The 144,179-nt window shown below is 35.2% G+C and overlaps 2 protein-coding genes and 3 non-coding genes across 11 annotated transcripts in view; all 5 read right to left on the bottom strand.

The window, feature by feature from the left end:
* LOC128866015 (mucin-2-like) overlaps positions 1–54,230 on the bottom strand; it is an 88,327-nt gene extending 34,097 nt beyond the window's left edge. For 3 of the 5 annotated variants that reach the window (XM_054106472.1, XM_054106469.1, XM_054106471.1), the window contains exons 1-7: positions 53,364–54,227; positions 4,392–4,945; positions 3,978–4,316; positions 2,350–2,498; positions 2,113–2,280; positions 1,693–1,991; positions 1,132–1,614 (exon numbers count right to left, since the gene is read on the bottom strand). In XM_054106472.1, coding sequence (XP_053962447.1) covers positions 1,132–1,614; positions 1,693–1,991; positions 2,113–2,280; positions 2,350–2,498; positions 3,978–4,316; positions 4,392–4,829 — 1,876 coding nt within the window. In that variant the 5' untranslated portion in view covers positions 4,830–4,945; positions 53,364–54,227. Of the gene's footprint in view, positions 1–1,131; positions 1,615–1,692; positions 1,992–2,112; positions 2,281–2,349; positions 2,499–3,977; positions 4,317–4,391; positions 4,946–53,363 lie in introns of all 5 variants that reach the window. The other 2 variants (XM_054106467.1, XM_054106468.1) reach the window with 2 other exon arrangements.
* Positions 54,231–56,227: 1,997 nt separating this feature from the next.
* Positions 56,228–131,663, bottom strand: LOC128868822 (GTP cyclohydrolase 1). 3 transcript variants are annotated; one of them, XM_054111356.1, is made up of 6 exons: positions 102,596–102,936; positions 101,813–102,467; positions 93,750–93,959; positions 58,875–59,040; positions 58,554–58,670; positions 56,228–57,931 (listed from the first exon to the last, which is right to left on the bottom strand). In XM_054111356.1, exons 2-6 carry the CDS (start codon positions 102,228–102,230, stop codon positions 57,802–57,804), a joined length of 1,041 nt encoding a protein of 346 aa, XP_053967331.1. In that variant the 5' UTR covers positions 102,231–102,467; positions 102,596–102,936; the 3' UTR covers positions 56,228–57,801. The 3 variants fall into 3 exon arrangements, with proteins under 3 accessions (XP_053967331.1, XP_053967332.1, XP_053967330.1); XM_054111357.1 differs by lacking the exons at positions 101,813–102,467; positions 102,596–102,936 and adding an exon at positions 130,852–131,663; XM_054111355.1 differs by having other exon boundaries at positions 101,813–102,936.
* On the bottom strand, positions 59,215–59,286 carry Trnaw-cca (transfer RNA tryptophan (anticodon CCA)). Its single transcript has one exon. It is a non-coding gene; the product is annotated as a tRNA-Trp (tRNA).
* Trnaw-cca (transfer RNA tryptophan (anticodon CCA)) lies at positions 60,510–60,581 on the bottom strand. Its single transcript has one exon. It is a non-coding gene; the product is annotated as a tRNA-Trp (tRNA).
* On the bottom strand, positions 66,923–66,994 carry Trnaw-cca (transfer RNA tryptophan (anticodon CCA)). The gene has a single exon. It is a non-coding gene; the product is annotated as a tRNA-Trp (tRNA).
* Positions 131,664–144,179: the final 12,516 nt, after the last annotated feature.

Genomic DNA, 144,179 nt, shown 5'->3' with positions numbered 1-144,179 from the left:
TGGGAATGATCCGAAAGGTAGGCCATTGGGTGCCGTATGAATTGAAGCCAAGAGACGTTGAACGCCGTTTTATGGCATGCGAACAACTGCTTCAACGGCACAAAAGAAAGGGTTTTTTGCATCGAATTGTGACTGGCGATGAAAAGTGGGTCCATTACGACAATCCAAAACGTCGGGCAACGTATGGATACCCTGGCCATGCTTCAACATCGACGTCGGCGCAGAATATTCATGGCCTGAAGGTTATGCTGTGTATCTGGTGGGACCAGCTGGGTGTTGTGTATTATGAGCTACTGAAACCGAATGAAACGATTACGGGGGATGTCTACCGACGACAATTGATGCGTTTGAGCCGAGCACTGCGAGAAAAACGGCCGCAATACGCCGATAGACACGACAAAGTTATTTTGCAACATGACAATGCTCGGCCACATGTTGCACAAGTGGTCAAAACATACTTAGAAACGCTCAAATGGGATGTCCTACCCCACCCGCCGTATAGTCCAGACCTTGCGCCATCCGATTACTATCTCTTCCGATCGATGCAACATGGCCTGGCTGACCAGCACTTCCGTAATTACGATGAAGTCAAAAAATGGATCGATTCGTGGATTGCGGCAAAACCGACCGAATTTTTCACAAAGGGAATCCGTGAATTGCCAGAAAGATGGGAAAAAGTAGTAGTAAGCGATGGACAATATTTTGAATATTAAATTTGTAACCATTTTACGTCAATAAAGTTTCAAATTTCGAAAAAAACCGCACGAACTTATTCATAGTCCTATTATTAGAATAGATTTGCAGTAATACATATTATATTTGCGCATGCTCGGCCGAGTTTGTCAAATGTTGAGAACAAAATCAGCGTAAATACAAAATATGCGCAAATATATGTATATATATATATATATACATTTGTTACTTGCTTGTATGTATGTATGTTAAAAATAAAAAAGGCATTAAATATAAAAGTATGGTATTTGGTAAATGTCTAAAAAAAAAAAAGGAAAAAAGTGGAAATCATGATTTGTGAGTTCTATGGGGACAGTTAGGATTTATTCATTTGCTTGCTGTAGCCATTTGCGGATGAGATAAAGAGTGAATGCTCCTTTATTTCGCTAATTGCCTCACCTCCCACCGCATCAGCAGCAGCTACAGCTGCCACGGTTACGGCCACTGTTGGCGCTTCATCAATTGCCGATGGTGAGCTCGCGCCACCATTGCTTTGACTCCCCAGTGCTTGCGAAACTGCAGCGGCGCTTTTCAGTACGCTCGCCACTGCTTCCGGTGCTGCCATCGCTATCGCCGCAGTAGAAGCACAGGCATTAGGTGTTGTTGCGGCAGAGGCGGCATTGTCTTTCTTTCTACGATTTGGTGTTTTGCGTGGCGTTTTTCCGGGTGTTGTACATGGCTGACGGCGTGCGCGTGACGATGAGGATGATGATGATGCCGGCGATATGGAGCGATCGTCTTTATTGCTATTGCGCGGACTGCGACCTTTGCTGCTATTACGCGCATTTATGCGCCGCTTACTGGCAAACCAATCATCATCATAGTCGGAATGATGTTTGCGCTTATGACGGCGTTTACGGAATTCTTCCTCCTCATCTTCATCTGAATAAAAAAAAAAAATATATATATAGTATATAAAATAATTAGTTGATTATACAATATATATAATGTGGCACCCACCTGTGCCATCATCAATGTAGTCGAGTAATTCCTTTTTGGTTTTCAAATTAGCTGGACTTAATTGACTCATTATCTCAGCTTCTCCATCACCGATTATGGCTGGCTCTTCGTCCTCAGCGTCGAGCGTTAGTACACTCTCTTTTAGCACTGCCTTCACCTCATCGGGTATATTGGGATTCTGTTGGATCTCCTCTAAATTCAAATCAGGATTGCGTTCTTTGAAGGACTTCTTCTTTGTGGGATTACATTGTTTTTTCATTCTATGTAATGCGTGCATTGGTAAATTGCCAGCCCCATGACTGAGGGCCGCGCATGGCAGTGATGTTGTTGAAAAAGAAAGCAAAATGTTAGTAAGCGCCAACAAAAAAAAAAAAAATAACACGAAAATTAACTACCCCTGGGTAGGCATAGCACACTTACTTCTTATTGCATATTACATCTAAATGTGAGGGTAATGGCGCAGCGGTTATGGCACTGGGCGGATCTTCGGGATGTCGGCCCACATCGTTTCCTTCCAACCACGATTGATAGCGATCGGGCTGGAAGCGTTTCACGAATGTATCCATGGAGATCTTCACCATGTCGTTACTATATGGAAAATATGTTTTCAATATTTATTAGTTTCTTGGATTAACATGTGTATGTGCAATTGCCAACCTGCAGGTACATTGAACGGCACGTTTTCCATATTCAATCCACCGTTCCATGGCGAAATTGGTTGACTCGGCGCAATTGAAACCATGATTGAAACCGGCATGGTAACCGAAAGGAAATGTGATCATTATCTCACCAGCCTCTTGGGTTATCTGTACGGAGGTAGAGATGTGGGGAATGGGTACGCAAATTTATAAAATTTGCAAATATTAGGTGAAGTAAAAAGTTCTCAAATTTTTTTCTCTTTATTTCGACGCTGCAATGTGCATAGGTGTATTTATCCTTGTGTAGATGGTTTCAAACAGTTTTCTGACTAAACTTGAATTGCTGGGCAATGGAGTTAGTGCTCACATGCTGGTCCGCAACGCTTTTATCAACATTTTCGAACGGAGTCATGGCATTCACCGCTTTGCAGCTTGCTACGACTTTTCCACTTAGTCATAGTGATAAGACAGAATATATCGATTTTTTCCTTTTTACCTTTATTTTTGAATGCTGTAACGCACAACTAGCTTCACCAAACACAGAACTGTTCCTCAACAGTTTTTTTGAAGCATAATTCCAGTTTTTGATCGCCGTACAGTAAGCCTCGACGCAATGTATATGCACATCGTGAGAAATTTTTCACTAACTACATCTACCGGAAAACGTGCAGAACTTTTTTCTTCACCTAATATTTATTCAGCAGAAAACCGCATAACTGGGACCTGGTCTTAACAGTGTTCCGGGGAATTAGGTTCTCTTCTTTAATTTTTTTACAAATTTATTGATGTTCGAAATATTTTCGAAGTTTGTTAAAGTGCCCTAATAACTTGATTCATAATAGCTACTTTTAAAGATATTATATGCAGAATTTGGGGTTTTTTCGAAATTCGAAAAATTTTCAAAAGCCGTTTAAATGTGCAAATCTGTTTTTTTTTCTACTTTTAAATATGAGTATTTAAATATTTTTGCATAAATATATTGAAGTTGGAAAATTTTCGAGTTCGAAATATTTTCGAAGTTCGTTGAAGTGCCCTAATAACTTGATTTAACTGTTTTTAAAGATATTAAATACAGAATTAGGGGCTTTTTCGAAATTCGAAAAATTTTCAAAAGAAGTTGAAATGTTCAAATCTGTTTTTTTTTTCTACTTTTAAATATATGTATTTAAATATTTTTGCATAACCGGCGCAGTCCTAAATTTTTAGAGCAGTACTGAAGAGTTTTGAATTCTATTTAAAGCCTATTATTTACTAATTTTTCAGATGCAGATTAAGATATTCTTAATCAGAGATATTCTTAGTTTTTTCTCACTAAAAGTAAAAACTGTATTTTAATAACTTCTCATACTTTAAGGTCTTATTAATTTGCAGATTTGTGAAAATATTAAAAAGTATAAGAGCAATAACAAAAAAGAATAATAGCAAATTATTACGTCCCGAGGTTTGGTCGTTAATAATAATTAAAATAATTTTCGAAAACCTACTTCTATAAATGTTTGTTCTCATTTTACTATGTCGATCCGATTTTGCAGAATTAATTTAAACAAATTTCAACACTATTTCGCCACATGTAAATTTCACTATTTCCCATAACTCCAGTTATGCCAGTTTTAAGCACACAAAATTTATTCCAGTCACTTCACTTACTTTATTCACCGGCACGTCGTGTTGCTTAAGCACTTGCGGGCTTATCAGTGTCATTTTATGCCGCAAATAAGCATTACAATTTTCATAGCTCGCCGGAAAATATTGATTAGCTACTTTTTCTAATTTGCGCCCATGTTCGGGTGGTACGACATACCACGTCTTTGGAGCGCCAAAATGTAAATAGTTTATCGAATAGAGATCCATATCTTCAGTGTGCCAGGCAAAGGTAGTCTTCCACATGCCAAAATACAAATAGGCTGTATTCACACCGTCAATTTGTATGCCATAATCTTCGTTGACATAGTCGAGAATTGTACCAAGACGATTTATATTCCAGCTCTTTGTGTGTGCGTGGGAGGCGGAGGAAATGAGTTCAGACATAGTTCCATTATTCTTTTATAAACATATACTTACATCTTGATCCGTATCAGTGACACTACCACTAACATCCGCGCCGTAGATCGGTGCCACATAGGTAATATTCTTCCAATATTTACGCTCGAGATCTTCGAAATCAAAATGTTTAGGCGTCTGATAGCGTTCCGTAGACGCCAACTCACTGAATTGCTTCACTGTAAGAGGCTTCTTTTGTATATTAATTTGTTGGTAGAGGCCCTGTTTGCCGGTGACGACTTGACAAATCGGCGCCGGTATAGTTATATTGAGCGCATCCAAATCATTGTAGCCACTACGACGTGGCACCCATTCTGGTGGTGGTACCACTTTGGCTAGACCAGCTTTGTGAGCGCCCTGAGATTCCATGAAGGCGATGTATTTAGGAAAATTTTTGAATTCCTCCCACGTAGGTCGAAAGACCATTATGCGAGGTACTTCTGTGCTGGAGTTCGACATTTTTTGTTTTTTATTATGTTGCTTAATTGCGAACTTTAACAAAGTGCAATATTTTTTACACAAGCACTTTAACCGTTTTGAAAGCGGCTATTTTGTATTTTATTATATTTAAATTGCTGTAAAAAAATAGTGGTTAGATAAAAATGTATAGAGAAAATAGTTTTCAAAACCTTTTTCAACGTCAAACTGTGTGTTCGTATTTTTTGAGCATTAGACCAAAAATTTGTGAAATTCAATTTGTATAAGGTAAAATATCTGTGAAAGAAGCCAATGAAGTGCATATACCGTGAAGAGCGCACGCACACTAGGTCAGGCGCACTTTAAAGCGCACACATACACACACAACCCAACAACAATGATAGAATGATAGAAAAGAAACCGATAATAAAAAGAAAACAACAATAACCAGAACATGAGAACTTAATAAAAAAACCAAAAACAAAGCAAAAACAAAATTCATTCGAATTGCAGTCTGCTCGATTTTCGAAAATGGGAAAACCTCATCAAGTGTATGACTTATGTAGGTATAAATAAATGCAAGCTGGAAAAGCAGCTATAACAAACCCAACAAAAGCAGTAGGAATCAGGATTACAAACGCCCATACAGCCACAAAAAGGAAGCACACAAATACATATACAAATGTGTGCACATTTACACACTCGCCCAAAAACGAGGGCACTTCACAAATGCGCGGCGCTGTTCTAATCGCATCCATCGCAGTATTTCGGTTGCCGAAAGAGAAAAACAAAAATCGGCCATATAAAATATAATAGCAGCTGCAAGCCGCTGCCAACCATGCGTCGTTCACCCAATGAGTTTTGCACCGGTGTTGCTACTTGCTTGATTTGTTATTGTCGGTGCTACAATTGCTTGCACACTACAGTCAGGCACTCGACGAGTAGTGCCTCTCAAAGCATATTTGAACTGTCAAATATGCTCTGTTGGCCTGCCAGCCCAGTGAATACCATCCATAAGTCCCTTAGCAGGCTTCACTTTCCTCGTCGCAAACAACATATGCAGCCATCACATCAGTCAGCTGGCAGAAATCTAACCGCTCAACGGTAATTATGGAATCAAGCACGAAATTTCATCAATTATAAAAGGTGCATTCAGGTATGAATTCTCTGTTTTAATCTTTTCTTTTCTAGCAGATTTAAGCCGCTAATTTTTCTTTTCTTTTTACCTACAGTTTATGTTAGAAATTAGTGATTGCGAATTTAGAAAGATAAAATTCTTTGTTACAATAAAATTAGCTTGAGAAAATATTGCAAAGCGAAAAAAATTAGCAGAGTCTAAAGTAAAATTTAAATTATTATAAAATTTATTACGCAATTTATTAGCTACTCTCTTTTCCGTTAAAAAAGATATATTTATATGTTTCGAAACTGTTTACTGAAAATTTTTTAGTCCTCAAAATATTAGAGATTTAATTTTTAATTACCGAAATAATTGCGGATTATTTAAGCTGCCGCACTGCATATGTACATATGTTCGAAAATTTCCAAAGTTAAAAAATTTCAAAATTCCATTAGTTCTCATTCCTGTATATACTTTTTACTAATTATTAGACATGTTTTATGTGTTCGAAAATTTTCGAAGTTGAAATAGTTTGAAAATTATTTAACGCATTGTCAATTTGTACACAAATACTAAGTCTTAGACTTTCCCACACTGTATTTATGTACATATGAATGTTCGAAACTTTCCAAAGTTCAAAATATTTGGAAATTCTATTAGTTTTCATTCACGCATACAAATTTTAATAATTATTGGACTTGTTCTATATGGTCGAAAATTTTCGACGTTTAAATATTTTGACCATTATTTTAAATGTTACCCGTTTATGCACTAATACTAAGCTTTAGACGTTGTCTTAATATTTTAAATCTTATTTATTCTTACACATTTTTAGAAATGCTCTGAATGTTCGAAAATTTTCAAAGTTCAAAATGCTTGAATGCATATACTTCATAATAATTTCAGAAGCTAGTATGCTGTGTTCCAATGGTCAATGCTCGGGATAAAATTTTTGCACGTAAATGCAACAACAACAATGCGATCCTTGTAGAGATCTGGCGCAATTTATGATACGTTCTGTTCGTTTTAGTTTTCGTCATTAGTTCGACAGCACAGCCTTTTGTAATTGCTAACACTGGCAAGTGAATTTATACATAAACATGAAGTTATATGCCGTAAATTAGAAAAACTTTTACTTCAGAGATAAATTTCATGTTTAATGGTTAGCTTTTGAAAAAGTCGATGGTGATTGGTATAAATGTTATTTATTACCTTGTGGCAAAAGTTTTATTAAAAATCTAGAAGTTCGTGACACCTCGTTTTGATGGCAAACATTAGAGATAAGTTATCTTGTTCTTTTATGACATTTATATACTGCAGCTTTAACTCAGCACAAATTCAGCAACTTCGTGTCAGCTATTTTCGTGGTTGACACAAATGTAACAAATTTTACTTTTTCTTCTTCTTCACGCTACCAAAACAAAAGTTTTAGTGCTGCCAGCACCCATTATTATTGTATTATTGGGCCATAATGCACTGCGACCTCTGATGTGTTCTATGGTGCTTGACCACAAGCCTAAAATTGGAGGCGTTTGTTAAATTTGAGTACCTTTTTAAGCTTTTTGTTCCATACCGCTTTAGAGAATCTGCTCTGGAATTTAATCATCCAGTTCAAAAGCACAACAGACACCTTTTTCTATGTACTAATTCTAATTTCCTGAAGTGATAACGAGGCCATTTTTTTCCGGGGAGACTAGCAAGTACAGCACTCAGACACAATTAAGTCCACTGTAATGCACTCGGATTCCTTTTTTAATTTTCTTTAAATCTACTCGACCTCCGAAGAAATCTGTGTAGATCTTGTGGTGCCAAGGAGCCAAGATGGTCGCTTCTTAACACATTAGTGCCGAAGACCTCAAGTGGTCCGTCTCATCCTCCTCTCCACATGCTGGGCAGAGTGCATTGTCTGAGATGCCAACCTTTTCCATGTGCTTTGCCCATAGAAAGTGGTCCGTTATCAGTCCAACCAGCCTCCTACAGTCCCCTCCGCTTAGTGACAGAAGGAACTGCGATAGTCGATCAGACATGCTATCTCAGCCTGCCAAGCTCGCTTGTGGGTTAGAGTAACGAGGACTACAATGTGTTGCTACAACAAGAACTGCAATGTCCGGTGCAGTATCCAGTGAGAGTTCATAAGCCCTCCCTATGCAGATTTGCGAACCTTTTTGGTGCTCTTCGGGAGGGTGACATAAACTGCTTAGCCTGCCTTTGTCCTGAACTCTTCAACCAGTGTTGCCTGTATTCTCAGTATTCCTAATCTTTGATTAAATATTATCCGAATCGTTGATGTTGTTGTTGTAACGGCATACACTTTCCCCCATAAATATTTAGAGAATGCTGCTAGAGTAACAGTCCTTGGTGGGATATAAACACGAGTCATTCTGGTAATATAAAACCAACTTCGGGTTTAGGAACAGATGATTCATTTATACTTCTGGTTAAGTATTTATTAAGCGCTAAGCATCGTGTAAAGCAATTTACATGTTGCATAAGCCCGACGAGAATTTCAACCTTGTCTGCAAAGACTATCATTAAGTTTGTGAAAGGAAGTGGTAATTCAATAGAGAGACATCTTCGAAGAGTTTGAATTCTTAGTATTCTACAATCAAGCAGAGAAAGCTAGAGCTGGTTAAAGTTGTAAAACGTATCTACATAAGTAGTACTTAAAAAAAATGTCTTTCAATAGCCAGAGTATGAACAGAAAGAGAACTTGAGCTGTCTTCTAACGTTTATTTGAGTTTGATTCTGGAAAAGTAAGTAAAAACTGAGTAATCCTTGAATATTATTGTAGTTGCTGCAGTTTTCTCAGCATTATGTTCTAAAATAATTATAAAAGGATCTATGTATGTATATGTTCTAGTAATTGGACAAAATTTCCTTCACAGAATTTGATTCAAGAAAAGTTTGTAAGCCAATATGTAAGTATCCACTTTACAGCTTAAAGTTACAATTAGCTCCGTGCCAGATTCCATATACATTCAAATTTTTCAAAGAAGTTGCATGAAAGATAATACATACATACATATATGTCGATATATTAGTTTATAACAAGAAATACATGAAATTCAAAATGCTATCCTTCTTGATGAGTACGTTGTTGCAGGGCATTCACACACACATTCAAATGCCAACTATAGCAGACAATTAAAAATAGAGGCGGCGATCGGGCGACAAAATAGCGTACCAACAAAACTGTACCACCACCCAACGATATTGGCAAGCACCAGCAACAACAACAATAATAGTAGTTAGCTCACAAAGTTCTGACAAAACCCTATACAAAAAAAGCTGGTACGTTTTCAAAGCATCGTAAATGTCGAATCATCATCAGCATGTTCCTGTACGTGTTCGTATTCGAATTCGTACTCATGTGTACGCTCATTGTCATCTCGTGCCCTCATCGTCGTCGTCAACAATAAGAATTCAATACCAACAATTCGTTACAAAAAGTGTTGTTGAACAAGAGCAAGAAAACGGACAGGGAATATGCATATAAAAGGCGAATGGCAAAATGGAGAAGAGAGCAAGAGGAACGAGTGGCGAAGTATGTGAAATAAGGACATGCGAAAGCAAGTGAGGAATGAAAGAGAGAAAGGCGCTACTAAGTAGTGTATGCATGTGTGAGTTTAAAAAGAGAATTGAGTAAAAAAAGAGGCTTAAAAATGAGCGAGAGAGAGAGTGCAAATAAGTATGGCAGAGATGTAGTAGCAAATTGTTGAGTACCATATAGTTGAAAAAGAGAATCCCAATCAGGCGCATACTAAAAAATAGAGGCAACGTTCTTGTAGTGTGAGGGTAAATTATTTTTGGCGAAATGCGAAATATGTTGCGTATGTGTCTATTTTTTTTACAAGTTCACGAAATATTTGTTTTGATTTTTATTTTTTTAGATAGTAAAACATTTGGTGTAGTAAAGGGAAGAAATTACACAGACAAGGTTGCACTGAACTATAGTAGGTGTTAATTTTTTAAGCCGAAGTGTGGACCAAATTTTTTTTGTAAAATTTGTTTCACCTTATTTTAATGATTTTTTTTCCTTATTAAACGTTTAATGAGCGTGTATCTTGCCAGTACAAAAAAAAAGTATCTTACGAATCTATCGTTTTGGGAATATACGATTATGTACATACACATGAAAAAATGTACTATGTAGTAAAACTCACTTTTAATTCGTATTCAAAAAAATCGTATGTCATCAATGGTGCTGCTATTCAAATCCCATTTGTACAGCTACTTTTTGTACTCCTTCTGCGGTTGGGTTTGCTCTCGTTTTTATTCCAAAACTGCGGCTAGTGCTTTTGTGTTGTTGTAATTTGTGAAAACAAAGTTTCTAGTTGGCTACGTCAACCGATTTTAGTAACGCAATTGTTGCTACTTATTGGAAGTTTTTTGCGGTGAGAAAAATGTTTTTTGTTTGTGTTCACAAAACAACTAAAAAATTTACGTGATATGCGAAGGTGGGTTTGTATATATTGAATGTATCTGATTTAGAACACTGTAGTTTCAACAGCCCACACTGCAATGCGAGGATGCTTATGAAGAATATAACTGAGCAATTTTCACTTTTGTTGATTTTTTATTTCTTTTCGTTTTTTTTTTTTTTGTTGTGTTTCCTCTGTTTGACAATGGTATTGCACGAGACATACAAAAGTTTGACCTTTTATGTTTTTTGTTTTTACTACAACGCTACTTCTGCTTCTGTTTGAAATCGTTTTCAAAATTTTCCAAATTTTTTCTTGCGACTTCTCAATTGGAAACAGCCAAATTTTCTCCAATGCGCAAAAAGTCACCAAACATTTGAGATTAATTGAATGAAGACAACGCACACACAGCTTGAGTAAAAAATATATACTCTTGTATGGATATACATACATACGTATATAGGGAGGCAAGTAAAAAATTATGCGCACCACTTCACTTATTTTTATAGAAATTCTCTTTTGGTTCAATTTTTGCCATACACTTTTTCACAATTGAATGGTGCATTTTTTTATTATTATTATATTTTATTTTTCTTTTTTGTTAAAAACGCCCGCAGCCTAGAAGCCCACCACGAATACTTGTCTGCAAGGCTCTAGCGTGTCTGAGATCAGCGAGTAAACTGAAATCCACTAGGGTTGCTGAAGTAGCCGAAACTCTCGAGTGTAAGCACAGCGCAAGAACGAAAAACAGGATCAAAACGGAAACATACAAATCGTGCGGTGGGCATACAAACGACTCACACACACAATGAGAAGCAAAAATGGTGAAAACGGAACAAACCAACGACTCCAGAGAATATGCGAAATGAGTGACACGAAAGTCTGCAAGGAAGCAATGTCCTTATTGTGCAGACCAATGAATTTTGAGCGAGAAAGGCATGCAAGCGTTGCAATACCAATACGAATACGTATAAGAAAAGAAGACACAAGCAAACGTGGAAAATACAAATATGCGAAAATTGTTAGTACCTGAAATCAAACATAAACGGCGACCAGCAAGCGCTATACAACTGGGAGAAAGCAGCGCACGAGGCGATAAATAAACGACGGATGAAAATAAGGAATAATAAACAAACGGTCCCCGGCAATGCGCCGACGTTAGCTGGCTCTTGGCGAGCAAACATTCATTAAAAAAAATACGAGTAAATAAAGCTAAAGAACAAGAAAAGCTGAAGAAAAGCGCTATAAAAAAAGTTTAATTAAAAAAAAAACAACACAGAACAGAAAAAGAAAAGGAGACACTTTGGAATGCAAAGCTAACAAAAAGAAAATAAAGAAAACTTGTATACCAAAGTAAATATACCCGCAAAAAATAAATGACAAAGCAGCATCCGGTTGCAAATTTGATTTCAAACACCTAATCGCTCCTCAAAGCTTGCCAGCAAGCGAATGTAAAGCAATAAAAAGTGAGATTGAATCGTGACTAAACGACGTCACACTGCATTAGCGTCAACACAACCTCAAGTTTTGGTCAGCCATTTCGGTCAAAAACGTACTAAATTAAAAAAAATAAAGAAAAAAAATATATATAAAAATTACAAAATTAAAAATAAAGAAAAAAGTAAAAAAAAAAATAATAATAATAAAAAACAAAAAAAAAACAATAAGGGAAAAATATTAAGTAAATAAAATGAAATAAAAAAATAATAATAAAAAAAAAATAAAAAATAAAAAAAAAAAAATGAAATAAATAAAGAAAAAAAATTAAGTAAAAAAAAATAAAAAAATTAATAAATAAATAAAAAAAGTAAAAAACAAATTTTAAAAATATATATGTACATACATATGTCTATAAAAAAAATTAAAAAAATAAACTAAAAAAAACAATAAATTAATTTAAAAAAGTAAATTCATTAAAAAAAAATTAATTTATTAAAAAAAAAAAATAAACAAATTATTTAATGAGGTTTGTCAAAGAAAAGTTTTGGTACCTACTAATCTAGCGAAACTCGGACATATTGCTTAAGAAAATTTGTATTTTTCATGTTTTTCTTTCAATCTTTGGATTTCGTTGACGCACATATGTAAATAATGAATAAGCCACTAGTATAAAATACGTGAAATGTGAATCAGTACTTTGTATGACTTGCGGACTGCTACTCATAGAATTAATCAATTTTTGAGCATTATAATCCTGAGGTATATTGTGTCATCCCTCTAAAATAAACCTTTTGAGTTCTGCTCGACCTTTTTGAGTATTTTTTGCTACTTTTTTCTTGAAATATGCTCACAAATTTCAAATTGGAATATCCAGGCTAGTTGTTGTTCGTGTATCCAATACTTTAAAAATAAAAAAAATAATTGGCGCGTACACTTCTGTTAGGTGTTTGGCCGAGCTCCTCCTCCTATTTGTGGTGTGCGTCTTGATGTTGTTCCACAAATGGAGGGACTTACAGTTTCAAGCCGACTCCGAACGGCAGATATTTTTATGACCAATACTTTACTGTAATTAAAAATAAGCTGTTGGGCTTGAAACTGAGGTTTGTTGTCAACAATGAAGAAAAATTTTATTGCACTATTTGAGAAATGACATTGCAGAATATTCAAATATTGTCGTGCATTCATTTTGTCTTCTACAAACATCAAATCACCCACTGCCTTCCTAAATATACATCTCCACACTATGACTGAAAATTACTGAAAAAATTCGATATCTGACGCCCGACTCTCCCGCCGCAAGGGAAACCAGGCGCATTGGATGACCCCAGAAGGACGGAGTTGAGTGGCGCGAAAGTGAAATGGTAGCTGTGCTACCTAACGGAGACGCTACGGGAAGAAAACCTTTCGGCCCTACCTTACCTACACCGGCTGGCCTCTTGCGGGATTTATTTTAGGCCGGTTCTTCTACTTGTGTACGAGAAGGGCGCGAAGTGGCTCGCAGGCGTGGCACCCAGGCTTGTGGAAGAGAAGGGTTCTTAACACCAAAATGGGGGATGACACACCTCCTACATTTAATGTGGAGGAGTATCAGCCGAGGAGCGCAGACAACTTTGCAACTAGGGCTACTCAAGGCTCAAAACGGCGGCCTAAAAATAGAAGCGTGGTGCATCCTGAGCAGCGGCGTTGTGGATGCAGAACTCAAGCTTAACCTGGGTATCAATGAAAATCCATATGAAACCGTAAGAGGGATGGACTTCCGGCTGAATTACCAGCTCAGATCTGTCAGTATGAGACCATGGAGGCAGAAGGCTCCCGGGGACAAGGAAGCACATTCGGCAGCATCAACCATGTTCACCATGATAGTAGTCCCTCCTCATTAGGAACCCAGGCAAGTCACTGGTTCTACAATATCCATGCAAGCCACTGGGCCAGCTCGTCTCAGGCAAGTCACTGTGACGACTTACATTCATACATAACGTAACGTTTTTAAATTTTTTTTTTTTGCATTTTTTTTATTTGATTTTTTAAATGAAGAACCTTTCAAGAATATTCTGTGAAAATTTTAGATGAATCGGAGCAAAACTTACAAAGATACAGCCATGTAAGTGTTGCTACTGTGATTTTTTTTGTATTTAAAACTTTAAAGCGTTTTTCCCACAACTTACGTTTTCAAAGTCGGTGCCCCTCATAACTTTAAAACTACTGCACCGATCCTTTTGAAATTTTGAACACTTTTTCTGTAGATGTTTTACAAGGTAACGCCGAAGAGTTTTTTTTCGAATTTGTTGATACTTTTGTTTTTACGGTAACTAATTCACCGATTGCTGGCCAACAGGAACAACGCCCGAAAATTCTACCAGAGAGTTCGGCGGCTTACAGAAGGTTTCAAGACCGGGGCGTTTTCCTGTAAGAACAAAGACGGCGAACTGGTGACTGACGTACAGAGCAATCTTAAATTATGGAGGGAACACTTCTCGAACCTATTAAACAGTGACAGCTGCGCATGTCACCGAGAAAGTGAAGATCCCGATACCCCAATCGTTGACGACGGAATTGTCGTTCCGCTACCCGATCATGACGAGGTGAGAATAGCGATAACGCGGCTAAAGAACAACAAAGCCGCGGGCGCCGACGGACTGCCGGCTGAGCTATTCAAACATGGCGGCGAGGAGCTGGTTAGGTGCATGCATCAGCTCCTATGCAAAATATGGTCGGATGAAAGCATGCCTGCCGATTGGAATTTAAGTGTGCTCTGCCCAATCCATAAGAAGGGCGATCCTGCAATTTGTGCCAATTACCGCGGGATTAGTCTTCTAAATATCGCTTATAAGGTTCTAGCGAGCGTATTGTGTGAAAGACTGAAGCCCACCGTCAACCAACTGATTGGACCTTATCAGTGTGGCTTCAGATCTGGAAAGTCCACCATCGACCAAATATTCTCAATACGCCAAATCTTGGAAAAGACCCATGAAAGGAGAATCGACACACACCATCTTTTTGTCGACTTCAAAGCTGCATTCGACAGTACGGAAAGGAGTTACCTGTATGCCGCGATGTCTGAATTTGGTATCCCCGCAAAACTAATACGGCTATGTAAGATGACGTTGCTCAACACCAGCAGCGCCGTCAGAATTGGGAAGGACCTCTCCGAGCCGTTTGATACCAAACGAGGTTTCAGACAGGGTGACTCGCTGTCGTGTGACTTCTTTAACCTGATGTTGGAGAGCATCGTACGAGCCGCAGAACTTAATCGCTCAGGCACAATATTTTATAAGAGTGTACAATTGTTGGCGTATGCCGATGATATTGACATCATTGGCCTTAACAACCGCGCTGTTAGTTCTGCCTTCTCCAAACTGGATAAAGAAGCAAAGCGAATGGGTCTGGTGGTGAACGAGGACAAAACGAAGTACCTCCTATCTTCAAACAAACAGTCGGCGCACTCGCGTATTGGAAACCACGTCACTGTAGACAGTTATAATTTCGAGGTTGTAAAAGACTTCGTCTATTTAGGAACCAACATTAACACCGATAACAATGTCAGCCTTGAAATCCAACGTAGAATCTCTCTTGCCAACAAGTGCTACTTTGGACTAAGTAGGCAACTGAGCAGTAAAGTCCTCTCTCGACGAACAAAACTAACACTCTACAAGGCTCTCATCATGCCCGTCCTAACGTATGGCGCAAAAGCTTGGACGATGACAACATCCGATGAAGAGACGCTTGGAGTGTTCGAGAGAAAGATTCTGCGTAAGATTTTTGGACCTTTGCACGTAGGCAACGGCGAATATCGCAGACGATGGAACGATGAGCTGTATGAGCTTTACGACGACATAGACATAGCGCAGCGAATAAAGATCCAGCGGCTAAGTTGGCTGGGTCATGTCGTCCGAATGGATACAAACGCTCCGGCTTTGAAAGTATTCGATGCGGTACCAGCTGGTGGTAGCAGAGGAAGAGGGCGGCCTCCTCTGCGTTGGAAAGATCAGGTGGAGAAGGACTTGGCTTCACTTGGTGTGTCCAACTGGCGCCGGTTAGCACGAGAAAGAAACGACTGGCGCGCTTTGTTAAACTCGGCCAAAATCGCGTAAGCGGTTATAGCGCCAATTAAGAAGAAGAAGAAGAATTCACCGATTTTTTACGCGAAAATCGTGTTTTTGACTTTAACGTGTTCCCAAAAATCGAAAAATTTTTCATTTCAAAAAACCCTCGGCGTTACCCGGAGAAAACGATTATCTAACGAAATACCTTTGGTTTTTTGATTTCAGATGATTTAACACGGAGTTATGAGGGGCACCGCAAAACTACTTTTTTTTGAGATGCGTCCGAATAATTTCTGCCATTGCCGTATTTTTGAATATTTTTGGATGAAAATTTCACAAAATATACTTCAAATGCTATAGTTTTATGTAGTAAAAGATTTGACGAATAAATTTTAACTGTGTCATAAAAAAAAAAATCATAAAAATGTGCCTTTTTTTCCATGAATTAACGTAACCGCCTGGACATGATTTTTTGCTTTCTAAGGGGATTTCTGTGAATTCTTTGTCGAAACAGCACGCTTCCAGGGCCTGCCGTTAGATGAGTTACACGATGACAGAACTAGAGAACCGCAGAACAGCGGAGGTTCCATTTTGTATAACTAACTATCAGCTTGACTAAGAATGACTGGTGAGCCTTTTGATAGTTCAAGAAAACTATTTGGAGAGGAATCCATAAAAGATGAAAAAATGTCTGCTTTCAAGAAATTTCAGTTAAATAAACTATTAAATATTAATACAAGCCGCCATGTTTTGCGTAATCAAAGAAGGAAAATATAATTCAGCCGAAAGATGCTAGGAAATATAACAAAGTTTACTGCTTTTTGCTAGGCCTAGCTGCGAAAAGCTTTATTTAATGTTTTTAACGAAAATAAACAATAAATATATTGTAATACATATTCACACTTCATCAACTGAAACACGAAAAAAGCTCCACGCCAACGCAGCACTCAATGCATTGAGTAAAGTTGATATTGAGCTGAAGAGGCAGCGTTAGGGCAATGTGGCGAGAAGGTCCTTGCGGATAAGTGCGAGCATCCCATACTACCATACGCATGTATGTGTGTGTATGTCGTCAGTCATACGCCAAATCGAATTTTGCAGTTGCCATGATATATGAGTCTGACTTACATACAGATATACCAACATTTATACATACAAATGTATGAGTTTGATAATATATTTTCCTCTACTGTATGAACAGATACACAATCACAAACATTCACAAACACTTCTACCTGATATAATTTGATTTTTGCATTAGCAGCTGCAGCGAATCTACCAAAAATGTTTCAGCATCTCTTCACACAGGCGGCAGTAGCCAGCGCTATGTAATCATCCTCATTCTATGCACTTTTCATGCTATTTACTCTTTCAGACATTAGTTCGATTAGTGGCTCGTATAGAGTCTGAATATAGGTGCTATACAAGTGAAGATGTAAAAGAAATATATAAAAATGTATGTGGACAAATTTAGTTTTTTTACTTATATTTTTTTGCTTAACAAAATTATATTCAAGTAACCGCGACAAATGCAGAAAATTGTGATAATGTAAAAGGGATTTATGTTATAGTACGGAGATAACAAAACAAGGAAAAAAGCGAAATGAAAGCGAAAAATAGTAGTCTATTAGATATTTGGTGGAAAAACGTACAAAAATAGTAGTAGCAACAACCTCCCGACTAGACAATGAGATGCGGCCGCACCGGAGAGAAAAAGTGAATAAAATGTAATAGAATAATGGCGTTGCAGCATAGCTGATTGTCATAGCGATGATTTAGTGAAATTATAGGATTGTACTTATTATTGGGAAAAATAAAGAACATTAACTACTCACATTAAATGCTTGAGTGATTGGCTAGACAAATATGAGTAGATGGCAGGCACTAGGGAATTGGATTAGATGCGGTAGGAAGATTAATGAAATATTGCACAAATGATTTAATAAAATAATGGATGAAAGTGGTTGAACGTAAAAGGGAGCCAGCCGTCTATCTATTTGCTATCTGCAAACAAATGCGAGTGTAGATTTTTGCTAACAATAATGGGCCTTCTGCGATGAGAAGCTCATGTAGTTACGTATATATGTATATATGTATGCATGTATGTACATAAAAAACTTCATTAGATAGAGGATTTAAGAATAGGAAGTAAAAAATACCTTTTTGAAAACTAAACTGAAACAAATTATAGAGATAGCGAGCGAGTAAAGCACTGAAAAAAAATTATAAAAACTATTGGAGCAAACAATCTTCTGTAAAATTAGTAATTCTTTTATGAAATAAAGTAAATATTTTTTGCAGAAAAATAGAAAATAATATGGCTTTGAAAATGTTGTACATCCCTAGTCGCTACTTTCTCGTAATATTTTACAAGAATGACTCCCTTTTTAGTCCACACAGGAATCGAGCTACTTTTTGACAGCTTCATGAAAATGGAGGTGGTAGTAGATAACTGAAAGAGTTGAGCATATAATTAACCATGGCTGACACACAAACCATGGCTAATTGCAATCCCGATATTTTGACCAGTTTAGACTACTTTAAATTTTTTATTTCTTTTGTTGAATTTTCAAACATTTTTCTAAAAATATACGGCAAATATAACATCACACAAAGTTTCATATCATGTACAAGATTTATTAAGAATTAAATTAAAAATTATTAAATTATTAAACAAAAATAATATAACAAAAATAAATAATTTAGAAATAGGAAAAACTTAAAAATCAAAACAGGAAAAAAAAACAAAACAAAATAGAAATTCAAAGGAAAAAAGTAAAATAAAAATATAAAAAAATATTGAAAATTTTATTAAAAAATTACAACAAAAAGAAAAAAATTAAAATTAAAAAAAAAATTTAAAAAAAATTAAAAAAAAAAAAACAAATTTAATTATTAGTAATGAAAAAATTGACAAAACGAAAATAAAATAAATAAAAACAAGAAAAATTAATAAAAATAAAAATTATATTAATAAAATGTAAGTTAAAAATAAAAAATTTAAAAACAAAAATTAAAAGAATAAAACTTAAAAACTATAAAATAAAAAATTTGAAAATAGAAAAAACTTAAAAGAAAGTACAACTAAAAAGAAAAACGAAAATAAAGAAAGATACAAAAATTAATATTGTATATAAAAAAAAAATTTATTAAAATTAAAAAAAATGATTCATGATTAATGAAATTTAAATTAATTATTAAAAACAAAATTTTAATTAATTATTAAACAAAAAATATATTAATTATTAAAAAATAAAACAAAAATAAAAAGTAAAAAATAAGAACAACATTTTTTTTTAATTAAAAAACAAATAAATAAATAGTCAAAACTTAGGAAAATGTCGTTATGCAATTATTGGGAGCATCTCTACATAAAATCGTGTACTCCTTCTTCAGTTGATATCCTTCTCTGTACGTAACTCGCTTAAAGCCTCCTCTGCGCAACTTACAAGCCTACTTAATATTCCTAATGTGGTCAATTTGGCCACTTATACTATGACAATTATTAACCGCCTATTTGCCAATTACAAAGCACGACAACTCCCCCCAAAGAACGGCAGGATTAAAAGGACTACCACCTGTCGCAAAATATCAAGCGTCTCAACTTAAAACGCGCCTGAGTAATTACATGTATTTGTGGCATTTGTGGCGCGCGGCATCTCGTTTATAATTAAAAGACAAATTAGGAGAAACACAAGCGAGGACCAAACGCATGCTTCCTATGCGCACATAGAATGGACGACGCACTCCAACAAGGATAATTACGACAGCTGAGTGGAATTTTAAATTTCTAATTCAAATTTAGTAGCGACAACAAAAACACGTATTTTCCATTTTATCCATGCAAGATATTGGCCGAGACACATGCAACTATAAAAATAAGATAAAAAGAAATTTAAAAAAATAACAAGGGGATAAAATTGGAAAATGAAACAGAGTAATTTCCATAATTGACACACAAGTAAAAATACACGCTATGTACGAATGAATGTGTGTATGCGTGCTGGTTATTGTTGTTGTTGTGGCATTGCAGGCAATGGCTGGAAATACCAAGTGCACATGGCTACAAAAGCATTGCGCAAAGAGCACGTACCACAAATTCCATTTACACACAGCCACACACACCTATGCATATATACCATATGCACTCATACACTCGCATAAACACATTTACGAAACCAGTAGAAGTTACGCCTCGCACAGTTGGCTCGGCTCTTTGCAGCCTAGACTAGAGCTCGCTTATCCTTTGCTTGGCTTGAATATAGAGTGTGTGTGTGTGAGTGAGTATTAGTGAAGAACACGCACACATGCTGTGCTCACTTGCCCGATCACTTAGCAGTCCACAGGCATTGAGGAAAACAGCAAATTCCGAAAACTTGTTTTAAGCGCAGCGTCAAAAAGCGCTGAGGCCTAACGGAAAAGTGCATGTGTGTGTTTACGTGCATATTTAGTTACGTATCAAATTGTATGTGTACAAATGTATTCATATGTATGTAAGTATGTATACGGTAGGAGGTTTAGTTGGGTTAAAGTCCTGACGGGGTACAGGCTTTCGATGCTTCCTCCTCGTAAAAAAAAAAAAAAAAAAGTATGTAAGTATGTGTATAAGGTTGTCGATCAGGGTAGATGATGAAGAAGTAAATTTGTTTACTTACCCAAACAAACACAGAAAAAATACTTTATTTCGATATTTACTATACTTCATACACAGCTTTTACTAAAACTTTCTAATTTAAATTTCAAAAAGAAGTACACAAGGCAGCAGAGTTTTGTAGAACCAAAAGCCTTGTTTTCTAAAAAAAAATATTTTTGCCGCTTAAAATTTGCTCGAAAAATATCAAAAACTTGCATCTAAGAAAAAAGTTGCTAAATTTTACCTGTGTAAAAATCTAATTTTGTTCAAAAGAGTGGTACAAAAATACTGGTAAAAATATAATATTACCAATTCAAAGCATATTCACTCACATGTATAGAATTAGAAATGCAAATTCTGGCTTAAATATTTTTCCTACAGTAAACAAAAAGATAATTCGAAAAATTTTCAAGAAGAAATAATTGCTTGTTATCACGGAATACATTCTTAAATACGAGAGTCCTTTGAAAAGTCCATACAAAAATTAAAACTATTTAATGGTTTGGCTTATACACTTCGTTCAACGCTGCTCTAGTTGGTTGATCCCCTCCGAATAATATAATTTTTCCAAGTCTGAAAAAGTCATTCGTTTCAGCAAATCCCCTCCTCGTTTGAATAAAACCTTTTTCCCGTCAGCCTTTTTTTCAAATAGGAGAACAAATAGTAGTCCGAGGGATCCGAGCCAAGTCTGGAGAATAAGGGGGTACATCCCCAAACGAGTTGGGACCCTATTTCCATTTATTTTGCGACCAAAACTACTGAGACATGAACTGGTGCTTCTAATTCACGGCGAACTTTATGAACGAATGATCTGACGCACTTTAGAAAATTAGAGATTTGTAAATCGGTTGTGATTAGCACATTTGGCAACAATAATTGCATGTCTCTTCATTTCTTGAGTTAAGTTGTAGTCCTTCTTCATGTCATGTCTAAGGACAAACAAAAAGAAAAATAATGGTTTCGGGAAGTTATAGTCTCACATATGTACGTAATGTTAAATGTAAAAATATGAAATAAATTCAAAATTAATTGTATGTAAAAAAGAAATGAAATAAGTTTAAAAATTAATTGTAGAGTCCTCGACTTTACGCCTGCTTGTCAACTGCTTCTCGCTCGTTCGCCCTTCTGCCTTTTACCACTTGCCCCAGAGCTGCCATTTGTCACATATATGCATCACGGTACGCACACCAAAATGGCACTTTTTGTGCTAATTGAGTCCGGGATGTGTCACCCATCCGCATCACGCATCCTTTACATTTCTATCGGATGAGTTGAATTGAATTGCAATATTTTTTAATACAGCAAAGCCCTTATTTTTGTTAAAAACGGACTTTAATTCAGGTGAAAAATTTACAGCGCTATTTCTTCATAACAATTTCTCTTTGAACTTATAAAATCAGTGGCAAGGTGAATTTATTCAAGGTGATGGCAGTAGTACCAAGGCGAATTTATTAAAGTCGAACAACATTTTCTTCGCATTTGAAATAAGATGGTAAACCCAGAGTTCTGGAGTGATGAGTTTCAAAATAATTGAAATTTACAAAATAAAAAAAAAATGTTTTTTTTAATATACACTAGATTCTCATTTATTTCTGAAATATGCAAAAAAAAAATTTTGCGAATATGCCGAAATATACTCAAGCAAATATAGCTAAACGATTTATCTTTTAGAGTATAAAAAACAAGTTTTTAGTTGCCCTCGTAATAAGTTGAACTCTTGCCAATTTACTGCAGGTCTACCTTATAATAGATTAACATATAACTAGATTATCTACATTTTCGAGCTTAACTCCCAATGCTTCGAGAAATCAGGAATTAAAATAAGCGACGATAAAACCGCTCACGTCACATACACTAGGTTAGGTTAGGTCGGTATGGTTGCCCAAGGAATGAGCACACTTGGGATGGTTAGGAGGGTGGGTATAGAGTGTGCGGATTACGAACGATGGCTGTGCTGCGTTTGGGTCAACCGCTTTGTGGTGCCGATGAAATTCATCAGATTTTTAATGTCAACGCCAGCTATATCAGAAGAAGTAAGAGCCAAGATGCCTGGATCTTATCCCTCCACAAACACTAACAAGAGAAAAAAACAACACAATCCAATATGGAAATATGGATCAGAGCTTTGGGAAACTGTAAGCAGTACAAATGTAAAAAACAATACAACAAACGCAAAGTAAGATCCTTCGTATAATATCAAAAGCAGAATGATATATATGTTACTAAATGATAATATCCATCGAGACCTTAAAGTAAAAATGTCCATAAAGAAATACAACAGCTTAAGAATCACAAATCGGCCACTAGAACATTCTAACAGGGAAATTTAGCAACTTCCATTAAAAGAGGAAATCGAGACGAGAAGACTCAAGCGCAAACGACTAACTGACCTGCAGATTTAAATGGTGTCACACTTTTATGAATAAGAATGAATAAATATATAATTAGATAACGAGATAATTTTTTAAATCAATGTAAATAGTGGTATTGGCTTCTAAATACAATATTATTGAAATTAAAAAAAAAAAAATTTAAATATTTTAAGTTTAAATAGAAACCATTTAAAAAAAATCCCTATCCGCCAAATCTCGAATTTATTTCGAATATATATTACGAATATAAGGAAAAACGTCAAGTGAAAACTAAATGAAATGGATGTCGGCAAAGTTAAGAGGTTTGTAGACATAATTCTAATAAAATGTTTGTTAGATATTTTGTATTATGCATTCATTTTACAGTGTGTGCCCATAGACGCTTTGGCCTTTTATGGCTTATTATAAAATGTTATATCGAATTGCTCATGCGTATTGCAACCGCAGTAGACGTTGTTTCCTCCAACTATCTATTACTAGCGGCAAATTACGCACTGAAACTAGCTATTGGTTCTCTTTGCCTTTTCTCCATATGCTTTATCGTAATTGAACAAACCAAAAACTCTAAAATATTCCATCAAACCAATTTCTATGAAGAAAAACCTTTCAAAACACAGTCTTGAAAGCTGATTGTCAATTTTGCAGCTAATCTGCCATAGTGAACGATAGATTACCGTACTTTTACCCTATAATAATTCCCCTGCAGGGTTTCACAGACATTTCAGAAATGTTTCAGCATCGACGACTCCACTGATATTACCACGATTCATCCATCCGCTTATTTATTACCTTCACTATGTTTCCGTTGATTGCTGCGGACATTGCAATGTGTGGGTTAACATAATTGTTGTACCACTGAAAGCATAACGAAAGACTACCAAAAACTATAGACCAGTAAATGACCGCTGGTGGGGGAAAAATTGAAAACTAACTGACAAAGTGACAAAGAAGAAGAAGAGACACTCAATACAAGAACAACAATATGCCACCTCACGCAGCGATGGCCGCTACCTATGTGTGTATGTATGTGTAGAGGAAAGACTTCCAACGACATAGCGCTGTCAAGTCAAGTTCTCCCCCTTCACCTTCTCCGTTAACTTCCTCTGTCGCTACTCTCGATTTTCAATTTGCAGTTCTGGTCAGTGACACGATAACAAGAAAACAAAAAAAAGTTATAAAAACAACAAGGAATAGAACGCGCAATGAAAACCAAAAAATGTGGCCAACAATAGCAGCAACAAAAACAATAACAAGTTAGTTAAACAAGAATAACCAAAAAACACAAGCTCGGCAAAAGCGGAACTATGAGAACTGACTACACAAAGTAGATTTGTACATACATACAAAACATAGGTACATACATACATAAGTACATACGTACATGTATACTAATGTAAATATGTATGCACGTAGACTCATAAAACTCGTAAAAATTTTAACGTTAAAAACGCGAGAGCGTGAGGGGCAGAATAACAGGACATAGGCAGGAGATGGCGCCCCTTCCGCAAAGGCGATAGAAAAGCGAACAAACAAACACATACCAGCGTGTAAAATTTTTCATAGCGTATGCGGTGTGTGTGTGTGCGTCGTGTTTGATGCAAAAAGCCAACTAGATTCACGTGCACAATAAATAATTTAAATTTCCTTCTGCCACGTCCATATATGTATATGTATGTATGTATGTATGTATGTATGTATGTACTTCGGCTGTCTAAACCAGATACATATGCGTGTATGTGCACGGCAAATTCGATGGCTGAGCAACAACAATGAAACAGCAATAAAAATGGCATTCGTTGAGTTCACTTTTTTTGGCTTGTTTTTGTAGTTATTTTGTTCTTGTTGTTGCGTGACACTAACAAAGAAAAGCACAGCGCGCAAGCAACTATGGCGAAATCGTGTCTACTACATCAAATCAAAATTTCATGCCACACATACAGCAATCAAAATGTAGATGTAGCAAATGCGTTGATGTATACACTGTGAGAAATTTGGTACGAAATTATTTACGCAGTTCTCTTAAAATAGTAGCAAAATTATGTCTTAAAGGTCTGAAAATGATTAGGAAGTATCAATATTGAGCGTTTCTATCTAACATCAGGTATACTTATGTATGGGGATTGACTATGCTGCTATAGTAACAACATTTGATCGAAGTATAAACCTTATGTTGCAGTAGCGAAGTAATATCCCGTTTGTGTAAAGCTTTTACAAATACAACTAATTTCCTGCTATCGCACATTGGACACGCATTCATCCGCCCTTGTCGATACTTTTAAACATGTCAGCGGATGGTATGCGTTTACAATTTACCTACACCAAATGTGCCAAAATTTGCTTGAACGAAACTGTTTTGTGCGCTCAACTTAAGCCTTCGGTTGATTGATTCTTCCAGAATCCAACTAGCGCTTCCGCACCATTTTATTACCACATCCTCGTTACCAACTTGTCTGTGCAGTTAAGGAACCTTATTAGGTTGTTGACATCTAAGCCAGACAGTTGTTCGAGATTCTTGAACAGCGGTTGGCCCATGGTTAAGGGGTTATACGCAGTTATGACTTTCAAAAAAATCGATTTTTTTTATTACATTTTTGTAATGTACATATATTCAAAAGTATACGCACGAAATTTGAAGTAGATCTAAGCAATACTTTCGGAGTTATACCTAAATATGTAGAGATGCCTCGGCACGTTTTAAGGTAGGTATTGAAACTTTAAACGTGTTTTTTTCAAAACGGCATTTTTCAAGTCGGTGTACACGATATCTCGAAAACGGCTTGGATCGGTCAACCGTTTTAACTCAATCTTTAAAGATTTTAAAGATACATTTTCTAGTAATTAATCGTTCCTTTTGTAAATCTGATACTTATTTTCCATTTTATAATCAATTTACGGCCAAATTTTAACGTAAAAATCGACATCATTTCTTTTAAAAGCTGCCATTTTGTGAAAACTCACTATTTTGATTAGCCGAACGATTAATTACTAGATAATCTAATATATTAACAAAATTTGTTTGGTTTTTTGATTTCAGATAATCCAATCCTGAGTTACGATGTACACCGTAAATCGTCTTTTTTTAAAGGAGGTTCCAGAAATCGCCTGCAGCGCGCTCTTAATCAACATTTTCATAAATAAAAAATTTTGTTACGTTCTTGAAGGATGCTTTTATAACCGCCAAAAATTTTCAAATTAAAATATTCTAAAGTTTCTTCAGGATAAATCCTTGACAACCCGTCTTTTATTTGCTTCATAACTGCGTATAACCCCTTCTTCAGAAGAAAAGGAAGATTGTCTACTTTTTCTCCGGTTGTTTGCAACTGTGACAGTGTATTGTGAGGGATACCCAAAAAATAAAAAAAATAAAAAAACTAGCAGTAAAATTGTCTGCTTAAAATTGTTGTCAAGCATCAAACAGACTAATTCCATTTGTTAACGAAATTTCATTATATCTGCTTTGAAAAGGTGTACAAATTGTCCATTTCACTAGGAGGTAGAGGGTTGAAATGTACTCCCAAATTCATAAGAAGTCTGAGGACAGTAGTTATAGGCCTCTTCTTCTCGCCAAGCGTTAGCAAGTGGCGAATAGATGAAGCAAGTGGTATAAACAAACATATCTTGGCAGCGCTGGAATAAAGCTGCATAAAACTACATTTGTTTGTATAATAGTGAGTTTTACCAGTTTTATGAGTTACAACCATACTCGCTAGCGACGAATCTAGCTTAATAATTTTGTGTTGCTTTCACCCGACAAGTGAGAGATTCGTCAATTGAGCCGAGCAGAGAAGCGGCGAATAGAAGAGGCCTTATATTGGAGGTCGTTTATATTTAATATTTTCGATAAATTATTCGCACTTTCGCGCAAAATTTTAAAATTTCAGCCCTCCGAAAAAAACTCAGATCCTCTAGGCTAGTACTGCTTTGGGCAAAGTTGATCCTGGAGACATCCTCTTTCATATTTATTAGCGTTTATTCAACTAGCGCATTCAACTGCCCGAAATCAGAAGGTGAAAATGTCCTGCGAGTGTAGAAAATCCAAAATCGCTTTAAATTATTTATTGAATCCAAAACAGCAAACCACCTACAAGCAAATTCTCAACGTGCAACGACTCGAAAAGTCACATATGCGCACAACTAACAGCACTTAATCCCCGACAGGCAGTCATTACCCTGAATTGCCGTTAGAGCTGTCCGTAGTGTGCGACGACAAAAGTTACAAACAATAAAGACAGCAAGCATAAATAAAAAATGCAAGGAAAAAAATAAAATGCTATAAAATCTTATTAGAAAAGCTGATAGAAATAGGAAAGCAGCACAAACCAAAAACATTAACAACGAAACGAACGAGAAATGAAATGAAAATAAAAATGTGTGTAGTAAAAATTATATTTTATTACAACTACGCGCAGAAAACGTTTCATCAAAAGCACACACACACACACACACACAAACACGGGCAAGCACTTAAAAGTAGATTGTAATATACATAGTACACATGTATTTATGTACATATGTATGCCAGCACAAAGTTGCCACAACCTTTGCCGCTGGTCGCGTAATCCTCGACGTTGCTCGATGAGGCGGCTGGCTGGCTGAAGGTTTGTAACTATACGCAGTAGCAGCAATTGCGCATACCAAAAAGGAAAACCGAATAAAAATACACGAAAAAAGGAGCGTGCGTCCCCTCGAAGCTGCTGCTGCTGTTGCTCCTGCTACTACTGCTAAGTCAGAGCCGTTGAAATCGCCAACTATGCTCGACAACACGTCGCTTAATGCGCTCAAAGCATTTTCCTGCTGGCTGACTAAATGCGGCTGACTGTCTCTTTGTTTTCCTCTGCGTCCGTCCGTCCGTCTGTCTATTCGCATGCCGGTTTATGCACTGCATTATTGTCCTTCTGCCATCAGCCTCATAGCTTTACTCGTTATTTTGTATCCTTGTTACGCTGCAGCAAACTCCCAACTCCCTTCTGCGCAAGCTCAGAAAAAACAAGTTTTCACTTTTGTCCTTCCTTCGCTTTTCTCTCTGTCTTCCATCCATTTGGCAGTCTATCTCTTGCCACAATCTATCTCTTTCTCTCTCTCGCTCTCTCTCTCACAAGGCGGTAATTGCCTGTTTCGGTCCCCTGTGTGTCCTTTGTCGCGTACGCGCAATATCCAATTTTAGTTTTGAGATACTCGTATGTATACCCACTAAGTTGGTTCCATTCCCACCTACCATCTCACACACGCACACATACTCACACCTATATATAGACGCTGCGATGAAAGAGACCATGTAGATGTTGAAAATCATGTACATAAAAAGTTTAAAACTCCTCTTGATGTGATTGTGTGGGGTGGGGGGAAGGCAGTGAACTCGCAGCAAAGTGGGAGGGAGTGGGTTTTTGCATTTGCCCAGCTCGCAGCAAGCTCATATTGTTGCTTTTAGTGTTAATGCTATGCTGAAATTTATGCTTTTTCCCAATGCGTCAGACCAAATGCGTCAGTTAACGAGCGGATTTCGCGGCTATATCATTTCCTTTTTCCAATTTTTTTTCGCTTATGTATGTATGTATGTTTTTTGTTTTTTTTTTCAGTCGACGCATAATTCACAAAATTTTTTTTTATCTTTTCATTTCGTTTTCTCGTTGCCATTTTGAAAGGAAATTATATATGCGCAGCACTCTGGCACTTTATCCTGTTTATGATGGAGCGGCCATTTGCATTTTCCTCTACCCTTTGCTTTTAATTCAATGATACAGGCGCATGCAGACTTTTCAAAGAGGATAATGAAACTTTGAAAACTAGAAAATACTTTTTTCCATGCATACTCGTATATGAATTGAGGAATTGACGACTGCAGTGATGAGAGATTGCGACTAAGATGGCGGAACGGCAGCAGGAAACAAACAGGAGCATTTGGAGTGTATTCTCCACTACTACTCGTACGTGTATTTAAATTTACGATTTACTAAGAAAATGAAGTCCAGTGATTGGCGAGAAAACTTCTTTAAAGCAATTTTCTAACCGAAGCTGAATATTTTTTTGCGTGAAAACTAAATTTTTCAATTCTACTGCCAATGTCTTAGATATAGAATTTGAGGGTTTTTTTTTTTATTTCGAATTTTAATTCTTTGATTCTTAGTTATCTGCTTGCAAATTTAAAGAATTTCGTCATCCTGCAACAAAATGAAAAGGACAATGATGGATAATGAGTCATAGAAGAATCGAATGTATTGCGAAACGTTTTCTGAATGGATGTTGCCCTGCGGCAGTCAATAAAAGAATACCGAATACATTTCCATGTTATGAAAAAAACTTCTCATAAAAACCATCAGCCATTTAGAGGCGGCATTAAATTGTAGACCTCTCCACTTTTGGAACAAAATTTACACGCTTACGACTAATTATAGAAAAAGCTACATCAAACACCGTACAAAAGCAGATGGCTCCATTCCTTTGGCAGATATATCTGTAGTCACACCTGAGGAGTCTGATGATTTTTAGTAAAATATTTTTTAATTGAGTAAAATATATTTTAAATGAGTAACATATTTTTGAGTAAAATATTTTTTAATTGAGTAAAATATATTTTTTATTGAGTGAATACGGCAACTACACAAAGTATTCACAATTTGAAGTATGTCCAAATTTCTATATTAAAATATAAACTTTTCACTATTTTGAGAAATTTTAATATTATTTTTAAAGCTCAGGTAGGGAAATGTGGGCAAAGCAGGCCGTGGTGAGTTTTTTCATTTCCTTTTCTGAAGATAAATGGAAATAGTATTTTATTTATTAATTTCTTTATTTTTTGCAAGGAATAAAATCCCAATTCCGAAATCATTCATATAACGCTATGTCCAGGAAAGATGCTGTTTCGACGGTTTGTGCCGAGAAGGAGAGGGGTGCTGGATGAATGGGCTTAAGAGGGAATAGGCGCATAGTATCGTGCATGGTACCTTCACATGACGGGCATATATTGAGTATATCGCGGTTGATTCTGGATAAGTAGGAGTTTAACCTGCTGCAATATCCAGAACGAAAATGAAACTAGCCCTGTTTTAAATTTCTTGCCCCCAGAACTAGGTTAGAGATCTATTTATGTTGAGCAGAAAATCAACAGATTCTGGTCTGTATACTCAAATTTAAGTATTGCAATAGAACCCACTTAAGTACTTCAACTAAATAAGAGTGAAAAAGCAGCCGTACTACGAGAAATACTAACCTTCTATGATGGATTTCATGGTAAGGAGTACAACACACCGATAACTTAAGGAAAAATCGGAAAATTGCATTCTTACTCTCTCTTTTTGGCAATTCTGTTCGTATTGAAAGCCATAAAAACTGGCATCTTTTATAAATATTCAAAAATAATATCCCGAAAACTAAAAGAATCAAAGAGAAAAAAATTATAAACACATATTTAGTACTTTTAATGCATAAGTTTTGAAAATTAATGTTGAAAGCTTGTATGAAAGTCAACATCCCGAAAATGAGACGGATTGAAGGATACTTCAAATTGATAAGGTTCAGAGGCGCCAGTATTCCTCAATTATAAATAATTTCGGATATTTGGGTCAAAGCAAAAAAAAATGTCCCAACATAAAATAGTATAACAAAATGCTAATTTGAAATCTCGCTGATTTTTCATAAATGTTTTCCCTGACGTTGTTGCTCCTTTTCTTCATAAAAAAGCAAATTTTTATAAAAAAAAATTATAAAAAAAGAAAAAATTTATGAAAATTAAAAAAAAAATATGAAAATTAAAAAAAAAAAAAATTATCAAAATTAAGAAAAATATGAAACTTAAAAACAAAAAATTATGAAAATAAAAAAAAAAAATTATGAAAATTAAAAAAACAAAAATAAATGTATGAAAATTAAAAAACAAAAATTTATTAAAATTAAAAAAACAAATTTATGAAAATTAAAAAAAAAAATTATGAAAATAAAAAAAAGAATTAATTTTTGAAGTTATGTTTGGTCCTGGATCGCCTTGGAGGTGGCTCAGGCTCTAGCAAATGACGGCAAGTGCGATTCCTACGGTCGTTCATTGCGTTCAATTAGATGCGCCGGTAATGCTTGAAAGCAAGGATTTGAATATATGCAGAGTAAATGCTTAAGGGGTTATATACCTTGTGGTCCGGTGAAATTAGCGAAAGTTGGGTTTTTTTTAAAGATATGTAGCAATAATTTTATTGTATAAAAGTTTTTATTATTGGATATTACAATGTTTAAAGAAAAAAAAAAGGCTTTGTTTGTGTAAAAATATTTAAAAATGGCGGAGTTATGGCGTTTTCCCCCAAGACCCTTTTTTTGGAAGAGGCTTGCGGTGGACGCGATTCAAGTCCACCAAGTCAACTGAAATCAAAAAATCGAAAAGATTTCATTAGTATAGGGTTATATCTTCTTAGTGAACGATCAATATATTAAATATTTTGATTTTTGTGAAAATAGGAACATGTTTTTAAAAAACTCCACTTCTACAGTCCTAAAATTGGCATTAAAAAATTCATATCTGCAAAATAAAAATTTATACATAAAAAGTTGATCGACATCAATTACGAACAATTTAAAAAAAAAATTATAAAAATCGGTTGAATACTTTTTTTGCAATCGCGTCCACCGCAAAAGCATTTTTGGAAAAACACGTTTTTGAGATAATCGCGTTTAAAGTTTCAAGCGCCGCATGAGGCCGTACGCTCAGGACGTGACGACGCACAATTTAAAACGCTGTAACTTTCGATCTATTGCTCAGATCTCTATGAAATTTTTGGAAAATGTTCTCAAGGGATTGTACTTTACGATAGAGAAATAAAATTTCTTTTGATTTTTTTGAAAAACACAAGGTATATAACCCCTTAACGGCTTAATCGGCCGCCGTAGCCGAATGAGCTGGTGCGTGAAACAGCAAAATGACAGAAAAAGTGTTTTCTAATAGCGGTCGCCCCTCGGCAAGCAATGGCAAACCTCCGAGTGAATTTCTTCCATGAAAAAAAGATCTCCATAAAAAAGAACAATTTGCCGTTCGGAGTCTGCTTCAAACTGTTGGTCAGTCGGCCAAACATCTAACAGAAGTGTACGCGCCTATTATTTAATTATTTATTTAAGTGCTTATAAGCGGGTCTCTCATATACATAAGCACTTTTGTGTATTTTTTTGTTGCTTACTGCTTGGAGTAGATTTTAAACTGTTGCTCACTATTTAGTGGTTCTCGATTCTTTATCATTTAGAGTAGTCTATGTAAAAATTTCAATACTCGCTACATCCAGACTCGATTGTAGTTAAATTTTTTTTTTAATGTTTCACTTATTTTGAAAAATGTTTCGTTTAATTTGTAAAATTTTTTCTTTAATTTAAAAATGTTTCGTTTGACTTGAAAAATGTTTCATTTAACTTGAAAATGTTTTGCTTAATTTGAAAAAATATTCGTCTAACTTGAAAATGTTTCATACAAAGTAGGAGATAAAACTTAATTAACATCTGTAAAGGAACTGTCCGCACCTTTTCCTGGTATTATTATTAATTCGAAGCGATTATCACCTTAGCTGCCACAAAGTGTCTTACTTACTAACACTTAACCAAGCCCCCAATCGTATGAAAATTCCAACCTCAGTCACACGACAACACTCAAGCGTGCGATTTTTCTTGTCAACAACCACTTTTAACAATATAACACAAGAAAATTAGGTCATTACAATTTTCAACAAAACAACACCAAAAAAATATACATATATGTGCACAAAAGCAACATAAACACATAAGATCTACCCTTAATCTCAGACATATTACACCTGATCCCAAGGACATAAATAAACAAAAGTGGGTATAAGTATTTATACGTCGTTATATCCTATCAGTATCGGCATGAAATGAATGAGCGATGAGAGCACATTTGGACTTTTATGAATGAATGGCAAGTAATTGCAATATATAGGTACGAGTATACAAATATTTTATACCATATACCAACTAACTACCACCGAATCCAAGTCGAGCGATAAGAAGAACCCCTAAAATGTGGTGGCCACCACCGACAACAACTCAGCCAGCTAGCCAAGCCAGCAAGTCAGTCAGCTAGACGGCATGGCAATTCCAATGTGATTCCTCGCTGAGTGAGCAGCAACCACCAACAGGATCCATCGGGTTGTTGTTTGGCTGGTGGTGAAGCATATGTTTTTTGTTGACAAACAAATCAACGCCACGATTGTTTGTTGGTGTCCGTATCAGCTATTTTGGGGAAATCCCATGCAACACACAACGCCACCATACAGACGCCACTGATAAGAGAAAGTTGGCGAAAAGTGATTCTAGTGGTGTTTTTCTAACCAAAAAATATATCTATAAGTAAATTGTTTAACCGAAATAGTAAGTGTTGGACATGACATGTGCCCTGAGTGGGCCATAGTGCTGCATGCGTTGGTTGCTCGTGCTGCGACGGCATTGGAGAAAGGATGGCAGACAGTAAACGGCAATGAATGTCATCGAACGGCCTTGCACCTAAAAAGCATAAGTGGTTGTATTGTGCTCACTCATTTCCACCCTTTACGTATGTATGTATGCACGTACTAGCAGCAAAACAGAGCAACGCAGAAGAGTCAGTCTGCTAGTAGGTCTCCGGCGGTCTCTGGCCTCCAGTGGTGGTGGTTCTACTGCTTCTGCTCTGATGATGGCCAACAAACTTGGTGGTGGAAACAGCAGCAACAGCAGCATAGCACAGCACTGTGGCAGTGGTAGCAATAGTACTGACGACTCTGGTGGTTGTTTGGTTCCAAAAATAAATACCACCACCAACGATGACTATGACGATGATGATGACGAGGACGAGGACGATGACAACGAGCGGCAAGGCAACCAGTGCATCAGTGCAACACCGATAAACAATCGAGAGATATCGTACGTAGTATAATATACCAAATACTCTTGCCTATAAATGCCTTGTAAATATAGGCTTCAAAACAGCTGATTTCGGGAAGTGTCAAAAGGCAATGGTGGCACGTGATTGTAGCTTACGCAATAATACATGTGTCTAGCCAAAGTCTCGTCTCGTAGTCGTGAAAAAGGCAAACAGAAATCTGCCAACAAGTTAAGGGTGTGCTCCATGGACTAGTAGAGGGTAGGAGAAGTGCAGGAAAAGCAAAAGTTAAGGGAGTGAAATGATAGTGAAGGTGGAAAACAACCACCAAGGTGCCGAGGATGCCTCTAGCGCTGGGCTAGGTCAAGTGAGGTGCCGCTTCAAAGCACATTTTCCCCGAGTATGTGCTCCTCCATAGCGCTTTGCAGCACTTCATGTCATTCCCGTAAGCATATTCAGTGCGTAAACACGTAGCGGCTGTAGCTATTGCTTTGGAGGCGGATAAAGTTAACCAAAACAACAACAGCAAACTCAGTAACAAATCGAGTGTATCCACGTAGGTACTATGAAAACGTTCACCTACTCAGCAGCCACCACCTGCCGGTATTTAAATGTGGAGCAGCTGATGGATATTTATTTACGCATACAATGCAGCAAACAAGGAAAAGGAGAAAACAAAGAATTGAAAGAATTTAAAAACAAAAACGTAAATTGTACTAGCGGACGGTCGGTCGGTCGATTGGTTGGTTGAACGACCAGGCAGGCACCTACCTGAAAAAGTGTCGACGAGAAGGAGTTGGTCAGAGAGGACGACCGAGTGGCAGGCATATGGGACAGCAACGGCATGGCACAATAACAGCAACGCGTGAATAACAGCAAAATAATGACGTCAACGACCCGCCTTAACGGAGCAAACACACCGTACAGGACACGGACACACTGCAGCAAAAGGGCGAATCGTATGGAAAGCAAGAAAAAGAAAAAAAGGGCAGGCTAAAATAATGTAGGACTTGCACCGGTCGTTGGTCGGTCGGTGACTTGGGAACTACAAAGCATAACATGACAAAAGGAACGAAAAATGCCACAGCAACAAGAGCACAGAGGACAAATAAGGACCAATAATACAATTCATCAGGACAGCCAACGATCGAGACATTAAAGTGCTTGAACTCGCGCTGCTGGCTGACGTGCATAAAAATGGACAGATGTTCGGTGGTTAAGAGCGTCAAACATGCACAAGGCACACACATACGCACACATACAGAGCGTGAACCTAAGAACCTAAGAACTAACACACAGCTTGGGTTGGGTCTGCACAGTGCAAACAGCCGGCTGATGGCTGTTAGCTCTTAGCTGACAGCAGCGGCTGACGCCACAGCGCACGAAGCCAAATGAAGGAATAAAGTAGAAACAAAAACAACAAAAATAAAATTTAAAAAAATTAATAATGAGAAAAAACATGTACACCAAGTACTTTTTCAATAGGAAAAGTATAGCTTCAAACGATAATATGTGTATGTATATGTAAGGGCCAACAACAACAGCAGCAGCAATGAAAACCACAATAGATCTATGCACATGCGCGAATTGAAAAACCTGAAAGGGAGAAAAAAAAACATGCATTCCCAATTCATTGCAATAGGAAGTAGAAAATTTGGTACGCCTGCTGTTGCATTGATTGTATTCAAGGATATAAAATAAGAAAGGATCGCAGCGATATGTAGCAGATGATGTTGCGAGCGATGGATAAAGCGATATACATGAGTACATTGTAAAATTTGATGTTATATGTGCATGCAGTGCATATGTGTGTGTGTGCTAGTCGCATACAAACTGCTGCTGTAGCGAGCAAAGGACATCTGTGTGGCGCGCGTACCAACACTAATGATCAGATATGGCGGGCGTAGATGCACACACACACACTCACGATCGAAATCATAAATTCACTATATTTTGACCAGTTTTAACTACTTTTCCGTTGCTTCTTGTAGTTTTCATACATTTCTTATATAAAAAAAATGTCTTGCCTTCGTTATATATATATATATATATATATATATATATAATTGGCGCGTACACCCTTTTTGGGTGTTTGGCCGAGCTCCTCCTCCTATTTGTGGTGTGCGTCTTGATGTTGTTCCACAAATGGAGGGACCTACAGTTTCAAGCCATAAAAACTTGTTGTTTCTGTAGCAGCGTAAACAATTAGCAAATATGTGCGGGGGAATTGTGCGCGTCATTCCGATGGCATAGAACCGACTGACGTGGGAATGGAAAACTTGTCTATAAGATTGGTGTTTCATGCACGAAGATTCGAACCTACGAACTTCCAAATGGTAGTCACGCAAGTATGCATGGATCAAAAGTTACCCACTCACCTCCCTCTGGACCCAATTTCTCGAAAGAGAACTTTTCCTGGGCCTACCGTTAGATGAGTTAGACGATGACAATCGATGACAAGATCGCACTGGTAGGGCCTAGAGATCTGCTACAACAACGCCATCAACAACAAGTTGTCTCCGAAAATATCTCAGTAATGCTTTGCAAGCGAGTCATAAAATTTGACCAAAATGCATTGGCCCAGGGAAATATTTTGGGGTTATTTGTGTGTGTGTGTATGGTGGGGCTTTGTGCATATAAAAATCGCTTTTTCGATTAAAAAATGTATCTATTGTAAAATTTTTGCTTCCTCTAAATGGCGTTAGATGATTGAAAAGTGTGAACTTAGAACATCTGCATTCAAGTTTTTAAAAATTATTTAAATAAAAGAAAGCAAATTTAATTTAAAACTTTTTTCTACGAACTAAAAATTATAAAATAATTTCACCTACAATTGTGTAATAATACAATAAAAAGAGCGCGACGAAATCCCAATTTTTAAACATTCCCATGGCAACCGGTTCTATGTTACCGGAATGACTCTGGTTTTTCCCGACCCAGGGCTGCCGCGCCAGTTAACTAGCCCTGTCTAGTGAACATTGTGGGCCTACCTTTAGATAAGTTAGACGAAGACGAGCGGTGATTTACACTATATTTACAGGGTTTAGTATTGCTGCTACAACAACAACCAACTTGAATTTTTTTTTTTGTAATTATTAATTTTTTTTTTTTATGATTTTAGAACCTATTACTGCTATACTAAAAATTTAATGGACTATAAAACGCCATACCAAGAATTTTTCCAAAAATTCTCTACAAAAAGTTGTACATTTTTATGCAATTTGGTGTTTTTTTTGTTTTTGTTTTTTGTAAATTTTCAACAAAGTTTGGAGCTTTGAGTGCCAGAGGAGGAAATAAAACTATATTAATAAAATAGGTCAAATGGTAAACTTGATTGAAAAAGTTCGGCTCAGAAAAATACGCTGGGTCCAAGAAGGAGGCACATACATATGTAGATCTTTAGATCTTTAATAATAATAATAACATACAACTCTCTTTACCGAACACAAATCTGTAAAAAAACTCCTTTCCTCATTTCACCCTTTTAAATCGCCTTATATTCTGCCAATACGCCAGAAAATATTCCTAGCAAAAATTTGCGATCATCTCTCAATTGATCACTAATAATTGCTTTCATGATCTTCTAAATTCCTGTTCCCTCTCTCCTTAAACTTAGGTATTTCTTGCATTCTGAAACTACTACCACCTTCCTCACAGTACTTTAGTCAAGCAGATTTTCATTAAAAACATCATTCATCATTTGACTTGGCTACATATCAGCTGTTGACATTTCTAAAATTATTATACGAGGATGCCTGCTGTTTATTTTCCATAGCACTGTTAAGTACATACCTAGATAACATACATATGCACAGTTTGTAGCCACATACGTAGAGTAAATGATAAACCATACAAGCCAAACAAAACGAAATGCATCTGTCTGTATAAAAATGGGCTGGAGCTTGGTGATATTTATATTTTCGTTTCGAACATCTGTTGGTTGGTTTCCAATAATGACCTTTTGCTAACCTATAGAATTAAACTGTCATAAAGTATAGAAATAATTATATTAAAGTGCTTCGTTTAGGATTATTTTGTTGGTACGTGGTTTTACTAAATTTTGGAACTCATTGGTCAAAAATAAAACAACATTAAATTAACTACATAAAGAAGCAAAAGCTCTGATAGCATAAGATTAAAGCAGAAAACTGAAAGCAAGAGGCTATAGGAGACAATTAAAGCCATAGGGTCAGTGATAGCGCGCTTGAAATTAGTCGGAGAGCGACAAACTTCTCTTCAGTTCGCACAGTTCGAACTTTCTATTATCAAACTTACAAGAGCATGAGGCTATGTCAAAATGTCATTGCAGGAAACTATATTGGCTGATAAGCTGTGGCTAAACTGGCTTGCGGTAGTGTGGAGGCTCCTTTACTTACTTGGGGCTTTCTCTTAAATGGGAAAGTGGGCCTTAAGCCAGCTCAACGAACGCTAAAGGGTCTCTCTAGCCACAAATGGTTCACAAGTGGTCGAGTGAGCTGCTGAGGCCAACCGTCGATATTTCAAATAAGGTGAAATCACCACAACATCTATTCTTCAGCAGCTCTACTTTCGGTAGACTAAAGTTCAGATATTCTGATTCGCACTCTGTGTAAATATGTAGGAATATATATGCACAGTTATCAATGCTGAATATTAGGCACCTGTGGCACGATCTTATTTGCATGCAAGGTTTTGAAGCGAATGTCGGTGGCAACTATCGGGATTTTTGACTGGGATAATCAGTTTTAAGTGCACGAAGACTCCATCTGTATTGGAAATTTCATAGCGAATTACTAATTCGTTGGTAACAAAATAGCATAAATTGAGTAATTTAAATCAGGGATTTAAAATTATATTTAAAATTTTGTGCACAAAAATATTGAGACAGGCACATTATCCATACATATTGCACAGGTTAATGATGGGATCGCAAGAGATGTTTTCTGCGAATGCCAGATATTAGCCCCTTTTTTAAGCCAGAACTTTGAAGGCCGAACTCAGACACCTCAAAGCGCTTTAGGAATGAACTTTTAGGACAAGTCTTTATCTTCTTCATTAATAGCCAAAATGTGCATAGCTCCAATGATTCGAATTTCAAACTTGTGATGGACTGAGACAATCATTAAAGGAGAAAACCAAACATATGTAATATAATTTATTTATTAGTCCATGAAAAAATATTACTTACATACGAAGTTAGGGCGAAATTGAGATTTACTTTATTAAGATTGTAACTTTATTAAGATTAACTTTGGAAGGAGAAGTTTGTATATAAAACATTGAGAAAATCTAGTTTTGGCAATGAAGTCTCTACTTATGAGGAGAGTTCAGAAAGTTCACGGTATAAAGAAAAAAGCTTTTGAAATTAAATAAAAAATTATTTTTCTTTTCCGATATATAAAAGAGAAGGGGAATTAGCAGCTGCCAGCTGAGATCTCTTGAAGTCGAATAGAGACACTAGAGCCATGAGCGCGAGCTTATACTGCATTACTTAGCTTACTACGATGTAAAATAATCGTAGAGGAAAAAGCTTGGACGCTCAGATGCAAGAGGAGATTGCAGTTGTTATTGAAGTAGGAGACGTACAGTGCTGGTCAAAATAATAGCAACGTGAACTTTATTTTTGACCATTTTTTTAGTTTCAAATGGGATGCATGCAGAAAGAATTAATTTATTTTCAAACCTAACCTATATTTTTATTTAAATTTAAAAGAAATGTAGAGAGGAAAAAGGCCTTTACGCCCAGACGCAACAGGATATTGTTGTTGTTGTTGTAGTAGGAGACATACAGTGGCGGTCAAAATAATAGCAACGAGAATTTTTAGTTAAAATTTTGAGAAAAATTTTGGGTATGCAACTTTATATTATTCAATTTCAGTATAATATTATTCGAATTTAAAGTGGTTAAAAATTCCGATAGATTTCTGCGATTTTTTTTTTTTTTGTTGACCATTTGATGCATTTTTCATTCCATAGAACGAATAATCGAATACAACGCAAAATTTAGATCTAAAGAAGAGCGAGCATCCCCCACTGCCCTTAGAGTTTCACTGAAGATGGTCTGAACGGAAGACACTTGGGAAACAATAAAGACTGAGAAGATGAAAACGGATAGACAAAAGAGAAAAAAGTGCGGAAACATAAATAGTAATAAATTAAAATCTATAGCCAAGACAAATAGGAACAAGGGAAAAGGAAATCGTTTTATTTATTCACATTGTTCAGCTTTTGCATAAATTTAACACACCTCTCATGAAACTTCTGTTTGCTGAAACAAAACATTTTCGGCTGCATGCAAATAGTAAGCCATATAACATTTTTACAGTTATAGCCAAGCAACTTTACAATTTGAAAAAAACAAAACTCATTTACAAGACAAACTCGGGCTGCGCTTTTCAAAGGACAAAAATTGAGGGTGATATTACAGAAGCGACATACATACATACATAGACACATACATATGTAAAAAGGTGATAGCTTCCGTTTTCAATGCTCTGAACAACCAACAACGCAACAAGGACATGGTAATAATGACAAATTCAGCTGTCTGGGATCACTAAGGAGGCGTCGAGTGAACAGCAAAAATAAAGGTTGCCATGGGGGCACATACAATGGAAAATATTTAATTTATTGTTATATAAAGGAGCAGATACGAATAATACTCTATGACGCAGGACACAAAACAAAAAGTATGCGAGTATGTATGTAAATATATATATAAATTGAAATTCAATCTGACCACTCGACGCGTTGACATATCGGCTCATATTTCAAGCAAACAAGGGGAATGAATGTGAATAGCGGAATAAGGAAGCAAGAAAACAGCAAAGCAAAGCGAACACAAAAAGTACACAGCGTTAAGAGGACAACTTGTTCAAATATTATATTATACTGTTTCCTCTTCAGAGGATATAAGGAATATAAGCAAGACGACGAGGCAGTACAGGGGCTAAAGTTACTCGCTTTCACAGATAGAGTGCAGATTGGCTGAGGAAATGCATACATTTGAAGTTGTGTGAAAATTATTTTCATTAAAATGCCGCACAGACGAGGGAACTAAGATTTCCTGCCAACACAATGAGCGACAAGCAGTTGTGAAGGACAAAGCTAAAATTAATCAAAAGTTACATTTCCTTTATTCTTGTTGCGGAGTCGGAAATGTGTTGGGGTTCTTATTTAATTTTAAAATTTTTTATTTTATTATTTTTTTATTTTCTTTTATTGGGTTTTTTTATTATATTTTTTTTATTTATTTATTGGGTTTTTTCATTTTTTATTTTTTTTCATATTTCATTTTTTTTTACTTGTTATTTTTTATCTTATAATTTTTTTATTTTGTTTCTACTTATTATTTTTATTTTTCTAAGTTTTTTATATTTTAAAATTTTTTAAATATTTAAATTCTTTTTTTTAATTTTTTAATTTTTTTTTTATTTTTTTATTTATTATTTTTTTTTTTAATTTTTTTTTTAATTTTTTTGCTTGTTATTTTTATCCTTTTATTATTTTTATCTTTTTATTATTTTTACTCTTTATTTTATTTTTATCTTTTCATCATTTCTTTATTTTTTTATTGGTTTTTTATGTTTATTGATATTTTCATTTTTTATTTTTTATTGGTTTTCCTTTATTTCTTATTTTTTTTAAGTTTATCTTTAACTTTTTTACTTGTTGTTTTTTTATGTCATTATTTTTTTATAGTTTTTTTTATTGGCTCTATTTGTGTTTTATTTTTTATGTACTTTTTTTAATTTTATTTATTTTTTTTATTTTTGTATTTTTTTATAGATTTTTTCTATTTGTAATTTATTATTTTTCAAGTTTTTTATCTTTTTTTTATCACTAATTTTTTTAATTTTTTTACTTGTTATGTTTTTTATTTGTTTACTTGTTATTTTTTATTTTTTACTTGTTATTTTCTATTTTTGTACTTGTTATTTTTATTTTTTTATTTTTTTTTTTATTAATTTTACTTTTTCTACTTTACTTTATTTTTTTAATATACTATTTTGTTTTATTTTTTTTTTTTTTTTGCTTTTTACTTTTTTACTGCTTATCTTTACATCCTATTTTTTAATTTTTCTTCATCTTTGTTTTCATTATTAAATTAAATTTTTACTGTTCATTTAAAAAAAAATTGTTTTTTCAAATTTATTTTATTTCCTTTTTTTTATATGTGTTTGGGTACATATTTTCGGTAGTGTCCTGTGATCGTAATAGAAACGGCATAGTGTCCTGGGACTTCTACGTTTAAATATTTACTTTCACATTGCATTGCTAACATAAAAGAAGGAGCAAATATTTGCTTGCGTGTTGTAGTGCATTGAACTGTTTATCCCTTACAGAGTTACCAAAAAATTGAACAAAAGGAAAGAATACAACTCAGCACAGCACAGAAGGCGGGTATCATTCACGCTTGTATCTGCATGTTGTAAGGATAATAAAAAATGGAGTAATTTATAGGGCCAGCGAAGAAATACACAATCACCCATCTATAAACATATCCTGTATATTCCTTATGTCCTAAACTAAAGCGTAGTACTAGTTAGCGTTTCTTATGAAATGGCTGTCAAAATCCATACAAAATGCATTGCCGTGAAATATGCGTGCAATTTCATGTGTATCTCACGCGAAACATGCCAACAACATTTTTTCACATCTATTCAAAATGCACATGTTTAAGGGGGAAGTCTACTGTGACAAGGGAAAAAACAGGCTTATTTTCCGGATTTTATTTCTAACAAAATATTGCTCGTACATAAAATCTATTTAAACTCTTATCTTTATTATATATTTAAGTTTTTGAAAAAAAAAATTTTAAGTCAAAATATTCAAAATGGCCGCTGTGGCACTTCTGCAAGCGCAGGTCCGCTTTTCTTAGGTGCCTAAACGGTGTACATGAAATCTTACGTTTCGGTGATCTAAAACAAAAAAACAAAATATTGTTATCATATACATAGTATTGACTCTCGTCTGACGTAGGATTATGTCGATAAAAAATTTTGGCGTTGAAAAAAAAATTCTTGAAATTTGTTTCTTTTTTTTTGCCTAAAATTGATGTTACTATCGTTTATAACAATTTAACAAATAACGATATCAAAAAAATCCTAGACGAGAGACACTATTACAGAGAATATATAATTAAATTTTTAAGCTGATTCATTTATCAGAACTCGAGATATCGTGTACACCGTATACAAAAACTTAGTTTCGAGAAAAATGCGTTTAAAGTTTCAGTTTTCAGCGTTTAAAGCTTTGGAGCGCTTCGGGAAAAGGTCGAAATTTCAACGAAGAAAAATTTAGCCAGCTGTAACACATATTGTACCTTATTTAAGAGGGTTCAAAGTATTTTTTAAGCTAATAAAAAAAATCAATTTTTTGAAAAATTCACAGTAGACTTCCCCCTTAAGGGGTTATACGCAGTTATGAAGCAAATAAAAGACGGGTTGTCAAGGATTTATCCTGAAGAAACTTCAGAATATTTTAATTTGAAAATTTTTGGCGGTTATAAAAGCATCCTTCAAGAACGTAACAAAATTTTTTATTTATGAAAATGTTGATTATAGAGCGCGCTGCAGGCGATTTCTGGAACCTCCTTTAAAAAAAGACGATTTACGGTGTACATCGTAACTCAGGATTGGATTATCTGAAATCAAAAAACCAAACAAATTTTGTTAATATAATATATTAGATTATCTAGTAATTAATCGTTCGGCTAATCAAAATAGTGAATTTTCACAAAATGGCAGCTTTTAAAAGAAATGATAAGTATCAGATTTACAAAAGGAACGATTAATTACTAGAAAATGTGTCTTTAAAGATTGAGTTAAAACGGTTGACCGATCAAACAAGCCGTTTTCGGGATATCGGGTACACCGACTTGAAAAATGCCGTTTTGAAAAAAACACGTTTAAAGTTTCAATACCTACCTTAAAACGTGCCGAGGCATCTCTACATATTTAGGTATAACTCCGAAAGTATTGCTTAGATCTACTTCAAATTTCGTGCGTATACTTTTGAATATATCGTCCCCTTAGTATTAAAATAGCCTATACATTTTTTGATGTTTTGAGAAAATGAATTTCAAACTTTTTGTCGAAAGTAGCTCTCACTCAAATCTCGTTATGTTTGTAAATATTTATTATTTTTTGACTAACGTTTTGACCCACTTTGTGGAACTAGAATTTGACAAAATTTTGACCACATATAAAATCGACGATGGAGAATCTAAAAATTCAATAAAAAAATAATAGCCTACGAGCACATAGGCTATTGTTATACTAAGGGGACGATATGTACATTACAAAAATGCAATAAAAAAAATCGATTTTTTTGAAAGTCATAACTGCGTATAACCCCTTAAAATTGAGCGAAAACTGACAGTTCGTTTGCGAGTGAAGTGTGAGAGTGAAGTTCGAATACTCCGAAGATATGGCATTTGGAACATCTTCACAAAGAGTGTAAGTAAATCTTCATCATATTTTTTGTGCCAATATATGTATGTATATGCGTATTCATTTGTTTAAAAACACTTTTCTTACTCAAATTTTCCAATTGCTTCTGGGGCGATGCTCATAAATTTGACGTTTCTTCTCATTTGACAATCCATGTTGTAGCAACATTTCACGGCAAGCCAAATGCATGTTGGTGGCGAATTCATGTTTCATGAACGGAAATTCTACTAGCCTTAATTTGGATACTCGACACTTTTTGTACTATTCCAGCTAATTTTGATATCGATACATTCGAACTGAGTACTCAGTAAGAATCGAAAAAAACAAAATACTCGTTGTCGAAAACCAATACTATGGCGAATTTTGGTTCGGAATTTTTTTATCAACTGTTACTCCTAATATGAACCGTCCTGTGCTTTATGACTGCTTAATTGCCGGCGAAAACCACGAGCAGCCACCAAAGTGGATACAATGCGACGTATACACCGCCCGAATGATCAAGTGGAAGCAGATGAATGTTCGATACAGACATTTCAGGGCGAAGTAAAAGTCACTGAGTAACTCTACGTATTATTCTTCGTGCTGAAAACTTTGGCGAATACTAAATGAAACGGAGACTAGCGAATGATATTTTTCCAAAGCTGGCACAATATTAAACACGTCAGAAATCGGCTGACGGGCAAGCACTTTGAAAAAACTTCTGTTATTGTCATGCACAACAAAAGCGAACAGTTTTCGCAGAAATATTTGCTGAATAAATTTTTCTCTACGAGTGAAATTAACTTTCTTATAATTTTTCCAATTTATTATCCTTATTGAATACCACTCATCATTAAACTAAACTTTTACTATATAAAGGGTTTTCCAACAACAGGTGTTATGAATTAATCCATTAATGCGAGAGATGATTAACGATTTTTCATGGCCGGAATTGGATGGTATTGATCTGGACAACGTTTATTTTCAACAAGACGGCGCTACGTGCCAACAAGCAACGAAACCATTGAGCTTTTACGGGAAAAGTTTCCGAACCGTGTTATTTTCCACTATTAACGGCATACCTTCCTCTTCATAATGAAATAAACATCCGATCATTTATATTAAAAAATAGCATTGTTCTTTGAATATTAAAATAACACCTCGTATTAGATAACCCTTTATTTAGTGATGTTTTATTTATTTTCAGTATCTACATTATTAAGTTTTATCATTCGGAGTTTTGAATTCCTAGAGGATGATTATAACTTAGAAAATAAAAATTAAACTTAATTAGTTCATATAATATAACTAGAATAGTTTCGATTAGAGTAGATGTCGATACTTGATAAGTGATATTTTCCAATCTAAACCTGCATGGCATCGTAATAAAGTGACCAACAATAAACTGATCTTAGTGGTAAGGCAATGGAACTTTATAACTTAAAAGTTTGGGGGTAATTTTCTTTTAGAATTTATGACCACTCCAAACACATTTTCGTATACTCAACTATACTTAACAGGCTGATCACGCAACGGTCAACATTTCTCATTGCAACAGCGCCGTCTGTTTTATTTTTAAACACAAAGTACATATGTAGCTGATTGGTATATTCAATTTGTGTTTTTTTTTTTGGCAAATATTTATTTTATTTGATAAGGGTTAACGAAACACGAATGACGTGCGTTAAATGAACCCAGTCTGTTAGGGGCCCTATTTTACAATACATATGCTGCGCCTGCCTACCACTAATAGTCTGGCGAGGCAATTTTTGTCTGAGGTCAAGGTATTCTTAGCGCCTTTAATGATAAGAAAAATAAAAACAAAAAGAATGACAACTTCCAAAATGGTTCGTACAAAATTTTTGGTTGCTCTGCACAAGCCCTAGACTTAAGGGTTGCTTGTCTTATAAGATATGAATTGAAAAGGCTATAATACAATCGATATGCAACAACAAATTATTTCACTTTATTCTATTCCATTTTTGGCATCTTCGCTGTTTTCAGTTAGACTACAAAATTATGAAAATACATAAATATTTACCTACTTTTCAGAGTTCAGTGAACTGTTTAACTGTGCGAGTGGCGTAGATGTGATAAGAATTATTAAAACGAATATGTGTGCAATTTTTCCTAGCCTTTATTTGTTAATTGATGAGTTAGAAAGCTTTTTAATCCACTTTTTTGGATAGTTTAACGTATGTATATGAAAGAAAATACGAACGATTTTAAAGAAACCTACGCACAATTGAAAGAACCACTCAGGGATTTTGACAGAATCAGCTGTTGAGCTGGCACGAAATTATATAGTAATGTTTGTTTTTCTTCACACAACTATTTTCTTACTATTGTCTTCTCTATTATCTCCCCTGTTTACATACAACGGGAAATTACTATAGCAGTTGATTTGTTGATCGCCATAGCGCATAGAATGTCGAATTGATAATTTGATTTACATATTGGGTTGGGGAAAAAGAAATTTCGTATTTGTGATTGAAATTTGACGCTTTATTTAACGTACTTAGAATTATCCGATTCAAGTCAAATATGCCCCGCTATAACTTAAGACTGAAACGTACGATCACAACTCTGTCAAAGAGACACTTGTAGTACAGATTGTCGTCTTCAAATCGCCGTTTAGTATGACCCGATGCAATAAGTACAACGCAAAATATGTTTAAATGTCGAGCTCAATTGACAAAATACGACATTTCTTTTTCCCCAACCCAATATATATATGTATATTTCGTATAATCCATACTCCTTTTTGAATATTGGAAATGATTCCGTTAATTTTCTCTTTATAAAAAATAAATATGAAGAATTTTCCAACGAAAACAAGGTTAGTTCTAAATGTACAAGTATGGATTTCCAAATTTGTCTTAATATGTACAGCAAGTTGAAGACAAATAAAAACTAATGATTATTTTTGTTTAGTTTAATGAATGAAAAAATGAAAAAAGGGAGCGTTTCGTACATTAACAAGATTTTATGGCATTCTTAACAAAAAAAAAAAAAAAAAAAAAAAAAAAAAAAAAAAAAATTAAAAAATAAAAATTAAAATAAAACAAAAAAATTAAAAAAAAAATTAAAACGTATTAAAAAAAAAAATTTAAAAGAAATTTAAAAAGTAAAAATAAAACTATTAAAAAAAAAATTAAAAGAAAATTAAAAATTTTAAAAATTTAGTAATTAATATAACAATAATGAAATGAAATGAAAAACAAAAATTTTTAAGGGAAATTTTCTATGTTTTCTGCACCAAAGTTCACACTAATAATTACGTTCTTTATATATTATAATATACAACCTATACTTTCAGAAAAACTTAGTTTCATCAATTCGTCAGCCATGCAAAATTTGTTTTTGTACTACCACTATCACCTTATATGAATTCGCCTCGACTTTAGCCTAACCTCACTTTGAGTTTTTATTAACAAAAGCCGGGCATTCTCCTCTTCTTCATTCTCTCACACACATAATTCACAATTAAGTCACGGCATAGGCCGCGGTTATGCTGGACGACATTTGTTCGGCGCACACGAAATGTGTTTGCTCTGTTTAGTGCGGTTTGTTACAGAGATGCATTCTGGTAAATTGATATTTAGTTTGAGCAATGTTTTTCTTCTATTGGCAACACTAATTGAATTACTATAGACCTCTTTTTTTCGCCAAGACTTAGCAAGTGGCGAATAGATGAAGCAAATGAACATGCCTTAAATTACATGTGTTGGTAAGGCAGTGCTGCCTAATGAGCTATAGCCATAATCGCTAGCGGCGAATCTTACTCGATAACTTTGTTGTTGCTTTCGCATGCAAATTTTTCGTCAAGTTAATCGAACATAGAGATAACGAGCGTGGAAATGGCGAATAGAAGAGGTTTTATATTCAGTGATGGTAAATGTAGGGAAAATTCCCTACATGTAGGGATTTTTGTCGAAAAATGTGGGTGTAGGGAAAAGAAGGACAGATTTTTTTAAATTCTGTAAATGTAGGGAATTTCCAAGAAGGACAGAAAAAATTTTAAAATAGCGTGGTAAAATTAAAAAAGTTCCTTTTGGAATAAAAATCGGCAGTAAGATTTCATGCCAGACTTATTTTCCTTATGGCTGCATACTTTTAAAGGCGTTAATACGGCAGCATTGCCTTTTTTTACTTCATTAACGCTAGCACGATTTTTTCTTTGCGCGAAAATTGTTAGTTGTCCCACGTTTTCTGGTGCTTTTCACTTTTGAAGTAAGTTTGCAATTATTTTAGTTTTAGCTTTTTTTATATTTAAAATGCATATATTTTACAGAAATGAGCTCTTCGACTGACTCTTCGGAGGAACACCAGGAAAAACAATGCAAGTATCGGAAACAAAAGTTCAATAATAAGTGGCTTGACGACGAAATTTTAGTGGCTAGTTTGAAGCTGTGGCTAACGATCCATTCAAATGCAAATGCACTGCGTGCGACAAAATTTTGAGCTGTGGCAAGTCTGATTTACAGAAGCACGCCGAAACAAAAATGCACCAAAAAATACTAAGGCAATTAAAAGACATCTAAAATACACATTTTTTTTTTAAAAAAAGCGAGTAAACCAAATGGCTCCAGAAATTTCGAAATAAGACTTAGCATGTTCTTCGCTGAGCATAATGTTGCGCTGCAAGTGGTGGACCATTTAATCCCACTCTTAAAAGAAATCGTGCCCGATTCTGAAATAATAAAAAAATCTGAAGAAATCTAGGAAGAAAGAAGTGCACCAGCATAATAAAAAATGAATTGGCAAAAAAAATTTTCCATAATGATCGAAGAGAGCACAGACATCGCACTCAATAAGCGTATGTGTCTCATGGTGAGATTTTTCGACGAGGAAAGCGAGCGGCTTGTGGTTAAGCGGATGGATCTAGTTCCAATAAGAACTGATTGCACTGCAGTAGCTCTGTCGGAATTTTTAAAAAATCTTAAGCAAACAATTCAATTTTGACGTTGCAATTGCCTCATTATAGTGTAAACACAGGAGAAAAAAATGTAGGGAATTTCGTAGGGAAAATTTGTTGTAAGAGTAGGGAAAAGTAGGGGATTTTTTTGGGCTGTGTAGGGATTTTTCAAAAAACCATTTACCATCACTGCTTATATTTACTAACCACAGAAAGCGTTTAAAATGGATAACAAAATATACGCACGATAAACAGGTATGCGAAAAATTTCATATTTTGCACAGAAGACTATAGAAATTTTATAAGGAAATCCATAGCATTTATGGAGAAATTATTTAAATTTCAAAACTGTACATGCACTAGATTACGATATTTACTTTGCTGTACTAGTTTACGATGCAATCTTCAAAAATATGTGTGCATGGCAACACACTACGGCTGTTTGGTCAGCCAAATTTGGTTCCCTGTGAGAGTCGGCCAAACGTCTCTTCGTGTTCGATGCAACAACAAATTCTACGGCTGCGCCAAAAAAAAAAATTCAGCATAACCACGGCACTCATGTTATCACTTCGTAGTTAATAGCGCATAAACACATTGACGACGGCAACGACAGGTAGCATCTGTCAAATATTAAACTACACAGGTCTTCAGGCAGCAATTATTTTGACGACAGCACGACTACAGGCTGCCGTTGTCACCGAATTAAATCTATTCCTAAGTTTGCTGGCGACAATTCGCAAAGGAAGTGTTGCCACTGAAGTAGGAAATATGACATTTTACCAAACTTTTTATGAATCTATGTACACTTAAATGTGATAATGCACGATAATTTTATTCTTATAAAACAATATTATTTTCCTTTTTTAAATAAACAACTTTACTTGAAAACTTGAAACAATATATCTTAATTTGAAAGGCATTCTGACAATATTTAATTACTTACGATTCACCACTTTCCTGCTCACTAGCGAATTCCGCTGCACGCTAAGTGAAAAATTTGCATATAAAAGCAACAACAATTTAGCTATGATCAAGCAAATTCGTTTATAGCCGATAAGCTAGCTAGCTCACTACCATATGCTTAGGTTCCAGTTTCAAAGTATAAGTGGGACATTTTTTATTATATTTTAATTAATGTAATGCTTGGAAAAGCAGTGGAATTACATAAAATTTGGGCGAAATGTGATAAGGAGTAGGACGATTGCCTTTAGATCGTCCAACGACACGATCAAACATTTTGTATACGTTCAGGCGGACTGATTTAAAAAGCATTGGAATTACCAAACAGTACAGGGAAACAAATCTGGTGCAGCCAAATCATAAACAAGTTTGGATGCAAAGGAATTTTTTTGTTTCAATCAATACTCACTGGGTTGCTGAATGGAGGTCAAGTAGCAGTAATTTATAATTTTTTTCAGAACATAATTTTTATTCTGGTGGTTATGCACTATATTTGCGAGTCGCTACTTCTGTCGCCCTATGCTCCAACTAGGCGTTGGAAGATCCTTTATCGAATATATTGTCGTATGTGCCAAAAGTTTATATTTACTTTACATTTCATATTTTTCACAAATAAATAAGGTTTCACAATTAACTGCAAAATTTACTTACAAAACAGAATTAACCGAATTACGATAGACAAAGAGAAAATGTTCTTAACTACATTACACACGTCCAAGATTGTACAGTATACATCCAGTCGCAACTTGATACGCAAGTTTTTGATTAGGCCGAATTTTTATAAACTACTTTCACGTGTATTTTTAAATAAAATCTTATCTTACCCAATAAACGAAGTGAATGTTTCCACTGCTTTGAAATTATAAATACTAAAATCAAAACAAAAACAAAGTCGCACATTTGCAGATTAGACTTTTTTTTACATTATTTCAGTCAGTCAGTTATATATAAACAAAAATCAGCTGTTGGTGTTGTCAGTTCTACTCTGAACACGTGATTTTTCTCAAATGCAGCGGAGCTCTTATTTAAAGCTCAAATGCTTGGTGGGAATAGAGCATTAATTTTTTGAAATTATGCTGAAGTGACTAACCAATAAAGTGTGCAAAAAATCGTTTTATTTTCACTCCGTCGACGCATTGAGAGCAAAGATCCATTGTGAATTGTTGTACTATGAATATTTGTTTTGCTATGTTTGTTTACATTTTTCATTTTTGTTTTCGTGGTTTTTTTAGCGCGGTCTTCTTAAAAACAAAAAAAAACACAAAAATTGCCGTATAAATTTATGGAACCTACACTCGGATCTGGTTATTGAAATGGTTATAATTAGATGTTTTAGCAAATTGGCAACCGTGTCACGTTTATTTATTTAGTTGATGGTGTCCAGACCAAAATTAGTTAAAAAAATGTCGATATCGATTAAAATATATAATTGTTAATACTTTGGCCAATACGTGTCGATGGGTACCCCTTTGACTTTTAATACCTAACTACCGTTAAATTCTCAGTAAGAACCAGTTAGCTCTGGGAAAAGATCAGTCATCCGTAAAATATGGTAGACGAACTAAAGAAACCCTTACAAAAGCCACCAATCGGTCTGCTGTAAACTACGCTGCTCCAGCATGATTTAGAAAACCTTTTTTTATCTTCAAGGTAGAGCCATCTTGGCCAATTGCAGCTAGAGGAAAGGCACATGCGCTCAATCCTGAGTTTAATAAGAGAACTGGGCTTGGATGAGGTACTGTGACGAGTATAGGGCACAAAAAACCAGGAGGTCGACATGTGAAACTTCATATACTATCTTCTAAGGCATCCTTAGATACATTTATTTAAAAGTATCATTCAAGACATGTGTTATTTATTTTTATTATAATTTTTTTTCGTCATATATCTATCTTCTAAGGCATCCTTAGATACATTTATTTAAAAGTATCCTTCAAGACATGTGTTATTTATTTTTATTATAATTTTTTTTCTTCATATATCTATCTTCTAAGGCATCCTTAGATACATTTATTTAAAAGTATCCTTCAAGACATGTGTTATTTATTTTTATTATTATTTTTTTACATTAAGAGGAAAAAATATTTATTTTTTAATAATAAAAACAAAGCTCCTGCATTAATGCATTTAATAGATTACTAAACAGACTTCATACTTAAAACGTCTTGCATCACTATAAGAGAAAGTTTTCTAAATGAAAAAAAAAAACACTGCGAATGTATCTTATAAAAATGCTAACCTTTCGTATTTCCATTTAACTTAAATCAACAAAAGCTTCTTGAACAGATTAATATTTCTAAAACATATTTAATAGAGAAGAAATTTTTATCGATGTCAATTTAAATAATTGGTCAGCGCTAGCATTTGCTATACTTGGCAGGACTGGTGCAATTTTTAAGCCATTTCATCATAATTCCTCACGTTACAAAAAGACAAGTGATTAAAATGTAAGGCTAAAAAAGCCGCAGCTCTCCTTAGCGGAGAGAGAGAGACTTGGTATTGCTTCAAGTCCTTTCTGCAGCAGCTACCTGGAGCATTATGTGGAATCATCCCAACATCTTCTCCTCAGCTGGTCTGCCTTCGACGCGCGAAGACTGCGTCTTATTGCTCTCACTTTTTTTGCTACAACTTAATTCAAGCAATTTAGATATCATGCACCTGATGCATTTCATCAGTATCTGGAAACGGTTAACATAATTGTAATTAACCACCGTGTGGTCATCATTCTTCTCTAATCCAAACCCCCCCTCTTTCTTTTTCCCCTCTGTTCTGTTCTTTCCCCACCCTCTGTTTTCCTCTCTATGGTTATATGGTATCACAGTGGACAAAGTTTATTCTTTGTCCCATTGGGCTCCTCTATGGGCAGCCATTTAACCTAACCTAATTCTACCAACTAAATTCAACGAGAAGAGCAGTTGTAGTACGAATAAAATAAAAATCAAGAGAAAACATAATGAAAGAAAAAATATTCGCAGAAGGGGGCTTGGCAAGGTGGATACAAAAACAAAACACCTGTCTATTATGAAAACACCATCTAGATAACATATTTGTCCACATAACCACACTGCAAGCACATACAGACACACATTCTACACAAATATACACAACCAATCAGCAATCCAAGTGGAGTAGACGTTTAATGGGATTAATTGGAAAATAAATAAACAAAGTAGTAAAGAAAAATCTAATCTTTCAGTTGTATAAAAGTTTGCTTCCCTCCACCCAAATGAAAATGTAAATCTTTCACATCACTCAAGTTGCACGGCACACGCTCTTGATTGGCAATAAATCGATTGAATTACTTCTATTTTTTCACACTAATTACGAATTAACAGTATAGATGTTAAAAAATGTCTGTACATAAGTAAATAGAGGTGTAAGAGATTGATAAAAAAGGAAAACAGTACAAAAACGACTTACCAATCAATGTCAGCCTAATTAATTGCTCCATTTAAGCGATTTTCACTTCGTTATCATTTCATATAAAGTTAACTCAGTCTCACTAAAAGAATTGTACTTAACTTGTTGTAAACAAAGATATTTCACACTATATTTGCCAAGGAAAACTGCCAAATTTATAACAAAATTGCACAGCTCGAAAGAGTACGTGACCATAGCGGAAAAACGAGCGCATTCACAATAGCTATCGCCGCTGCACACATGTATACATACACCAACAAGTACTTTGCATTCACAGTAGCATAATAGCAGCAAAGCATGGCTAGAGCAACGAAAACATCACGTTATGTACCAATGCAGCGCGGCATGCAGCGGTAAAACAAGAGGATAATCGTTTTCATTCGTTTACACTCGGAACCTCCTTTACACAATTACGACTACTACACAAAAATTTCACAATAAAATTCGTAATTATTCTAGTATAGTCACATTTTCACTGAATAGGTTCTAATTATTAAACTTTGCATATTCTATTATATTATTAAACTTGCATAACAATTATAACAGCAGTCTAGTTGTAAATACACTCGTACTAACTGTTCATTTGTGCACAATTAGAGCAGTGCACTTTTATGTGTTCATTGCCTTGTACAGCTTCACACACGAATGCATTCCCAACGAAAAATATGAACTGTTTTCCACCATATTGTTTTCAAGTTTTTTTAGAAAATTATTTCATATAAGAATATGAGATCGTAAAATTACGCCTATTTATTGCTGTTAAATAGTTTTTACTAATCACTTGAAAGTTTCTAAATAAGCGTCAGCGTTGTTATAGAAGAGCTAAAAGCTAGCGAAAGATGATGCCAAAATTCACAATCATTATTATCCCATATTTCTACTGAATGCAACCATGTATGGAAAAATAGTTCACGACAATGTCAAAGAAGGCTGATTACACACTGCTGGGTGGTAAACAAATCGGTAGAGTTTAGTATAATATTTTTACTTTTCAACTCGATAAAATAATTTATAAAAATAAATGTATAAAAAGATTTTTAAAGCATTTTGATAACATATAAAAAACAAAAATATTGTCGGAATGATATGCTGCTAAAACAACAACAAAATGTATTTCGCTAATAACAAAACTGAACAGTAAATATATATTTATATAAAGAAAGTTCTTGTTTAACTAGAATTATAACTTTTATTTTTCTTGAATGTTAAGTAATATTTCAAAAAAGTTACCTATTTAAAACTACAATATCTATCATTTTAAATTGAAAGAAAAGAAGATTTTATTTTGAATTTTTTATTATTCTTAATTGAAATCGTGCTTCTGTTTTTCAATTTCGCTCAGCACGTAAAATGGAAAGTGTAAACGAATTCAAATACTTGGGATTCGTTCTATCAGTAAAGACACATCATTTGCAATAGATGAAAGAGTTAAATCTGTGTATTATGCATATATTAAATTGTTCAGATCCAAGGTTTTATCACGAATGCAGAAAATTAAGATGTATAAAACTTTGATACGTCCGATTCTTACTTATGGTGCTGAAATCTGGACACTGAAAGTTAATGATATAAAACCAGCTATTGCGGTTCGGCTTGAAAACGGCACGTATCGCATTCGTTACAGCAACGATGTTGAAAACCTTATTGGTGGTGAAAATGTAATACGGATTATTAAAGCGCAGCGGATTAGTTGGATTGACCGCAACATAAGAATGACCAACTAAAGAGTCCAAAAACGGGTGTTTACTTTGTGTCCAATAGAAAGAAGAAAGAGAAGCCGACCAAGAAAGAGATGGATTGATGATGTTGCAGCAGATATAAAAGCTATGAACGTTCGTAATTGGAGAAATGAGGCAAGAGAGAGACTGAATTGGAGGAGAACAGACTGTGAAGCTAAGAGAGAGAGAGAGAGGGAAAGAGAGAGGCAGAGAATAATATTAATAATTAGTCATGGTGAAAAGGTTTTGAGAGGTGTACTACCTAGCATACCGTTATTCGGCTCTGAGCGAATTTGACAGATATGCCGACGTCATTGGTGTTGTGTTTCACTAAGCTAAGCTAAATTTCGTTTTGTGTTTCACTAAGCTAAGCTAAATTTTGTGAGACACAAAACGAATGACGTAGAATCCATAGATCCCCTCAAACATTTTTTTCACCATACCTAACGAACATCTACCTACCTGGTATCTATCATCCTTGATAATTAGTTGCTTTACTCTCTTTAGTCGGTCGATATTTCGATTTCAGTCGGTAGCCAACTTCTGGGTTTTGTGTCTATTGTTTGGTAAAATATCCCAGAATATCGTTCTAAATTTTCGAAATTAAATTCCTTTGAACTTTCCCAAGCATAAAAAATGCAAGTCAAATGTTGCTTGTAATAACAACAAATTTATTTTAATTTTATTTTTTTAATACATATCTCTGCAAGTAACAGTACTGAATATATATATATATATATTTGTAATTATTTTTATAGTTTTCTACTTTAACGAGTATTACAACAATGAACAACATATTATATATAAACGAATGTCCCGAAGTATGGATGTATGTATGTATGTTTGTATAGGAATTTTTCGTAGTTTCATTAGTAAATGTCCTCAAACACATAAATTTGTTTTTGTTTTTTCGCTATAAAAAATTTTCGTTTTCTACCACGTAAGTGTCATGAAAGCAATTATTATGCATTTTTAGCACAAATGATAATTTTTATTAATATTTGCTTAAGATTAAATATATTTTTTTGTGTAAATATAATATAATTATGTAAAACCTCATGCGATATTTTTCAATAATTTCTTTGTAAACTCGTTTGATTGTGTAAATTCCCTAAACGATTTGCAGCAGCGAAAGGTGCTTTGATCATTCTTTCAATACTATTATTATTAATTTTTTTTTTTTTTTTTTGTTTTTGTTATAAATATAGGCATATTTTTTACATGAAAGCATATTTTAGAACGTATGATTATTTTTTACAAAGTCCTTATGCGTCTTTTCCATTCTTTGCAGTTTATAAATGGCAAGCAGATTTCTTCTTTTTCTCATACAATAAATTAACATTAATTATTTTCCATTCTCCAACACCTTATTAACTATTAAGAACCTTTTCTTAAGTGCATAGTTTTAAGAAATATATTTTCAATGGTAAAAGTATTATATTAACTTAAGTCAACAAAAACATTTTTTTTATATTTCGCAAAATAGGTCTTTCTAATAGATAATTCAGCTTGAATGTAACAATGCAAGATTGCCGCACTTTTTCGTTGCTTATTTCATTAAAGTAAGTTTTATCAAAAATTTTCAGGTTCATCTTACAGCTTCTTTTTTTATTAAATGTTACTCTTTTAGTGCATTTCCTGTAAGTTTTCCAAACTTTATTATTATAACATTTGTGTTATTTGTGTTGTTATTCAAATTATTTTTATTGTTATTATTAATCAAATTTTTACTTTTCATATAATTTTTAACACGATTATTCCCTTTAGTTGCGTTCGATAATACAAAATTGTGTAATAGTTATTCATAATTTTTGCAAATAGGTGTTCGATTACACTGAAACATCATCAATCACTTAAAAAGTTAGAGCTAAGTGACAGTTCGATGTAAGAGGCTGCAAAAATTAAGCATCACAAAAACATATCATCTTAAAGCATACTACATATATGATTGTACTGTTTCAAGCAAACAAATTTATTTCTGGTGAATCTGGTCTTTTCAACACTTTTGCTCTTTCCTGCGTCCGCCTGAAATGGGCAGTTTCTAGTTTTCTAGAAGCAATAAAACGGAAATTGTATACAAATCATATTTATGATAAATACACAAGATTTCTACACAATCTTAGCTGACAACTCTTCTTCTACCGCTTTTCGCCACTGATAGCAAATTTTGCGTTCTTTAACTTTTTTGTTTTTTCTGGTCTTTAAGAGAGAATTTTCCCTTACGCTCTTGATTTGGATTGCTGGCTTGTGATGGGCTAATTTTGCATCGAATACAACTATTCTTTATTTTTATCTCACTTTTTGTATAATTCACAAAATAATATTCCATAATCCATCTAGCCTTGATATTTATTTTAAAGTTTATTAGGTTTTTTAATGCGCTCATTTGTCTTGTACGACATTCAAAAAATATTTACTTCTCCAACATTCACGGTAACTTTCGTGTTGGCCGTTTAAGTACAATACAATTCTCTTTCTGGATGTTTATTTTTCTTTTTTCTTTTCTTTTCGGGTTAAGTATTTTTATATAAATGTATGTATGTATATTAATATGTATATTATTTCTTATACAATATGCAATTTATATTTAAGTACATATATAGTTTTCTTTAAAATATTGTATAATAGCAGCATTCGTTATAAAAATTTCCGCCTTTATGTACTTCGGTTCATCGGAATGTTTTGTCGCATCTCCAGTCCAAATATTCAAGTGCAAGTACTTATTTGCTGGTGACGAGATTCAAGAATTCCTCTCTGGTTTTGGGGTCGTCACGAAAGACGCCTAACATTGTTGAGGTCACAGTTTTGCTATTGATTTTCTGTACGCCTCGCATTACCATACACATGTGACTGAAATTAAAAAAAAAATATAAATAAAATAAATAAGTTCGATTAAATAAAATTTGCAATGTCTGTACTCGAAAAAATTGTTTATGATATAAATTCAAAAACAAAACAAAAAATTACTAACTACGCAAAATTAATCATTTTTGCAAATGGCGCCGTCAATCATATTTGACACTTGTTAACTAGATAGCTGCTGCATACAAGCAGAAAGCAATGGAAATTTTTTAATTAAAAAAAAAATCAAAAAAGCAGAAAGGAATGGAATTTTTTTTTAACTATTCAAAAACAAAATTGGATGATTAACTTTGAGCCACCCTATAGAACACAATTTTAGTAAAACATATCGACTACAGAGATATATTTATTATTTTTTAAAATCATTTCGTTTTCTTTCATTTTTTTTTTTTGTTTGTTTTATTTTATTTTAATTTAATTTAATTTATTTTATTTTTTTATATATATTTTTTATTTTACGTTATTATATTTTAGTATTATTTTTTTATATAATTTAAATTAATTTAATTTTATTTTATACTATTTTATTTTATTTCATTTCATTGCATTTTATTTTATTTTTTTTCATTTTTTTTAATAACATAATTTTTTGCTTTAAAATAGTACTTACACTCCTTCAATGATAACAGCTACTCCAGCTGGTTGTACGGCCTGTGTGACGGCAACGGCAATCTGCTTGGTCAGACGTTCCTGCACTTGCAAGCGTCGTGAAAAGATCTCCACAATTCTAAATAATGAAAAATATTGAATTCATAAGAATCGAATAAAATATAAAATTATTTATTCCACAGTTGTTATTCTGGTTTGAATACAGAATTTATGAACTTAAGTTATTGCCACTTACTAAGCTTTAGTATTGTAAAAAGAACAGTACACGTACAGGCACGCTTATGCATTTGAAAATACGAGTATATAGCATTTTAATACATACCTTGCCAACTTGCTGAGCCCCAAAATCTTATTGCACGGCAAATAGCCAATAGAAACCTTTCCATAGAACGGAACCATATGATGTTCGCACATGGAAAACATTTCAATATCCTTGACGACAACCATTTCATCGTGATCCTCATCGAAGACAGCGCCGTTAAGAACATCTGGAATAAGTAAATAAATACTGTAAGAATACTATGAATAAAACGCAAAATTGCATTACTTCTAATATGGCAACTAAATATTATGACGCAAATGTATTAAAAGTTAAAAGATTTTTTTTTTTTCAAATAAAACTGAAATTATAAAAAAAAATATTTAAAAAATATATTTCGATTTGACCCCGACGTGATTTGAACACGCAACCTTCTGATCTGGAGTCAGACGCGCTACCGTTGCGCCACGGAGTCATTTATATAAATTTCAGCAAATGTGCTACACAAGCACATGCACGTTACCCCTCATCAACACACGATTTTAAGTGCTCATTCACAATTATTGTTACCAGCTATTTACGGTTATTACATCCGCAAATTATTTATTTGACTAGATTTTATTTGTACGAAGTACCTATTTTTGTGATGTTGCTTTAGCTATAGTTTAGTAGTAGGCGTCTAATAATTTTAGCGCATTGATTAAAAGGCAGTTTGAAGAGAAAATATTGGTGAGACTTTGAAAGTTTTTTGATAAAAACAATATTAAATATCCACCCATACATGCAATACCTAATAATTGCACATTCAATTTTGTTTACGAATAACTTTTTTAAGAAATAAAAAAAAACATTATTTTGAGTGATAAAAATCTTTATTTTGATCTTTACGCGTCCCATTGTTTATCTGCTTGTGCACTGCAGCTGATACATAGTTCACAAGTGTCAAATATGATTGACGTACGACGCCATTTGGAAAAATTATAAATCTGCCGATACGGTGATTAATTTTGTGCCACATTGTGGAATGGCAGGCAAAAATATACGGTAGAAGTCGCGATTTCTTTTTCTCATGACAAGTGACTATAAAATTGCATTTCAGATATATTTATTCAAGAAAAAAGTGATCATCATTATCAAAATCACCCCAAAACCTAAATATTTTTTTTTCGAAAATCTAAATAATTTTTTTTTTTAGTCATGTGGTTTTCGAGATATCGCCAAATAACTGCTTTGGATTAAAGAAAACAAACTAGAGCAGAAACATTTCAAATTTTGGGATATACCAAATTAAAGGTATTTAAATTTTCTATATTTCCTTCATTCCTCATTTTTCAATAAAATTAGTTTTCATTATTCTCAAGCGAATAACTGTCATATCTTTTGAGGTTTTTTTGTTAATTTTTTATTAAATGTTAGTTTAAAGAAGAAGTAAAAAATTTGGAAGTAATTTTTTACCCAAGCACCAGGCCATTTAATCTCTATGTAAAATCGGCTGCTGAGTATGAAAATCCACAAATTTAAATGTTTTTGAAATTGCTTAAATAGCCATACCTGAGTTCAATTTTTGCAATTGTTTTATTTTTATCAAATGATAATTATTCCAAAAACCAACGCCTAATTTATAATTACTTTTTTATGCATAACTTGCGAAAAGAAAAAAAATGAATTAAAAAAAAAATGAGATCATAAAGATTTCGTTGACCCCGACGTGATTTGAACACGCAACCTTCTGATCTGGAGTCAGACGCGCTACCGTTGCGCCACGGAGTCTTATATTAATATAGCGCAAACGGCGCATTTAAGCCCAATCGCTTAATCAATATGTAAAAGCTTTAAAAACAACCTGAATAAGCAATATGAAGCACAAGAGAATGAAAGTGTGCTTTTGAAACTTGAACCATTGGGTAAGTAAATCATACTATGCTTGAACATAATTTCAGCAGAGAATGTTAATGCAATGAGAAGGAGCAAATGTTAAATGAGCTTTTTTCGAGTTCTAATTTATAGATTCATAATAAGGTCATTTCAAATTCAACTATCTTCACGAGTGGGGAATTGCAGATATTTACCACGCGATTGACGCGAGTGGAGGGTTTCTATATTTACTTACCACGCTAGGACAAGAATTCAGATATTTTCTGCGTTTACCAGACTACTGAGGAAGTTCATAAGATTTTTCGGCACACTACTAAGGAAATCGAAGCGAATAAATTTGCGATTAAGAAGGCCGCGCGGCAGTTAGTTTGTGGTGCAGAAGCTAAAGTCGGTGGAATTACTCGTTTTGTTTTTGGCGCGTATATAATTCAGGTTCAAGTCCTGAAGTCATATTTTTTTTCTTGCACATTTTTTTTTTACAATTCAAACCAGGAAAGTTTGGTAAAATTTTTGAGTTTATTTTAATTAAAATTTCTTTAAAATACTGTTTTTTTTTGTATTTTATAAATGGAAATTTCTTTTCGGTATAAAATAGTTCATACTGGATATGACCTGACTTTTATATAAATCAATCAAAACAGAAAATATGTACATATATCTATGATCTATTTCATCAAATCCAAATTATATTGATGAGAAAATATCATTCTAATATAATATCCGTCCAGAAAGCCAAACGCGCATACACACATGCATATTCATATAATTACGCATACAAACTTTCAACTAACGCAGAATATGTGCATATAAAACTGCGAATCGAATAAATGAGTGATTAAGAAAAGATCGTTAATAATTGTAGATTAGTGCAATCGTGAAAGACGTCTCGTGTATGCAATACACGTCTCATATTTGACTCAGGTTCAAATCCTGTGCACAGCTTTTTATTCGATATTTTTATTTCATTTTTTATATTTGGTTTAATTGAAATTGATTTAAAATAGTGTATTCAGGTTTTTCTAATACCAGTTATTTAGAAATTTATTTTCTATATAACATTATTCATACTTCTTTTGAATTAATTTATAGGTAAAACAGCCATAAAGCCAATCATATGAATATGCATTCCTATATTTAATCTCTTCAGTCAAATCTGAACTACTTACATACACATATTGATGAGAAAATATTCTAATATCCATCCAGGAAGCCTAACGCGCATACTCACATATGTGTATAAATATATGTACAAACTACCACCATTCTAACAAACCCAGAACACAAGCTTCTGCGCACACTTGACACATGGGATATGTATACCCTATGAGCAAAAAGAACCGGAAGGTGATGTTGACTGTTTCCTTCGATTGCCAAGGCATAGCCCACCATGAGTACCTTCCATCGGGCCAGACAGTCAATAGAGAATATTATTTATCCGTTTTGAAACCTTAGAGAGATGCTGTGTGTCGCAAACCGCCGGAAATGTGAGCAAACAATTCTCAGATTTTGCATGATGATAACGCGCCATCGCACTGATCAAAGAGAATACAAATCGGCCTGCCGGGGGTGTTTGGAGGACTGGGTTAAACGTTGGCACATGTGTGTTGCTTCAGACGAGTCATATTTTGAAGGAGATAATGTAAATTTGCCTTAAATTTAACTCTGTTTTGTTTAATTTAAACATTCCCGGTACTTTCTGATCATAAGGTACATATATGCGGCTTTGCGGACAGCAATGTGTGATTCGCTGGAAGTCGCATTAACTCGCGACTGTCGCACAGTTAGAAGACATATTTACATACATATAAGGGTGCATACATACATACGGAGCCGCGGCCACTCGACATGACAAAAATTTAAGATTTATCAAATATTGGCAAATAATTCCACTCGAAATATTCCAATATTGACTATTTTCGAATGGTCGCGAAAATTGGCATATGGGCGGCTCGTTTTATGAATGAAATTGAAATATGAGCTCGAACTTATGAATGAAGCTTTTTGTTTTTGATCTAAATTGTTCAGCGCCGTCGCTGATAGAATCATGGCCGCTGCGACTGCGTCTACGAATGTATTTTGTTTTTGTAGTCGCTAGGCTTAGACTTTAGCTTTGGGCGACATGCGCATGTGAGGTATGTATGTGTTTTTGTTGTGTTCTAGAACATTTTAGAATGTGTGGTGGCAAAGCGGCCATCGCGTTGTGCTTCCTGTTGCTTTTGCGTCTATCAAAGTATTGTGTTTTTGTAAGTACAGTATTAGGAATATCGACTGGTGAAAGACAAAAGTACACGGAAGCAAGAAGGGAGCGCTGTGCTCGCGCATATATGCTTGAATGTATGAACGTGCATGGATGTAGTAACATATGAATGCAATTATTTTGTAGGAAGTTTAGAAGGCAAGTAGGTATATATGTATGTATGTATATATGCTAGGACATAAAGTCGGTATATATGCATACATAGAGCAGAATTGTTTTTGCACTTGTTAGGAAGAAACTCGTTCACTAGTGCGCATGTGTATTTGATTTCTTGTAAGAATGTGATGTGGTATGACATGTGTACATACATAAGTCAAGGTTATTTGGGCATACTTGCATATGTGATATGATGTTCTTGCGCTTGTGCATTATTGTTTTTCATATACAAATGTACATACATACATATGTATGTAAATGCTGTCGAATACATAAACTATAAATTGACATACAATATAAAATAAGTGTTGATTTATCTTAAACCATTCTTTTTTTCTGAATGCAAATACCTCCTATTGACATGTACATACATATTATGTATGTACTTATGTATATTTCATATACCATCATTTATTTACATATAAAGTATACGTTCATTTATGTACATATGTGTGTAATGAAAAACTTCATGAATTACTTTCAGAACTTTATTAAAATTTATTCGCGTCGCGCGCATGCACAAAACCTTTTGTTCACAGGCGCAGGCGCAGAAATAAACGCTCTGCGTATTTATCCTCCCCACGTGACTCGCCATCAATTCTCGGTGGAAATTTTTTTTTTTTCGTTTTTAATTTTTATTTTTTTAATGTAATCGTAAAAAAATTTGTAATAATTTTATGTATCCGCTTATCATTTCAAAAGTAACAAAATGGTCAAAAAATAAGCAGTCGAAGAAATAAACGCACCGCCTATTTTTCCTCGCCACATGTTAGACTCGAGTTCAATTCCCGGTGCAAACTTTTTTTTATAAATTTTATTTTTTAAAATCGTTTTTTTTTTTTTTAATGTGATTGAAAAAGAAAAATTATGCAATAAATTTTACGTATTCGCTTATTATTTCAAAAATACGAAAATAGTACAAATTTAATTGGTTTAATGTCGAGGTGAGAAATGTGTTGTGTGTTGAGGTGAAAGATGTGTGGTGTTTCTAATTTTTGTGTGGGCAAAAGTCAGTGAGGTGTCTATAAACTCGGTGTGCTAAATGACCTTACTACAAATCTTTCAAATCTCAATTGTACTAAAAAAAGCTCACAGTAACATTTGCACCTTCTCATTGCATTAACATTCTCTGATTTCAGTGTGGTCAGGTTTCTCTTTGCGATGCTGTATTTATGATTTATTTTTTTACTCTAACCTCAACATATGAATTCTAATTTCACTTTCTTTTTTTATTAACGATTCTTATAAATTGTTTAGAAGCGTTGTGAAATTGCACCTATTCTATATATACTAGTCGGAAATTTTCATTAGATAATTCGCGCTTCATAAGATCTGCTGCCGTTGTCGTTTTAAATGTCTTCGAGATGAATTCAGCCGACGTAAGCTGAATGCTGCAATTGAAATGATTTTTTTACTCGTTGTTTGTGAGATATAATTTTAGCGCATTGAAATATGGGAATTAACTGCATCCCTTCAGTCATAGTTAGTATGCCAAAATCACGAAGGTATGGCGCGTTTACTATGCTCCGTAGGATTTTGTTTTGAAGTCGTTGGATAGAGGTGATGTACTTTTGGCCAGCGCATCCCCAAAATTGGCATTCATTTTTTTAGGTTTTTTGCTTTTTACTTAATGTTATCAAATTGTGCAGGTTTCTACCCTGTAGGTCCCACCATTTATGAAAATAAACATTCCCAATAAATATTTAAGGAATGTTACTGGATTGCCAATCGTTGGCCGAGTATAAAACCGGGTCGTTCCGGTAAGCTAGAATAGACTGTCGTGGGAACGTTCGTTTTTCCGTATTATCACTCAGTAATGATGAAGTGAAAAGAATTTTCAGTACATGAGAATTTTAATACCTGCCTTTTTTCTTATATAATTATTTATATAACTATTTTGCGAGTAAATAAATATAAATACTTAAATCGCTGCTAGATATTAGAAGTTTACTGTTGAAGCTATGTAGAAAAAATATCAACACTTAATTATACTTATCCTTGTCATAAGTTCTGTTACAAGTCAAGTCCATTACAGATATAAAATTATATCACTTTTTTTTAATGAAGTGAGGTTTATTTAATCAGCTATTGCAGCACGCACGGTTTCCATGGATATTGACATCGCCGTACTAACCAATGATGGTTTGAGACTCCTCAAATTTCGGTGAGATCTTCGACAGGCCATTTTCTCCAATTTTGACCTCAAACTGTAGTCTAATGGATTCAGATTTGGACTGGCAGGGGGCCAATCTTCTACCGTTAGAACCCAGAAATTTAGTTTTTTAGCCACAGCTGGGTGGTTTTTGCCTTATAGGCTGAAGCAGAATCTTGCTGGAAGATCCAACGCACTCCATTGAAGAGAGTACTGCTCAACTGTTTCACTACGCCTTCTAAGACCTCCTCCTGGTATGATTTTGCCCCGGTCTTAACCCCTAATTCGCAGAAATAGAGAGATGTAACGCTTTTACAAGACACTCCCCATCAAACCATTACGGATGCTGGATGCCGGCCACGCTGAACCCTTAGAACAACATTTTTTGCGTCTTTAGAAGTTTTAGCTTAGATTTTGTCGTTTAGCTTATTAAAAACTTTTTCGGCAGTGAAAATTTTCTCATCTGTGAAAATAAATTTCATAGCCTCCGAGGAAGCTGCTGCATCTGTAGATCCACATTTTTTTCAAGCGCGTGGCCAAAAGCTGACCACTTGAGCGACGGAAGGCTTTAATGTGGTTAGTCTTGACATGGATCTGATCGATTCAATCATTTCCCTGGAGATGTTTTTCTACTTTGAAAGGAAATTTCTCCGAGTTCTTGAACGGCTTTTATTGCTGTAGTGGTTCGAACCAAGCGAGAACGATCACTTCTTTTTCTGTCTGTCACTTCAGACGTTTGGGAAAAACGATTGATCTTGCGGTAAACACACATTCTCGAAATATTAAGTTTTTTCCACAATTCGTAAATCTCTCTTGCACTTTTACCACACTTTTGTAATGCAATCATTGCAATGCGATTTTCCTTAGCTCCCCACTCCATTTTTAAGAACAAGATGAAATTGAGTATAATTTATGAGTAGACAATGCATACGAGCAAAAGCAAAAATAGCGAAACTTTATTCTGCGAATTTTTTCTCGCTGTACAATGTATTTTTCATGTCATCTAATATTATATTTCATTTTGTTTTACAAAATTTAGCTTCTGTCTTTTTTTAACATCTGGTCACACTGCTTTCAAAGCTTTTAAAAAGAGCTTTTTCTTGTATAACATTAAGAGACTGGAGAGATAAAGAGCTGATAACAAATAGATTTTCTCTTGAATGTTCAACTGCAGGGAACCTCTCATGCGAATAAGAGAGTTGTTTTGGCGTGAGTATTTAAATTTGGCAATTTTTGTTTCTAACCAAATAATTAAACAAAAAAACGAGCTAAATAATATATCTATTTTATAAATATAATAAGAGTATGCACGTTAAGTGCAGCAATTGCGCTCAAGCGATAGAGCTAATGACGTGAATAGGCTGCAATAAAAACAAACATTTTGCAATCTTTACATAGCATTTTGTATTCTAAAATTTTCTGTTATTTGTTTTTATACTGCCTTATATGTATGTAAATTAACGATTTCACCTTTAAGGAAACAATAATAACAGCATCGTTACACATTCTATGTATGTACATAAATGCTGGTACAATGCCGATACGTCGATTTCAGTACATACAGGAACTTAAATATTGCATTTTATATTATTTTGTCTTTTAAATGTATACATTTTTCTAATACTAAAAAAAATATTAATTTGTAATAAAAAGAACAGTTAATCAAATTGTTGACCCCGACGTGATTTGAACACGCAACCTTCTGATCTGGAGTCAGACGCGCTACCGTTGCGCCACGGAGTCATACTTAAACATTTGCGTAAATTAGCCATATGAGTGCGGAGTGCGGGCATAGCAAGCGTAAATAACTGGCTCACACTAATTTATGTATGTACAAATTAATAATAATAAGAGGTGGTTAAATTTTAACGGCCGATCTTGAATGTAAACCACACCTAAACGTCAAATTTTTTTCTGCATTTTATTTGACATAGGATTAACTCAATTTGAAGCATGGAAAGATACACAATCGAGCAATGCGTTAAAGTTATTCAGGCTTATTACACCGCGTTACACACATTCTGTCCTATGAACCAAATATACCTTTTCGGAAAGGGGATAAAAAATAAAAATACAAGTGTATCGGCGATTTTCATGTACACGTCACAATTTTTTTTTTTGTATTTTATAACTTTAAACGAGCAATTCTTGTATGCATATCTGTATAGCCACACGATATCAGGATTAGCTTAACGGATTTAAATGAAATTGGGCACACAGATAGTGTATCACATTTCTAGACTTTTTACCTAGGTGTTGCAACTGACAATGTTTCACAGGGTTGCCACCTGTTCGAAATAAAAAAAAAATTGCATGAGATATGCCGATGTGGGTATCAAAAGAAAGGTATTTCACTCCACATTACAATAGAGATATGAAACCCCGAATTTTTTTATTAATTTTATTATATTAAAATTAGAAATTGTTACATTAAAAATTTTAATGCTTTTAAAGAAATTTAGGCCTTTTGTTTTTGCGTTTGTAAGCATTTGTGTGAGTATCGCGACAAATAGACCAACAGTATTCGCCAAGCATATGCGTAATGTCTTGTCCTTTAAAGCGCTTTTCAATAGCCGCAATGTCCTGATGGAACCTTTAGCCATGTTCATCGCTACAAGCTCCTAAATCACCAGGGAAACAATCTAAATGATTGTGAAGGAAATAGATCTTTAGCGACATTAATATGCCCATTTCGCCATATGCTGAAATCATTTCTGTAACAATATTTTTATAATTGTCAGCTTCCGATACTTCTGGTTCCCCGCATCTCGCATTCGATGCAAGAAATGTTGATAGCATTGTTGGTGCTACTGTTGGTTCTCCATCCCTTAATTCGGGAACATCATCAAAAATCTCCGTTGAAGCCGCTATACGTTCTTCTGGTGAGTACAGAACCGCTGGAATAACCGATTCTACATTAGCGTAGCGAATTTTGTTGCGGCGAAAGTATTGGTACCCTTTAGTTTGAGTAAAAGTTACGCAAAAGTAGCACAGTTCACTGCAGTGCTCCGTACGTGGTAGCCAATTTGTTGGTACAGAGTACTTTATTGTTGACCTTCCTTCAGTAAACTTGCATACATTTCTATAGCAATAGTCGCACACGACTTCCGGAGTATACCACAAGTAAGGAACATAAGCAGTCTTGTATATTTCCTGAAACGAATTAACCGCTGTTTCCGTAATATTTTTAAAATTTTTACTCGGTGCGAATAAGCCACAAACGTAACACAAGTTATTTCGAGTCGGGCACTGCATTTTTCGTAAGATGAAATATACAGAAAGCCGTTTTCGCACAACAGAACTTAAAACAATTGTCAAAGTATACGTCTCTTAGTAGGGCAACTGTCAGATGATCGGAACTTCCGGAACTATAACAAACACACAAACGGCACAGAGTGTGTTGTATGAAACAATAAATTAAAGGTTAACCCTTTCGCTACATCTTTTTATTGCGCCATCCAAAAAATCCAAATTTTTGTCTGAGTATTTATTTTAGGACCAATAACAATACACATAAATTTTTTTTTAAATTTTTTTTTGTTAAGTGCTTTTTTTTAATGTTGCCATATGGCAACAAATGTTTTGTATAGTAAAGAAAAACATTTTATTTTTGGTTTTTGCATAAAGGTTCGTACATTTATTAAAATTTGGTTTGACATCAAAATTTCAATTTATTTATAAATCAAGATTTCTAAACTAAAGTTCCAACAATAACAAAATATTTAAAATAAAAAAATCCATTCAATACTATAAATATACTCGTACATACATATTAAAAAGTGAACAAGGATATAAACTAAAAACATAAAATATTAGCATAAAAAGTATTATAGAAAACTATAGCCATAAAAATTACTTATAATAATACAAAGGAAAGAAGTATCTTACCAAGAATTTAGTCGCTGCAGTGATAATCCTTAAAGCAATCGCGATCTCCGTTGGGTAGACACAAGTGAACCGAACACTTTGAACATTTGTATCTGGAAAATCCTGAACATCCTTTTAATTTGCATCTGTGTTTTTTTTTCTCAGTGTCTCCACCCAATGTTGATTTCCATCATATCGGACAGAATCTGATGGTGCTGTTTCATATCTCTTTCGAGAAGTTGATGGGCTGTCGATGTTTTCATTCAAAGAGACTTTTGGCCGTCCACGTTTGCGAGAAAATGCGTCCTTATTTGCTTGCGCCAGCAGACCATCAGCAATGTCGTTGCGGAACTCAAGCAGATCCATGTGTTTCTGCTTTTGGCCTTTATTATTACCCTCATGATCCTTCCTGTACTCCAGCCATGAGTTGCATATGGCCAGGTCAATAAAGTGGTGAAATATTTTAAATGTACATTTTCTTGACCGTATCGATATTCAATACAATGAAAGAAGGAAGTCTATTTTATCAACTCCTCCCATATTCTTGTTGTACACAGCCACAATTTAGGTATTTCCAAATACCTTTTTCCTGTAAGTACAGTATCAAATTAAGTGTAGAAAAATAGTTGTCAAAAAATAGCTTCAAGTTTTTGTTTTCGGGAATAGTTCTTGTGAGATGAACTACAATATCGGAGCAAAACCCTAGTTTTGGTCCAGAAATAACGGTATTTTTTCCTTGAAATATTTCAAAGTCATACAACATGCCATTTGAACTACATAGACAAAATAATTTAATTCCCCATTTTATTGGCTTTTTAGGCATGTATTGTCTAAGGACAGTCTTTCCTTTGAAAGGTACCATCATTTCATCCACACAAAGATTCTCTTCTTTGGGGATAGTACACAACTTTTTAGTAAAGATATTTATTAATGGACGAATCCTGAAAAGTTTGTCATTGCCTGGATCACTTGTTGTGAACTTCAAGTTGTTTCGCAAGGAATGAAATCTATTCTTTGTCATATTTTGACGAAATGCCGGAATATCTGTGGGCACTGTTCAGATCATAGACAATCTGGGATAACCAATTGTCCCAATCATAACCTCCAAAGCAAGAAACTTAAAAAAATCTTCTTTCGTTAAGTTAAATGGTCGACCGTCTTTTAAAAGAGAGGCTTGGTTTGTCGCCTGCACTACTTCTTCAAAAAATTCTACAGTAAAATACTCCAAAAAGTACTGTACTGAAAGTTTTACAGCGTTACTTGAATAACACTCAGCTTGAGGAGGAGCCCACGAAGTCTTTTTCCATCGAAATTCATTAACTTGTTTTGGTTGATAGTTCGAAGTACCAGCTTCTGAGCTAGAGCCATTTTCATCCAAAACTAGTTCGTCATTACATTCCCCGTTGATATTTGTAATGCTTATATCATACGGACCTGGACGACTAAGCTCCTCCATCATAAAAGTTTCATTATTGTCAAATGCCTCAAATAAATCCTCTAATATTTCTTCCGATTCCGAATCCTTAAAGTCTGAGAGATCTGAGTCCTCGAAATTCTCCAAAATCTTTTCTATAACACTGTCGCTAATTTTTCTTGCCATATTTGAAAATAATATTCCGCAAAATAATATTCTGCTACCAATTTCAATCACAAATAAACTTCTTCTGCAATCTAATGCAAGTTAACACCTTACGAGAAATTTGTTGCCATATGGCAACAAGCTTAGTTTTAAAAGTTAGCACAGCTTTTAAAGCTGCGAGCGAAAAAATATTTATATGCCAAATGACAGATTGAACATTTTTCTACATACTTTATTCAAAAATTGTTGAAAACATTTGCCCAAAATGCCTCAAAAATCTAAAAGTGCAAAACACAAATTTCAGAGTGAAGTGCTATATGCCAGAAGGCTTTCTTTAAAAATGTTGTATTACCGACATATAATGGCGGGTTATTATTTATTTTATTTCTGTTTAACTATTAAACTTCAATTTTTGAAAATATGGAACAAAAAAGTTGATATTTTTTACAAGAGAGTGTTGACTGCCTTTTAAAGTTTACTGTTGCCATATGGCAACAATATCGCGAAAGGGTTAATAAGTTGTTTAAAAATTAGGAGTCCCTTCAAGTTATGCCGAAAATGTACAATAGAAAAAAAAAAAAATTCAAGATAATCTGAGAATTGATAAAATTTTTTTTTTAATTTTACATAATAAAAACATTTCCACGACTCTGCCTGCAGAAATTCAGCGCGATTGGATCACGGAAAAAGGGTTAAAAATTTATCCATTTCACACAGGCGGACTACGAGCTCTATATTTTATACATAAAAAAAATTCTGACGTGTACATGAAAATCGCCGATACACGTGTATTTTTATTTTTTCTCCCCTTTTCGAAAAAGTATATTTGGTTCACAGGACAGAAAAAAAGTTCGTTTTTGTAACGCAGTGTTATGAAAACGGGCGTTCAAATCAAAATGCATATCGCGCACTTCGTGATTTTTTCGGTCAATTTAATCGTCGAAATGTGCGTACAATCGGAAAAATTGTGCAAAAGTTTGAGCAAACCGGGTCTGATGTGAAAACACCAGTACATGCTCGTACAGCTCGTACTGCAGAAATATTGCTGCTGTTCGCGATAGTGTGGTTGAAGAGCCGTCCACCTTAACTCGTCGTCGTGCCCAACAATTGCACCTCTCACGCTCGTCGTTGATGAACATTATGCATAAAGACTTGCATTTACAAGTTTACAAGGTGCAATTGACTCAAGAACTAAAGCCTCTTGACCATTTCAGGCGTCGTCAATGGTCACAATGGTGGCAGGAAATGGTAACAGTGAATGACCAATTTTCGAAGAAAATTATCTTCAGTGATGAGGCACATTTTCACCTCAGTGGATTCGTCAATAAGCAGAATTGCCGCATTTGGGCGAATGCTAATCCAAGAGTGATTGCCGAAAAACCAATGCACCCACAAAGAGTGACTGTTTGGTGCGGTTTATGGGCCGGCGGCATCATTGAGCCGTATTTTTTCAAAAATGAGGTCGGTCAGGCAGTTACTGTGAATAGTGTTCGCTATCGTGAGATGATAACGAACTTTTTATGGCCCGAATTGGAAAATATGGATGTGGACGATACGTGGTTTCAACAGGACGGTGCCACTTGTCACAGAGCTAACGAAACAATGGCTCTTTTGCGCGAAAAATTTGATGGCTGCCGTCGCGGCGATGTCAATTGGCCGTGATTTGACACCGTTGGACTTCTTTCTTTGGGGTTATTTGAAAGAAAAGGTGTACGTCGATAAGCCAGTAACAATTCAAGAGCTAAAGGATGAGATAACTCGGCACATTAATGGCATAGAACCTCAATTATGCCTCAGCGCCATCGAAAATTTGAACCATCGGATGGAGGATTTGGCCGATATTTTGTTCCATACGTAATTAAGCCATACCAATATTGTCATAATAAAGAGAAATGACAATAATTTCCTAAAAAAATTTTATTTTATTCAAAATCAACCCAAATTAAATAAGTCAAATGTAAACCGATTTTGATAATCGAGCGATAGATTCAAATTATCGTTTTCAGTAACAAAATCCAATTGTTATTAAATTTAATAGGATATAGAAGTTATAAATTAAAATTTAAAATTTCTATAAGGCAAAGTTAAAACAAAAACAAAAATTCGTTTTGAAAAACAAAACAAAAAGAATTTTCTTGGGCTAGTATTAAATAATTTTTCGATAAGAGTACCGCTAGAGATGTTATGGATTGTAAAAAATAACTATTTAATATGCAATATGGCGCAAAATTAATCATCCAATTTTGTTGTTGACTGATTTTTTTACTAAATGAAAAAAATTACAATATTTATAATATTTTTTTGTATATTTTAAACCAAATGTAACAAAAATCTAACTTAGCTTGCACAAGGTGACGCAAAATTAATTATCTAGTTTTTGATTTTGTTTTATACATTTTTTGCCAAATAACAAAAAGGATTTTGTGTGATGGAAATTATTATATATATTATTATATGAGTATGTATAAATTTATTAGCGGCAGGCTAATCACCTACCCTGCCAGAAAGCAAAAATAGATTAACGAAACCAAAACAAGACTAAGGCTTGTCGAGGCCCTTGCTCCCAAGTGGAGTGAACAAGGAAATGTATATATATGTATATATCTATATATAATATTAATACGGAGAGCAAAATTTTGTCGTACCTTTTTTAGTATTTATAGTCAGAGAAAAAAGTTGATACACATACCAATGGATAGCATATGTGGAGACGGTTTGTACAATGTACATAAGTGAATAGGTGCAGGTAAAATTAATCACATTATTTTACCTGTATTATGATATATCATGTTATAATATGTATCGTGATATTAAAGTTGATGAAACAACTGGAAACTTATATCATATATTGTGAATCAATACTATTATAAATTTGATTCCGAAGTTATGATGGTCATGGATTAATTAATGATTATTTTTTATTATGTTTTTTCAAAAAAATTAATTTTTTTTTCGTAATACATGAAATTAAAAATTATGATATTTGAAATACACAAATATAGGATCGCTTAATACAGGTAAAATGGGATATTTTTTACATTTAATTTTACTATATTACATCTATTCACATATGTATATCATGTAAAAAGTTTCAACATAAGCTATCCATTTATATATGTTTCAACTTTTTTCTATGACTATAAATACTTTTTATGACTATCTGACTAAATTTTGCTCTCCGCATTTACATTACGTCGAATAACGTCAAATTTCGACGTATAGACGATCCTAGTATATATATAAATTAATCATAACTAATATAAATAATCATGATTATAACAATATTCATACTTATATTTATATTTTTTTAAGATTTTTTTGTATATTTTAAAGAAAATGTAACAAAAAACTAACATAGCTTGCACAAAGTGGCGAAAAATTAATTATTCAATTTTGTTTTCGAATAACTTTTTCACTGAATAAAAAAATATTTTGAGTGATGGAATCTTTTTTTCTTACCTTTACGCGCTCCTTTGCTTGATAGACGAACGACGCCATTTGCAATAGTTTAAATTTTTCCGTTAGGGTGATTAATTTTGCGCCACCTTGTACAGATCCGCGCCAGAGGTCATGAGCGGTTTTTTTGACTAGAAATCGCATTTTAACCATCAATCACTCACCGTATTCGCCTGTTATGGCTCTCTGAATTTCTACCTATTCGGAAAATTGCATTTGGCCATGAAAGGAAAACGTTTTGCGTCCGTAGAGGCCATCCAAAAGGCTTGTACCGACTTGTGCAGAGGGGACTATTTTGAATTATCAAACTCGAAGTTATCAGTACAAAGCTCCTGCCGTTTGTAGTTTAGCTCACTCTTGTTTATTTTGGACTTCACCTTGTATGTTACAAAGACAAGAACTGTAATAATCGTAGCCGGCATGCGTAAAATTTGAAGAGCAATAGATTTAGAAATAATGCCCATTTGGTATTGTTGCTTAACACGTTGGCTGCCAATGTATCACTGGTGATCATTTCAAAAACCTACCCCCAGGTGACAATGTATCACCGGTGATCATTTCAAAAAACTACCCCCAGGTGCAAATGTATCACCAGTGATACACGCCTAAGCCCCTAGATTTTAGGGGCTGGGACCCTAACGGAAGGAGTTTTGAGAAAAATGAAAGTGTATTTTAAAAGAAAAAATATTTTATTTCATAGTAAAATACAAAGTTTTGAAATAATACGAAATTAAAAATGAGAAAATTCAATTCAATTCTGGAAACAGAAAAAACTATATTTTTTGTTTTTAATTTTAATGTAGTTGTTGAAAATGTTTAAGACATAGGTATGGTGACGCTCGACATTGGGTGCAGTATATTGCCACTAGTTTGGCCTTCTTCCTGGCGGCTGACGACGAGTTTGTCGTCTTTAATTCTGAATAGCACATGCCGCAACGATGTCTCTTGCGCCTACCATCCTTTGTTGCTTCTGTCGACGTTATTAAAAAGTGTTTTCCCTGCGGAGGTGAGCGCGCTATTTTGTTTAAAGGCCAGAATCAATTCCTGCAAGACCTTGTCAACTTTATAAGTTTTTGACACTGGTTCAGAGGACTGGGCATTATCTGCCAAGTGAATGAATTTGAGCAAGATCTGGAACCGGTTACGAGCCATAACTTGTGGGACGAATGCGTTTTTGAACAATGTGCTTGGTTTCCAATAGTCGATTATTGCAGGGTATTTTACCATTCCCATATACATGACTATGGCCAGGATGGAAGTAGCTCTCTCCTGGCGATCAGTATCTTTCCACATATTCATCCTACTGCTGCTGCGAGTACCGATGCCAGTTACTTGAGAGTTTGCATTCCTATTTGTCTCTTCAACAATAATATCCAATATCTTATCGGTCAAAAACTTTCTGTAATATTGAAATGGCGTACCGGCATCGTATTGCAAAACCTGGGGTGAATTGGTAAATTCTTCGAAATTCTTCAAAGTCTCTCCGGTAGCAGGCGAGGTCCATGCTGTCGTAGTTTCCGTCTGTTCTTCATCTGCAGTATTATTAACATTTGTAGCACTAACATCGAGGTCTTCATCAATACTGTCATCACTCCTTGTATCACTGCCTGAATCTGGGATGTACTCATCTTCATCTGGACTAAAATCCTCACCACTACCACTGGAATTTTCCATTGAATTCAACGCATCACGTATTTCCTCGGAATTCATAACTTCACAACTTCACTTCACTATTTTTCACTGTAATTTGTAACCAACTGCTCGCTATGAACTCAAGTTTGATACTGATTTATTTTGATTTACTTGTTCGAAATGTGATCACCGGTGATCACATTTCAAAAAAAAATAAGAATCGTTTTAAAAAACGGCAAGTGGTCACCAGTGAACACAGAACAAAAACATGCTCATACGCGTCAGGAGCGTGACTTTTATTCCTGGTAAAAATATCTCGTTAAAATTCAAACGGGAACATGACTTTTTTTGCTTGGCACCTGGGGGTAGATTTTTTTTGTGATCACCGGTGATACTTGGCACCTGGGGGAGGTTTTTTTTTGTGATCACCGGTGATACGTGGCAGCCAACGTGTTAAACTAGTCAGAATTAAAATTTATAGAAGTAGACATTACTAAGTGTATCTAATGCTTGTGTGTATGTATGTTGGAATGTCTACTAGCAAATTGGCAGCGTGAGCTATTTGACCTTTCAAAACCTGAACAAATGCAACTTAACATAGGCGTTTTCTTCATATTACACATTTATGTTGACAACTAGTTGCATTTTTGTTGTAAAATACTGTATTTTTGGAGCAAAAGTCATATACTCGTATGTACTTACAAAACATGAAAAACGGCAAATATTTTGTAAAACGTTAAATTGAACAGGTTTGAAAACCGGTTGTTTTGGTCTGTACTGAGCGATTTTTAGATTTTAACTAATTCCAGTTTTTATATTTTCTTTTATTTTTCAGATTTTTAATTAATATTGATTTGTAGCGTTCTTTTGCGTCAATTAATATTTGTGTACATATGTATGCATGCATGCGTTTATTTTGTAAACGTGTCACATAAAGCTAACTTTTGGTTATAAATTCAAATATGAAATGAAAGTACATTGCCTTCAAGATATAAAAAAAAGGTCAGAAACAAAAATTTATACATATTATATAAAATTTCAAATGCTTCCAAGGGAATGGATAAATGAAAGGCACACATTTTATTTACCAAATATATGGGAATAACTAAAGGGTTTTCCAATAACAGGTGTTATTTTGAATAGCCCGCTATTGTTGCTTCGGTAGATGTCACTTTTGAAGCAGTAATTTTTTGATATTTGACAAGTAGAAACTACGCTATTAATAAAAATGGAACGATAAACGCTTAAACAACGCATTGAAATTATTAAAATTCACTGTGAAAATGGTGAAAATTTGGCAGAAACGGTTCGTAAAACTCGAACATTTTTGAGTCATCGTGAAGCACCTTGTCGAACCGTAGTACAGAAATTGGTGAAAAAATTCGAGCTGTTGGGACAAGTTAGTGATGTAAAGAATAAGACCCGTGCACGTCGCTCAAGATCAGCCGAAAATATTGCTGGTGTAACCGAAAGTGTTGAAGAAAGCCCAGATTTGTCCATTCCTCGTCGTTCTTTGGAATTAGGCATTCCACAAACGTCATTTTACCGTATTTTCTATAAAGATTTGGTCCACTTAACACAAGAACTCAAGCCGGCCGATCATCAACAACGTCGTGTCTTTGCTGAGTGGGTCGTTGAAATGCATGAAAATGATCCGAAACTCCATCGAAAAATCATGTTGAGTGATGAGGCCCATTTCCACCTCGGTGGTTTCGACAACAAGGAAAATTGTCGGATCAGAAAATTCAAGAGTTATTGTTGAAGAGCCTCTCTATCCTCAAAGTGTCACTGTTTGGTGCGGTTTATGTTCCGGCGGAGTCATTGGGCCTTACTCTTTCGAAAATGAAGCTGGAGCAACAGTTACGGTGAATGGATTGCACTATCGAGAGATGATTAATGATTTTTTATGTCCGGAAGTGGATGATATTGATCTGGACAACGTTGATTTTCCACAAGACGGCTCTACGTGCCACACAAGCAACGAAACCATTGATCTTTTACGGGAAAAAATCAAAATAACACCTCTTATTGGAAAACCCTTTATAATAAAAAAAAATTTCTAACTAATTGGCAGCGGCATCTGGAATCAAATTCTAGAAAACTCTCACACTAATATTGCCATATTTTTATAAGATGTTGCTAACAGAACAGCTGATTAAATGTTTTTCTTTTTGGTGGTTTGAATGTGAAGGTGATCTGTTTCTATCATCTATTCCAAAAATACCACAATGTGGTGGACCATTATGAAATTTCAAATTAAGGACGAAGAGGCAGAGGGAGAGAAGATACAAATACTCTCACTTTGACAAGCAGGCACCAATCAGCTGATGCATAGATTCTTTTCTCATTTCTGCCACTTTGCATAGATTCGCCATTCTGATTGAAATTCGTGAAATATGTGGAAAATTCGTGGGATTCATGGAACCCAAGGATGATAGAATACAAAGTTGCGTCTTCCGAATTCGCTTTGTCGTCAGAGCCCATGAATAAACGAGCAAAAGGAAGGGAAATTACTTGTGTGTGAAGAAGAAGAGTTGGCGAAAGCAATGGAAACAAACAAACAAACACAAGAAATTATACGCACATACTCTCCTGCCACGGTAAAAAACTGAATTTGGAGGTATTTTTATAATTCATGCTTTCGCAATATAACACGCGACACTCCGTTTTCATTAGTTCGTTTAGTTTAAATGTCATAAATCCCAATATTACCAATCCATTCACTGAATTTTCACCAACATGCAGTTTCTCCTCCTTTCGTTTGTTTGTCTTGTATTGGTAAGAGACCTGACGTCAGACTTGTCAAAATCGCGAAAAATAAAGTAACAGTTTTGGGAAGACGCCACCTTCAGTAGTCAATTCACATTGCATGGAACCTGTACAAAGTAATCAGCCAGATTTTTCTATTCAAACCACCAAATGGCAAAAACAAAATGCATCTAAATTTGTTTTGTACTACTGCTACCAAGGCGAATCTATTAAAGGTGGCGTTGGTAAATCAGCTGATTGGTTTTTTTCTTTCGCCGTGTCCACGTAGCTGTCAGCACAGAAGACGAATTAATTTTTTGTTTTCTACTTTTCCAATACTTTGCCGTGACAATCAACGTACAAAACATGGTTGTTGGTCGAGTTCCACCACCTTTAGTAAATGCGCGTTGACTGCTAACACCTTGTACGAATTCATCCTGAATATTGCTGTGCCATTGAGATCTGCTCGCGTCAATGCTTTGGTATAAGTGATAAAACAGGGCAGTCTCAGTTAATACCGAGGGTTACGGCGCCATTTTAACCGATTTTTTGTTTTCCCAAATCAAAGGAGATTACACAGATGATATTTAGTTTCATATACATATGCTACGTGTCCCACAGTCAACCTTCCATTCGATTTTTCGCGCACTATCATCGAAAATTGCATAATCAGTCGAAGCAGCGATGCCAATTGGCTTCCTAGAACCTGCAGTTTTGCCTCATTAAAAATTTTTTTGTAGTGCGCCATTACGGAAATTGTCCGGAATTTTTTTTTATGATTCTAATTAAAATTAAATTTTTAAAAAACTTTTCTTTTTCAGCATTAACAAAAAATTACGTGGCACTTTCCCATCAGTTGAAAGCATTAAAGAATAAATCAATATTTTTTGCTACCTAAGAATTCCCCACCCACAATTTGTTCTTTTCCCTTCTTAAACTGATTTGCATTCATCAAAAAGGCAATCACTATGCGCATAAATATACACAAATATCCACCGGTAATTTATGTAATTTACTGTCAGAAAGAGATGTAAAGAAGATAAATAAAGTACATACATACATACTTGTTAAAGAAAGGTTCAGAAAAGTTACGAACTCATCAACATCCAACAGCAAGAAAAACAAAAACAGCAAAAGCATTTTGTTAACCTTTAATTTTGCGCAGCTACTCTTCTCACGCTTATTGACTTTTCTCACCAAGGCATGCCACTGTGGCCAAGCTTATTTTATTTATTTTCGGTTGGTTCGAGAAGTGAAAAAACTGTATAACAAAAAATGTCTTAGAACTGATAGAATTTATGAAAACAGTAGATTTGTTGAGCTTATAAGCCACAGTAGTGAGAGAAGGAAGAGAGAGCAGCACACATGGACATAGACTGAAATGAGCGCAAACTCCAACTTTTGACTGCCTTAACAGTGTGCACCGATGTATTTTCCCCAATTAGGTATTTGAATAAGTATAACTCGAAAATCACACCCCATCCGCAGATGTAGCTGGGCTGCTATTAAATTTGGGTTTGGTAGTGGGCGTAGGTTGTTACACATTCTTTTGCACCAACCACTTGTTGTACATTATTCGAAAATTTAGGGTATTTTTATGAATTTAAAAAAAAAAAAAAAAATTAAAAACAATACTAAAATTTTTTAGGCTTTTTATTTAACTTCTTTTACATGCAAAAATTAAAAAAAAAATTTAATTTTAATACTTTTAAATCTTAGATCTGAATCACAAAAACCAAAAAAATTATCAACCAGTATGACTGTAGCTATGTCCCTTACTAGAATAAAAAAAATTTGACGAATTGGCGAATGGTTTTGAATTTCACACTCTAAAAATCGGGGTTTTTTAAGTTTTTTAATAAAAAAAAATACGAAATAATTGAAATAATAATAAGATTCTAGTACGGGCGATAGCCATTGATGCTATGAACAACATACAACAACAAGGCAAATTTCAGACCATTTGGTTGAATATTTTTTTTACAACATCAGGCCGAAAAAAGTAGTTTCGAGATAACTGAGTTTACAGTTTTGAGAGTGGCCGCGTGATGAATCTAGCTCTACCGGCTAAAACGGCTGTAGAATCGAAAATACTGGGAAATCCTTCCAAAAATTTGACAGTATATTCTTAAAAGCCTATACTTTCGAGATGTCGAAAAAAAAATAGATTTTTTGAAAATTCTAGACCACCGGGACCCTTTAAGGAATGGATTATTCAAAAAGTTATAATGCCGACATGTCGCCATTTTCTAAGGTTGAGTGACAGATACAGATTTTCTGTTTCAATTACGGGTAGAGCATTCCTTGAGGTTCAAAATATTCAAAACTTTTTAGTGGCTTTTCTAGATTACGAATTGTTGTTATTGTATTGTGCATAAACATTCACCATACATATACGGGGAATGCTGCTGAAGTGGCAATCGTTGGCCGGATATAAGTTTTGGTTACGTAGAACTGACTGTCGTTACACATTGTAGCTGAATTTACTTGGGCGTTATTTTAAACAATTTTTTTAATGCTTTCATAAATTTTCAATCAATTAATTGTGATACACCTGCAGTTAAGGGCCTTAAAATTTAATTTATGATTTTGAGTATTCCGATTAAAATTCTCAGAAAATGTTTTGATACCCAAACAACTATTTTATAGTTAAGAATTTCAAAATTTTTCAAACAACCCGTTTGATGTTTTTTCATTTGCAGGAGAATTGTTTTTTGACCACGATGTATAGAACGTAGAGGTGGGGCCAACATCAGACCGTTAACCAGCTCTCAGCAATTTTGAGGGAATCAGCTGATTCGGTGACGTAATGAGGGTTATGACGCCGATTTGTTTACAATTGTATTGGTGATATACGAAAGAAATCAACGCAATCAGCACTCATACTTCAAGGCGATTTTAGGAGACGGGCTAATTTGTTTTTTTTTTTTCTATCGCCGTAGACATTCGGATACCAGCACCAAATGAAATAACGAAAAGTCGTTCCATTCGCATGCTTTTAGCGTGTTAACTGTTCAACGCAGTTCGATCTTTTCTTTTCTTATTTTCTTTTGTCGTGACATTCCAATGTACAAAAAGTGGTCTGATATCATCACCTTTAATGCAGGCGCCTTGTGTTACTTTGTTGTCGTCTGAACAACGACTACGTTCTGGACCCTGTAGCAGGTTAAACTCCTACTTATCCAGAATTGACCCCGACATACTAAACTTATGTCCAGCATGTGAAGGCACTCCGCACGACACTAACCACCTTTTCACATGCCCCATCAAACCCACTCATCTAACACACCTTTCCCTCTGGACGCAACCTGTCGAAATAGCAAGTTTCCTGTTAGATGAGCTAGACGAAGACGACCGGTGGTGATCTACGTAAAACTGACAGGGCTAAGTATATGGTTACAACAACAACAACAAGTGATTGGATGAGTGTGTTACTACACTAAAAGATCGGGCAGAATTTTGCTGGTGAGTTCCTGGTGAAGCGACAGCCGAAGTTACTTTCACAATTTCGCTTCGGATGACCAAGCCCGGTTATTTATCATCCTTGGTTTTCGGCGTTGTAGCACTTTTTCTCGTTTAATTTCCTTTTTTTCCCCCTTGTGAGAGTTTTTTCGCTATTTGTCAGTTTTACTGGTTTTGGTCCGAAAATCGATGGAACACGTGTGCGAACTGTTTGTTTCTGGCCACTCTAAGTTAAAAAGCAATCAAAAGTTGTGCTCGCTGGACGCAAATAAACCAGCCTAGCTTTACGTAACATTTAGGTAGCAGGTTCCCTACATAAAATTAAATTAATTAAAAAGCAAAAAAAAAATATTCTATATTCTATATTTTTCCCTACTGTGACGTCACGTTTCTCTTTACTATATATTTGTTAAAGAAAATATATTTTTAATACCGAACAAAATTGATGCTAACATAAATGTTTAATTCAGCCATAAAATTTCGCGCTTGAGACACATACATACATACATATGTTTGTATATAATCAAATTAAAAAATATTTGAATTTTCGCTCAAGGTGGATTTACAAATTGGATTTATAAAATCGTAATAAATTCACTGATTGTCTTGACAGGTATCCAGCTGCTGTATCTTTGCTCTTCGCCGCTTATTACCTGATTGCTAACCTAAACGAAACCGGCATAATTGCTCTGTAAGACTTGTCTACATAATTTGAACTACTTGGTTTTTTAAGAAGATAGTTTTTTGTTTAGCTTCTTAGGGCACCAAAGCCGGTTTTTGCATTTCAAGTGAGTTTTTATATGCATAAATGTGCGTTTATTTATATTTGTTTTTTTTTTAATGGTTCCATTTTAAATTTAAAAACCAGTAAAGAAGTGTGGAACCGCACTTTATATGCTCGACATATGGTTTTAAATATTTTTTTCCAAATCTCTAATATCAATGGTAACTGAAATATGGCTTGGGGTGTTAAAAATCACAGTCGCATTACATAACGAACCTCATAGAAAATATCTGCGAGAATACTAGATTTGCAGTTTGGACGGGAAAAGAAGTATCCGACTATTTTGAAACCTGCACTGGTGTGAAACAAGGATGTCTGTTGTCGCCATTATTGTTCACTTTATATCTAAACGACTTGCACGACTATTTGGAAGGTGGACTATTAGTTGAAGGCATGAATATACGTCTTCTCCTTTATGCCGATGATATTGTTATCCTGGCGGATAACCCTAAGGTCATGCAATCCATGATTAATAACCTGGAGAAATACTGCGCCGAATGGAATATGGAAGTAAACCCAAATACATCGGAGATGATGGTCTTTAGAAGAGATGGACGACTTTCCCAGGCAGAAAAAAGGTGGTACCAAGATAAAGAAATTAAATTGGTGGCGGAATATAAATATTTTGGTGTCATTCTCACACCCAAAATGGCATTGGGCAAGCACTTAGAAGCCAGAAATACTTCAGCAAAAGCTAGTTTTAATTGCACATGGAACGACTTTTTAGCGAAACCATTGATTTCATTAAAATCAAAATGGAATTTGTTCCAGAAGGAATGGAATCTGTGAAGATAGCCACATTTATTCTTGAGAGCTACACATGAAGTATATCTGGAACACCATTTATAAATACAATTGCAACAGACTCCCACACAAACTAAAACAAGGCATCTTAAGTAAAAATGTGTTTTGGCTTAAGCATCTGAGCGACATGGGAATGGAGTTCGGTCTGAAGTTTGTGAGCAACTTCTTACTAAAATGAAAACAAAAGATCTCAACATGGCAAGGCAAAAAGCACAGTCAAGCGCGACGCGAATTTGTAAACATTTAGACTACTCAAAAGGGGTAGCATATATTAAAGAAAATATGCGACTAGCTGACATTACGACAATTTTCAAAGCAAGATGTGGTTTACTGAAGCTGAATGCAACTACGTATGGAAATGCTTAGAAAATATGCACCCTCTGCAATTTAAACCAGAAAGAAGATATGCAGCACTTCTTAGGAAGACGTCCGGTACTGAAGGAGATCAGAACAAGATACCTAAACGCAGCGAAGCTAAATGAAGCAGAAGTAATAGATATATGATACTTAATGGCCACAATTGGAAAATACTAACTTGCTTTATATGCTCAGTCCTACGCTCCAGAGATTTTCTTATTGCAGATTTAATTTTTGATTAATTGAATAATTTGAGCTGTGACAGACAATATTGTTATTGCCACAAATGTATTATTTCTTTCTTTATGTATTTATATATTTAAATTAATTATTGTATAAATTATTGAAATGTAAGAGGCAATATTTATAAATAAATTCTTTACTTATTTATTATTTACTACTAAACTAAACTAAACAGTCGTCTCTACCAAGTTGCTACCAAGTTTCTTGAGATATTACATCACATTTTTTGTTGGGATCGACTCATGATGGGAAGAATAATGAGATGGCGCCTATCGTGGTGCCGTTACTGTGCACTCAGCGAATTTGACAATGAGTTACATCGTTGAGCACCAGTATGGCCAGATTACTATTTTCGTAACTTGATTTAGGATTTTTTTTTGCTATTTAGTTTTGGAGTCTTAGTTCTTTCTTCATGACTTTTTTCTAGCCTGCTCTTATTAAAAGTAATGTTTATATCATAATTTTGTAAAATATATATTTTTTAATAATTCACTCAGTTTTATTTAGCTTTACTTTTTTTAACATTGGTCACATTGCCCGCTATTGCAGTTGTTGTTGGTGTTCTACTGCTTTCAGCAGTCAAATCTCTCTCTAGCTATTGCTGTGTTGCCTAGCTTTGGATTTAAAAAGCACTTAAATGCCCATTTAAAGAAATTAAAATACCAAATTTTTATTGAATTACTTAAAAAACTTTGTATGCGTGATAAATTGTCTTTAAGATGTGCGTTTTTTTAAATAAATGTGAACGACTTCTTTGCTATTTTTGAGGTTATGTAACAAGATAAAGGTACTCTTTTTGTAAAAATGTCGTTAAGGTTTCTTCAGTATTTTCTGGTATTTTGTTGCTTATTTAACTATGAATATACCTCTTGACGCCCTATGTCCCACTAAGGATTTAGGACCGGAAAAAACGATTACACCTCTATGGTTTTAATACGCATTCAGTAAATTCAAACGCTTTTTAAAATGTGTAAAAAGGTTTTCAATGTTACGAAGAGTTGAGAGATCAAATTTTATAAGTACCAACAAATTTTCATTAACACTAAAATCTTCTCAGAGTGACCTTTTTTAACATTCTTTTGTTTAATAATCATGTTTTTTTTAACTTATAGTTTCGGTAGCTTTAAATTAAAAATAAGAAACAAACACCAACTTAAAAATTTTCGCATTTTGATACATAAAAAAGCACTAAATTTATTGCGAAGAGCAAATGGTTGGCAACACTGCACAACTTGGCAAACAACTTGGCAAAAGTGACGCTACGCACCCTCTGTTCCTATCATTCTTGGGATCGACTCATGCGTACACCTACCTAGGAAAACCGATAGACTGCCAGAAATCAAAATTTCTGTTGTATGAGTGCCGGACTTTGATTGCTATCTGATTTTAAGTACTCATACATACTAGTGGTGGGACTATTCGAATAAAAATTATTCGAATAATAAAATCTTTTATTCGAGAGGTATTCGTAATTCGAATAATATTTATTCGAATTTTTTATTCGTTTATTCGAATAATGCTATTCGAATACCTCACTATTCGAATACCTCACTATTCGAATACCTTACTATTCGAATACCACCTCACTATTCAAATACCTTACTATTCGAATACATCACTATTCGAATACTTCACTATTCGAATATTTTTGGTAAATATTTACTTAGATTAGCGGACTACTAATCAGTTTCTGTACAAGTGCATGCACCTATGTATGCAAATTCAAAAACCACGCAAAGGCTTATATTAAATGAAAATACTACCTACTTTTTATTGTGTCGGCGCTTTGTTTTTGTTTCATATTTTGGTAAATATTTACTTAGATTAGCGGACTACTCTTGCTTGAGGCGTGAAATTATTTTCTTATAGGTTTTTTGCTTTTCGCAGTACTATTATATGCACATACATATACTCATATACTCTACCTGCTACTGACTGAACTAAGCCCGATAAACGAGTGCAGACAGTCCTACGACCATGCATACGCTTAGATAACTGGCGATGAGAAATATATAGATGGACATTTCAGGCAAACTTTTCTTTGGGTTGAGTTTAGTTGGGGGGCTTATGTATACATATTTCCTTTGTATTTCTTTAAATCCCGCGCTTAGATCACTCATTAACAATCAAGAACCTCAAGCAAGAACGTTCAGCCAATCGAATCATCAATCAAGACAAATAAAAAAAAATAATAATAATGCCCAGAAGCAAAGTTTGGCAACATTTTACAATCGTGGAAAATACCGGTGAGGCCTCCTGCAATTATTGTGGTGATATGCTGAAATGTATGGGATCCACCACTTGTTTATGGAACCATTATAACTTTAAGCATAAACTCAGTTATGGAGTTGATAATCAACCGGAACCTTCGAGCAGCCGTGCTACAGATGATTCAGAAGGAATTTTGCCTCCAAACCGGAAGCGGCAGTCACGGGTTAGTACTTCAACCAGCAGTTCCACAAGTATTACCCAAGACCGCCAAGAACTAATTACCCAGGCGTTAACGAAAATGTTAACAATGGATATGCTGCCGACATCCTTTGTTGAAAATGAAGGATTTAGATCGTTAAAGCGTGTTTTGGAGCCAGGGTACAAAGTTCCTTGTCGGAAAACCATTCGAAAACGAATTGAGGCTTTGTACTCTGATGAATTAGTCAAAGCTCAAAGTATCATTGGGAAGGTTGAGCCACATATAGCTCTGACCACAGATGGTTGGACTTCAAGGGCATTGGATTCCTATGTCACAATAACAATTGACCACTCAGCAGGGTAGGCACATGTACATATACATATGTCATGTATCTGTTGTTCAATACCGAGCTTAGGTACACACATTAGCAACAAAAAGTAAGTGATATTTTTATTTCGTCCCCTTAGTATAACAATAGCCAATGTGCTCATAGGCTATTATTTTTTTATTGAATTTTTGGATTCTCCATCGTCGATTTTATATGTGGTCAAAATTTTGTCAAATTCTAGTTCCACAAAGTGGGTCAAAACGTCAGTCAAAAAATAATAAATATTTACAGACATAACGAGATTTGAGTGAGAGCTACTTTCGACAAAAAGTTTGAAATTCATTTTCTCAAAACATCAAAAAATTTATAGGCTATTTTAATACTAAGGGGACAATTTTATTTCTTCTATAGCGTAATTTTTTGAAATTACATACATACATAGATACATACACACATGCATTTGCGCATCAATCCAATTTCAAAGCAATCTGCATGTGTACATAAATAAGTATATAATTCTATCCTATTATGGACCTTGAATAACTTCTGAATCTGTAGATTAAGCAAAAGAAGACTTTAAGGCTCCATATTTATCGTTTGAGAGAAAACCATTATTTCGATCCGTTATCGTATAATACGATGCGGACATAGAAAATGTGAAATCATATTTCTCCATACAAATTATATGGGAAATTGAAAAGTGCGATGCGGGCCACCCTAATATTAATATTAAGGCGTCTAAACACAAGAATTGTTACGAGGGAAAACCAAATATTTTTTTAGAAACACTCTGATGTTTTTATGCATATTTAGTTATGCACATACATATAAGTATGTATACCTGTCGATGTTTTATCAAGAACAATACCAAAGAAATCTTATCATATTAGCTAATTGAAACATGAAGCGGTCAAATCAAAAAATCACAATGTTCAAAAATCGAGAAAAACTGATTAGCACCATGAGAAGAGCCAATGTAATTTTTATACAATATTTTTAAAAGCATTTTCTCGCTGATATAAATCAATATATAGTGAGGTATTCGAATAGTACGGTATTCGAATAGTGAGGTATTCGAATAGTAAGATATTCGAATAATGAACTATTCGAATTATTTGAAACGAATAGTATTATTCGTTTTATTCGAATAATGTTTATTCGAATATTATTCGAAAATAATCCCACTCCTAATACATACTGATCAGTGATCACCTATTGAAATCATTTGTTAAACAAATTGTCTCTCATTAGTGTTAATTATTTTGCGGAAACAATTTTTATTAGCGTTAAATGCCAATAACTCGTTTCGTTAATGAGTAGCTGTCATACATATTTATGCACATAAAAGACTATGTCTACTTTTAAGCATATTGTCACATGCACATACATACATACGCATTTCTACAAACCTGCGAGTTCTCGTACATGCGCTTATGTAGGGATGCTTGTAGAAAATTTGTATTTCATAAGATCTTCATTTCTCAACAGATTTTTGTGTCAAACACTGGTTCGCCGTTCATAACGCTCGACCCATTAACAAAAATATTTTATTTACTTATCCAATTTTGCACTATTCTTTTTTGGTGTAAAATACCCACTTTCTTGTCAAGCGACAATTCCCACTGGTTTTGTGGAAGTTTACTTGTGTATTTATGTGTGTGCTAGTGACATTTCATTTGCATGCACTCACTTGTGGTCCAGAGCATGGGGATTTCCTTTTCTGACGCCGCAACCAGTTTCTTGACGATGAGTCAATTAGCCTGGGAATTTTAGCTGCCAGGAAAGTACCAAAAATGCAGAAAATTGCGTAAAAAGAATGGCAGAAACTAGTTTGAATGCCTTGCAAAATTCTCAGTAACCGCATGAGATGACATACTAAGCAAAAGTGGATATTAAATTGGGTTATTTGATTTTTCTCTCAAACTTAAGCGAAAAGAAAGAATTTACGGCATTTTGCGTATTTTTTTATTATTTTTATTAAACAAAAATAACTGGCGCGTACACTTCTATTAAGTGTTTGGCCGCGCTCCCCCTCCTATTTGTGGTCTGCGTCTCGGTGTGCTTTTCCATACTACATAACATAAAATTAGCTTCTAACTTAGCTTTAATGCATGTATTTAGATTATTTGGTTCGCTTATAATTATCGGCTGGTATAGAGTGCTTACTACCAAGTATCGCAAAATTAATCTCCCCTATCGGAAGACTTATAATTTTTGCAAGATAAAGGTCAAAATAAGGATTTCCATAATCAAATCAATTTTTTTATTCAAAAAAAGTTATTCAAAAACAATATTGGATGATTAGTTTTGCGCCACCTTGTATAAGTAATAAAATCAAATAATTAAAAATTTAATACCATAATTGTTATGATTTCAATGATTAAATTGATTCTAAACATAACCATGCAATGGGCTGTGCGAGAGCTAAATAAATTTCGTTAATTTAATGAAAATAATGAAATAAATTTTGTTAATTTAATGAAAATAATGAAATAAATTTGTTTAATGCAAATAAAAAACACTTATTTATCGAAAAAATGTGTACCGTTTCAAAGAATTTCATTTATTTAATTTATCAAAAAATTTACAGACAGGTTTCGTTCGTAGAAAACTCCTTGTAATTATCCGTAATGACATTTATAACACTTAAAGCGCTAACTCTGTGGCATTAGCGTGTTGAAATAGTCCTCTTTGTATTGCTTTTTATTATTTTTAATATGAATTTTGAAATTTTGAATATGAAAAAAAATTGGATTTAGTAAAATACAATAGCTAATATCCACTTAATTGTGGAGAAAAAAAGCCAGTGTCAACTATACATACAAACATGGCGGTCTCCATTTCTAATTTATTGTTGCTGTAGAGAATTGTGAGGGTCATTTGAAAAGTTCGTGCACAGTCAAGGATGATAGACACCAGGTTTGTTCGTTAGGTATGGTGAAACAAAAATGTTGAGGGGAACTTTGGATTCTACGTCATTCGTTTTGTGTTTCACAAAATTTAGCTTTAGCTTTAGCTTATTGAAACACAAAACGAGTGACGTCGGCATATCTGTCAAATTCGCTCAGAGCCGAATAACGGTCTGCTAGGTAGTACACCTCACAATGGTGCACAGTCAGAGAAATGCCACTACTGGCGCGTATCGGGGTTATGTTTAGTTAGCAGAATCTTTTGGAAGAACATACACCAAGTTTCAGCCAGATCTGTCTATTTCTTTTTGTTTGGCATTCGTTTGAATCGAGTGATCGCAGTCGAGTGATTTTCCTTTTCCTTCACGACAACGCACTAGCTCGCGCCTTGCGCGCAGTTGTGGGCACAAATGAATGGAAATAGGTTTCCAACTCGTTTCACATCACCACTATTCTCCAGACTTGGCTTAGTCGGATCCCTCGGGACACCTATCACATTTTGAAGAAATGGCTGGCAGAATCGAATGACTATTTTTCAGACTTGGACAAATCCTATTATTCAGTAGAGATCAACAAACTAAAACAGCGTTGGATGAAGTGTATAAGCAGTTTTTATTTTGCATGGACTTTTATATGCAAATATATTTCTTATCGCTCAACTTTCGGCAAGAAATTAACCTAAATATATTATATTAAATATTTTAGAAATTAATGCCTTTCGCTATATACAAGTATATACATATAATTACACCCTACTACTATTTGTGGTATGCGTCTTTTCCCACAAATTGAAGGAACTACAGTCCACAAATGAAGGGGCCTACAGTTTTATGCAGCCACCGAACGGCAGATAGTTTTTCTATCATTTGGTGTTTCATGCCTTCTACAAAAGTTGCTTCGGTTTATTTGAATTTTTTTAACATAAATTTAAAGAGTATCTGTAATGATAATAATAGTATGAAAGCAATATACACGATGTTATGATTAAGAAGCACATTACATAACGCCTTTGCTACATATTTCACTCATAAAAAACGAACGCTACTTCATGGATGCATTAAGCAAACCTCTGTTGCCAGTTAACATTCCTCGTTCTGCGTATTTGTGTTGACATTGACAGCTTGACATACACAAGATGGTCACACAATTAACTACTTTACGCCGCATTAACTCTGAATAGTAGTGAATTGAGTGGGCGTAAGTGGCTAAAAGCGCACATTCACGTATACACACATACACACAGCTAAGAAGAGATATAACAGAGGCTACGAAACTATGTATGTTCAAGTAGGAGGTGCTCTTTAGTATACACAGCGTCGATGTTAATAAAATGTAGCACAGAAACAACAACAGTGTTTGAAGAAGAGAATAAAACGTAAGCCCAACTAAAGCCCAAGTAAAGGATATACTATGCACATGTATAAGTGCATGTGTGCACATACCAAATGCATCTAATAATAATAGTATTCTTATTCTTCGCCATTAACCGCCTTAGCTATTTTGGCCTCTGCTATTCTTTATCCTTATTGCTAACTCAATGAACATTTGCAGAGCTGGAATGCCTTCATGTGTTTCAGTGCCATTATCTGGTCATGCACAAGGCGGCGCAAAATTAATCGTCTTTTTTTAATAACTTTTTTACTAAATTTAAAAAAAAAAATATTTTGAGTGATGGACACCTTTATTTTTACCTTTACGCGCTCCATTGCTTGTCTATTTCTAAACTGCACCTGCCTAATTCGCAAGTGTCAAATAAGATTGACGTACGACGCCATTTGCAAAATAAAAATAAAAAAATCTTTCGATAGGATGATTCATTTCGCGCCACCTTCTACATGTATGTACAGCTCCGAGCACTAATGGCAAGGCAAATCTGTTAATGAGTTCGCCTTGACTAATATCAGATCTTCTCAAAAACATTCGGAGCTACCATATATAGGCATCTCGAGTTAATGACATTAAACCTGGCTGCTGAGAAACTATTTTAAAAACTAGTTTTTTTTTCATTAAATTTTAAATATTAATTATATCTACACAACAATTTGTTCACAAGCTTCTACAATATTTGGGGTTATAGTCATTCGAAAGGACAAACTTTAAATAACGAATGCAGTTTTTTAACATTTTAAGAGAAACCATACACTTAAAAAAACAAGTAATTTTATAAAAAAGTAAATTTTTTTGTTTCATAAAAGTAAATGTTTTTTTATAAAATAATATTTTTTTAATAAAATTTACTTAAAACTACTTAATTTTCACACAAAACTTCTTGAGTAAAGTCTTCCTCAGATATACATATTTATATATACACTAGCAAACCCGGCCCCCTTCGCTGGGCACACTAAAATAGAATAGATATGGTTTAGAACAGAAAATATATGGTTTTCATATTATTTATTTCTTTATTCTTCATTCAAGCGCGTTGGCATAAACAATATTTTTTGTTTTTCTATTTGTTTTTGAGTAAATATAAAATATAAATTGAAAATCAGGAAAAAAGAAGATTGTTTTTAAATTTCAAATCAACGCATATGAATAACTAAGAAACAATCGTCTTTTTTCCTGATCATCCATGAATTTTTCGTTTCAATTTATATGTTTTATTAAGCATTGGATCTTTTTTAACCACTATCCATTTATATTTAAAAAAAAAAAACACGAAAAAATTTTTTTTTTCCACGAACACATAATTTCATTCGGATTTCACATTAAATTCTCAAATTTCGTAAGAAATTATTCACTCTTCCAAAATCCACTCCAAAAAAATTCACAAACAATTTTTACATGTTGCGCTTACGTTTTTTCCTTATGGCATCCAAATCAGAAAAAAATATTGACACATTGTAACTCACACTGTCAATTTGACAGTTCAGTTCCGCCCCGAGCGTTAAAAAAGTAAGCGACATTATGGCTGGTTCAAAAGAACGCTGTACCCGTTGCCAGTGCTCCGAATTACAACCAAACTTTACGAAACCCATTTTCAATACTTACTTAACAATGTGTGTAAGTTTGGTTTAATTCGGTGCAAAGACACGGCGGGTCCACGTTTTGGCATATATTTCGAGACCCTAGTCATCAATAGGTATGAAAATTACCCCGTATTAAAGCACTTATTAACAGCTTTCATTTGATACCCATATTGTACATACACATCCGAAGGTTACCCGGGTCCACGTTTTGACCTATATCTCGAGACCCTAGTCACGGAGCGGCATGAAAAATACTCTGTACTAAAGCATTCACCAACAGCTTCAACTTGATATCCATATTGTACAAACACATTCTAGGGTCCACGTTTTGGTCTCTATCTCGAGACCCTACTCACGGAGCGGCATGAAAAATACTCTGAACTAAAGCATTCACCAACAGCTTCCATTTGATACCCATATTGTACATACACATCCGAAGGTTACCCGGGTCCACGTTTTGACCTATATCTCGAACCCTATCCACCAATAGGTATCCAAACTATACGGAAACCATCTTCAATACCTTCTTAACAATGTGTGTAAGTTTGGTTTAGTTCGGTGCAAAGACACGGCCGGTTAGCGAACACACACAAAAAGTTGACTTTATTTTATATATGAGATTTTTTTCAGTTTGTGTCCGAAAAATCCAAATATCTTACGGAACCCTATTTTTTTCCAAAATAAAATATAATCTATGTTACTCGTGGATAATGTAGCTTTCGAATGGTGAAAGAATTTTTAAAATCGGTCCAGTAGTTTTTGAGCCTATTCATTACAACCAAACAAACAAAGTTTTCCTCTTTATAATATTAGTATAGAAAATATCACATTTAAAGTGACCTCAGAAATGAAAATATTTTCTGATTTTTTTCTTACTTCTCAAACGATCTTTAAATGACTTAAAAACCGAAAAAAATTAGCAATAACATAAAATTTTTAGGCGTACTTACCTTCCAAATTCTGGTCGTAACCCTTCGTAAAGAACAACATGGCCTTTGCCGCACGTTCGGGTGTCTTCAGCAAGCCCTGTCGCTCGGGATTTTCACCCAGACCACTCAGCAAGAGGCGATAAGAACGCGACAACTCGGGTAAAAGAGCCTCACGCGTAGGAGGTTTGTGATCCAGTTCGAGGTCATGATGGAATGTGCAATTTTCATGACCTAAGAATTGAGAAAGTAATAAAAAATGAAAATTAGTAAATAAGAATAAGCGCACATTTTTACAGTTACACGCAAATAAAACAAAATGCGATACGAAGAGCGTAATTTTTAGTACTTTGGAGCTTTGCAAACGAAATTCAATGCATGAATACTTCAACACTCATAGTTACATGCATTCTTACATAGTAATTATTATTTTTTATATACTTAAAGAGAGCGTGAGTTAAGCGGTAACTTGCCAAACGATTAATCAGAAATGAGGGAGCATAAAATTGTATAAGTCCAGGAAATAGTGAGTTGTTAATTAAATTTTTTACGCGATTAGGTTTGCTTTACTGTTTGCTACATTAAGCTTCATTAAATCATCACCTTTTCATCAAATTTTGCTTTAAATAAAACACCTGACATTTAAAGTAAGCAAATATAGCTTCTTTATTCATTTTATTATTAAACGTAACTCAAGGTGTTATAAATAATGGAAAACACTTATCTGTTAAATCTACCAACAACTCAATTATCATTTTCACAACACTCTGTCTGAATATCTAGTAAGTAATCGACAGTTACCAGGATTTATATAATTAGATATAACTGTGCGTTTAGAGGTGGGTAACAGTAGATGGTTTGAAACACACTTGTGAAGAGGTGCTTTTCTGAAAAAATAGTGGTATTAATTACTGCAAAACTTACATATGTATATGCTAATTACTTGGAATTTAGGAAAAAAAAATTTTACGAGGGTGGGCTAAAAAGTAATTGCTCTAAACAAGAAAATGAATCCGTGGTATGAATGTGACTGCAGCGCACTCTCTTTTAAGCGGATACTTAGGGGACTAACAAATTTGTGCGCTTATGAGAAAAGTGTAGAAAAAGTCGTTAATCAGTTTCACTTCCAAAATAAGGCAAACCTCCGAGTGCATTTCTGTCATGAATAATCTAGCCATAAAAAAAAATACTTTGCCTTTCGCAGTCGGCTTAAAACTGTTGGTCCCTCCAATTGTGGAACAACATCAATACGCACGCCACAAATACTGGGAGGAGCTCGGACAAGCACCTAACAGAAGTTTATGCGCCAATTTTTTTATTTTTAATTATTTAACAGAAGTCTTATTAATATATTTTTAGAAGAAATTTAAAAAAAAAACGAATTTTATCGTGCAAGGTATTCAAATATCCTTGGGCTATGGGAATATCAGCAGCCAATTCAACACCTCGCTGTGAAAAAAGGTGGCGCTCTAAATAACAAAAAAATGATTTCAAGTAATGGAACACTTTATTGGGGTATTTACGCTTGTCTGTTTGTGTACTACAGCTGTGTAGAGCACAAGAGTCAAATATGATTGACATACGACGCCATTTGCAAAAATTATAATTTTTCGATAAGATGATTAATTTTGCGCCGCCCTGTATATAAAGTAAGCTTTTAATTTTGTTATAGCTTAATAATACTCTTTATATGCATTTAACTTGTCGTCAATCTCATTTCCACTTTAATAAATCTTCAGACGAGTTGGTCTGAGATTCTTGGGAAATAATTGCTATGGCAGTATTAATATTTTCTATATTTTCACAACTTATGAAAATTTCAATAACTAAATTGCTATAGTTTTTGATGTTAACTTGAATTTAGTTCTGAACTGGACTAATAATGTCCGAGAACTGAACAGCTGCTGGTAGTGGAAATTTATCTTCTGCGTTCCTACCGCTATCGTTATTAGGGATGTCTGTTTTTATAAAATCGGCTTTTCTGAAACAATTTTTTACTCTAATTTTTTATTTGCATTTGCAAAATTAGTTTTAAAAATAACGACTTCTACAAGAAATTAAAGTTTCTTTATAACGTCTTGATCCAGAGGCTGACAGGAAGAAGTTGTTTTAGCTGGGAGAAAAATAACTTCAATATTTATAAATTTAAGAGCGTGCGAATAAGAAGGCGCATTGCATAGCAATAGCAAGACATTTTGTGCTTGAAGTACAATTTTTCTATCGAATTGCATTAGAAAATCAGTCATCAATTCAGACGTCATCCAAGCCTTTTTTATTTGATCGCTACGTAACAGGTAAACTATTCAAATAAGTGTTGCGAAATGCTTGAGGATTTGCAGCTTTTCCAAAATCAAAAAGACGTACTTAGCTATTTTCCACCTTGCATTTTCTAGCTTTCAATACAAATGTTTTATCGGACAATGCAGAAAAATTCAAACAAGCCAGTCGCACCAGCGGTTTCTCTTAAATCGTACGAAATTAAGGGGGCAGATACCCGTAAAATTTCGAAAGAAAAAAATTTGTTTTTTCATAAAATGTTAATTAATCCCTTAAGAATATGCCAAAACATTTTTAGAGCGTAAATTTAAGTATTTCTTATAGATCGTCAACCCAGCTCCGCGTTGGGAGAGGTATAGTTACGTTGCCATTTTAAATGATTAAAATAAAAAAAATTGTTTATATTATTTTAATGTATTAATAAACTGTATGCCAATTTTGAAAAAAATATATGTACTTCTTCATTTTAAATAATTTCAATGAAAATCAGGGAAAATATGGCCGTTTACAGGCATATCTGTCCGCTTAAGTACGAATTGTTACGCTGATTTTTTAAACATTCCAGCCAGCAAGATGATGCACTGAAAGTGGTCTTATTTCGAACTTTCACAAACCATTCAAAGCAAAATTTATCCATGTTAAGGCTTTAGAGTTTTAGCAGACTCCTTTTTCTGCCTGGATTGAAAGCAGTTACCCACGAACTTAAAATTTGGTTTTTATTTTTGATGAGGCAATCAGCACGAGGCTTGCTGATCTTAGATTTTTTTGTAAACACGCGAGTGAATATTTTAATGAGTTTATTAACTTTGCTTGTCAACACCGTTTTTGGTATAGCGTTTCAAGAATGTATACAATAAGTATCTATGTATGTAGATATATACGTTTCTATTTTACCATATTTTGACAACAGCTATTTGTATTTAGGGGATTCCCCTTTATAAAAGTTTTTCTGCATAAATATAGTGGCGTAAGCTGTCCGTTTATGAGGGAGGAAAAATGCCTTCGGTGTGGGGAAAAAGTGTGCGTGTCCTGTTATGGTTCATCCAAGAGACCAAATTTTCTTGAATCCTGAAAAATTTTGGCGGAACAAAAAAAGGAGTTTAGTGTGGGGAAAAATGTGCGTATCCTGTTATGGGAGTGTCGTCCACCAAAGACAAAACTTTTTTTAAGTCCTTAAAGATTTATTTGGTGCTGAAAAAAGAGTCTGTATATGGGAGCTGTCCGCTTTAGTGGGTATCCTTTAGGGGAGTGTAAACCAAATATTTTTCTTATGTTATTACCACTCACTAGCCATTTTTAAGAACCACTTTTGCTCGATTTGATGTGCCCTAGTAGTTTCAGAGCTTTTACATTACCAGATATGCTTCAATGGACTATAAGGGCATTTGTACACCTTGCATGACCTACGCGTAAGTTACTTTATTTATATTTATTAAGCACAAGTTGTTAAATAATTGAATCAAATTCAGATTTATTCCCTGCTAATCCAACAGCTCTTGCATTATCGCCAAAATTTTCTATTTTATAACGAAGAATATGTAGCGTCGACATCAGCAACGAAATATAGGAAATTTCTATTCAATTTCATTCGGTCGCAGGGCCTACAAAGGAAGTCAAAGAAGTCATCAAACTTTATTTAGATTTGGTTAGGTTAAACGAACGGCTTTCATATAGTTAACTCGGTGATGCACAACATCGAACTAAAAACAGTTAAAGTTGTGGACTTCTTCTGTGAAAAGGGGACATAAATAGACCCGCTACCAAAAAAGTAGCTTCGAAATGAGCTTCGGCAAATACTATTCAGAGCTAATCGACCGCTTCTTTGCAGAGTTAAAGCAGAAACGATCACTTAAGGCTGGCAATACATATATGCAGTTATTTTTCAGAAAACCGTTTGTATTTGTAATTGTGCTCAAAATTAAGGCAATTGTTGGCTGGAAATTTGAATGATCTTTGAAACCAATACTTGCAAGTTTTTAGCTCACCCTCGCAATTAAGAGAGATTTTATTTAAGCCTTGGATTACTACTTTTAAGTATTTAAAATTATAAATAAAAATTAATTATTTACCACTTAGCCATTAAAAATTTCACTTTTAAAAACAACATCCCGTTATGATGCATAGATTTATTGCACATTCACAGATTAAACATGGAATATCAATGCATAAATCACCAGGACATGGTGTATCTGTGATAAATAGAAAGTAATTTAAATTATAAATATTTTTTGCCAACAAAATTTATTTGAAAATTTTAGAGAAAAAAGCAGAGCCAAATTTCATTTTTTGATAATAAACATTTTTTGCACATCTACCCCTTCCACCTACCTGTAAATTTGTCTTCTGTCATCTGTCAAATTTCTGTTTTGACTTAGTCCCGTTTTCTCATGTGAGCGCCTTAATATTCAATGTTAAATATAACATCAAACAAATCACACTTGGAATGACAGCTAAAGTTAAGATAGTTAAACCAAGAAAGTCGGTACGTTTTAACAGTGAAATTCGCGCTTTCCACCTGACATTTATAGGTATGTATGTTAACAGAGTTTTTTAACAGAATCTATAGGTGTCGATGTGGCACGGATGCAGGATGAATCTGGACAAGATAGTGAAACTAGAGCAACAACAGCATTTACATGTATTTTGTTTTTGCAATATGGTACTTTGAATGTCCAGATTTCAATCTGAATGTTAACAAATAAACAAAGGAACAACAAAGAAGCAGGTGACTAGAAATGCCAAATCGGTAGATAAAAGTAAAAAAAATCCAATGCTCTGGTGCCACCATTTTGAACGAATTCCCCTTTCGCGTACCATTTGGTGAGAAGATACTGGAATATGGTAAATTTTCACTTAAGTTTTACACAAATGAAAACTTTTTCCCTTACAGCAAGTGAAAATTATTACACATATAGTATGCATGAGCTAAATTTTATTTCTTTTTAATAAAAATTAGCTGTTAACAATTTTAAATTTTTTTAATAATTTAATTATTTATTAAATATTTTTTAAAAAATTTAATTGAATAATGCAAGAAAGTATAATAGTAAATAAATATTTAATCTCGACTCAGATGATAAGCGGAATCAAACGAACCTACTCTAAAAAAGTAAAGAAAATAGTGAAGATAAGGCCTGCAATTCGATCACTCTATTCACAATTATAGACGTAATAAAATAAAATGAAAAAAACAAAAAGAGAGATAGTAAAAAAGTGGAATTCTTTAGAGGATTAGTAAACGGAAATCGGTACAAACTTGCAATTGTTTCATGCGTCAAATCTCGAGAGATCATCACCTAGCTAATTTTAATGAATTGTGTATTATATAAAATCATAACATGGCTACAATAGTTTCAACTATTCAGGCATGAAAAACCTTACACGTAATAAGATTTTCATTTTTTCATGTTGCGACATACAGAATAATGAAATAGGTACGTACAACCAGGCGTTGGGTCAAAATTTCAAGAACTAGCGATGCTCTCTTAGCATTAATCAGGTTAGCTCAAGTAGATTTCTAAAGCCGGAGGAGTTGTAGAACGAATGTTGATAATAATCTAAGAAAGTTTGTGATGGTATCTTCAACACAGGGGAGTTCCAACCCAGCTTGCAAAGTAAAATAGTAACCAAATTATTTCTTTAAATGCTGAATTCTTCACAACGGAGACTGACTAATGCCAATAAATGTCGCTTGAAATTCCTACTTCTCACCTTTTACATGTTAGGTTCGGTTAGATTGAACTGGTTGACTTGGTTGCGTTTATTAGTTATGTGTTTCTTCCTGCTTCTATTGCGAATTTAAGGAGGTATTTCCAAATTTATTGCTGACATAACTTCAAACCACCAACTTTTACATGCTAGAATAGATCGGAAAATATTTGACAGGAAATATCTGTAAGAACAACAACAAGCACTGCTCTAAAAAAGTGAGAAGAGTGAGAAGAGTTTGATATGCCCATGTTGTTGGCGCTAAAATTGATTCGAGCGAAAGTACGCGAGATAGAAGGGGTAATGGATAGGTAATAGGCATGATGGAAAGATTTTTAGAAGTGTACCATGATTCAATTATTAAAGGTTTGCTCTCTAGTGACATTCGATTTTTGACACTCCCTTACAAAAGGTTGTATTTAAGAACGTGCATAAAAAGGAAAAAATTAAATCATTTTTGGTAAAAATGGTAGCAAAATAGTATTTTGTTACTTAAATGGAAACAAACTGCGAACGGCTTAAAAAATAAATTTTAATTAATATTTGAATGTAAATAATGGTATAGATAGAAGTGATTAGCAGACATTGCCAAGTCTAATATTAAAACAAGAAATTATTTCTCATAATCCAAGATTTTATTTTGTGAATTAATTTTTAAATTTAAAACCAATCGCGAAGTTTCGCCAATATGAAACTATTTTGTTAAAAATAAATAAATAATTGGCACGTACAATTCTGTTGGGTGTTTCGCCGAGATCCTCCTCCTATTTATAGCGCGCGTTCCACAATTGGAAGGCCCTACAGTTTTAAACCGATTCCGGTAGAAGTGGGTTTTTTATGAGAAGCTCTTTCATACTAGTACTGTGCTTTTCTAAGCCTCCTCTGGACACTTTATCCATCCATAGGAAGGTGGGCTCATTGGAAACAAGTTCTGCCAACTTTTTTATAATGAGGTCTGCAATGTAATCGATTGCGTCGGGACTATTCAATAATTCTCCCTGCTGTAACTCTTTAGCAAACGCTAGCTCTTTGCAAAACATGAGTTCCGTTTAAATCACCACATCATAACAAATAAAGCTTTGTAAATTCTCCATCTCGTTCTCGGATTGCGTCAAATACTTTATCATGTTCTGACTTAAACGGTATGTATTCCATGTCTTACTATCATAGTCCTGAACATACCGATGAAAACTCTTGAGCGCGTTGTTGCTCGTAAGCAGTCCATTTTGAAAATGAAATGTTTTTTCTACAAATTTTACTTTTCCTCCACTTTTAGTCAAAATTTCTAGAGCTAGCAACCCAGCAAGACAAAACAAAAAAAATAGAAAAGGAAAAGGAAAAAAGGATACGTTGAATTGCCGACATTCATTTGAAGTTAGAAGCATACGACGACAGAGCGAATGGAATGGCTTTTCCTGATTTCATTTTGCGCTGGCATCCGAATGCCCACAGCAAAAAAAAACAAATCATCTGCTATCACCTTTAATAGATTCGCCTTGGGAAGTAGCAATAAAAGATTTGTGCTAACACAGGAGTTTCGAGGAAACAAAAAGTAGCCTCTCTTAATTTAGCTTTGAGCAAACAGTAGATTTTAAAACTTCCTTTCTCCTTTCAAGATTCTAGCAAAGAAGTAAAGTGACAAAGTGTAATTGACAATTTTTAATTGCCGAAATCAGAGTCACATTGTAACCGGCCTAGAGTTTGCCTACATAGTCTAATGAAAGAAAGATGAAATGTAGAAGTTGAACAGCTTTTTCGTAGTAAAGGTAGGCGTGTTTACCTCTGATAATTTGCTAGTTCTAAATACTTTTACAATTGAATTTTGTTGATACGACGAACGCAAAAAAATCATCTAATGTCACTCTTCTCTTCGTCACCTTAGCTATATTTTCACTTTGTTGTGTGTGTTTATCTCAACCAATACAGTAAATTTACAGGTTTGCTATTTGCCAATTTTACAAAATTCAACACCCGTGACGTTGCATTGTTTTTACCCAAGGGCACTGTCAACACAAGAAATGCGACATGCTCGTATTTAACACAACACAGCATCCACCCTTTTGTCCACACTACACTTTGCTTTGCTGTAGCAGCCTACCCACCTGGTGTCGTCGATGTACGCGGAGTTTTTGGGGTCATTGGTGCGTCCGCCTCATGCTCGGGTATGATGCCATTTGTTTTCAACATCAATTTCGGGCGTGTAAAGGCGACAGGTGGTGTCGTAATCACTGCATCGTTGACTAGCGCATTAGTGGGACCACCACCACCAACATTCGTATTGACGCCACCTGGTGTGGTAGCAGAAGTGCCAATGCTGTTGGCCGTGGTAGTACCAACCACTTCATCTGTCTGCGAGAGGGCACGATCCATAAGCGGTATTATGCCCGAAGCGGAGCTTGTCGAGCAGACGCTGTTGTTGCGGCCACGTGACAGGATATGCGCCTGTGGGAAATTGGTGTCGTCAATGGCGTCATTAAGTTCACTGGCGCTCATTTCCGATAGCTGGCGTGTGAAATTCATGTTCGACGTCAGTTTATTGTTGAATTCAATGCACTCTTTAAAACGACTAGTTGGTGGTTGGTATTTAGTTAGAAGATGATTTGCTTGTTTGTTGTTTTAGCACTTTGTTGTAGTGTTACAAATTCTATGTTTAATAATTTGTACTTTTCTCTTGCTTAAATGCACTTTTTGTTATTCAGTTGTTGTATATATTATATTTATTTTTTTTTTTTGTAAAAGCAATTTTGACTAAATACACTAAAAGCAACAACAAATAAATGAAAGTACACTTTGTATAATATGTATTTAAAATTATTATTTGTTTGTTGTAAGAACTAATATTTATTTAACACTGTCGCTATTATTTTGTGTATGCAGGTATATACATAAGTATAGTCGTCGATTAGCGCGTGAGCTATGTGCGGTTTACGTGTGTGTTTGCAATGAATATTAAAATGAAATTATCTGCGTGCCAACCGTTGTGGCTGCCTTTTATACAAATATTGCAATTTCAAGATATATATGTATGTTTTTTTTCTTTTTTGTAATCTCACAATCGGAATCAGTTTGAGATTTCTACGCATACACAACACACTACTCGTCGAATCATTCACTAGCTGTTGTGGTGCAGCTTTATAACTGTTATTTTATTTTCAATTTGACGGTATGATTTGTCGGCTGCGAGAGCGCAATTTAGACACCTTTACGTTTTAAAATACCGTCAAACACTAAATTTTCAGCTGAGATTTCTCTGGCTGTGATGGTACGGCGCCGCTCATTGAAATCAAAAATATTGAAAAAACAAACTTTTTGGAAACAATTTTTGTGTTGAGGTACACGTATACTATTCAAGCAAAGCTTACAATTTTCAACAAAGCTTTGGTGAAAACGAAAGAGAAATCATATTAAAGAGAATAGTGCGTTTGCTATATGGTGTAGATGTGCAGGCCAGCGCATATGTATTATTGGTATCGACGAGTACTGTTAACAGCGCGTTGGGTGGCATGAGGCAGCAACAAGTCGGCTGTTAAATAAACAGGCAGCAGTAAGTATTGCTTGACGCCACTGTTACGATCTTAAAGCAGAGGATGGGCGCGAGTACCTGTTATAGCGTGCAGAATTCTGCTGTTGCTTTCGTATGCAAGAGTGTCGTAGGTGTAAATAAAATGCTAGCTTTGTTCTTGCTATTTAGCAGCATCATGTACTCAGCCAACATTAATGTATTGGTATGGAAACAGAGTGTTTGATTTAGCAAATTTACGTGTTTCTATGTAAAATGGCTGTTATGCCACATATTTGGTCGACTCTGTTGTTATTGTTCTTAAATATTTTGATGATGCAGAAAATTCGCTTGTGTTATGTTATGCAATTAACATTTAACCACCCACTAACGGCGTCTACCATTTTGTTTAGTGACCACGCCATTTGCCTTGCATACATTTACTTTGCCATTTTTCTTCAAGGTTATACTTTTCTTACTTTTTTTTCTCATGGAGCATATGTACATACTTACATTTAATGTATCTGAGTGACTACCATTGGTTTTTTAAGTTCTTTATCTTAAGGTTTTTCTTAATTCTACTTCTCTAAATTTCTTTACTATTTTTCTTTGTTTACTCTATTGTGCAATTGTGTTGTGAAATATTATAAGAGCTGTCAGGTAGCAAATAGTAATGGATCAAAAGCAACAATAGTAAACACACACAGCCATCAAGCAATTGAATACATTAAAAATCAATCAATTTTGCTAACTAAATATGCATACATACACACATATGCAGCTTCTCAGCAACCCAACGGAGCTCAATTCAACTCGAGTGAAGCGAACAATAGCAAAGGAAACACTTAAATCACTTTCACTTCCAAAAAGAACGTTAACACTTTAGAGAGAAAAAAAAGTACACAAAAGGAAAATACACTTAAGAAATCTAATATGGCTGCACATGGGACTGGCAAGCTCGTGACTGGCAACGGAAGGCCAATGGTGCAATTCAATAACACTCTGAATGGAGTAAAAACAAAAACAAATAAATAAAATAAACTAAAAAGGCATATGGGGAGAAATAATTGGAAATGTGGGAAAATAATAAAATAAAATAAAATAAAATAAAATAAAATAAAATAAAATAAAATAAAATAAAATAAAATAAAATAAAATAAAATAAAATAAAATAAATAAAATAAAATAAAATAAAATAAAATAAAATATGGGCAATGTAAACAGACGAACAGAAACCTCTATGCAGCTTATATCGACTGGATGAAAGCATTCATTCGGTTCCACACTCCTGGCTTATTGAAGTACTTCGTATTTACAACTTCAATCCCAATATCATAGTCTTTCTAGAAAAAGTTATGCAACGCTGGAGGACAAGAATAAAAATACCTGGCCCTGAAAGCTCTCAATACACAACCGAAATAAACATTCGAAATGGCATCTTTCAAGGTGACTCGGTGATACCGCTCTGGTTTGTTCTCAGCATGAACCCCTTAAGTCACATCCTGAATGAGACGGGACATGGGTTTGTATAATATTAAAACACGGACAGTCTGGAAGATTCCGACTGAGCCATCTTTTTGACGTAGATGATTTGAAACTCTACGCCAGCAATTCCAAGTATCTAGATAAGCTTTTGAGATGTGTCGAATCCTCCTCCAATGACATTAAAATGCCTTTTGGACTTGATAAATGCCGAAAGATCACAATAGTTAAAGGTAAAGTGGTTTCTCGACATGTAACTGCAGAAAGTAGCGGACTCGACATGACAGAAATGGCGCCTGGAGAGGTATACAAGTACCTTGGAGTTATGCAAAGCAGCAGCATAAATACGATGCAAATGAGGAAAAATCTGATAGCAGAATTTAAAAGGCGCCTTCACGCTGTCTGTAAAACCCAACTTAATGGGAAAAACCAAATCCACGCTATTAATTCATTTGTCGTCCCGGTGGTATCGTATAGCTTCGGAATTGTAAAATGATCATCTACTGCAATAGAAAATCTACAACGAATAATACGTACAATTATGACTAAATACAAGTCACGTCATCCAAAAAGCTCTGTCGTTCGAATGATGCTACCTAGAAAACGGGCGGCAGGGGACAGATTGATGTTGGAGCACTGCATGACAAACTTATCTTAATGTGGGGGGGAGCATTACGTCATACTTTAACTGAAAAATTCGACTTTTTTAGTTTCAGATGATTCTACGACGAATGCCGATTGGCACCGCAGAGCACCTCTCGAAAAACATATCTCCAAAAAAACTCTGTCATGGGCTTATTTGTCAATATTTTATTATTAATTTTAAAAACTTATTGAAAAGATGTACAATAACATGCAACTGATTTTATTAAAGTATCTTAAGCCATATTTCTGTAAAAAATTAAAAAAAAAAGTGTTTTTTTTTTAGCGCTAAACCCTACCACCCCCTTAAACATAAGAGCATACTTCCAACATAAGTGCTCCCAATCCGATCTGCACAAGGTTGCAAGTGCTGCGGATGATAATTATACCCCACTTCGGATGAATCAATCCTACGAAATCAGGAACGCAACCACAATAGATGAAAAAATCCAAAGATGGTCTGAAATGGCTGTCCACGGCGAATATCGAAAAGACTTGCTAAGCCCACATGTCGACCAAAAATTGTCGCACTTATGGCTTACCAACAGGTCGATATTTGCCGAAGCGGAGGGTACCATTTTCACCATACAAGATGGTGTGATTCCAACGAAAAATTACATTAAATACGTAATACGAGATCGAAATGTCGCTGCAAGCAGATGCAATAGTCGTGCTAGCAGGATGCACCACACGGGCAAACTCTATGTACCTGAAGCGACATAATGACATCGCGAAAATAATCCATATAAAACTGACGCAGATGTACAACTTCAGTCCAAGAAAAATACCGTACTTCAGATACACCCCAGAACCTGTTCAAGAAGACTCCAACTACCTTCTATATTATGACCGAACAACTTTAACAAATGCCACAAGAGACCACAATAGGCCAGATATTTTCCTTATTGATAAATCCCAAGCGACTGGTTATATAGTTGATATTGCTGTTCCTCTAAACAGAAACATTCAAAAAACATATGCAGAAAAAATATCCAAATATTCTGACTTAGGCATTGATGTCAAACGCCAGTGGAAGCTAAGGAAGGTGCACTTACTACCAATTATCATCTCAGCCCACGGATTAGTGCATAAAAACTTAGCTGACAACATGAAAACTCTTCAACTCCCAGAATATTTAATTTTCGACATGCAGAAAGCAGCTTTACTCAATTCTTCTCATATAGTCCGAAACTTTTTACAGTAAACGTTTTTCTTGTTTGTAAAATTGTTAAATATTTTATATAATATTTCTAGATATTAATTTAATTGTAATCTTTGTACCTGTCATAAATTATTGGCTTGCAGCAAAGCTGTCGCCAATTAATGTAAATCACTCCTTTATTGGGATGCAATAAAAAAAATAAATAAATAAAATAAAATCAAATAAAATAAAATAAAATAATCATCCAATTTATGATTGAAAAGAGGGAAGCTATTTTCTGAAACAGAAGGTTTAGCAATCGCTATCCAAGACCGAGTTATCCCAACAAGGAATTTCCGAAGGTCGATACATGGCGAGGCAATAGAAGATAGGTGCCGAAGGTGCGGCATTTACGGTGAAACAATCGACCATATAATTGCTGGATGTAGCGTACTTGCCCCTCGTGAATATGTCATGAGATATAACAATATAGCAAAGATCCTCCACCAACAACTTGCGATAAAACACGGTCGCTTACAAGCAGAAGTCTTGTATTTTAAATATGAACCAAAGGCAATATTGGAAAATGCAAATTTTAAACTGTACTGGGACAGATTTAGTTCCACAGATAAAACCGCTGCTGCCAACAAACCTGACATCATCTTGTTCGACAAGATAAATAAAACAATCGAAGTAATCGATATAGCGGTGCCCCTTAATCGCAACATCCAAAGCACATACTCCACCAAAGTATCGAAGTATGCAGCTTTGGCCATAGAACTGAAGCGGATGTACCAATAATTATATCGTCCACTGGATTAGTGCCTAAGCATTTAATAAAAAACTTGGAGAAGTATGACTGCCAACACCTCTTAGAAGACATGCAGAAGTCGACCATACTGGACACATGTGCAATAGTTCGTAGAATTTTAAATATTTAAGCAATAGTAATCGCATGGGCGTAGAACTTGGACTACGCTCCACCAGAGCACAATCCCTTGAAAATTTTATCCGGGATGTGTAATCTCCGGCAATAGCCGAGATGGATTAAGCTCAAATGAAATGAAATAAAATGAAATAAAATAAAATATTGTAAAATAAAATAAAATGAAATAAAATAAAATAAAATAAAATAAAATAAAATAAAATAAAATAAAATAAAGTGAAATAAAATAAAATTAAATTAAATAAATATAAAAAAAAAAAATAACTTAAATAAAGTAAAATAAAATAAAATACATTTAAAAAATTTAATATAATAAAATTAAAAAACAAGATAAAAAAAAATAAATTAAAATATTATATAAGAAACAAACAGTTCAAATATTCTGTGAGTAATTTTTTTATAAATGAAGAATACCTAGATATACATATATGGTGGCGGTCAACTATATATGTGTAGACATCATCAACGTTTTTCTTGCACATCACACTGCTTTACTTTTCCACATTAATGCCCATTAATTGTATTTACAATTTAATATAGGCACGGGACGTACAAAAATTTGTTTGGAAAAAGTGTACAGTACAATTGTGGAAGTCTCACTGATTACCATCCAGTGTAAAGGGATAGCGTACAGGTTTTAGTTTCCAAAAAACATTGCATTACATTAATTTCTCTTTTTGCAAAGGGAAACCTATCATAAAAAAGAAAGAAAATTGGCGGCATTTATTTTCACTCCAAATCAACTTAAGGTCCTATAAGCACATATAGAAAAAGGAGTTCTGCGCAAAAATACTGTAAGTTGGGAAACTGAAGTCGGACTGATGAAGGTTATTTTTGTACAGCGTCCACAATAGCAGGGAAACAGCAAGAATTGATTCACATCCCCAATAGATATAAAAATAAAATATATTTTGTAAATATAAAAAAAAAAAATTATGCGGAAGCTGTCAAACCGCAAACACGTGTTCGGATTTATTATATGTACAAATGTATTTATGATGTTTATTTTTAAAATACCGGAATTACTAAACTCGATAATTAAGCACGAAAATCAGCAAGAGTATTTCATGTAATCAAATTACTAAGACATTTCCAATTGTCGCATTCTTATTGCGGTGAAAAGTTTCCGACGTTGTTCCCCCAGAGAAACCACACAAGTTTATAAGCAAAAAAAAAAAAGGCACAAAAAAAATATGTATATGTAAGTAATATATAAATAACTATTGTCATTGACTGCTAAAGAACTGAGTAATCATATGAGACACAATTAGTACACCCATAAATGCAATTATCATTCATAAGGTTTTACTACATACATAAATCAATTATGGGATAAAAATACAGCAACTGCCAACTAATTAATAGCCAATTGCAGGCAGTCACTGCTGTTAGCTAAGGTGAAGATTCACTTAAAGTCTTATTTGAAAGGAATATATTTAAGAAAAGTGCGTAGTGATTTGAACACCAAAATTTCCATTGATTTAGAAGTTTTTTCAATTAATGGAAATAAGTTTCAAAAGCAAGCAGCCTCCTTAAATGCCCAGTTTGGATATGATTCAATATGATATACGCAAGTTTGTGGCAAAATTCCACTATTATAGGATAACACATGATATTATAAAATTTTTATTCACAAAAAATAAGCGCCTAAGTTGAAAATCATTTTTCATTTTCATTCGCGATAACAAAAAACTAGCTTAATATCCTTATATAGGTGCTAAGTAAATAGGTACTATTTGTGCTCATTAGTAACTGCAAAAATTGTCTCTCGATAGCATTTCTTAATTTTGGATTTCCCCAGTGTCACGTTTAATTGTGAGTGGACCTGCGGTGCTCGCTCTTTTGGAGTTCCTCAGAGTCACGTTTAATTGTGAGACAATCTACCGTGCTCGCTCTCCATATATCTTAAAATCGAAAAATTACAATACTCTAACATTTTCTGAGTTGTCAAAAATTGATTCACTGTCACCTACTTAGCGAACTTTTGTTGTAACCCCCCTTTCATAGCATAGTTGAATGAACTGCAGCTTGAAACACTGACTAGGGGTATACATTTAATATAATATGTATTTATTGTTGAAAAAAATATTACATTTTTCTAATCAATGTTTTTGTTTTTTATTTTCACAAACTACACTCAAGCTTTATCGCATTGAGAAAATTTACTTATACATACATACTTTCCCCCAAAGGGGAGAAATGAAAAATGTCAGAGGTTATCGCTGCGCGAGAGCATTCTCAGTTTAAATAGCATTGCCCTTTAAAAAAAATTTAGAAATATTGAAAACAAAAACAATTTACTGAATAAAAATAATATACATATTATTCCCATGGTGGAAAGATGTTCGAGGTGTGGCCTTGATCAAACCGTTAACTGGCTTTCAGCGAATTTGAAAGAATCAGCTGATTGGCTGATGTAATCTTGATCTTGAACAGTTTGTTTACGAAAAACTGAGATTTTATTGGTAATATACGAAAACGAAATCTGAACAACGATTGATTGGACGAGTGTGTAAATATGTGTGAAATGAGCGGGCAGACTCCTGCTGCCGAGTAGCCGGTGACTTGGCAGCCGAAGTTACTCGCACAATTTTGTTTTTCACTATCACGTATGGCCAAACCTGGTAATCTGTCAATTCAATCTTGTAAGCAAATTGGAATTTATTTTCCAAGTCATCCACGATATTTAGATTTTATGTGCGCGCGTATGGATTTTAGGGCGCCTCGTGAAAAAGTGTTGTTGTTTTCTTCACTGGATATTAGAATTTGGTATTTTAATTATTTATTATTAAAAAAACGCCAGAAAATGTCATTAACAACTCTGATACAAAACTCATAAGCTAAATATTTTCCAGCATCTCGGATATTTTACTAAAAAAAAACAATAAAATATAAAAATTATTATCCTTAAAAATTCGATATCTAGAGCTTTTTTAAACAGTATTCAGCTCACGCATAACCCTGTATTGCATCAAAAACTATATTTTGGTACCAGTCAGAAAGTCAGTGCTGTTGTTTTGTTTTATTTGTAGGCTGAAGCACCTCAATGTAGATATGTGCAATACATACACACATATAAAAAATATGTTAATGTATACCAAAGATTCAGTGGGTGTCGAAATCGTTAAGTTTTCATGCAAATCAATTCGCATTCGAAGAATTGAAAATTGAAAATTCCTGGGATAGAACAAAATAAGGCAGAAGAGAATGAGTTTAACGATTTTAAGCTTCAAAGTTGCATAGAAGGTTGAATAAATCTTTTTTAAATGCTATCCAATAAATATTTACTTGAATTTTTTATCGCTCTTGAGGCTTCGACGACCACTCGGCGACCACTGAGCAACGTGAGAACCCATGACCAACCTGTGAGGAGCGCTTAACACAAAAAGGGATGGACCCTTATGTGCTGTGGTTATTTTCATAAAAAGTATTTCAGGTCCGTGTATATTTGCGTAAAAATACAACAATATAAGCAGCAAATCGACCTGAGTACACATTCAACAGAAAAACAATTGAAGCAGAAAAAAATGCACGATTTTTTACAAAAACATCTCTTTCAGAAAATAAATAAGAATCGAGCAGTTTTTTAAGTTCATAAGAATGACGTTACCTGGTTTGAAACTTATCAGAAAGAAATCAGGCAGTATCGCCACGGTTTCTCAGGCACGGGTAATGAAGCTAACGCGGACCTCCCTCGCGCTCATACGCTAAGTGGTTGGGGAGGAACTTTAAAACCTAATTCTGCCACCAGTAGCCCTGCAATGTATAATTTTACCGGAGTTATGTCGATTCACTTCTAATATACAGGAAGCACAAGTAATCGTAGAAATGTTTTCCAGGCATTACCGTTGCGACGATCCATTTTCAATATTGGAGAAATAGAGGGTGGAGAGAAGTCCAACTGAGGAATAAGCATATCCGTTGCATCACAAGAAATTTCCCATGAGAACTGTTTTCACTACACCGCTAACAGAACTCCACTTCAAAAAAACAGCAACAAAGAAGTTATCTCTCTTTCTCTTATGCTGCATAGACCAAACCCTAACGCAAAGGGGTAATGCACGCAACAAAAGTGCTGGTGCTTAATGTTGCCGAACATGTCCCTTAGTTTAAGCGATTATAAAAAATTGTTAAATTATGAAAGCAAAAAAACCTGCTTAGACTAATCTCATTATTTTTTAATGAGAACGTTTTCCCTCGCTTAATGGCTCATTACAATTAGCACGAGTTTAATGTATGCAACAAAAATAAACTAGAAATGTAGAACTATCACGATCAATATGTTTTATTTCAAAACTTTTCTAATAGCATAAAATCAATATGCATTTATTCAAAAAGCAAATGCAATTATCGTTAAATTCCGAACACCCGGCAAAAAAAATGTATAAAAAAATTAAAGTAATAATAAAATAAAGATACTAAAAGCGGATGTAAACAAATCCATAAACAGCTGTGCATCTATCCGCGCATTGATTTTACAAATATAAAAGTGGCTCGGGAAACCCCAGAATTAATTACACTACTCAACAGCTAAAAAAATAATATGCAATTTTCATCGTAAATTCTATTTAATGAAGTGGCAGGGCGCTCAATATTGTTTCATGCGTTGACTGAATTCAAATATTTGCAAATGAATAAAAAGATATTCAAACAAGATAATTCGGTACCATATTTGGTAATTAGGCAAGCTTTCAGACTTCCTGACCACCGTGGAGATTTACAGATTGAGATCTTTGCTAATAAAAATATAAAAATATTTTAAAATCGAAAACATCTACAAAGAAAAGAAATTATTAAAATTTTCACGCTCATATGAAAATTGCGGGTGTATTACAATCGTTTGTAAACTAGTGTTAAAGCAGTTGAACTGTTAATGGGTGTGGTGAAAGTATTATATGGGAGCAATTTAAACTAAACCAGCCGGTATTTGAATTGCTAAAATATGTTGTATGAAAAACAAAAAATAAAGGCAAAAAAAACCTCTGTTTTATTGCTTTAGGAAAAAGGTGATTTGAAATAATTATTGCAATAATGCATAATAATAATTTTTACAATGCACCTGGTGCTAGGTTCAAGCAAATAAAAGGTGACTTCAACTTAACTTTGCTGGTGTATCGAAAAACATTTTTATTTCCAAGTTGATCATTTAGTGTCATTAAAGTTTGCGTAAAATTGTATATCTACATTTCCTTTGCTTTCAACTCTTCTGTTTTTTGAACAACAAAAATCGAATTTAGCTAATTTCTTTTAAAAAGGTTGAATTCAATTTCATTTGTGAAATAGTTAAAGACAACCTTACAAGCACGCTTCAAGCCTCTAAAAGGACTGCGACGCATTTTCAAAATTTGGTGGTCCAACACTAAGGCTAACTCGTCGTTATACCAACGCTGTAACATTGAAACAGTCGCCACAATCGTAAAACCTCGAAAATGGGATTGGATAGGGCATACTTTACGGAAACCTTCAGGGGAAATCTGTCACCATGCACTTAACTGGAATCCCTACTTGACTGGACAGCTAAAAAAGGCGAAGGCAGCGAATGCTGGAAAATTATCAAAAAGAATTTAGCAAAAAAATCTAACTCGGTTCAGATATTTCACATTGGCCCTGTGCTCCCCTAGACTTAGAGGAAATGATGATGATGATCATCATCATCACAAACAATTCCAAGAGAAAAGAAATCAAAGATTTGGTGTTCTCGACCAAGTTGAAAAAAGCGAGACTACTTCTTTAACATCATAGATGATGGCACAGAATTTTGTAGCACCGATTTCTTCGCATCAAATCCTATCTTTCGGCGTACTACTTTTCGAAACGAGGTACTTGATCACAGCCTAGATGCTTCGCGTCGAAAGAATTTTCCATTTCAATCGACATACTAAGTTTATTGTTCATAAGTTCAATTGCTTATGAGGAAAATAAAAATAAAAAACAGCCACTTTTACTACCTCTGAATGTCGCAACAAGTATTATTAGTAATGAGTGGATGAATCATTACTGGCACTAAGTAGCTTAGGTCGCAAGCTACACCTTCGCATATGAAAAATCTGTGCGATTTTAATCAGTGATGATCCGATAGACGTAATTTCTACTTAACGCTAAGCTACGCCATACTTTTACTTTCTCGTAATAATTATTTCGCCCCTTCTCCAGCTGAACAACTTCTGCAGAAAGCAACTTCTGCTCAGCGACCTGTGATGATGGCAAGCAACGCTTTGCCAACTGCTTTGTTGAGTTTTAAGAGGAAATTTTACATGGAGCAGAATGGGGGCTGCATAAGTCAGAGCATTTCTGCGATTCATCCACAGTATAATTATAAGTAGGTCTGTTCATGTAAAAATTATCCAGTAACTTGCCATTAACTCAGTTTATGAGAATTCGCTCTGATAGAGAAAAATGTCAAAAAAAGTACATGAAAGCAAAACCAGTAACAATTTGCGTACAGTAACAAGTACAGCTAACAAGTTTTACGTACACTAATTAAATTGTTGGCGTGAGAAATCACAAAAATTAAAAAGATGCCTTCAATGCTTTCGATTTGTATTTCGGAAGCTGCAACAACGGTGTCTGGAGGCTGTAGTTCAAAGATGTATAGTATGTACTCTATATTATTGGGTGATTTTTATTATACATAACTACTTCACATAAACTTCATACATTTTATCTAAAATATATAATACTAGCAACCCGCCCTGCTTCGCACGGGTATAAAATATATACCCTAAGTCACTCACTGAAAAAATGATTAAAATCGATCCAGTAGTTTTGGCTTATTCATTACTGCCCGTGGCCCGCCCGCGTTAAATTTGGAGTAAAACAATTCCCCTTTCTTTATAGCATGAAGATTCCCTGCTATCTTTGGGATATCTAAATTCATACCCTACATTTTTGCATATTAACTTTTTGCATTTTTACATATGTATTTATTTTATTTTTACAACAATTACTATATTACAGAATGTCTTTATATACAACGTTCATAGCCTTCTTGTCATTAGACAATACAAACATGTTTTCTCTAGAGGTTACTCTTGAAAGAGCGACATACAGTTGGCCATGTGAAAAACAGTCAACACTCAAATCTAAGCCTGCAACGTTGAAGGTTTGACCCTGAGATTTATTAATGGTCATTGCAAAAGATGTCTTTACCGGAAATTGTAAGCGTTTAAATTGGAGTGGTAGATCCGATGGTATCAGAGGGATTCGGGGAATCAATACATCTTCTCCGGTACCACATCCTGTGAGTATTGTACACTCTATTATGAAAGTTTTCAGTGATTTTACCAGCAAACGCGTGCCATTGCAAAGTTTAGGTGGACTTAGGTTCCTTAATAAAATAACAGGACAACCTATTTTCAGCTCCATTTTGTGAGGAGGGAGTCCAGACGGGTTCAAAGAATTTAGAAATTCTGTAGGAAATTGAACAGCTTCTTCCAAATCGAGAACAGTATCGACCGAGTAGTATATTTTCGTCGGCGCATCAATCTTTGAAATAATCAAGTTATTTACTTTATCTACTTGTTCGTTAGTTGGTGACAGAATAGCTCTTTCTTTAAACCAAGATATTGTCTTATAACTTATGTTATCAATGTCAGGATAGACATTGTTGACTAACTCTTGGATGTTGTCTATCAAAACACAAAGGTTTTCTAGGTTAATCCTTCCCTCACTTTGTGTTAATTCTCCATTGCCAACTTTTAGCAGGATCTCTGGAAATAGCCTGTTCTCACGTGAAGATGACGAAACCCTCATATTAGTTTTAAGATCTAATTTATTGACATGCGACCAAAGGTGGGATCTTTTTAGCGAAGCATTTATTTCGTCAGCACGTGTTCCTCGAGTCACAACTGGTAGGATTTGACGGAAATCTCCTGAGAACAGAATTGTACATCCACCCATAGGTGAATTTTTGTTGCTCAAATCGGGCATTGTCCTATCCAATACTTCCACAGACGTCTTGTTTGACATGATAGCTTCGTCCCAGACTATTAATGAGCAGTCACGCATCAATTTTTCTGTATTGCTCTGTCCAGAAACACTACAGACGCTGTTATCATCATCGGTTGCGATTTTCAGCGGGAGCTTGAATGTAGAGTGTGCGGTTCGGCCTCCTTCCAAAGGAGTAGCGGCAATGCCGGATGACGCAACAGCTAACGCAATTTTTCCGGTAGATCTCAATTACTAACTACTGATGTAATATCTTGAAAAATATTGTTTTTAATTATATGCTGTAAAGAGCCATATACATAGATCTATATGAAAACAACAATGTATTTAAGGTATTTAATTGGATAAGGATTAATGTTGTACCTATTTGTTGAAATCGCTTCGAAAATAAGCTATTAGTTGTCGTAAAAAGTAAATGACAAAAAATGTTATTGTATGGAATCGATAGCAAGCTAAACGCGCTCCGAATCAATAAAAACTATTCAAAAACTGTATTTTAATTACAGTATGCAAAATTCGTATTAGTACACCCCCTAATAAATAAAAAAACCACGTATATTTTCAAATTAATTTTAAAACAAATGCTTGAAACCGTTTTATTTTAAAGATAATTAACTAAAATAAGGCCAAATAAAAAAACCGCTCACAAAGTGTATTGAAATGCAAAAAAAAAATAAGAAAGAAAAAAATGAACACTTTTCACAGAAGCAAAATTCGTATTAGTACACATGTATTTTTAATGATTTAAAGAGTAAATAAAAAATAGTTCAGAAAATTAATATTTTGTAGGATACCCTCGTTGCCTTAGAACAGCAGACAATCTCTTCGGCATAGATTCCACCAATTTTTTTGTGAGATTTGGAGAAATCTTCTTCCACTCTGATTTGAGGACTTTTTTTAAATGTTCTCGGTTCCTTATTTGATGATGTTCCAGCTGCTTTTTGAAAATCGACCATACATTTTCTATGGGATTAATATCCGGGCTTTGTGGTGGTGTTTTGAGATAATTTGGACAGTTATAAAGCATCCATAACCTTGTATCCAACGCCGTGTGCTTAGGGTCGTTATCTTGTTGGAATATACATTTTTTTTTGCAACCCAATTTTTTGGCACCTTTGCGTAGATTATTTTTTAAAATATCAATATATTGCCTCGCAGTCATAATTCCATCAATAAAATGCAACTTTCCTACTCCGTTTGCCCCGAAACATCCCCATACCATCAGAGAACCACCACCGTGCTTGAAAGAAGGCTGCAGATTTCGTTTTTGAAAGCCAGTATTACATTCTCTCCAAATTTTTATGCGTCCATCGGACATTTTTATATTAAATTTACACTCGTCTGAAAAAATTACCCTTTTCCAAAACCGCATATTTTTGTTTAAATATTGCCTGGCGAATATAACACGCTTTCTTCTATTGACTGAGCTTACATACGGTTTTCTAACCGCAGTTCTGCTTCTAAATCCCAATTTTTTTACATAATTGCGCACTGTTTGAGGTGTAACTTTGATAGAAAAGTATTTTTCTAGTTCTGCAGCTAGTGAAACTCCACTGACGGTGGGGTCTTTTCTCATAAGGCGTTTCAAATAAGTCTTGTGCCTCTGCCCAAGCTCACATTTCGAAGCTTTTTGTCAATCCTTCCACTGTCTCTAAAAATTTTGACTAAGTTTTGTATTGTAGACACACTTTTCTGCAATGTTCTCGCAATTTCGCGTAAAGACTTTCCGTTTTTGTTCATATTTATTATTAATCTCCTAGTTTCGTTTGACTTTGGCGACATTGCAAGCTAACTCCGCGAACTTGAACAAATGGCTACTAAACGCAACTGCCCAAGGTTAAACATTGAATCGTTTCGAAAATAAAGGTAAATACCAACAAATTGTTTACAAATTCAACGCATACTAAGTGTACTAATACGAATTTTGCCTGCAGTAGAAATAGCTACACTGCTACTAAAGCTATTTTTTTCAATTCTATGCAAATGTTTCGGAGTTTTTGTTATTATTCTATTTTTTTATGAATTATACAATACCGCACTACGATTGAAATCAATTGCTTTAAAGTAAATTTGAAAATATACGTGGTATTTTTATTTGTAAGAGGGTGTACTAATACGAACTTTGCATACTGTATGTGCGATTTACTAATATAGAACGTGAAAATAGCGTTTTATTTCGCTGTAAAATTGTATGTGCATATAATTACATGGAATTCAGTACATACATAGATACATATGTACATACGTCCGAAATGAAATAATGCGAGCGATTCGTAAATACATACATACATACGTCACCATACGATGTAATTCAACATTAATGAGGTGTGGTGAGATTATCGCTTAACGCCTGTTGCTTCATTCGGTTGACAGCGAACAAACACACAAACAGTTTTTTTTGGAAAAAGAGCTGCTTTTGTTTAAACAATTTTGGTTAAATAACAAATATATCAATTTTTTTTTTTGATGCAGAACGAAAGTAAATATTTCAAAGTTAAACTCTAAGAAAGTTTCATTTTAATTGGTTGATTCGTTTATGATTTATGGCCGTGAAAACAAAAAAATTATGTTTTTTTGCCACATTTTGACCGATTGCCACGCCCCCTTTATATATTTCTTCACATTATATAGATATAAACCTTCCTCTTCAATCAATCTATCTTTAAAAAAAACCGCATCAAAATCCGTTGCGTAGTTTTAAAGATTTAAGCGTATACGGGGACATAGGGACAGAAAAAGCGACTTTGTTTTATAATATGTGGTGATTTACTTATATTTTTCATTTTTATTTAAATTTAGAACTTTGACTCAATTGACAATTTGAATTCGTGTTTATTTTTACTTTGCGATCAGCTGTTTTTCTCACTTTACTTGTATCCAGTAAAAACTTGCAGCAACTTTCCCTCAAAATGAATTGTCATTTTGCTCTCTCACTTTCCCCTACTTTTTAAGGTTTTTGGGTACATGCACACCAAACCTTTATAATTTAATGTTAAGAAGATAGAAGAAATTTTAGTGAGAAGAACTTTTGGAGAGTGTGTGAAAGACTTCTGGCACTAGTCGCATATTACTTGTAGCACGGGTGGGTTTAGTGGCGTTTTCTACGCGACGCCCCAAAGTGTTTAGATTTTTTATTTAGTGTAATGCTGGAGAGATTTGCAATGTGGGTCAGCCCAATAAATTTAAATGCATTGCTAGTGCATCCGCCCTACTAATTTAAGATTTATCGAAAACGCTGACAACATACTGTCATATGATTTCATTCAAATGCTTTTAAATGCTCTATAGGACCAAATATTTTCATAGCTTGCTATTCGTGTTAGCAAGGGAAAGGAGAGAATTCTCCTCTACTTCGAAAAAAATTTAAAAAATGTTGGCTTTATTTACTGTTTCTAATTGGTATGTGAAAGAAAGAAAACAAAACAGTAACAAAAATAAAAAAAAACCTGGCGCTCATATTTGAAGCTGGCCAAAAACGCAATTTAAAAAGCCGAAAAGTAAATATAAGTAGAAAGGCAGCGGAAGTTGAAAAATGACTAAAACTGCTATTGACTTTGACATTGAAAAAAGTAAAAAAAAATATAGGTAATATTTTTGAAGCAAGTAACCACAATCACGATACGAGCACCATTACTCTTACCCCAAACACATAAATATGGTTGTATGCACAATGTGTGTATATGAATAGCAAAAACAAAAATATAGTATTTGTAGTTAACGTGAGCAGCACAAAGCAACAATCACTATCCGCCACAGGTATAATTCAACAAAGCCAATTGAAGAAAAAAAGTACATGATCACTTCGCTGTGGATTTGACGTGAGTACAAATCCAATATTTAAATGACTTGATGTTTTAATCTAGCCGCTAATCGCGTATTAATGGTTCAACAGAGGCACAGAAATAAAGTGTAGTTGAAATTTGAGAAGAGGCGAGCAGACGCACACGATAAAATGATTGATAGACTGTTAGGTATTTGTGTCGTTGAATGTATGTGTGTGTGCCTGTGAGTGAGTGAGCGCGCGATTGGCTAGGCTCAGTATACAGTGTTGGGGTGGAGTAAAGTGGCTGTGCAGATAGAAGCAGCAGCCGCAGAAGAATGCACAGAAATCTTAAATATATTACGAATTAGTTATTTGTATTTGTTTTTCTGTTTTTTGTAAACACGTGTGCGAGTGAACTACTTTTAAATGCTTACGGCGGACATGAAATTCTTTGAAGGTTAAATGCTTGACTCATACACGTACTTAGTACATACATATGTGTGTGTGTGTGTGTGTGTGTGTATTACCTAGTCAACTAAGCGGCTGCATTTTTGTTATTTTTAATTTTATTAAATCTTTTTTTTTCTTTTCTTAAGTTGTTTAGTTGCTTGTTAATATGAGCTTTAAATAGGTAGAATAACTACTTGTTTTTGTTGGCGTTGGCTGCACAGCAACAGCTGACGGCCGTTCGTAGTTTTACTACCAATATTATTGTTTTTATATTTGTTTGTTTGTGTGGCGCGTATTTTTGTTTTATTTAACGCCAGTCAAAGTTACAACGCCTCACATTGGCAATAAAATAACGGGCAGTTGAATGCCAGCCAACTCTGGTTTTGGCTCTTTGATTTACACTAGCAACATATACTCGTATGCAGAAAAACATACAAACACATATACATGCATGCAAGCTGAGAATTTTAGTTAATTCACATATGAATGATTGCGGTCAATACTTGCGCGGCAATTAATTTCATTAACATTCTTAGCAAAATTATTTATAAAATACACTTAGGCTTAATTTATATAAATATTTATAATTATTTTGCACGCGAAAACATTATTATTAAGACAAAGACAATAAATGACTAAAGTGGTTAATATGTAAAATAATTTTAAAACTATTAACTATTATTGAGTTGCATGCGAGGAGCCTAATAAAATTTCGCTAGTTGGCAACGCTAAACACATTTTTGACAAATCAAAAAATGTCAGATGATTTGAAAGTATTTATTTTGCATTGGAAACTTCTTTTCAAAAAGTCAACATGGAGACAAGAAAATAAAAGAATCTACTGAGGAAGACTCAGTGCAAATTAATTGCAGATATTCCATTTTTATTCTTTACAGATTTCGACGTAAGCTCAATTCTGCTGAAATATTTAAAGAGTGAGAGAGAGTATGTGACCCGTTTCCACGACAGCCGGTTCTACTTTACTGAAACGATTTGGATTCATATTCAGCCAAGGACTACCACTCCATTGTATGGACAATGTTTATGCCGTTACAACAACAATATAGCAACAGAGTATGTGAACATGTGGTTTTGGAGTTTACAAATTGGAAATTTATCTGTGGAGAAAAGTAACATTAAATTAGCAAAGATGCAAGATTGGCACATAAAGTGATTGCTATTGAACTGGACTTGATTGCAATGGTTATATAGCACATTCTTAGCGATCATCTTGAGAACAGAAAGAAGTCAGATGTGGCATCGATAATGGAATCCTCGAATATTAATCGAGACGGATGGGCATCTGAAATAAAATTGTAGCAAGTGATGCAGCTTAATTCGACAAGGAGTATCCACAGCCTTCCAGGAGTATCTAAAAATAACCAGTTACAAGGCAATGAGAGTGAATAGCGCACTCATGCGTACGCCACCAAACGTTGGAGGACCTCAAGAAAGTGGAAGAAAGATGCTTTCAACTAAGTTGGATGAATGGATAAGCAGAAAGCACGGCGAAACAGATTTCTATCTAACCTATAGTTTAAGGATAAGTTCCAGTGGCATCACAATGGATCTACGACAGGTCTAAGTGTGTCATTGCAACAGCCACCCTGCCTACCTATCTAACCCAGATTCTCAGCGGACATGTTGGCTTTCTTGCGTACCTCCACCGTTTTAATCTAGCAGATAATTTGAACTGCCCTGAATGCTTAGAAGAATGAAGAGTGCTTAGAGCTCGCAAATGTCTTCGGAGTCGTCCCCACACCAGATAACCTTGTAACGCAAATGCTAAGCACGAAAGACAAATGGGAAGCAGTAAAGAAGTTGACAAGAAGAACAGTAATAAAGCTCCGAATTTTAGAATGGGAGCGCAAAGTGGAACCATTTTAAAACAAATTTCCTGTGGGGTTTGTTGTATTCACGAACAGACGACAAGCCGAACGCGTGAGGTAAAGCCTCAAGGCGAACCCAAACAGACGACAAGTCGATATCGAGCAACGATATTGCAACTTTTCGATGCTCCATTGGTCACAAATACGCAATTCGGAGAGGAACCTGGACGCAGGTACTTGGTGTATCTAAAAGGCATAAACACGGCTTCACCTTGATGAAATGCTTTTACCAGTTCCAGGGTGGAGTTAGCCCAGAGGAGAGGAATGTTATAAGGTTAGTGGGAGTATGCCCCACATACTATATTATTAGTGTGACGGCATCTTTGATGATGTTTTTGACATTTTCGATTTTAACCTCCTTTGTAAAAAAAACTAAGACCCAGAAACAAAGTTACAGAACACAAATTAAATTTGAAACACCAACATCTCCATACTCCCAGAGTCTGGCACAGGGTTGTTTAAAAAAATAAAACAATTGGTTGGAAAGTTATCCGACAATAATGAGGATATAATAAATGTAGTTTAATGTCGAAGTTACAAATATAAAAAAAAAAAACGATTATAGGACTGTTTTTCGAGTTGGATCTCTAACGACTACTACTTTGCAGAAATTAATACTGGAAAGTTGAGAAATTATGAAGGTTAAATGAAGTTAAAATTGCCGTTAGTCTTCTGCTAATCTTAAACTTTATCATTTTCATATATCCGCGGTACGAAATGGAACGCCTGAGAAAATGATGGAAGACATATTTTCTGTTAAGACATATTTTCATGTCAGCGATTACGTTAGCAATGGACATTTCCGTAATTGCCAAGTAACTTTTTGGCGTGGCATTATTGACCAATTTTTTTGCGCAAACGAGGATGGAAGTAACAGAGAAATTCAAACCGTATTTTGTTTTTGGCAGCACATTGAAAAACGTGGCAAGTTATGATTTCCTAGCTGGCGCTATGCACGCTTAATGGTGATGTTAATGGAACTGCATGACACATTTTTCCACGGTTAAATCTTTTTTGTGGGGTGCCATCGATCGATGCTATGCTGACAAACTAGAAACTATTCAGACTTTAAAAACTTATATTAATAATAAATCACATGAATGAAGTTAAAAAAACCTCCTATTTGTGGCGTGCGGCTTGATGTAGTTCCACAAATGGAGGAACCTACTGTTTCAAGCCGATTGTGAACGGCAAATGATTTTTATGAGTAACTCTTTTGTAATTTGTAATTACTTATTAAAATTCACGTTAGAAAGTTAATAGTCGACAATTACAAGAGAAACCTATTAAATTCTCAGTTTTATATCCAGCTAATCACTATTACGATGCTAATAATTTAAAGTGACACCATCAGAACCATTGGAAAATTACGTAATGATTGACGAGAAATAGAATAAATTCATACATACAAACATAAATCTGATATTTGCATGAAAACAAGTTTCTCGAAAAAAAGCAAAAAATTACAAATACAGAAAATTCTTTTCATCTGCAGTATAAATTGGGTAGTGTCCACTCTTTGAAAACTTGTCATTAAAGTCCATCTATAACATCTCATCTTCTAAAGCAATCTGGTAAAGCGGTTCACTGCATATAACACGGAGTTTTTGACACCCCTTTGAGCACTAAGTAGCTCTCTCAGTGCCAAAATGGTGTACGCTTTAAAAAGAAACTAGTCGAGGGGTCACTTCTTTGCACAAGACTTTTTGGGTTGTTGAAGAACTTTCACACTTTTTTCTTAACAAATTTATTCTCAGTCAATAATTTGATATCCTCTTCACTTTCGAGGAAAACTGCAACTGAGAATCATGATGCGACTGTAAATGAGTGAAAGAGTGGTATGAGCAGTGAAAGACAATAAGATTTGGAGACCGAGTACCGGCTTAACGGCCGCAGTATTAACATTTATCTCGATTTATGGCAGAGCTTTCAATAATCAACATTTTCAGTCTTGCGAATAAGTCAAAAATTCGATCGATTCATGGATCGCTTCAAGAGGCGAGAAGTCACCTCAAACGTACACTTTATATATAAAAGTTCCAAGTAACAAGTTTTTTCCAAGCTGTTCTGTCGTTTGCATGAGTTTTGATCTCATTTCAACCTAGCTGGAGATTCTCCATTTCGATTTCCAGCTGCCTTCTCCCTTGGTCTTCCTCTACATTTGCTGCCTTGTTGGTTCCACGTAGCGATTTAGTAGAGTGGTTTGCCTAGCGTGTGACCAATCCAATCCTAATCGTTTTACAATTTCTGTATTGATCGGTTGCTGTTGTCTCAAGTGCCACAGGTTGTCATTTGTTATTGTATTGGGCCAGAAGAATTTGATGATTGGCGAAGGCACTTATTGACAAACATTCATTTTATTACACTAAAATTCAAAAAGATATAAACTGGCACACTCCAATTTTTTTTTTTTTTTAATTTTTACCTTTTCTTAATTTCTACAAAGACTTATATAGTTTTTGTAGTAGATGGAATTATATTTTTAAAGAAAATTGGTAAAATTAAATAACAAACAAATAAATTGTGAAATGTTGTCAACAAGCCCCTGTATATATAATTAGGCACCGTAAGCGCCAGTTCTTCACATTATATCATAACCTCAAGCTTCATATCAAGAAAGGTGAGGTTCTTACCCATTTAAAGTTTGAGAATATTTTAAAATCGTTTCGACCCTGCCTAAATCCTTTTTTTGTTGTTTGGCCGAGCTCCTCCTCCTATTTGTGGCGTGCGTCTTGATGTTGTTCCACAAACAGCGGGTCCTACAGTTTCAATCCGACTACGAACGGCACATATTTTTTATGAGGAAGGGCAGAAATACACTCGTAGGTTTGCCATTGCCTGCCGAGGGGCGACCGCTTTTAGAAAAAACTTTTCCTTCATTTTGGTGTTTCACGGAGATTTGAACCTACATTCTCTCTGAATTCTGAATGGTAGTCACGCACCAACCATTCGGCTACGGCGGCCGCCTGTTCTATATATAGTTATTAAACGCACTGTATATTCACTTGAGAATAATAAAAGGTCTGTTCATGTAAAAATTATCCAATAACTTGCCAGTAACTTAGTTTCCGAGAATTCTCTATGAAAGAGAAAAATATCAAAAAAAGTACATGAACGTAAAACCAGTAACAATTTTCAAGTTTTACGAACAGGCGATTAAACTGTTGGCAAATAGCAAAAATTAAAAACATTTTCAGTTGAGCTACCTCGTGTTAAATTAAAAAAAAAAAAATAATAAAGCAAATAAAATTCAAGCAAACCAGTTTCGGCATCACATGATTTTCTCCAGAATAATTTGTTCCATTTCATCATCGCTGTCAGATGAAAAACATTCCATTAGCGATTGCAATTCGCAAATTTTAATTCGTTCTTATTTTTACTTTGTTTTCAGCTGTTTTTCTCACTTGCGAATTCTTACAAGTAAAATTTTGTCCAGTGAAAATTTGCAGCAACTTCCCCTCAAAATGAAATGCCATTTTGCTCTCTCACTTTCCCCTACTTTGCAAGGTTTTTGGATACATGAACACCAAAACTTTATAGTTTGCAACAATTGTTACAAACTATTTGCTTCATGAACACACCTGAAGTTATCTAAGGTTGTAATAACTTTTTTTGGTGCTTATTGGTGCTTTGATAAAACACATATGTACATAATGGATATGGGTAAAATTAAAAAAAAAATGGTGCAAATGGCTTATTTCTGCTCATAAAGCTGTAAAATATCTCCACCTTCTATAGGTTATTTAAAAAGGCCTCTGTTAAAAGAGAAATGTCAGGTGGAGACCGCGAATTTCATTGTTAAAACATAAGAAAAACGCTTGAAATTAATTGAGAAATTATTTCTGCTCATAAAACTCTAAAATGTCTGGAAAGCCTTAACTCACATCTCCATCGTGTATAGATTATTGAAAAAAGCCTCTATTAGAGCAGAAATGTCTGGGGGACACCGCGAATTCATTATTAAAACATATCTGCCTTACCGAATCGCTCACACCACAGTCTTAACATTAACTGTCATTTCGTAGTTTGATAAGTCACTTTTCATTTTACCGCATAATTTGCATGCGATCTGATTTGCTTGATACCATTTTGAAAATTACATGTTAAGCTGTTCATATGGGAAAACGGGACAAAGTCGAAACAAAAATGTCATAGAAGTTAAGACACATTTAGTAGAAAGTGTACGAGTATTTGTGAGGTTAGGATTCTCATAATGAGAACCAGGAAACATATTTTTTGTTTTTAAATAATATTTACTTATTGTAAATTATTTTTATCTCTTTCCTTCTCACATGCCCACTATTCCTTCATTCCATTGGGCTGAGTTATTATTCCTGGTTACCTCACTCAGATTTGTGAATTTGTATACTAAATACTATCTACTCATAAGACGAGCAAAGTATTTTGTATTTGTATTTTCTTTGCACGTGTCGAAGCTATTTTAATACCCGCAATTTGAGATTATTTTATGATTCCAATTGCTACCATTTCGAGGGCATTTCATCAGCGCAAATGTTCGGGTATGCTTGTATGTAAACAGGTATTGCGGTAAAGGGTCACCTCTACCTATGAGGCGGCACAGCATATGCAGGAACATGTGTACTTAAGCTCAGATAGCTACTCATAAATACTGCATACATACATACATATGTATGTGCAAGTGTGCATGGGTTTGGAATGTTAGTTGCCTTACAATAGTTGTTAGAAATTGTTTGCATTTAATGGGCAATAGAAATTTTTAGAGCCGCACAATTCTAATGTTGTTTCTATGAAAAGTATCCATTGTATGTTAGGATCTGGCTAAGTGCGCATAAACCGCAAATGCATATTGCTATTGATTGCAACCATTTTGTGACTCGTGTGAAAGGCCTTTGTGTTATGAAATTTAATCTGAAAACTTTATGGCGTCAAATTGACATTGAACATACACATGCACATGCACGTAAATACATGTATGAGTGTATGTGTGTAACTACTTGTCAGTAATTGCACTGCATCTCAATTGAAGCGGAAAAGAAGATACAACCGTAACCACGTAGCCACCCTACAATAACGGTGCATTTTAATATATTTCTATATAACGGCATGATTTGGTGGTTTCACGGTGCTGTGCAAGGTTGCATGTGTTTGCGTGACCTTAGTTTTGAAAGCTTTGGTATTGACATTGAATATGAATTAGCGCATTTTTATGTAAAAGGAGCTAAGTTCTAAGGCGAAACCGCTGGCTTGGTAACTCAAGGCAATTTTGGTTTCTTAGTGAACAAATAAAAAATAGTAATTTTAGCAGTAAAGTGGCAAAAAGTTAAGACTTGCCAGACGTATGAAGTGTAAAAGTTGTAACATTTTTGACCACGGCTAAGAGAATACAGGTGGTTGCGCATAACGCGGTACCGCTACTCGGCTCTCAGTGTACGTGAGAGAATCAGCTGTTGAGTTGATGTAATTGTGGAGTTTGCTTTACAAATTTTAATTTATCCACACATTTTTCCTTTTCTCTTTTCTTTTTTCTTCCTTCTTTAAATTAGCCTAACCTACAATTTCTCTTTTGCTTAAAAATCTTCGTTATTTTCATGTACTCTTCTTAGCTCCCTCACACACCCCATCTGCAAACACTTTACACTTTTGAATGTCTTATAAAAAATACAGCGGTACTGTGCGTTTATTTGGTTTTAAGTCTCTCATTCGTGAGAATGTCATTCGTGAGAATGAGTAATATTCGTTCTCTAAAACTGAAAGATATTTACAGATTTGCCAAAGGTCACAGGACTAACTATCTCTATCTCTGTCTCTATTCTTTCCTATCTCTTTCTCTGATACTTTTCTATTTCCCTCCTTGACTATCTACCCTCTTTCCAGAGCCTTAAATGCAATAGGCTTTTTAGCCTGAGTGTTTTAGGAGCCACCAAATCTCCTGGTGCTCCTTCGCTCGACCTTTCTAAATTTCAATTTCAAGTCCACAAAACTTTTCAGTAAAATGTATAGTTGTATGTTGACGGACGGCGAAGGTTACATTAGTCAAGTTGCTTGTCTAAGACAAGACACTCGGTGGCTCTAAGGCCCATTGTGATACCTGCATTTGATTTCCATCCCCTAACTAAGTTGCTTAAACCACTTAGATCTTTTTAAGAAGGTAACTAGTCCCTCCAGTGAGACTTTTTGCAAATTTCCCAGGTCGACGAAGAAATCGCCAATATATTTGGCACATCTTCTTTGAAGTGCAAGGCACTCACTGAGGAGGTGTGGTACCGACTCAAGTTCTTCATCATCTCCCCAACTCCTGCAGTAGTCATTGTGAGGTTCACCCATTCTACTGGCCAGGGGGCTATGGTGTCCGTTATAACACCTATGAGGACGCCGGTAGTTGATCTGTTGAATACAAGCAGACATTTTGTCCTTTTAGGGTTCAGTTTTGGCCAGAGTGCTTTGAAACCCTGCAGTTAGTAGTCAGAGACCATCTTCTATTGGCTTCCGCGAATACGCCCAAGTCAATCGCAGTATACAGTTTGTTTAGAGGAATGGTAATGCCCTCTACCTTTCGCTGAAGGTCCAATTCAGAGCCTTTTCTTGCACACTCATCCGCTCTTTCAGATCCCTCCACTCCAGAGTGGCCGGGGACCCAGTAAAGTGGGTTGTTGTGTTGTTGAAGATGTTTAATTAATTCATCTGAGGCCAGTGCCATGATCACTGCTTGACTGTCAACAAAAATGGTAAAGTTTAACGGCGTTAAGCCCATTAGTCTTATCGTCTTTGCTGCTTTGTCTATAGCGTAGATCTTAGCTTGAAAGACACTACACCGGTCTGGGAGTCTAAAGAAACAATTTAAGGATAATTGTTTCGAGTACACTCGCGATCCAGTGACATTGTCCGGTGAGAGAAACCTCGCCACCGATTTCTGACAATAATTTCGGTTAGCCGAAGAATTTCAAAACCAAAGCGAGTTTTTCTACCAATTGAGAGAAGCGTTTTAAAGTTAGGAATAGCCTATCGGCTCAATTAGAAAAGCTCTCTTCATTGATTAGATGTGAAAAAGGTTATAAGAAAAGTTAATTTCTGTTGTCCCCAAACCTCAAAAATGTGTAGGATACAAGTCATATATGCACTCCGCACCAACCAGCAAACGTTTGTGTATCGTAAACGGGGCTTCATTGGATTCGATACACATTTTACTTGGAATTCAAATTTGTTTAAGGTATCTTTCTGCATCCAGAAAATGTTGTAGTCAGTTGAACACCAAAAAAGCCCTAGAGACTTTGTCAGAAAGAAAAATGCTTAACGTGGAATATATGTGTGGCATCATTAAAATCCAATTGTTCCAAGAAAAGGTGCAACCTCCAAGTGGAGGAGCACTTTTTGTGCGCGTGGTGTCAAATCAGTGCCAATAAATAAAAAGTACCTGTTGAAGAGTATTTTTAGCCAGACACAAACGACTAGACAAAAACTAACGAGGTCGTTCGGTTGAAAAAAAAGTTCGAGTTATATGATGGAACCAAATTACATATCCGACAGTGTTATGAATTATCGCATTTTCAACTTATCGAAGCTGCAAATCATTGCGATCCCATGTGGATGAAAATTCTCTTGTGCATAAAAAATAAAACTAAGACTTCGCTCAAAAATATATTTTTAATTCGCACATAAATTTGTAAGTGATAAGAATTTTAGTAAATGATAAGAATTTGCAAGTAATGAAATACATACAAAACTATTTGAAACAATTGATATGATCCATAGCAACCATTCACTCGCGCAACCAAGAAAACGTGAATAATCATTGGCTAACATCTGGGGCATTGGTAAAATAATGTGCAAAATAGTTTATGTAGGCCCATCTGTCAAAGATCTAGGTCCATCTGTCAAATATCGCAATGTAAAAATGTCATTGCATTTTTTTTGTCATCGTAAAGATGGCGAACGATCAACGTTTACCAAAATTCTGAGTCAGGTGGGCGGAAGTCCTTTAAATTCGATTCAACCTACATATTCACTGTTGACTACACTTGTGTGAATGAGGCAACGCAGCGCTATACCTGTAGCTCCAGTTCAAAAGCAATTGATAAGTCGGTTCTATGTTGAAAATTGAATTTTCAAGCAAGAAGTTTGGAACGCAGGTTCCCCCAACTTGGTTCGAAATACTTGCATATACATATATTTAGTGGAACCCTGCGGGCCTGCCTTACATATGGGCCTGTCGCAAAGCTCCCCTTTGCAATATTTCGGGCTTGAGGGCTGGCAGAATAGGTTTGTAAAAATGAGCCTTGAGAGAGCTTTGCAAAACGAATTTATTTAATCTTTTCATATAGCTGAGCGGCTAACAAGTCACCTTCTCAGTTCATCAGGATAGGATTATTTTCTAGTATTTTCGGGAAACCTTAGCAGAGGTTTATTTTTTAATTTTTTCAAACTCCATTATTTTTTTATTTTTAATATATTTTTTATAATTAAATTAAACACTCACAGCATTCGAAGTCAAATTGATATCAAAAATGCTCATTAAAACCTTTCCGATAGTCATCGTACCACTCTAACAGATCTCTGTTAACAGACCAGTGCTAACATGCGAAATATTTCTTATAGCTGAGTGTTAAGTTAGTACGCGCTCGCTTTATTTGTTGTGGCATGAGAAAGAAGATAAATTAAGCCAGCATAAAGTGAAAGATAGATATTCTTTTACGAATCTGTTCGCCTGTTGGACATAAAAATGCGGAAAACATAACATTTCCTACAGTGTGGCATAAATGCAGATAGCGCATAAATTTGTTGTCTATTGAGTGACTTCTGCTACAGCTGCCAAGATGGAGAGTAAATTGAAGAAAGCGAACAAATTCTGAAAATTTACGTATTACCAGTTATTAATATTAAACTTAATATCGGAACTTGCATTTGATATAGGGCTGGAAATAGAAATAAGCAAGGAAATGTTTAAGGTAGTTATTCCACCAGTATAACAGAATTCTGGTAACAGAGTTGAGCAATGTTTTGGGTGGTTGGGCGCCAGCTCAGTACGTGCTCATTTTATTTTCACGGTTGTGTAAATAAAAAAAAAATGTTTAAGAGTATGAGAAAATAAGGATGTTTATGTATAAAACACTTAAATATTTCAGCGTGCATTCATATATTACTTGTTTATGCTACCTAGTTAATACTATATGGTGGCGCAAAATAAATCACCCGATTTTTCATGGTTAAAATAATGGTTTTATTCGTTAGTTTAAATTATAATTTTTGATTTCATTACATAAAATATCAGAAAAATTATAAAATAAAGCCAAAAGGCACAACAATTTCAGCCGCGGGTGTTTACTTTTGCGCCACGTTTTATCTGCTTTCATTGTATTACACTTGTATGCTAATACGATAGTTAAAAATTTATGCATCCACTCACCATTTTCGCTGCCAATCTTGCCGTTTGTACTGCTACTGCTGCTGGACCCAGTACCATTCATCGTTAATGCCAGCTGCAAGCCATGCTTATTGGGTGGCGGTGCCTGCATCAGCTGTGTTTGAAGCTGCTTCTGGTCGCCGTTACTTGTCAGATCCTCCCCATAATGACGTTGCTGATGTTGCTCTTGCAGCTGATGCTGTTGTTGGCCTGTGGTAACATTGCCATTCTGTTGCTGCTGACTTACTGTTTCACTTAACTGCTTCATATTGACTCTAGGTAGCTTTGACGGTATTTTGCTTTTAATACAAAATTGTTTAAGAAAAAAAAACTCGGGCAGCTTCTGAGGGTAAGTATAAGAATTCCTTTGGAAATACTGTTAAAGAGATTTGAACGAGTTTGTTTTTGGCTGTAAAAAGTTACGATTGGGGATTGTATCTCAAAATGTGTGCAGCTTTAAAATTATTAAAAATTTCAATCTCACTCTAAAAGTCGTTTTTGTTTAGTCGCACTATCAATCAAAACAATTGCGCGCACTGCCTTTGCGTGGTTGAGATTTACTTCTAAAATCTTTAATCGCCTCTATTCGCGAATTTGTTATGTTTACGTTAGTTTTGTTAAGTGTCACGTACTCGTACACTGAGTGCTTACGTATCTGTTTGGTTTTTTACACGATTCACAATCTTTGTTGCGGCGAGTTTATACTGTTGATGTTTGGTGTTTGCGTTTAACGTTTGGCGTTTGGCGTTTGGCGTGTCGCGTTTCACTTTCCTCAGCATCGATAGCCGACTAAACGGCTCGTCATTTAGTAGAAACCTTTTTATTATGAAAAATCGAAAGTTCTTTTTTTTTGTTTTGTTTGCTTTTGTTGTAGTTGTTACTGCTTCTTGTCTCCTGCTCAGTCACTGGTTACGCGAATATACATACATACATAAGCATGTGTGTATGAGTTTGCGCTGTTGTTTTTTTTCTTGCTTCAATTATCGTTAATGTAAATGCAGTTGTTGTATTTAGTTGTCGGCGCTTTGTTTTATTGCTCTGCATTTGAGTCGTTGCCAATTCGGCAACTGATTTTCCGCTCAGTGTCAACATCGGTTTCAATTACACTTATATATTAGCTTTTGCTTTTGTTACTTCAAGCTGTTGAATTAGTTTCGTTGGAGGACTGCAGGAAACGTTAGGCTCTCAAAGCCTCAGAGCTGCTGAGGCATTCACTCTTCTAGCTCTCAATTACCATTCTTATTATATTTTCTCTGTATTGTTGTTGTAAATTTTGCAAAAAAAAAAGAACCAATACCGCTCTTCAATGTTCTGCAAATTACATTGAAGTTTGTTTTGAGCTTAATGCTCACTGAACACACCGATGCACACACATACACTATACAGAAAAGCTGCTCACTCTGCTTCGTTTGTGTGCCAAGGGGGTAAGTTCCGCTATCAAGTTCAATTCTATGTCATATCTCCTTACCAAGTTGGACTAGTCGCGGCGCAACAATGGTCATGACTGATTCATTGACTGAAATTCACTCACACCACAATTATTGCTCACGGCTCTCACCGTGCTTCGCTCGTTTCGTTAGTTAGTGGCAGTTACAGTTTTAGCTTCAGTGCTGTATTTGATTTGTTTTGCTTTTAAAACATTGTTCCGATTAAACCGCAAAATACAACAACAAGGTTGAGGAACAGAATTTAAGAGGAAGTATATATAGTATGAAGCAGTTCATTGGTGTGTCAGTAATATTCCATTCATAATATTTTTTTTTATTTTTAATTCATATGAATTTCAGCAAAATTTTTATAATTATGCAGGCTCTTAGCTTAGTGAACTCTGCGTATACGTAACAAAAAGTTCTAAGGAAAGAATTTGACGTCACCAAACGACTGGGGATGTTCCCCCAAGTAAAAATAATTAATAGTGCTTGTTTTTTTTTCGAAAAAAATATCACCTCATTATATAGCAAATTATAATTATAGGTGGCTAAATTTTTTTGAATAACGACAGCTAATCATAAATCTTCCGTTAGGGTGATAAATTTTTCTTATATATTGAAAATAATAAAATATAAAAATTTAATACATCTAAATTTAATATCCTTTGTTTATAACACTTCAATTTTTTAATAGGCATGTGACAGAAATGAATTAAAATCAGCTGGACAGCAGACTTTTTATGGAGGGTAGGAAGTACTATAATTTGCTCTAGCAAAGGTGCAAGATTTTGAGAAAAGAACACGCAACTTCATGAATATGTTGAGAAAAGAACATGAAAATTGTACATCCCTGGCGCAGAGCAGAATTAATTCTAAACTCCAAAAAATGTGGATTCAATACTGAAATCGACAAAACACATAGAAAAGAGAGCTAAATTTTGGTACCATAGAAAGAATGGATATTCCAATCTAAGAGTTCCTTTTTAACCCAATAAAATATGACTATTTTCGAGCTGTTGGTTTCGTCTTTTCCAAACTGAATAAAAAAGCAAAGCAAAAGTACCACCTGTCATCAAATAAACAGTCGACGCACTCGCGTATCGGAACGCACATCACTGTTGATAGTTACGATTTCGAGGTTGTAAAAGACTTCGTTTATTTAGGAACCAGCATTGACACCGATAAAATCCCAGCCTGGAAATCCAACGTAGAATCTCTCTTGCCAACTAGTACTACTTTGGACTAAGTAGGCAACTGAGTAGTAAAGTCCGCTCTCGACGAACAAAACTAACACTCTACAAGGCTCTCATCATGCCCGTCCTAACGTATGACGCAGACGCTGGTAGGTTGTCAATATCCAATGAGACGACGCTTGGAGTGTTTGAGAGAAAGATTCTGCAGAAGATTTTTGGACCTTTGCACGTTGGTGACGGCGAATATCACAGGCAATGGAGCAATGAGCTGTATGAACTTTACGACGACGTAGACATAGCGCAATGAATAAAGAGCCAACGGCCTGGGTCATGTCGTTCGAAGGGAAACAAATGCTCCGACTCTGAAAGTATTCGATGCGATACCAGCTGGTGGTAGCAGAGGAAGAGAAAGGTCTCGTCTGCTTTGGAAAGATCAGGTCGAGAAGTACTTGTTCAAAATCGCGTAAGCGGTTATCGCGCCAAGAAGAAGAAGCGTGAAAAGACAGTCCCAATTGTGTTTGTATGTACAGTGACACACCCTAATGCACATACTTACAAAAAAATAAATAAAAAATTTGTGAACAGAAATAGTTTGTCTTTCTTTTTCAAAAATTTAGTGTTGGTAAGTGTTTAACCTCTTGCGCTATTTGGACGTCCTATACACGTCCAACGAAATTTGGTCTCAAAATTTAAAAGACGTGTCACGCACGTCTTCAGAGCTTTCTGTGCTCCTTACTTAATAAAGAACTGTAAAAAATAGCCAATCTTTTATTAAAAATAATGAATAAATACATATAAAATATGTATTACATATTAAATAATAAATAGTCGAATTATGTGCATTTCGCACACGCGATTTGCCTAAAGCTTTAACAGAAATTATTCCAAGTAAAAGCTCATTTGGAATTTTTTTGCACGGGATAGTCACACGCTTTTGGAAATTAATTTATAGCGCAAGAGGTTAATTTAATATAATTCATTTCATACGAGAACCCAACTGGGCGCCAGCAGCGGAATTATAAAAACTCGAAAAAGACTCTTCGGGTGTAATTTTTTTAGTTACGTATACGCTCTGTTGGCTCCACTAAACTGAACACGTTCCAAACTTTGCAAATTGTCTGGAGTACCACTTACAAATCCCCGACGTATTGATTTATTGACTGAAGTAGAAAAATTACTTTCAACTGCAAAAGAGACTTTTTGAAATTCGTTAAAATAATTATCCAACAAAATATTTCAATTTAACTTAATGTTGCAGTCAGACTTAGTCCAACGCAAAAGAAGGCTTGACAAGAGAAAATTTTGGACCTACTCCTAAGAAAAATATGCTATCCAGGAAACCCATATGTAAGTGAAAAAATAATATCTGGTAATTGAATATTTCTTGAAGGGGCATGAGGAGGCAGTGGGTGCGAAAATAAATACCGAAAAGGAAGACCCGCTTGAGGAGCATTTGTGAGTTTTCAAAGAAAATTTTAAGCAGAAATTTATAGAAACTTATAAAAAGCAGCTGCACAAAAAAGTATATTTTACTATGTATAGTATGTATGTATGTAAACTATGTAACTTGAAATGTAAATGTGTAACTAGGTTGCATCGATTGGCGGTCGTTGTAGTTTAGACGTTACGGTCCTTTAAAACGAGACCGGTTTGGTGTACGACGCCCAGGTAAAGGATGGTTAAATTTTAAGGGCCGAAGTTGAATGTGAACCACACCTAAACTTCAAGTTTTTTTCTACATTTCATTTGACATTTTTCAATTTCAGACTAACTCAATTTGAGTCATGGAAAGATACACAATCGAGCAACGCGTAAAAGTTATTCAGGCTTATTATGAAAACGGGCGTTCAAATCAAAATGCATGATTAGGCACATTTTCACCTCAGTGGATTCGTCAATAAGCAGAATTGCCGCATTTGGGCGATTGATATTCCAAGAGTGATTACCGAAAAACCAATGTACCCACAAAGAGTGACTGTTTGGTGCGGTTTATGGGCCGGCGGCATCATTGGGCCGTATTTTTTCCAAAATGAGGCCGGTCAGGCAGTTACTGTGAATAGTGTTCGCAATCGTGAGATGATAACGACCTTTTTATGGCCCGAATTGGAAGACATGGGTGTGGACGATATGTGGTTTCAACAGGACGAGCCACTTGTCACACAGCTAACGAAACAATGGCTCTTTTGCGCGAAAAATTTGATGGCCGAATAATCTCAGGTCGCGGCGATGTCAACTGGCCGTAATTTGACAACGTTGGACTTCTTTCTTTGGGGTTATTTGAAATAAAAGGTGTACGTCGATAAGCCAGCAACAATTCAAGAGGTAAAGGATGAGATAATTCGGCACATTAACGGCATAGAACCTCAATTATGCCTCAGCGTGATCGAAAATTTGGACCATCGGATGGAGGTGTGCCGCCGAGGCCACGGCGGCTATTTGGCCGATATTTTGTTTCATACGTAATTGAGCCATACCAATATTATCACAATAAAGAGAAATGATAATAATTTCCTGAAAAAATTGTATTTTATTCAGAATCAACACCGGCCCTTGAAACTTAACCACCCTTTATAAGTGCGGTAACCGTGTTTTTCTTGAAATTAATTTTTTCGAGTTGGCGTTGGTAATTTCTCAAAAAGTACTGAACCGATTCATTTGAATTTTTAATATATTATTGAGTAGACTTGTGGCTGTCGCGGGTAGCAGAATTATAATTTTATAATCAATTTTTATAGCGAGAACGTGAAAAAAATCCTTTTTTTTGTTTTCCAATTAACAGATAAAATATCTAGCAAAAGATTTTTTGTAAATCTGCTACCCACCATAGCGATATATCTCCTGATGAATAATCGACCGAATTTTTTTTTCAGGCGCACCTGAGCAGCGCAATCAGTAACGCCAGTGAAAAAAAATTTTTTTTTTTGTAAATAAAGAGTTGATCTAAAGAATAAAAGCGATTTTCAATTGATACCGATTGTTTTTCTTCAATTTTCAACACCTTTAATTTTCACGTCTCTAGACCAGAAAGGTACCTTAATTCAAAAAGTGAGTAATTTCTGTAAAGTATTGCAAAATTTAGAAACCTCCATTAAAAAATTTCTTAACATTTCTTATATCGAACCAATTTTCTTTTTTATTAATAGCTCATTAACTAAAAGGTAAAAATTTAGTTACTGTTGTTGTTGTAGCATCTGTTTTGTTTTTGCTTTGAATATGGCATAAATAAAAAAAAAAAATATTAAAAAAAATAAAATGTTCAAAAAACCTAGTACATAAAATATGCAATTTTAAGTTGTCCGAATTTTTGTGTGCATAACTGTATGAGCACACATATGTGTATGTACATACATTGCACACGTAGACACCACCTGAGTGTTGGTTGTTCACTCCACCGGGTTGAACGACTAAGCTGGGCTCTAAGCTACCGTGGGGGTCGGCAGGTTGCGGATAGCCGGAAGGCCTGTAGTAGCAGGTTAGTTGCGAAATAAGTTTAAGCGAATAAGCAATCCCCGACAATGAGCGGCCAGAAGCGGAGGACGCGGCTAAATGACAGCCCATCCGATGAGGCTTCCGGTGACAGAGGCCGAAAATCAATGCCTCTGAGAAATAGTTCCCCCAAGGGCCCCCAAGGCCATGGGGAGCAAAACAAAACAAAAAATCCAGGCGCGGCGGTTTCCATAGTGGACGGCTTCCTGGTCAGCGTCTGTTCACCATGTTAGGTGCGGCTGCTAACTGACCGGTATATGCCGTGGCGCACTGGGAGTCTCTCATCACTTCAAGAACCATCTCTGTTGTTGAAGTGAAGGGAGTGATGTGAGCTTGCTCTGCCGAGGTGTTAGCTGCGGGGTGTATCAGTGACCAGCCCCTTCGGGCCCTAGTCAGGGAGTGTGTATTGGACGCAGAGGTAGTAGTATGCGTTGCCCCGGGTGAGCTCCGGTCCGTCCGTGTTTTCCGGGACCAGTAAAGCGAAGAACAGGCCTCAGGGAACTGGGGTAGGGGCACTGTCCCCAAGGGTATACCCGTTCCTGTTTATTTCGGCCCGCCCCCCTACACACGATGCGCTGGTAAACAAAAAAAGAATGGAAAACAAAATGAGAAATATAATTACAACCAACAACAGCAGTAACATATATGGAGCCATTATGGGCAGTGAAAAGGAAAGCCTGGAAGAGGCTAACAGAAAGGTACCAGGAGCAAGTGGATCGAGTGATCTACTAGTGGACCTAACCGAGGAGTGCAAGACCCCCAAAGGCCGTATAATCACGGGGGCTGATCCTTTTAAGCGCGCACCAAAGCTGAGACGGAGTCCTATCAAGACGCTCAGTGTAGAAAGGCCTGAGAGAGCAAAATCGTCGCCACCTGCGTTGCAAGAAAGCAATGAAAAAGCAGCACAATCGGGTAATGATACCTTAACGCTTCTTGGTGAGATGATTGGGAAGCTGACTGAAGCAATGCGTCTACCGCAACGCTCAATTAACAACAACATAAGAGAACTCCTTGAAACGATCACCAAGCTGCACTCGAAAGCTCAGGAAGAAGCAAAAAGCAAGGAAGCCAAGCGAAACGTTCTTGGAAGTGTAATGGCGGAAGGAACACCAAAAAGACCACGCGACGATAAACAGCCGGGCAGAAAAACGCCACCTAAGAAAAGTAAAACCACACGCGAAGAAGAACACAAAGTGTCAGCAAGTGCAGACAAGAAAGTCAAAGGAGAGGGAAATGTTAAGAGGACAAACGGGGTTGTGGAAAATGGCTGGATTAGTGTCAAGCGCAAACCAGCCAAGAATAAAGTGGCAAATAAACCACCCCCGAGGCCGGATGCGATTGTCATTGCGCGTGCCGGAGCAATGACGTACAGTGACATTCTCAGGGTGGTTAAAAAAGATGATGCCCTGCAAGAACTTGGCGAAAACGTTACGCGCATCAGAAAGACGGCCAAAGGCGAAATCCTGCTTCAACTGAAAAAAGAGCAGATGGCCAATACAGGAGTATATCAGAAGAAGATTGGCAAAGTGCTAGGTGACCAGGCGCAAATCAAGGTCCTAACCCACGAGATGTTGGTTGAGATCCGTGACCTAGATGAAATCACAACCAAAGAGGACATAGGTGAGGCTATACGAACGCAAGTAAACGAGCTTAACCTATTTAGTGAAAACGCAATAAAAAGCGTTAGAGCGGCGTATGCAGGCACGCAAACAGCAGTGATAAGCCTACCAGCACTGGACGCAAGGCGACTGCTTGAGAAGCAAAAATTGAAAATCGGCTGGGCAGTATGCCGAATAAGAGAAAAGCCTGACTTGAGGAGATGCTACAGATGCCTGGAGTATGGACACCTAGCGAGGGCATGCAAAAACGAAGACGACAGAAGCCAGAACTGTCTCAAATGTGGAGAAAAGGGACACCAAGCGAAAGTATGCGAGAAAAAGCCCTTCTGCGGAGCTTGTAAAAGAAATGGACGAGAAGACACAAGCCATCAGATTGGAAGCAGAAAATGCCCCCTGTATCAAGCGGCGTATATTAAAACCAAAAAATGAGGATTGAGCAGATCAATCTAAACCATTGCGAGGCTGCACAAGAGCTCTTAAAACAAAGGGTATATGAAAATAAGGTGGATGTTGTGCTAGTCAGCGACCAGCATAAAAATCTAAACGCCGGAACGTGGGTCTCGGACAGGAAAAGTAAAGCTGCTATTTGGGCCTGTGGAGGAAATACCCTGCAGGACAAACCGCACACCCACAGTGATTACTATACCCGAGCAAAAATACGTGGCATATATTTCTACAGTTGCTACGCGCCACCGAAACTGACGCAAGCAGAGTTCGAAAACTTACTGGATGAACTTGTGCAAAACGCTCGTGGTACCACACCAAACGTGATTGCGGGTGATTTCAATGCGTGGGCCCTGGAATGGGGTAGCAGATATACCAATAAAAGGGGAGATGCCTTGATTAAGGCATTCTCACTGCTTGATGCGGTTCTGCTAAACACTGGGGGAAAAAACACCTTCGAAGTGAATGGTCGTGCATCAATAATCGACATCACCTACGCCAGCAGGGCTCTAATACGATCAGCAAGCTGGAAAATGAATGATTTTTACACAGGCAGTGACCACCTTGCCATTACGGTGGACTTTTCGCATGGAAAAGAAACCGTACAGAAAAAACAGAATAAGGGTTGGAGGGTGGAGACACTTGATGAAGAAATGTTCCAAATCATGCTAGAAAAGAACCCAACTAGCACCAACGATGTGGAACTACAGGCGGAACTGCTAGTAAAATATGTTAGCAGAGCTTGCGATGCCGCTATGAGCAGGAAAATACAGAGCGCTCCCAGAAAGCCTGTATACTGGTGGAACGAGGAGATCAGCACCCTAAGAAGCGAATGCAAAAAAGCAAGGCGCCTTTCCCAAAGAAGCTATGGGTTGGCAGAACACTACAGGCTCCGCGAGAACTATAAAAAGAAGCGGAAACAATTAAAGAAAGCCATTAAAAGCAGCAAGGCAGCTAGCTTTAAAGAACTGTGCCAGAATGTGGACGAAAACCCGTGGGGTGATGGCTACAAACTCGTTATGGCCAAGGTCAAAGGAGGTAGAGGACAGGCGCCAACTTGCCCCATTCTTTTGGAAAAGATTGTACGGACACTCTTTCCAAAGCAAGACATGCAACCAAGCCAGACCCAGTGCCACGCAGCAGAAAATAGTGTCACAATCAGTGAAGCAGAGGTGATTTCGGCAACGGAAAGTTTCGGTAATGCTAAGGCTCCAGGACCTGACGGAATTCCGAACAAGGCGCTGAAGATCGCTATCAGGCGCAACACAAAGCCATTTGCAGAACACTTCACCAAGTGTATAAATGAAGGCACGTTTCCGAAAGTATGGAAGAAACAACAACTGGTCCTACTTCAGAAACCAAATAAGCCAGCGGGTGACCCAAGTTCTTATCGGCCACTCTGCATGATAGATACTATGGGTAAAATCTTGGAGAAACTAATCTGCACACGCCTGGAACAGCACCTGGAGAAAGCGCCGGCTGAACTATCCGAACATCAGTTTGGTTTCCGAAAAGGTCGTTCAACCATCGATGCCGTCAGGAGGGTGACAAACATTGCAAGTAAGGCTATTGAGGGTGACAGGTGGATGCATGGTGATAAAGAATACTGTGCAGTTGTCACTCTGGATGTCAAGAACGCCTTCAACTCGGCATACTGGCCACATATTATAAAGGCTCTTGAAGGAAAAAAAACCCAGCATACTTAGTACGGGTTATAAACAGTTACCTGTCGGAAAGAGTACTTCTGTACAATACAGATGAAGGCCCTAAGAGATATGCAGTGACGGGCGGAGTACCGCAGGGATCTGTGCTGGGCCCGATCCTATGGAATGTACTATATGATGGGGTACTGCAACTCCCAATGCCGAGGGAAGTGCAAATAATAGGATACGCAGACGACATTGCGTTAACCATAGTCGCCAAAACAATCCCTCAGATTCAGAGAATCTGCAGCGAGGCCACAACGAAGGTCAAACAATGGCTAACGGCGGTTAAACTACAGCTAGCAGGGCAAAAAACAGAAGCAGTTCTCATTACGAGTAGAAAAAAGTTAGAAACGACCACACTAAACATTGATGGGTTTAACGTCACAACACAAGCGGCACTACGATATTTGGGTGTAATGATCGATGCTCGACTAAGTTTCAAGGAGCACATTAAAAAAGCATGCGGAAAGGCAGCCATGGTGACGGCGGCACTGTCAAGAATCATGGCCAACATCGGTGGTCCCACTCAGAGTAGAAGAGCGCTCCTGGCTAAAGTTACCCAGTCTACACTCATGTATGCAGCACCCATATGGGGTAAAGCCCTGATACAGAAAACATACGCGAAGAAGGCGGAAATAGTTTTTAGACTTATTTCCCTTAGAGTTGCCTGTGCTTTCAGGACTGTGTCGTTTGAAGCAGTATGTGTCATATCGGGTATCATGCCACCAGATATAATGGCCTCTGAACTGGGTAGAGTGTACGACAAAGCCAAAAGCCTAAACAGGAGATTAACGGCGGAAGAGCGTAAAGAAGAAAGACTGGGGAGCATAACTGAGTGGCAAAATCGCTGGGACCTAGCGACAAAAGGAAGATGGACGCATAAGCTTATCAGAAGCGTACAGGCTTGGGTTGAGAGAGGACATGGTGACACAGATTACTACCTCACACAGTTCCTGACGGGGCATGGATGCTATAGAGAGTATCTCCAAAGACTCGGCCACGAGGACGCAGCTGACTGCTCGCTCTGCGGCAACGGTAGTGAGAACGTGGAACATGTGTTCTTCTCCTGCCCGAGATACGCATCTGAAAGAATGTGCATTGAAGAAATCATAAAAGAAAAAATAACCCCAGGCAACATTGTAGATCACATGCTGCGGTCGAAGTTGGTGTGGGCCAAGATGAGAGAATGGTCCGCAAATGCGTTACAGGAACTGCGAAAAAAGGAATGGGAACGCAGTAAAGAAAGAAGACAAAGAAATAATGAAGGGTAGACGGAGAGAGAGATATAAGTGAAGAGCCATAATGGCTAGCTTGGCCCTGCGATGCAATGCTTAAACGGCGGTACCGCAGGGCAAACTAAAGCTACAGAAGTCGGAGTTAGGGTTTAGTACGTAGGTGTACTGTTTCGCAAGTCCAGTTTAGTAGTAATACTGACTGTGCGTGGTCCCGAATGAGGTGCACCCTTAGCGATCAGTATGAATCATGCATGCCATCTATATTGACGGTATCTATGTAAGATTCCCCCTTCGGATAAAAAAAAAAAAAAAAAAAAAAAATAAAAAAAAAAAATACATTGCACAAATACTTTTCCCTTCTATATCGTGTTACATATTAGTTTTTTCTTTGGAATATTTCAATAGCCTCAGAACTGAGTCGCAAACGGAAATTACCGAAAGACTTCAGAGAAAAATCACCCTGCGCTCTGGAAACTTTGTGGAAGCAAATGTTGCCTGTCTGATTGAATCAATGAATCACGGATACCACAAGCATTCTAAAGTTAGTAAGCCGCAAAGTAAGCAACAAAGCAGCCTTGCGAACAACAGCAGCACAAATGGGCGCAAATTACATGATAATTATACAATTTGTAGTTAATTAGCGCTTTTTTGCGTGAAAATTTCGAGCTACATAATGTATGATTATTACTAATAATCATTATTTTTTTATACTTAATTCCAAGTGAATTCGTTATACATATAATTAATATTTAATACCTGCTTAAGAAATATTCTACTGTACTATGGAGTACAGCGAGTCGTAAAAGTTTTCGTAAAGATGAAATTTTCATTTCCAGGAAACTTTTTCGCTACCTAAAGATTGTAAAAAGAAGTAAACGGGAAAATTACTGATTCAAGGGTAGTAGGCGTTGTTGTTAGCCGCTTCAACTCGTTTAATCTAGCAACCAGCCGTTTCCCAAACGTATCATTTCCCTCGGGTTGCGACAACAGTATCGCAATTTTTACTCCAGCTATTGATTTCATGGGCAAACGGACAGATAAAAATAAGAAATTTTATTGTGCAGGAGATGGGCGCGCGATTTTTCAATGCACTAAATATTATTTCAAATCATGCCTGATCGGGTCAAAGGTATTGTGTGTAACAAATTTCCGGTATATAAGAGGGTTGTGCCCAATAATGAAAACACAGTAAAATAATAAGGAAAATGAGGGTACAGAAATTAAAAAAAAAAAATAGTTTTAATACTCGTATAGGAAAAAAAATTTATTATTCGTACCAAAAATCCCCATTTAAAAGTTTCTGTTGCAAAATAGCATTCAAAAATCAAACTAAAACTTGCAAAAAAAAAAAAATGCAGTTTTAATATAAAAAAATTATTATTCGTACTGAAAATCCAAAATTACAAGTTTCTATTAAGAAATAACATTCAAACATCAGGCAAAAATAGTTTTAATATAAAAAAAATAATTATTATTCGTACCGAAAATCCCCATTTAAAAGTTTCCATTAAAAAAAACATTCACCGAAAGTAAATTTAAGTTATGTAACACATTTCAATTAATTTCAGAACATTTCTTTCTTTACATTGGGTTCTGGTCGCTAAACTATCCAGAAATTCAGATGCGCGAATAATTGTTCCGTCAAAATTCGAAATTCGTACATCGAATTGATGGACGTTCTCGCTGTGAGGGAGAAATGTGCTTTGCCCCTTCCGCATCTCTACAACTTCTACAGAAGTCATTGTGCGAGTCTCCGAGGTTACAGCAATATGACTAAGTCACTTTTGTATGCCTAAGAAAAGCCTCACCCCATTCATTAGTTGCTGACTAAAGTGAACACGATACTCTACGGATGCCGAGGTTTTTAAGCAGACAATTAAAAATATGTATTCAAAATTCAAATATAAGAATCTCAAAAGTACAAAATTTAATTATTTTTTTTTTTATATGTATGCAAATTAGAAAGGAAAGACGCAGCAACAAAGTAAAGAGTAAATCTCTGCCAATGCTAAATTATTAAGAAGGCAAAAATACAAAAAATTTATAATTACTGATACAAATTGGGCGGAAGGAAAGGTAAAGGTATTGGAATTGCACAAAACGCCCAATGTCATTAAAATTTTTTGCATGGCGGTTAAAATGTCGATTTAATTGGTTATCGAGCGGGTCTGCAAACCAGTATAGTGGGCTGGTAGCGAACAACAACAATAAATAACAC

The sequence above is a fragment of the Anastrepha ludens genome, chromosome 6 (assembly GCF_028408465.1).
Source record: "Anastrepha ludens isolate Willacy chromosome 6, idAnaLude1.1, whole genome shotgun sequence".
In the NCBI taxonomy this organism is placed as follows: Eukaryota; Metazoa; Arthropoda; class Insecta; order Diptera; family Tephritidae; genus Anastrepha; species Anastrepha ludens.
Note: the sequence above shows the minus strand (reverse complement) of the source record. Positions and strands in the feature narration are given on the sequence as shown.

Excerpts from the sequence above, each read along its gene's own strand:
- LOC128868822 (XM_054111355.1), bottom strand. The coding sequence starts at position 102,230 with ATGAATTTCACACGCCAGCTATCGGAAATGAGCGCCAGTGAACTTAAT. Across the intron at positions 93,960-101,812 it reads GCGTACATCGACGACACCAG|GTCATGAAAATTGCACATTC; the intron begins GTGGGTAGGCTG and ends CTCAATTCTTAG. Across the intron at positions 59,041-93,749 it reads TTACGACCAGAATTTGGAAG|ATGTTCTTAACGGCGCTGTC; the intron begins GTAAGTACGCCT and ends TACTTATTCCAG.